The sequence below is a fragment of the Streptopelia decaocto genome (genome assembly GCF_964273445.1).
Source record: "Streptopelia decaocto genome assembly, chromosome: 6".
Lineage (NCBI taxonomy): Eukaryota > Metazoa > Chordata > Aves > Columbiformes > Columbidae > Streptopelia > Streptopelia decaocto.
The window spans coordinates 15,732,434-15,856,536 of NC_138660.1; the positions used below are offsets into that span (position 1 = coordinate 15,732,434).

At 40.1% G+C, this 124,103-nt stretch overlaps 3 protein-coding genes across 8 annotated transcripts in view; 1 reads left to right on the forward strand and 2 right to left on the reverse strand.

The window, feature by feature from the left end:
- The window catches only part of SLC9A9 (solute carrier family 9 member A9), a 192,144-nt gene extending 181,480 nt beyond the window's left edge, over positions 1-10,664 (forward strand). The window contains exons 15-16 of the mRNA XM_082057237.1: positions 8,493-8,598; positions 9,112-10,664. Of these exons, the coding sequence (XP_081913363.1) occupies positions 8,493-8,598; positions 9,112-9,342 (337 nt within the window). The 3' untranslated portion in view covers positions 9,343-10,664. The remainder of the gene's footprint in view (positions 1-8,492; positions 8,599-9,111) is intronic.
- Positions 10,665-59,635: 48,971 nt separating this feature from the next.
- CHST2 (carbohydrate sulfotransferase 2) lies at positions 59,636-62,740 on the reverse strand. The gene has a single exon (XM_082055588.1). It carries the CDS (start codon positions 62,589-62,591, stop codon positions 61,296-61,298), a length of 1,296 nt encoding a protein of 431 aa, XP_081911714.1. The 5' UTR covers positions 62,592-62,740; the 3' UTR covers positions 59,636-61,295.
- A 9,284-nt stretch (positions 62,741-72,024) lies between these two features.
- U2SURP (U2 snRNP associated SURP domain containing) lies at positions 72,025-120,334 on the reverse strand. 6 transcript variants are annotated; one of them, XM_082057232.1, is made up of 28 exons: positions 120,225-120,334; positions 112,838-112,885; positions 107,869-107,967; positions 106,684-106,798; positions 106,147-106,280; positions 104,965-105,006; positions 104,137-104,204; positions 102,499-102,593; positions 102,379-102,411; positions 102,186-102,268; positions 101,704-101,869; positions 100,398-100,609; positions 99,416-99,459; positions 96,040-96,144; positions 94,935-95,001; positions 94,683-94,846; positions 93,430-93,592; positions 92,850-92,929; positions 91,706-91,793; positions 90,246-90,368; positions 88,992-89,148; positions 88,564-88,659; positions 87,914-87,980; positions 86,757-86,919; positions 79,385-79,495; positions 76,845-76,963; positions 75,819-75,995; positions 72,025-74,614 (listed from the first exon to the last, which is right to left on the reverse strand). In XM_082057232.1, exons 1-28 carry the CDS (start codon positions 120,267-120,269, stop codon positions 74,476-74,478), a joined length of 3,003 nt encoding a protein of 1,000 aa, XP_081913358.1. In that variant the 5' UTR covers positions 120,270-120,334; the 3' UTR covers positions 72,025-74,475. The 6 variants fall into 6 exon arrangements, with proteins under 6 accessions (XP_081913358.1, XP_081913357.1, XP_081913360.1 ...); XM_082057231.1 differs by having other exon boundaries at positions 102,376-102,411; XM_082057234.1 differs by lacking the exon at positions 104,965-105,006.
- Positions 120,335-124,103: the final 3,769 nt, after the last annotated feature.

Below are 124,103 nucleotides of genomic sequence, written 5' to 3' on the forward strand. Positions count from 1 at the left end.
AAAACAACAAAAGTCACTTGTCACACCCCATCCACCCGTTGCCCCATGTCTCTCAAACTCTCTCCACCACAACACACTGTCTTCACCCAACATACTTTTCTCCAGCACTCACAGGAAAGCCTTTTGCACAAAGAGATACAGGAGTTTGGTTATCCTGCTCCAGACTCATGTGATGATATGGCAGTAAGATGAACTATCCCAACTGGAAATCTATTACTAGTTTTTTTTCCCTATTTCTGTTTTATTTTTGGTAAGCTTCTCTGCTGATCTAAAGATAGTTTTGATCTCTTTTACTATGTATCCTCTATACCGTTATTTTAATCTGCCACTATTCCCAAACACAATACCCTGGTTTATGCATTTAAAATCTTAAATTATAGTATTAGAATACCTCACATTTCTTTCATTCCTAGCAGTATAAAAACTGATATTATCTTTGTTCAGTTTTTTTTGTTTGTTTGTTGGTTGCTTTGGGGTTTTTTTGGCTGATATGTACCATAATTGATTATCCTCAATTGCTCTTTGCATACCTCTTAGGGAACACTATATCATAAGAGGTTTTTAACTGGTCTTTCTCCATTTTAAAATACCTATACAAAGCAAAGGTCTAGCTTGCCAGCAGGGTGCTTTCCTTGGATTGCAGCAGAACCTATTTCTGTGCAATATGTCTTCCCATCCTCAACACTAAGCCCTCCACTTCTTAATGTTCTTTCTTCACAAACATTCTAGAGACTTCCAACTTCACCCAGCTATCTAGCTGTGCATATAACACGGGTTACGCATTGGGAAAAGCTGCTGGAGAATCTGAAGTCAAACTTTGGACCAGTCTGCTCACAGGACTAGAGGCTCTCAGGGGATATATTACATTAAACAAGCTTTCTGTTAACAGGGCTTTACAAAGGCTCTCCTGCTCTCACCAGCTCAGCATAGAGAGATCTAAAAAATGGGATTTTTTTAAGTCACTCCCAGCACCTCTTACTCATCATCTAACTGGACAGAAGCACAACACATTACTGAGTAAAATACTCTTCCACAAAAGCGCTAAACCATGTCCTGATCTTGTCAGACAGGTTTTGAATCTACTTCCATCTCTGGAATGAGTATGGTTTCTCACACCTGTACAAATAAATAATATAATTTCAATAATACATGGCACATTATCCTGTTGCTGTCAGCTTTGCCATGGGCTTCACCCAGCACAGGTCACCTTGGTGCACTGGTTTCATGTTCTGTAGGGGATCCACACATCCCTGATCACAGTTTTGGCTGCACACTCATACTGCTGGGCTGAAATAGCTCTCTGGTCTGTCTTCACTGCTGCACCAACCAGTCCTCAAGAAACTTTAAGACTTCTCATTTTCTTTGGAGCTACTCTTCCCTACTGGCATACACCCATCTCCTAATTTACTCTTTATTCCACAGTCTCCTGATAGAGGAAGAGATATTATATTATTTTTATTAAAAATATACTATTTTTTCTTCTAAAAGATACAGTGAATTATAACTGTTGTGTCTGGTTTTGTTAGCATCTTTACAAACACAAACATCAGAATATGACATGTTGTTCCTCTAAGCCTTCCTCTGTGTTCATAGCTCATTCATCCTTCAACAAAATTGTGCAAGAAGTTCTTTACAGGATTTTCTCATAGGGGATCATATTTCCCTTTCGAGTTCTCACTTTATAACTGCGAGAGCATCCTCTGAATCTTGGCAATGCAGAAGCTGGAGATTTGTCAAAAAACAGTCTCCACAGATCTGTGAAGTATTTTAACAGTTATTGTGCAGCTGTATCTATGTAATGATGAAATATCTGATCTGACTTCCTGAGAAAAATGCCAAATAATTGTTTTCCTATTTGAGTACAGTTTTGGTGCACCGGCTTCAGCCCTCAACCCATGTCACCAGAGGGCCATAGCAAGAATATTAATCCAGCCTGTGCTTACAAAGTTCTAGCAGCCATTTTTTTTGCTTTGCTTTCACTATAATATTTTAGTTCAAGCAGAATGATGCCCATCTTGTTTGGGAAGTCTTGTTCACATCACTCCCTTGCTACCCACTCCTTCCACCACCATCCTGGTCCCCAGGTCTCCTAGCACAGAGGCACTACAACCATTCCTGTCCTCAGTATCTGTCTTCGTAGGTGCAAGTTAATTGTACCAAATATAATTGATTAGAGGTTTTGAGGCTTTTAAAAGCTTTCTAGTTTTTACTTTATTTGGATCAGACCTTTTCTCTCTTCCCCTATGATGCAACTGAAGTAATTCATTTGATCAAAAGCAATTTGTACTTCTACTTCACTGCATTTAATCTTTAAAGTTTACTCCCCCTGCAGCTCACAAATGATTAGATTTGTGGTGCCACTGGTGCTAGATTGACATTAGCAAGGTGTGTAACTGCTGCCAGTCCCCCTTCTTCACACATCTGTTTTCTGGAATACTTCTCAGACAGGCAGTGATGCCAAGGACATTCTCATGGAACATAACCTTTCACACAGAGCACCGAAATCCCTGCTAACTTGCTCACTCCTCCACATTCATTCCCTTTGCCAGTACCAGAGATGAAGCATGTCATACAATGAATGCATTTCATATGAAGAGCTTGGAAGTGATCTCATCAGAGGCAACTGGCATCAGAGGCTTTTTAAGGCCTTAAGGGTCTACACACAAGCGGGTCACACCAGTGTTTGTCCTTTCTAATGCAATCATTTCACTTACTCATGGCCAATGCTATCTCCAGTTTTGTAATCATGCTGAAGACATACCATATGCAGAAGTTCATTTTCTGCAGGAAAAGCAACTCTATTGCCAAGTCACAAGAATACCAGTTTTGCAATGTCCTGAAAAGTTTTCTATGCCTTCAAACATGTCAGAAAACCTTTTTGAATTTTATTGAGATGTAGTTTTTAGATTACTTCCATCGTCATTCAGGTTTTCACAAGCTTCATGGTTTTAAAATTTGTTTCTGCTGCTGACTTTGATGCATATTTATTACACAAAAGTTTATTATTTTTCTCTTTCTTTCTTCTAAATACATTTAGCATTGTATTTCCTAATTATGAAAATGGATGCCTTTCATAACCTGCTGGTTTCCTTGGTATGGATGATGCTAGTGTGTTTGGTTTCTTATATTTTTGCCTCAGGGGTTCAGTTTTCTTATGCCCTTATACGAGATTCATTTCACCAAACTTTAGATACTTAATTATTAGCCATCTAAGCCTAATCTAATTGTTCAGATTCTTATAGTCAATAGAGAGGAAGAAACTCATCCTAGTTTCAATTCATTCCAATTAACTCCAGCACCACAGGATGAGACTAACTGCCTTGGGATTTGGCCACTTCTCTTCATTGATGAAAGAGTAAAACTTGTAGATTACATTTCTTTCAGCTACCCTACTATAAGGTGAATGAAGATAGAAGAGATGAATCCTACCAGTGATGGCAACTTTGAACCACACACATTTCTCTGAAGAGTCACATGCATGTCAATGCTGATTTCACTAGTGCAGTCTTTTCACTGTGTGTAACTGACTCTTATCTCTGACAGTGCACTTTTTTTTAGCTGGTTGTATTTTGGTTGGGTTTTTTTGTTAGATGGAGGGTTGTTTCTTTATTATAAAGCTAATATCAGGGAGGTCTTTTCCTTCTTCTCCTCTTTTACTGCCTCACATAGTCTGCATCTTCCAAAGATTTTTCTAATGTTAATTTGTTTGACATTAGCGTCTATGCATATATTCTTTTTGAATGTGAGCGTTCTTCTATCCTTTCACATGCCCCTTCCATTTTCAAGAGTAGCCGCATTATCCGTGCATCAGTTATATAAGCAAGTTGCTATGTCTCAGATTTTTTCTTTGCACAGAGGTGTTATATTTGGGGTATAATAGGCTTCAAATAACTTAAGATGTCTCAATTTTCCTTCCTGCTTCAGTGAACACAAACTAGAAGCTATAGTCTGCAAAAATCCCAGACGTCACACAGTTCATACTAGAGAACAAGCCACTTCTCAGTCTGCACCTACTTATATACAAAAAGACTTGACTAAGATCAATTCTATTAACTCCCTCCATTTTGCTCACATCTCTGCAATGCTTCCAGTTTCAAATTTGAAAGCAGTAAATTCTTAGCCATATTCTGCATAAAAGCCAGAGGTAGTTTCTTGGGCCTGACACTACATTTTGCTCTAGAATCTGAAAGAGACTTTTACTGTAACAATGCACTAGTGTGTCCCTCCCAAATCAGAACATTCTTAGAACATTTAGTTTTTATTACCACCAATTTTCATCCACTCTCCCTGCTCTCAGACATGAGAATGACAAAGACAGAGAACGAATCTTTAGAAAATAGAGACCTCATGATTTGACTTTGTATGATTCCATTTATTCTCAGTTGTTTAGTATTTTAAGTTAAAACACTAGCAGTGTGTTGTTTTGTTTTGTTGGGGGGGCAGCGGGGGAAAGATGAGTGTTTTGTTTGGTTTTTTTTTTTCTTTTTTAACCACTCCATTAAAAGATTTGAAAGTAACGAATAACTAGAGCAGCATTCACTAGTGACAACTAAGTGAAAATATATTTTACACCAGAGGTAGTGGATCCTTCTCAGCTTTCTCGCACTATGCAGATGAGATTGTCCTTACATGTTAAATCACTGTAGATCTCATGGTCTGTTCAGAAACAGACCTGTTATTCTAACAATTAGATCTAACATAAGCATGCCATGCACTTTTCAACTAGTCTGCACTGATAACTCCCTATCCTCTGAAGAAAATTCTGTCATACATAAGAAAACCTCATTCTCTCTTGCAAGAATCAGGAGGAGAAACCCCTCTGAAAAAAAACCTCTGCTTTGGGTGATTCTAATCTGTTGTGCATGTACTTAGGACCTGGAGATGTCTCTGTGCTTCACCAGCTCAGCCATGCACACACAAGCTATTGTATAAAGTAACCAAATAATCTCAGTCAGCTGTTAGCAGTAGCCAGCCACGTGCAGAACTTATTCAGATAATCAAAGTTTCATGGTTTGCCTGCTCCTACTCAAACACAATGGAAATGTTTGCTCTTCAGGCTATCACATAGCTAATAATTTTTTTAGGAAAAAAAAAAAAGAAAACACCACCCCTCTTCAACTTCAAGAGCTAAATTCTGAAGGTCTGTTGCTATTGCTATGCTCTACCCTGTGCACAGGCTGTGTTTGAGCTGCTCAGCCTCACCAGTCACAGCAAACAACCCGCCCGTGGTTCAGCTCTAGGCTGCCTTGTTCAGACGTTTGCCAGCTATCTTGTCTGCAGTGGCCTTGCCTTCGCTGCTTGTTGCTGGGCAGTACAGAAGACATCATATGAGTCAAACTCAGAAGAGACAGAAGCTGAACCAGGAAGGGTTAAACAGATTTAGACACTGAGTTTGGTGTCAGTGAGACAGGAAGGGAGAGTAGCTGTGCCTGCTGAGTGGTGAGGAGAGACTGGGACTGACTGGAAGAAAGGATGTTCCAACAGCAGTGAAGGGTCCCAGGGTAAACATTCCTGGGCTTGTGAATAGAAAATGGAAGCCTGGAGATGTAAGGAATTGATAGAAAAATTGGTATATGGATGTCAAATTAAGGCATGCTAATGTGCCAGCATTGTACATGGATTAAAATTCTATACATGTGCATATACAGGCATGCTGAATTCAGTTTCCCAGCTTAGATGTTACCACCTTTACAAAATTAATGTCCTTTAACACAGTATGCTGTATGGTGTAGAACCTGAGACATGCGGGTGGGCTGTTCTGCCCATGGAGGGCTAAAGTGCAAATCTAGAAGCAGACTTACTGATAAAATGTTTTCCTACTATCTTTTCCCTATTCCTGAATTAGGTAGGCATGAATTTGGTTTGGCAGTAATTTCTGAGTTATGTTAAGAGGTTTACACTTAGTTTCTTCCAATTTCTAAAGCAACCTTAGTGCAAAAAGTACCTTTTTTATTACACTATTTAAATTATTTTTCCCTGGGGATGCAACCAGAGCAGCTGGAGTGTGATAAGATTTCTTACCAGCCTTAAAATGCTGTAGACCCACATCTGATATACTTTTGAAATGCCAGCACTGCACATGGATCAGAATTGCTCTTTCATGCAGCACTGAACCATGTGATTATGTCTGTAATACTATAAAGCAACTGTGTCAGTAAAGAGGAAACATTTATGGCATAGGTTATTAAAACAATGAAAAGTAGGCCAGTGCAATTTCAGTTCCTTTAAGGTGCTGAATAACAACTAGTTAAAGAAAGAAGATATAAATAATTTATTACAGAATCAGAAACAACACAACAAGCATAAGAAAATTGTCTTCACTTTAAATTGTATCTCAAGAGGCTTCAAAGCAGAAACATTGCCAATGCACAACGAACACACTGGAGCAAATGTAATAGGAAGGGGACCTAGAGGACCTGTTGCAGCCCAAAGAGAAGCCATCACTCAAAAACAGTGTATGTACATAGCAGTACATACACTGCTATGTATGTTAAACACACCAGACACAAAAGTTGCATGACAAAAGCGGTAGTGGCAGCTTGTTTCAGCATGTATGTCCTATCCCTGATGTGCTGTGGGCTTCATGCAAGCATGGGAGGAAAACAGGAACCATTTTTCATGTGAGGTATAAAAGCTCAGAAATTATAAGGTTGCTTAGAAGTAAAGCCTAGCTCAGAGATCATCAGATTAGGGAGGAAATATAGAGTAATACTAGTCTTCAGTTACTTATTCTGAAAGAAAATAAAATAACAGAGCAGACAAAACTCAATTTAATCAAATGCAACTTCCATTACAAGCCTGTATTTTTCATGCTAGGTCTGACAGCTCAGTTCAAAACAATTCAAGTTGTTTGTACTAACAAAGCCAATATTACCAAAGACTAAAAACCTAGAGTTAGGCTCCTACTTCCATTTTTGGCCTTTTAATTAGATTTTCCTTAAGTGCTGAGAACAGAACAAATCTAATTGATGGCTTTCATACATTGCTTTTTAATAGGCAATAGCTCTTAACTGCTTGGTGCTTTAGAGGTTACACATAAGATCAGGAGAAGATGAGTAAAGGATTGTTTGGTGTTATTTGACTTCTACAGAAGCAAGTGGATTTAAGTTTTCCCTAAACAATTTGATCTCATGAGATTCCCACCTTGATCATGGTTCTGATAAGAATTTATATTAAAATCTTAAGATTTTTTGAAGTAGACTCAATTTTTCACACTAACTCAGTATATGACCATGGATGAAGAAATCACACAATCTTCAAACAGATGCAATTTAATTTTTAAAAAATATGAACACACATACAAACCCCAGATACTCTAGAACAACTTCCACAGCTGTAGTGTAGAGGACAGAGCAAGTTACACAGCCTTCCAGTCTGTAGCCATTAGGCTTAAGACCCACTGTTATTTACTCAGTATTTTTTACAATATTGCTGCAGAGCTCAAATCACTACTCAGTTTTACATTTGTTCATTTCTTTTTTTAGGGAGGCAGAGAGAAAGAGAGAGCACAAGCAAGGCAGCAATAGAAAGGAGCAGGGGGGAGAAAGAGGGATGACAATCAATAAATCAAGTTTTCCCTAGCAGTAAAAATAGCTGACAGACCTGCTTCCCAAAGAACACTGAAAATTACTTTGCAAGTAAAAGTAGCAGAGAAGTCAACTTGAGGGACTCACGGGAAAACTGTTATTGACAGATTTGAGGATGATATAATTGCTCAAGATGAATAGGTTTTTATCTCAATAAAGCACTTTTGGATGAAAAGACTGGAAAGACAGGTGCAAGACACCAGCACAAAACTTGTTCTTAACTTACATAATTTTATACAAAGGATCATTGACATATGAAGTATAAAACAAATGCATTGGATGCTGAAAATAAAGTGCACTCCCAGTGATAAAGAAACTTAATATTTGATGAAGTATATTTTGTCTGTTGAAGAAATGCACTGATTTCACAAAAAGCTGAGTACGTTTTTAAGCAAATGTTTACTACTGTTCTTACAGAAAGTAGGTGGTACAGTTGCATCTTAAATTGTTTCCTGTTAAAATTACATAAGAGATCACACAGCAAACTGTAGATGGGAGCAGTAAAGAGGATAATCTAGCTCACATTTCCTCTCTTCCAGCTCCTACTGCATTTATGTATCCCACAACACATCCCCTTCAGCCATTCTGGTACCCTGCAAGACATATTTGGGGCACCAAGTGTTTTGGAGTTTTATTGTTTGGTGGTGTTTGGGTTTGATGGGGGCAGGGGGAGGAATGAAGAGTTGGGTCTTAGTTTGAAGGGGGTTTTTTGCTACTGAAAAACATTAGACAAAACCGATGACAGGAGAATGTATGCAGCAACGGGTGCATAAAGAGATGGTATTTTTGATATTTCCATTCAGTTAGATGACTCCCTTATGCTTTACAATGAAATTTGTTTGTGTAATAAGGAAGCATGTTAGTATCAATAACTGTATGGGAAATATTCTTTAACAAACTTCACAGATACCTAAAACCTATCTTAACACATGCCGGTCCACCTCTCACAACAACATTACCTGAATGGTGCAATCCTGTTGCCAGGCTCTTGACCAGCCCCTCTGCATATGGCGTAAGTATCTATCTTGGTTAATTGTATTTAAGGTGTAATCCAAAACCTGACATACTCAATGAAACACTTTGGTAAAGTCGCTTTCCCAAAAATTATTACTTTTAAGGCTAAAAGTTATACAATTTATCCACAGTTGTGGAGAAAAGATCTTAGTTGCAGTGCTACATTTCCGAGAATGGCCACAAATACTGTGAGCTTCAAATGATGACATATGCTAAATAGTTCAGCCACATGCTGAAAGTATTGGCTACCTATCAGTGATACTTGAGCATTGAAATTATCTTAAAGATCTGAAGGGTAGGTTATGTTTCTCAACACTGCTCAAGAGCAGAATGTGGTAGGAAGCGATTTGCTTTAATCAACATCAAGATACTAAATTAAGACCTGAGAAAATAAATGAAGAATGAAATGAAAATGAAAGTGGAATTGCATCAGACTTGTTCCTCAAAGCTTTAATGAAAATTCTCCTTAAGATTCTTCCTCTCACTGAACTTTTTATTTGTTTGAATACAGGATAAACTGAAGGGTGATGACACAGATCATATCATAAATAACGATGAATTAACTGAAAACTATGACTTGTCTGCTCACATACCAGTGCCAGCGCCGGACAGAACAGGCTCCATCCAGGCTACAGGCAAGGAAGATATTCATGAAGGAGACCTGGGATTAGGAGGCTACAAACTCCAGCTTGAACAGCCTGCAGGTCAACCCCAGATGAATTCTTTGGCACGAACAGTGTAATGTTAATCACAAGAAATAAGATTAAAACAAAGAAATAAACTATACTAGTATGTGAACAAGAGACTAGAAAATATACTAAGCACAGAAATCAAAGAAAACTTAGATTTTACCAACTAAATGCCTGCATCCCCCATGAGAGAGCTTACCATCATCCATATACCTTCAACAATATGCAGGTTTTCCATTTTTAATAAAAAGGCATAGGGCACTGCCAGCCCACTGCAAGTCCCTGACAGTCATGTGTTGTCTCATGGCACTTGACTGCACTGTGCCCCCCACACAGACACAGGCCTTTGAATGTTGCTTGTAGCCTTTAGTCAGCTGGAGTGGAGAGAAACAGCTCCTAACATAGTTGTGCTCACATGATGACAGCACTTTTTATACAGCTGGTCCTGAGCAGATCCACAGATATCTGCTACTCCAGTAGCAACTAGATTTATAAGGATGAAGCAGAAGACTTTGTCCAATCGGTGTGATCTAAAAATACTTAAAACATGCATTGCAGCACCTCAGCCTTGGCAGATCAGCCTCCTTCATGCTCTAAACGCATCTTATAACCTAGTCCGTATAGGGCTGCACCAGGCTGCCAAACTGGCCATAGATAGTAGGAGACTTTGAAGTTTATGAAATCAACAACAGCTCCCATTATTGCTGCACTGAGTGGGCATGACCACTATTCACACAGCAGTTATTCCACAAGGCATTTGCCATCACAGCTTCGCAGCACACAGAGCTTACATGCCAGGGAAAATTTTGTTGTTTTACAAGATCATTCTAAATGTACACCTCGATTTAAGAAGTCAACTGTTTCATTTTTTATCATTCAAGGGAAGTGAGCTGTTTCTAAACAAATATTTCTGCAAAACAGCTATACCTTAAAACTGCTGCTCCAAGGAAAAGTTTGTTCATCACTATTTATGCTGGGCACTTAATATCATGCTAATTCTGAGGACAGTGGTGGTTAGATATTTAAAAAAAAAAAAAACACCACACACACACACACACAAACAAGAGAAGAGTAGTATCTATTGCATCTGCATAAATGTAGTAACTGGATAAACAACTGGTCAACCTATTTACAGCTCCCTGACATACTGTTATCAAGCTTTTGCATATATCAGCTAAGTAGCGCAAACAGAGGAATTTTGTTGTTAGGCTTTTTGTTGTTAACAGCACATGCCTTTTCTCATCACAGATGTTTAAACTAACTGCATAATAATGTTCCTACTAAGAAAGTTAAACCATAAGGAGTTTTTAAATAAGGTCATTCTTAATATACAAAGACAATAAGCAAGCAAGAAATATGAAATCTACAAGAAATTTTTTTAAAAAATAAATAAATAAATCAAGCCATCTCCATGAATAATCTAAAGCTGAATAGGTCTTGATTTCACTACAGATGGAAGCTGAAATACAAACTTAAATATAATCAAGTTTCAGTTATTCTTTTCCAGAATAATTGATTTCTGGTTAAATGTGACTCTAGAACAGATGTTACAAGCATAAAATTGAACACTGGAGTTCTATATACTGTTACAAATGATCAGAGGCTTAAACTAGCATTTTATTTTCCTCTAAATGCTAACCAAAGAACTTCAAGTGATCTTAATCTCCACATGGTTTAAAATAAACAATATTCAGATACAATAATTTCTGAGAAGAACTAATTAATTTCCAGCTCTCCACTTTGCCTTGTTTAGCTGCATGAGGTGGTTAAAGATGTGTGGCAGGTTGCAAGAAGGGATAGAGAATAGATGGGGTCAGGTTTTCTGGCTCAGTGCTGTGCACCCTACAGCACACAGTGGGAGGCAGCAGAGGCAGGATAGGAAGGTAGAGACACTGCAGTGAGGTGAATGTGGCACCACAGTGAGAAGGTTTTGTCATGGATGGGCACTAACACAGGCCTGATTGCAGTAGCCAGAGTTTTGATATCAGTCTTCAGAAGTATCGAGTGTATGTCACCAGGCTTCCAGATCCCAGTCCTTAGATTATAGTGCAAATCAATAAACTGCTGCAGTATTATGAAGATGCAAAGCTGTTTTTCACAACTGCTACATGAACTGGAAATGACAAGCTCTTCAACAGTTCTGCTCTTAGATTCTACTCTGAAATGCATCCCGCAGCATACTCTATGGGGTTTTTACTGATTTATTATGTCTATGTTCAACTTTCTCACGCTTGTACAATGTGATAAATGGAGAGCTCTAGGGTCTGAAATTCTGTTTATCAACAACAGTCTGCAGTCAATACTCTCCACACCATTCTGCCTGGATGCCTTAAAAGGACTACTTTGCTTAGCAAAAAAGTCATTCCTTGCAACAAGAGAGTACATCCCTCACAAATGAGATTTTTATGCTAAGACTATTAAGAGGCTGAATACAAGAGATCCCAGCAGGATGGGTATTTGTCCTCTGAGGCCACACTCAGCAACCAAATTATCACTGGCTTTCAGGAAAAATCAATAGTTTGAGTTGCAAGTTGCAATAAAAGTCTCTATTATCCATTACACTATTCAGCCTCGCCATTTTCTGATTTTTAAATATTCTTTTCGTGATATTCAGATGCAGAGTTAAAAACAACATTAGAACAGAAATATATTTGTATTCAAGGAGAAATTATCAGCAAATAGTAATTCTGCTCAACTGTTTAAACAGAGTAATGGATGTTGAGAGGCCTTTAATGTTAATTCACAGTTCACACACTGTAGATTTAAACTACTCAGTATCACACAGTGTTTGACCATGCAAGTCACTCTCATGATAAATGTGAAGCTACTCTTCCTGAGTTAATTTAATAAAACACTGCTTGGAAAATGAAATGTAAAATATATTGTCAGAACGTAGTGACTGCATAGTCTGTATGAAGGCCAAAATGTTAAGAAAGTTGGAAATCTGCAATATTGCTAAACCTTTCAGGTTTCAGAAGTAATAACTAAAATTTCATACTGAACTGCAAAGATCATTTGGCTGAGGTTGGAAGCAGCAGAATGAATCCTGACTATACAGCAGAGCCAGTCTAAAAAGACACTGTACTAAAAATATCAGATCACTATGATAACTTTCACAGAGAAGTGCAACTTTTGGTAACCTCACCAAAAGCAGGGGCATTGGAAGCAAACACTCATGTTGCTGTGTTCAGAGCTCGAACTTTTCCATAGTAACAACATTAGCACTATCTTCAGCAAACTGATTAATCCTGTGCAGAACTTAAGCCACTAAACTAATTCATTGAAGCCATGAGAGCAGTTCACAATCTTTGCACCTGGCATCTTACCTGTGTGCCTTGCTGGGCTGAGGGCAGTCCGTACTTTCCTTTTGAAAGCTGGTCTGCATTGTGCTATCAGCAATCAAGTAGCCCTGTACATTTGGGTAGACCATAAATGCAGTAATATACGTAAGTGTATTTCAGATGCACATGAGCATTATACATATGCTTTCAAAATTCTGTTTTCACAGAGACTGAGAATTCTTGGAATACAAATATTATTTGTGGCCTTCAGATAACAAAGAAATTATCCTGAATACACACTTTAGACATTGGAAGCTACTACTTCTAAAGATGTTTTTCCCCTACTTCCTTCTATCGAAATGGAAAATAGCCTTTTTCAGCATCTTAAAGCAAACTAGTTCTGAGCATTTTAAATAACTTAACACAAGGAAGCTCATCTCTGGTAGTGTAATCCCAACAGACATGAGTTCTGCTCAGTGAACTGTAAAAGACTTGTCAACATTTCTATTTTATAAACAGTCTTTTAGAACTTGAAAATTTTCCAGTTGATCCAAATTTCCTAAGCAAATATTAGTTTAACCCACAACCTTTGTCCCAATACTAATTTTCAGATCATGAAATCCCTTCCCTCCTTTAGCTCAATTATTGTTTTTATGGTAGATATTACTGATCAAGAGAGTTAGACCAAACACCTGAACATGTTTTTCCTTGAAATTGTTTGTTTGTTGTTTTGGCTTTTTTTTTGTTTTGGGGTTTGGTGTGTTTTTTATTTTCTACGTGGGGGTTTTTTGTTTGTTTGCAGATTTTTTTTTTACATCATAATCACAAAATGAAGTTCAAGTTTCTAAAGAGTAGAAAATAAAGCCTTATCTGCCAATGCAGTACTTGTCTTTGTTTTTATTCATCCTTTCAAGTGGTTAAAGGAATAGGACACCCTAGTGCAAGGATGAGCATCAGCAAAGCTAAAATCCCCTTCAACCAGCCTGGTGGTGGAAGTCACACTTACCAATTTAAAAGAACCTATTGGACATCCTAGTGTGTGTTAAGCAGCAGAGACAAATGCTTCAAAAAGCAAAACTTAATGTCTGTCAGCTCCACGGTGCTAACCAATGGCCCAGGTTTGTCTTTCCCATATGAATCACGGAATGGTTGAGGTTCACCTAGAGCAGATTGCACAGGAATGTGTCCAGGAGGGAATAAAAAAAACCATACACAACACCCCAACACACCACAACACACACATGCCCCAAGGGGACTTCCATACAGTTAACCCAAGTTGCGTCAAATCTCAGTCTCCAACTTCAGCTCTGTTCCTAAGGGCCTTGTGGCACCATCAGCACAGGCCCACTACAGCTGCACTGCCGGGAAAACCACCAGCCAAGACTGTCTCATACTTCCATGGAATTTCACAGGAAAAACCCCACAGTCTTCACATTTCCAATTACACCCTTCCAGCTTTCCCACTACTACCAACCAAGCATGCTGGCCCACCCTGGCTCTGGGCAGCGTCCCCTCTGCACACCAGAGGAGACAGCAAGTGCTGTTCAAGCTCTGCTGCATGACATGGGTAACAGGAATGATTCTCCTCACAAACTTTTTTTTTTGTTACCAGTGTCAGAGCAGCGTCAACACTTTCCTGACCTAATTTAGTGTCACCCATCAACATTATTCCCCTACAAAAAAAAAAAAAATCAGATCTGCGGTATAGAACAAACAAACAAAGTTTCAGACCTCAGAGGATCCCAAATCTAACATCATCCTTCTAAGGGCCTGGTGGGGCTTAGAAATTCTGGTGCCAAAAACAGTAGAGAATACCCAGGAGTGTTTTCCAGCTACTGTTCTACATCATTTTTTACCATCTGTCTGCTTCTGGTATGCTACAGAAAAGGTGGATAGATGTAAAGAAAATACTGATACTTTATTCAGTAAGAATTTGTAACTAGAGAGAGCACTATACCTAGCAATCCAAACATTGACAGAAATAACCTTGTACTGTTATATTAGGCATTATGCAGGCCTAGGACAAGTTATATACAAGTGAGTTGAATTACGATAATATCCCGTAATCATAATGAGATTTCTTCTTCCAGTGGTACAGTACCTTCTAAATATAACCCAGTACTTTGGAACACATGCCTGACTAGAAGTTAAAATATAATAGACAAAAGAAAATTAATAAATGAATGATGAAAGAAGAATAGGGGGACCAAAGGGGGAAAGAATCAGTGCCAAAGATGATATTCAAATTGAAAGAGATCAGAAAGATATTCATAGCAACTGCAGACTAAAACCCAAATTAAGTATGCCAGTAGCATCAGAAACTAAGAATTAACTTGAAGTACACTCCTAAAAACTTTGCTAGAGCCATTATCCCTGACATTAGTAGCGTAAAACTTAAGCATTTCACAGGCCTAAAGGGAGCCACCACTGCCAGCTGAAGGTGAACCAGATTTAAAGAAAATGAAGAAAAAAGACCTATGGTGGAAGGCTAATCCTTCAACAGCACGGTTAGCAAAGCAATAAAAGCAATACAAGCCTGATATTTACAGAAATGTGGAAAAGCAACTGAAGATATAATTTCTTCAGCCTCTCATTTCATCTCTCCTTTTGCCAGCTAGTCAATTTTTTCACCAAGTTGTCTCTCTCACCTTCTCTGGTTTACCTTTAAGATGAAAACTTTACTCTCCCCACCGCTTGGGCAAACAGACTTTTATTAAACCCTTTTTTCCCCTTCACACAATATCCACACCCAACACAGTTTTAACATTTCTTCAAAAATAAACCAATATAATGAAAGCATGCATGAACTATATAACTTCTACCCTAAGTACAAATCGTGTCTGAAGACAGGTGGGTCTGACACATTGCAATAGCCTTGAGCCATTTCACTACAACTAATAAAGAGCAAGAGCTCTCATATTTTAACTACAGGAACCAACTGGAGCAAAGACCCTCATAAAAGGGTACAGAAACCATTCCCAGTGAGGCAGACATGACATAGTTTCAGAGCCAGTCAGCCACGTCATATGAGCAATCTTGTCCGCACATTCTTTTCTCATAGCAAGGAGGATGTAGCCCATCCTTCAGCATCCCAGGCCCACCAGCTGACTGCCACTGCTGGAGGTGCCAGCACACCAACAGCAGCTGCAGAGCACCGATACACACCCTAAATCCAGTCCCTTTGTGCACACTCCTACAAGCTGAGGCAGCTCCTGGGGAGAAAGCTCCCTCACCCAGGGGAGAGCTCCCATTCATCTGCAATAAACCAAACAGAGGTTTGCAGCTGGTGGTGTTGTTCTCTTACCATTTTGTGGTTCAGGCACGTTTGCTTCCCAGTACTCTGAGAGCTCTGCTGCTGCTGTTGATTTGAGAAGTGACTGGAGCACCTCTTCTGATGGAAACTAATGTGAAGTGGGTGCTTGAAACAAGCACTCTAGTTTCTGCTGAATGAACCATCAGGTTTATTTAAAAAAAAGTAAAATAAAATAATAAAAATATCACTGTTCTGTTTAACTCTTGTTTACTGTAAGAATCTGTCCACAGACACTGAGACCCTGATATTTGCAGGCCTCAACACCAGTAACGGAGAATCTGCTATGAACCTTAGAAGTCCCCAAATTTGGCTCAGAACACACACCCCCACATACAAGCCCCCAACATGCCAGCATCTGGCAGGGTTTCACATTGACTTAGTTCATTGGAGAATGCAATGGTGTATCCCTAAACTGAAGTTTTAAAGCACTGGAAGAGAATTTCAGTATACAGGCAGGAACACTGATGCAAATTCCCTGACTCAGTGAAGTTCAAGTGCTCTGGAAGGGTAACTGTAAATCACCTTTGCCAACAATTAACTGTCACTTCAAAAAGCAACAACAAACCAACAACCACACACCACACATAAGGAACACTATTTGCATATGAGGCAGGTATTCCAGCTAAACTTCCCAAGTGACAACACTTATGGCCGTTTTACAGAAATACATACAATTATAAAGTAATTTGGAATACTCCTTTATGCTCATGCAGCATCCACAGTGAGCAAACAGTGACACACTTGGTGTGTACCATTAATATACAATTTGAATGCATTGGTATGAACAAAGTAACGACAACATATTCTTGAATTGGTTTTGTGTCCCACTGTAACCAGAAGTCTAAGGAAAACTGGTTTATCCCACAGACACGTAGCATAGTTTTCTCAAGTCTAAACTTAAGCTCCTAAAATTCATGAGCTCCTAATTAAATAATCTAATTTTCGGAAGTGAAGAATACCCAGCAGCTCACACTGAAATCTATTGCAGCCTCAAAGTCACACTGAAATTAGCCCACAGGAACCACCAAAACACTCACTGCTCCCAGCAGAGCTTGTAAGACAAAAGCGCAGCATAAAATCCACCTTACTCTGATCAGCACAATACGCTCCCTGCTCCAAGAATGAAATTGATTTCCATGGCAGCACAACTCCGCTATTGTGTAAGGAATAATTTGGAGACCTAAACAGTACTGACCTCCTTCAGGAGGATGTGTGTTTGGCAGGGTTTTTTTGTTTTGGTTTGGGATTTTGTTTATTTGGTTTGTTTTGTTTGTTTTAAGTTGAGGCTGCCAGGGAGGACTAGGCTAAGATGTGAGCAAGTGTGAGGAGTGATGACCTCATCTTTTGTTCAGTCTCTCAGCACTGCAGCCAAGGCAATGTGGACCAGTCTGCAGGACTCCTCAGGAGGGCCAGGATTCGTGTAAAAGCCCAGTGTGTGTTGCAGGTTGTTATTTTCTTGGCTGCTCCAGCATATGCCTTATGCACAACTTGGTCTCTTGTTCATAACAGCCTAAGATAATGGGGATTTTCTCAAACTTCCTGTACAGAAAGGTATCACTTCAGCAAGCAGCAGTGTACGGCTAGAGATGTGGTTGTTAGAGCTAAGCAATGCCTGAAGCTCTTGGATTCCTTGTGGTTTTAACATCCAGTATTTACTCGTGTTGATAGCCCTGGTTGGGATTCAGTTTATTTAGATGAAGCTTTCACCATCTGTTCCTCCAAATTCTGAAAATATGAAGAGAATATGCTCCACAAGCAGCTACAAACACAGATGAGCTCTGCAATTTATATTGGGATATACTGCATACAGGAAAAACAGTTTGTAAGATCTGTGAGGTTTCTCCTTCAGGCATAAATTGCGGATTGAAGCTCTAATGCTTTGATTTTAATTTTGCACCACAGTGAAACAATTCTCTGGTTTACATGTATTTTCTGTCATGCAGCTCTTCAGTATTAAATGGAGGCCCAAACTCTTTGAAAGTAAGAAGGCTTATAAGATTTTCTAATTAAAGATAAACCGGTTAAATTCACTAATGCATCACCTACCTTCAGTCTTTACAAAGAGGCTTTGTATTATCTAGAAATTAGTACGTCCAAATCATTAGCAAGTTAAGCTATAGCAACAATATAATTTAAACAGTTTCAAGCCATAACTGCATGAAGAAAATGCATTAATATCTATCTCCCTGAAAGCACAGTTCCCGGCCCTTATTCCTGACTTTTTGACCCACTTCCACCTACTTGACAAATCATGCCTCAACAAACTCAGCCCCAGTTTCCCAGACATAGATACCAGTTGCCTGTAACTGTGCCAAGGATAGATTAGACAGATGAGAGCACGCTCCTGGGAAGGCATCTCTGAGGGATGATCTGATCCACCAGCTCCCAAGGGTGCAGGAGCCTGCCCAGACCCTGCATGCACCAGCATGGACAATGGCCATCCCAGGCAGACAAGAAATGCACCTTTCCTGCTCTCCTCCTGCAGGGACTTGTATTCCCACACTTTCCAAGGTGAACTGGCTTGACAAGAAGCCACCACCACTAAAGACTGGAGAAACAAATCACTTATTGCCAGTGCCTGTCACACTGTTACGCTGATGCTTCCCTGCAGATGGCAAACTCCTGCACTGGCCTGCTCTCCTTCCTGGTGTCTTTAGAAGTGGCAGATCCACCCCAAAACCTTTGAAAAATACTGTACATGTGTGAAGGTCAGCAAACATCACCCCTCTGAAGGTAGCCATAAGCCCCGTTGCCCTCAGAATCAGTTGTGTCCTTTTTTTTCCCCCTCTATATATATAAAGTACTCTTTCTGTTTCAACAACGCAGACAACTGGCAAAGCCAGTGCAAGAGTTCACAGGACAAAGAGTCCTCTGGTCTGACATTCCTTGATGGTCCATTTTGTGCACCTAATTATTTCATTTCCCCTTGGACAGTCTTTACCTTTGCTGTTCCACAAACTGCAGAATTCAGAGCAACTCAGGTATAGTTAAATTACCTCTAACTGTTGCAGGGCACTTGCTGTAGAACTGATCAAAGATATTGCTCAGATGTTTTGCAATTAAAAGAACCACCTCTACATCAAAAATCAAACATGGCATAATACTGTGCTGACTTCACTAAAATCCCATGGAACAGAAGCCAATCATCTGGTTTTTTTTTTTTGTGTGTGTTGCATTTTTGTTTGGTTGGTTTGGCTTTGTTTGGTTTTTTTTGTTGTTGTTGTGGTTGGTTGAGGAGGGGGGTGTTTGGTTTTGTTGTTGTTTTGGTTTTTGTTAAAGTGTTGCACATTCATATCCTTACTACATTAAATATTAGTACATAGGGATATTATTTGACATTGTATACTATACCCAAATCCAAAAATAAACTTAAAAAGATGAAAGTTATGAGAAAACACTGGTTCAGGTCCTCATAAGAAATTTCAGATTTTTCAATTCTAGTTCAGAAGGGGAAAAAAATATTTCAGATACCAAGATTTTCTGTTAACTCCCCCCCACCCAGTGTTGGCCATCATAAAAGCACCAAAGTGTCTCCTTGAACCTTGGCTGACAGAGTCTTTCCAGGCTGCTTCCAGGCCCAGACCCAAGCCCTACAGCCAACAGTCCCACATGGGACACAGGCCACACACAGGGCATCCCAGATAAGGAAGGAGAAGTATCTCTGTGCTCCAGTGGCAACAGGGTAGTAAAAAATGTCATTTATCACATGAACTCCAGCACTCTCAAACAAGCCAACTTCCTCTCTTTGCTTTGCTGGCTCCCTGTCTGCTTCACCCAAATAAGCTCCATCCCACAACAATCATCTTTTTCCATGACAAGGCCTCAAAACCCCCAGAGGTTTAAATGGGAACATGACGACAAAGCCAGGAAACTCACACTAGTTAAAGGAAGGACACCAGTCTATTAATATGCTCATGGGAAAAAGCATCTGTTAAACTGGAGAAAAGCCTGAAATTAAGGTTACATTATAAGAAGAATTTATGAATACAAAAAAAAGATAAATTTCTTGCATTCATTATTCAGTTTGAATTAAATACCCAGCTGTACATAGCTGGCAGATTTCTGTTAAAGAAAATAAAATCATAAGTCATTCATATAAGCTGTCCATTTGGCAAACATTCATTTAATCCCTTTACAGAGAAAATGGAGACATTTCCAAGTATCACATCTTTTTCTGTCAAAAGGAAACCTATACAATAGGAATCATACACATTTTGGGGAACTTGGCAAGTTTTGTAGGTTTGCAAAGTTTGGGTTTTGGAGGTTTTTTTAGTTTGCTGGTTTGTTTAAGGAAGATCCAGGAAAAAAAAAATATATATATATATATAAAGTTTATACAGAAAAGAAATTTTGAAAAGACAAAATATATTGACCCTTTCTCCAGTAAAATCACTTCTGCTAGTATAAAACCTATAAAACCTAGACTTCTACATTAGAAAAAAAGCTTTAATTATCCTCAAAGTTTTTCCCTTGGAATTTTTGCAATTTGATAGCATGATTCCAAACTAAAAATTCAGTTTCAAACCAAACATTGGAATAATCACCTTTTTCCATAAAATCTGTTATTTTTCAGAGAAAGCTGAGAAGGTAGAAGCAACTGAGAAGCACCAATCTTCCATTTTTTTTTCTGCATATTATTTTCCATTTTAAATGATTTGGAGCAATTAGGAAGTTTTAGAACTTGAAATGGCATTCAGTTTCATGGAGGTCAGAGGAGCTGACACAGACATTTCTAACAGCCAGAGGAGAGGCGGCCCTGGCCACACCGGCTGCTGGAGGGGAAGGAGCAGCAGCACTTGCCGACCACAGCTCTGCCTGCCCAGCACGTGGGACACGCGGCCATCTGCCCCCAGCACCCAGGAAGCTGTCTCCCACACACCTCCCACCTCTGCACCCAGCATCATTGAGACCAATGTTGCTGGCAACATTCCCAATAGCCCTGTGACACGTAAGTTTTAATCATCCTGTTTTCTCAGATGCAAGCAAAGTGGGTATGGTTCCCTTAGGAGAAAGGAAGGTTATGGGGACCCAGTGTGGTCTTATTTTCAGATCTACTTGCTTAATCATCTGTGCATGAGTTGAACTGCAGGTTTATCATTATGCGTGAAAAACCTTAATCCTAACTGAGATGTTAGTCCCAACACATGGTGCTCTTGTGCTAAGGAAAGGGGCTTGCCACACACAGTGGCAATTGCCCTGTAAACAGTTCCCTTTTTGTGGGGCTCCTTTTCCCTGTCTTGCATCAGTGGCTTGAATTCAAATACCTAAAGTAGGTTTCACAGAAATGTGAAGACCTGAACAGAGCACATCTGTACAATGTAGCCAGCTTCTTTAATGCACTGCCAAGACTATTGGTTTTTCTGAGAGAAAAAAAAAAAAATCCTTCTGACTAGAAACCTGATTTGCCATATTTAAAAAAAAAAAAAAAAAGGAACCAGTTGGACTTCAGAAATTTAAAAACTCAGAAGGCAAATATCAAACAATTTTGCTGATCTTTGAACTCAAAGGAGATACCCTTACAAATATCCCACCTGCTTTTCACCTTAAAGCACCACCTCTCCCTCGGCATTTAGGAAGCAGACAAATAAACAGAACCTCCTTCTCACCATATTTAGGGAACATAGCTTAGAAAGTTTCAGGACAGGCAGCCCAGCCACATGCCACTCTGTGCACAGGTCTGGTGTCCTTGCCAATGCTGCCAAGCAACCCAGCTATAGGGAAAGTTGTACCTGCACTTAACTGAACCCTGTTGTGCTGTGGTACAGGAAGGCAAAGTTGAGGGATAGCCTTTGGAGTCATCTTTTCTGATGAACCAGAAGATGGACCCAAAGTCAGTACCCTAAGGAACAGGGGAACAAGGGACTCAAAGGCACTGTTTTTGTTACCCAGCTGAGAAGTGAGTAAAAGCATTTAAAGGAGAACATTTCTGAGAGAGGGTTTATTCACTGATGTTTTCTTGCCCACTGGACCATTATTACTGAGAAGATGTAGTTTAGTTTCCTGATCTCAGCAAGGTTGGACGGGGCAGAACGAGAAGCAGGTCACTAATGGTCTTAAATTGCCTCTTGAATGGGTTAATATCCAATGTTGAGGGGGTGTTTTGGGGGTTTTCTGTATCTTTTTGGTGTTTTGTTGTTGGTTTGGGGGTGGGGGAGAGGGCGGTTTGGTTATTCTGGGGTTTTTTGGTTGGTTAGTTGTTGGGGGGGTGGTTTTTTTGGTTGGTTGGTTTTTTATTCCCTCATATCTCTCACACACACACAAAAAAAAAAGGAAATTCACAAATTGAATTCATCTAGTCTTATTTCAACAACACAAACTCTGTTTGCTAGAAGCAATTTAAGCAAATGCACAACTGTTAGATAACTGACAGGTCCCATTTTCTCCAACAAAAACGTGTTGCTTTGCCCCTGTTGTATGACAAACTGCAGACGGGGTGGCGAGCCTGTGTTCAGACAGAGCAGCATTATGGTGGGTTTACATTAGGACTAGCAGAGAGCTGAGACTGAACACTGCAAATAAAAGCTGACCCATCTGGTGGGAGCAGATTGCATCAGGGGCTGGTTCTTACTCCTCTCGCAAAAACCCTGCACACAGTAGTACAGTCACACTTCGGACAGAACAGGCTGGGCACTACCAGTCCTGGGAGGGGCCAGGTCCTACCCCATGAATGAAGACCTCAATAGCCTCTATGCAGGTTTGAAAAGGTTGGAAGTCACAGCTCAAGTTTCCCATTGCAACTCTGGTTTTGACTATTTCCCTCCTCTCTGTAGCCTTGTTTCTGCCACAAGGCAATGCACCTAATCACCAGTCTGAGACTCCAAATCTCCTTTAGGTACTTCAACTTTCTAGTGCCAACCGGGAATATACTAACACTAAAAATCAAAATAAATTCTTTCCCAACTAATTAATAGCTTTTCAGGCCGTTTGTTAAGCCTGAAGCCATAGATGCCTGCATACACTGCATAGCTCGGAAAGCACTGCATTGTTCAAGCTGGGGAGAACCATGATGACCCCAAGGTTCTGCCATGCATGCCAGCACTGAGCACAAGGCACATGAAGAAAATGACAACCTCTGTCTCACTGAACATGCAGGTCTCAGACCTTCATGGCATCACCAGCTACATCATCCCAGCCACTGCCAGGAGAAGCAGTGGCTACACAGCTCAGTGTTTCAGCTTTGCCACTTGTAAAGGAAACAGTTGCTGGCACGTCCTGCCTCTTCCTCAGAATGTGACAATGGCACATAGGCTTCATTGAAAGACAGTGTTTCAAAGCCTCATTTTTTCTTCCCTTAATTTCAATCCGTTGCTCACAGCACGTTGCTCATCATTATGAAAATGAAGCCTCTCTCTTCTTGCTATTTACAACCTTCAGAAACCTGAAGACTTTAATGCTCCCACAGAAAACTAGTTTGTTTTTTTTCTGCTTTTTTAAATGGCCTGAGTCAAGTTCACTTAAACTGGGAAGAGACTGGAGCATAAACCAAAGAATGCCTCTCTCTTTAAATTTTCACTTTTAAAGGTGCAAGTAAGCAAAGAAGTAATACTTTCAGCCCTTACACAGTCACAGACTTGAATAACACAATGGACATAGATCTCACTCAGAACAACCTACATTCTTGTTGCTGAAGAAGCTGACCCTCTGCATGAATACATTTCTTAGATACTTTTTTTCAGGAAGAGGGACAGGCATCTTTTCTGTCACAAGTAACCAAGAACTCATGATTATTGCTGACAGTGTTTCCTGGCCTCATGGTGCTACAGGATTGAGTCAGGGAGAACAGTGCCACTTACTGAATCGACAGGATTGCTTCACACAATCATTTTGTGGAAGGTTGCTTGTCTGGGAAGTCTAGTACTGCTTTGCTTTAGCCGTTGCCAAAGAACCCAGAGATGAAGCACTACAAAATGTAAACAAAACTGGGAATAGCATTACCATATGAGCTTTCCACCATCATTCAAACTGCTTCCCTTTCCTGCCCCAGCAAAGAGATGCACATAACCTGACTGAACATTTTCATTCGTTCAGCCAGGCTGCTGACCATTTCCAATGCCCCAAAAGGGCTCATTATTTCCTCTCATGACTACTCCCATAGGTAGGTAGGCTACCATCTATCTCTCTCATCACTGCCTTCCCCTTTCACAAGAAGAAACATCCCTCCCTGTGGCACCATGGGGAACATAGAGCCCTTTGCACTGTCCACAGTTCCTGCTTGGCAAAAAGGGCCAGGGCTTTAACTGCTCTGAATATCGCCTCCTGAGACCCACTATATTGTCAATTCACTTCACCAACCTCAATAACATCCCCTTTGTGAAGGTCTGAAAGACAAATCCATCCTTGGTATAACACTACTGCCCTCAGTGGAGTTGTAGCAAAGTTGAAATTGGACCAAACTCTTCGCTTTGATTTGCTTTAAAAGCTGGTTTGCCCATGTGTATAATTATTAGAAGCAGACTCCTCTCTCAATATGAAGCCACTTCTCTGTACCTACTATTTCATCTTAACGCAGCCATCTGAGTTAGACGTGCCTATGCGAAGCAGATCAATAGAATGTCTCCTGCCCCTGCCAGTATTAATTCGACATCATACACATCTTTTTGCCACTTGCCTTTTAGTGTTTTTTGTGTAGGAGGTAAGGGGGTTGGCAAGTATTTTCATTAGTTCGGTGTCTTTGTTTATGACAGGTGGAAAGCCTGCCAACAACACGCCAAATGCTCTCAAATTAAAGTCAGTTCAGTGGCTGTGATTAGATGAATTGTGACTGATTTCTAAACCCTTCACTTCTCAGCCATAAATCCCTCTTGCTCCCCAATCACCTGAAGTAATGACTAATGCTAGGTTCCCCTAGTTACACAGGAAAAGGGAAAGGTGCTTGGGGATTAGACAAGAAAGTCTGCTGCCTCCAGCTTATTTTCAGGCTTTCATCAACATCAAAAAATTAAATGTGATGAGAGAAGCCATATTAACTATATTGCTCCTCTCCTTTCATCCCTTGCTGTGTAAGTGCTGTACACAGCTTATTTTCCTTTCAGTTGATATTAACTGCCATTTCCCAACATGTTCTTCTCCATTCATTTCCTGATTCATTTGTCATTATCATTCACACATGCAGACTTCCACTGCAAAAGCCAGTCACTTCTCTCTTTCACTATAACCATGCCAGCATATCTGTGGATTTTAACTCCTGATTTACATCAGCAAAAGATAACCAAAATACTTCATCCTGTCCAGTGCTGGGCATCCCCAGCTCTCACTGAGGCATGAAAGTGAATAGCCCTCAGACACAGATTCCCATTAGTGATACAATTAGGAAGGCATGACAAGAAACAGATTAAACCTTCCCCACATCTTGAACAATTAACAATAAATATGAAGCAATATTTCTATTGACCATGGGTTACTGCAAGACTAATAAGCTTGTCTTTTCTCATAAATAAGAAGCCCAGTTCCCTTATGAACTGAAGAAATAATCATGCATCTTCATTTTTTACTGGCTGTAGGGGAATTGCCACCTCCTCCTCCCACGTTTCCTCTGAAAATGGCTCCATGGCACAGGTAGCCTTCATTATACACAATTACATTTCTGAATCTAGGCAGCTTTAGAGAGCAAAGCTACAAAAATTAAGAAACTTCTCACAGAAGTTGCACAACACACGTTTTATAGCACAATTTTCTCAGGGAATTCCCATTCCTATCATCCACCTGTTTCACTACAAGCACCTACAGAGGTAGAGCAATTGCAATCTTTCAGCAAGCCAGGGATAACAGTAAATGGTTCGCCTGTGAAATATGTCAACAGTTCTCAGCCTCAGCCAGAGGAATCCTCAGAAACTAAGAGCTCATTAAGCACAGGATATAATTAACTCTTTGCACACTCTAAATAGTGTTTATTAACAGAAAATATCCTCCAAGAAACAGCAAGGAGTAATGCCTTATCTAGTGAGGTTGCACAGAGATGTTTGGGCTACTGCTTGCAGAGAGCCTTAAATACCTGAGTATCAGTAATCACAGAAGGCTTCAGTAGATTTCTATTTTCATTATGAAAATAAGTTTAAAGACACCCCAGTACTTACAGTGTTTCCTTAAAGTAAAATGATCTTAAACACTAGACTGCAGTGGTTGCATTGTCTTTTAACAGCTGCTATATGACAGATTATTTTAATGACAAACTCCTCCTCAAAGAAAAATAAATCTCTGCAGTCTATATCTTATTCTTGTTCCTAGTACCGAAAATAGTGTTTCCTATAGGAATCTTTAACCAGTATGATATATTCTGGACAATAACCACCATAAACACCGGCTAATATGCATCACAAAGTATTTCATCCTAGAGAGCACTATCACTCTGGAAACCAAGGCACAAACAGCAGCAGTTTTTCAGTGTGCCTGCCATATACAAAGCAGCTGCTACTCAGTTGCTTGGGCACACAGTCTGGGTTGGAGTTGGGCCATTTTCTCCCCCAACTCTCAGCAGTGTGTGAAGGGCAGCATTTTGAGGTGGGAGGACAGCATCCCTGTGAGCACACCCCACTTGCCAGCCACAGTTGCTAGGGAACTTCATCGTGGCAAAAGTGTCAGAGCTGTTGTCACAGGGCTGCTGCTACTGCGCTTCCAACCTAAAAGCCAAGCCACTGCCCATATTGCGTGAAAATCCCCACTAGCTTTGACATCCTTCAAATCACATCAGGACCTCTCTGTCCCCCATGGAGAAGGAGCTGCTGCATTGAGGCAGATTATATCTACTGCAAATTAGTATCTAACATCACGATAGTGCATCCTTGCATATGAGAGCACTGCATTGTTTGTTGGGTGCTGGCTTGTGGTGTGGTTTTAAAACAGAAAATTAAATGTATGTTTTCAGATGACAGCCAGATCACACTGTTTTACAACTTTAAAAACATGTCATGTTACACAAGAGCCTTATAAAGGATTAAAAATAACTAAGAATAAATAATAACCATGTCCTGCACCCTAAATGCTATATTACATCTTTAATTAAAAGCATGCAACACAGATTTGCTGCTGTCTTAGTGAATGGGGGAGGGTGTGGATAACCACAGAATCCCTTTCTGCCTTCGGCACCTGCTGAAGAAAGAACTATTTGATCCAGCTGAGCCTCTGATCAAGTAGAAATTTGTAGATTGACAATCTGGTTATTAATTTTCCCTGCAAATGCGGCAGGTAATCATTCAAGGGAGGAAGGGCAAGGGGATGTAGTAAAACAAACACTGCAACCATTCTACTTCCTCACCCATGGCTTACATGCCTTTAACTGCAAATTGTACCAAATGCTGAATCAATTGTTCTATGACCTTGAACTAAGTGAAAGGGCAAAACAAGAATCTCTAAAAATGATAAAGGTAAGCTATCACAGCTTGTGAAAATAGTAATCAATAAACCACTTCCCATTTAACAACCCTCCTTCGAAACAGACTGGTATTGAATGCACTCTGCCCAAACTATTCATTTGGAGATAAACCACCACACAACAAAAACCAACCACAACAACGTTCGGGCCAGCTATACACATGCAGAACACTGAATAATCCTTTTGTGATTCTAAATCACAAAATTAACAGTACACACCTTACCTAGCCACAGAAGCTATAGACTAAGAAGTTATAAACCCCCCTGTTCTCACAGTAAGAACATCAGAATCCATTCTATGTCCCTTTCTCATAAGTATCTCAAGTCTTAATTTTAAGCTCTATCTGCACTGAAAGGTCAGGAAAGACACTATTCTCAGTTCTGCCAGATATTGGGAAATCTGTTCCCACTATTTTCTGTCTATGACTAAGAACTACTCTGCAAGCTTAATTTATTTGATTCTTGCCATTTCACAGTTATTCTTCACTTCCCACCTATATCCTTTTTAAGCCATAACATATTGCTGGGGCTCTTATGAACAGCTTCCCTACAACATTACATACACTTAAATTATAGATTCATTAGTTTTAAAGTGGTCTGGGCTCTTCTGCTGTTTACAACACTTTGTATAACAAGACTCAGACCTTGACTGAGGTCTCTGGTCCTTCCCACATGCAAAAAACTGGTGCACACACATCCAACATTACAGTGAAGAGTGTTAGTGTCCCTTTTTACAAAGCAGAAGAACTTATGACACTGAGGAATATAGTTATTTTTTCAATAGTTGTCAGGGACATTGTAGTTGAAGCAGCTCCCACAAATTTACTTTTTGGTCACAAGACACTTCCAGCCTCTAAATCTCTTTTGCCCGCTATGCTACAATATTCCAATTCCTCCCCTTTCACTTCGGAGTACATCACATGGGACACCATCAGCCTTCCTGCTTTCATTTTCATGTTTTTTTCCTTGTGGATGTATTTACCATTAGACACCTCTAGAGAGCCCTATGACAAACTCAAGTGCAGCATTATTCTGCTGCATGGTCCCCACAGAGCAGCCTATTCAACCTGATGCCCACCCAGTTTCTCCCTCCAAGTACACAGTGCCTTCTCTCAGGTGGACGTGCAATGCTGCCAGAGTCCTGCCCTCCCCACAGGGTCTCCGATCAAGCCTGGGAACCTCTTTCCAGGCTGCCCCATTTTCGCTTCCTTACTTGATGACCTCCAGCTGCCTCAGTGCTTCAGGCAGGTCTCTCATGGTACCTCCACTACTGCAGTATTGTGTGCTGAAGTTGTTCAGCCAGGCTGTTTTATGCATCACCTCAGGATTTCCAAAATAACATTTTCTGATACAGCTGTAGCCTTGGCCTTCTGCATCACTGAGTCCCAATGCTTTGCTCCTCCTTACCAAGCAGCTGCTATTCCCTGTGGAGCCCTGGCAAGCTGCTTTCCTTAGACAGACCATCAACTCCCCTGCTGCCCTGGGTAAGTGCCTCTCATCATCAGGAATGGGAAGCAGGACTTAACTCCCAACCAGTTTCCCTCAGTTGCTGGTTTCCTGGAGCAAACAGCAGCGGTTTGTGCTCCCTGGGTGCTGGCCAGCTAGGCAAAAAGCCCAAAAAAGAGACAAGCAGAGCAGCACAAATTATTCCCTGTCTAGTTCATCATCCCAATTTTAATTCAGTATTCTGTTGATTATTCAGAATATTAAACTCGTGTCCCACTTCTCTGTGGTCAAGGTAAACTTACATTTGTGAGGGCGGGTCATTTCTTTGGGAATAAGCCTAGCCAGGAGTGCCAGGCTACTTGCACTCCCGCTCTAATTTGTTGACATGCATGTATATACTTGGAGAAGATCAGAGCTGGCAATAGCAATTTGCAGCTTGTAACTCAGATGCAGAACTGCTCTGAATAACAGCTCTGTTTCACAGCATCAGTCAGACTGTTCCTCCAGCTCTGTTGCTTCCAAATATTACATGCAGCTCCAAGAAACCCTCCAGACCTAATCCACAAGGTCTGCTTCTGTCCAAGGCTCAAGGTTGCCTTGTTACTTGAAATAATAATTAATACATAAGTCTGCACACTGTCCACTCAAACCCTGGAGACATAGAGAGCATGATTTGGCTACTTGTCATATTAGAAGATTTGCTCTATGGGTTTTCAACAAAAGTGTAAATGGGGATTCTTGAAGAGGTTTAAATACTTAATTTTGACATTTTCAGATTAAGTTGGTCTCTTGAGAAACACCAAGATATTTTGGCTTTTGATTTCAAAATGAGTCTTCAATTTGTCTGAAGTTATATTTCTAAGAATCAGTTCCAGAGGAGGGGGGTGAGGGTGAAATAGTAATAATTAAAAAGTGTCTTGCTTCCTGTCAAAAAAAAAGAGGATCAGTTGCCAAAGTGTTAACTTTTTTCGCATTTTGTTGAAGAGTACATGCACAAAACTTGTTCAATCTGAGCAGTGGTGGTTTTGCCTTCCAATTTTTCAATTTGTTTTTTTATACCAAACTTCCAGGTTTTGAGCAGCCCTTTCCAGCATCAGTCTATAAACTACTCTGCTCTCTTTTAATCCTACAGACTCTTAATAGCTGTAGAACTACTAAGCAGGTAAATACGTTTTTGCAAAAGCTGAGCCCAAAACAGCAGTAGATTAAAACTCTCCAAGCTCAAATCATCTCAAATGTATGGATACATCTGAAAAAAAATGGATTTGTTGCTGGAACAGCTGGATGAAATCGCACAGAACAGCTTGGCAGGTTACACAACAGAAATCTCACCATTTTCTGTGAACAAGTATTACCTCCCCTATCCCTATCCCACGTGACCCTGTTTGGAAACGGTACAATTGTTCCTATATTTTCAAATGTATATAGCAGCCAATTGCATTTCTTCCTGATGAAGCCACTAGAACATTTAAAATGCACTTCGGTTCCCAAGAAAATATTATATATTTGAGTTTGGATGATGCCTCAGCAAACACAAAGGGATGCATACACATCTCCCGAGGAAAAAGCCTTACATCTACACAGCTGGATGCCTATGGCACATCATTTGTAACAGCCAACCATACTGCTCCTAGAGCTGCTTTTTGCACACATTACAGGGCTAGACATATAGGACTTCGTTTATTTTTTCTACTGCTTTGACAGCAGTCATTCTGAAGCAGAATCTAAGTTTAAAAGGCTGTTTTGCAAGTCAGCCTATTCAAAATCAGATCCAAGATCAACAGCGCAGGGTCCTTGAAGGCATATCTTTCCAGCTGACACACACACAAATACACCTCCTTTTCTCTGTCACTAATTAGAGTCATGTCAAACTTTAAGTCTGGCTCTGCAGTATACTCACAGAAACTTCAAAAGACAGGAAAAGGCACAAGATTTGCTCTGAACATCCAGCTAAATTACTATTTTCCCACCACCACAGTTGCTGGGAGTGTACATAGCAGGTCTTTTTTGTTACAGATAACCATATTGTTTATGGCAATCTGCATATTACTAATTTCACATACTTGAACACTTCATTGAAAATAAATAGAAATTGCAATTACACCCTCAAAGAGCTAAAGTAGGCCATAATAAAGAGAGCCTTTTTTTTTTTTTTTAAGGTCATGGACAGTTTGGGCACACACCATGATCTCAATTTTTTAATTGTTAACTGAGGTGAATCTAGTTGACCCAACATTAACCAATGTAAGAAACTCACATACTGTATTGGTATCACAGGACACAAAAAAGGACAGCTCACAGACAGCCTCCTCCACTCTTTTTGCAATGCATAAGTACACACTCATCTTCAAGATAATGCAAGTTGGTGCCAAAACTGTAAGACATCCTATTAAGCAGTTAGAAAATGTTATTGGTTTGAGACAAATAAGGCACAGCTCTTCCCTGGAAATCAGCTTACTGCTATTGAAAGACTTTGTGCAGTACATATGATGCTGCACAGTCTTTGTGTTCCTCTCTTTCAGGATGAGTAAACATATGCATATATAAGTTATATATACAGATTATCTGCAATACAGTCAAGAACTGTATCTGCAGTACATCAGAAAACATTCCAATTAGCTTTGAGTGAGACAGCTCTGTTATCCATAGCAGCAACACTGCAGATTCCTGGTACCCACTGCCTGCACAAGCCCATTCGGGATCCCACATGTGCTATCAGGAGCTCAGGCCATGTCCCCAAAGCTTGGCTGCTTTCTGAGGAGAGATTTCTCACAGCTGTCATCCCCAAGTCTTCACATGGACTAGTTCTACCTTGGACTGCAGTTAAGGTATACTTCTACCAGTCCCTTAAAGCTGCATCTGGGTTTTGCTCAGAGGAGCTGAACTCTGACCCTGGACATGTTGCCACAACTTCCCACAGCTGATCACTTGGACTGGAAGAACAGGAAACAGTTTAATAACTCTGCCTGAAAACTACTGGGAGACTTGTGTTCTTGTTCCTTACAAACATAGTCTTGCAAGATGATGTACATTTCTGTGAAACTGCTCAAAAACTTCCCACAAATGCCTATTAGTGATAAAGCTACTGAAGAACCTCACTTGAAGGCACAGTGCCTAACATGACCAGGTGTTCACTGAGGAGAAATTACTGAATATTATATATAATTGAAAGTAATGCTTAGAAATTAAAAAACAGATTAAGCAGGACAACTGATTTCTGTGTCTACCTATTTTTTCTTATATAACCTTATGCAATGTCTGTCTCTGTGTATTCTTCCACGAATCACATTTACTAGCACACAGGAGAATTAATATAAAGAACTATTGTAAGACAGTGATCCTCTTGAATAAAATGTAATAGGTGCAAAACAAATTATTTGCCGTATTTTGCAGGAGGGGGATCATCTGCAAGCTGGAAAAGATTTTTGGTGGATGCTCAGTCTGTTCATCAGATCATAATTAGAGGATCCTCCAACACTGCCGTACTGGCAGAGCCTGTGCAGAAGCCACACATGGTTTCTACCAGAAAGCCTAACTCCACAGAGCACTTCTGACCACAGATGACCCTGCTCCAGTTGTCCTAGGTCTGGCACCAGGGCTAAGGCTTCAAGTCTTTGATTGCTTAAACATGATCCTCAAAAAGTTTCAGCTCTTCAGAGCATGCACTAACTTACATTCAGCCTTCTCAAGTGTCACACAGCAAGCTTTACATGGAAAAAGTTATCATGATTTTTAAGAATGTAAATGCAATTTACACCTTGTGTAGTTCATTAGAAGCTGTCCCTTGTGTCAATATTAGTTTCTATCAGTGATAGAAGCGTCACATTCTCAGTAACTCTCAGAGTTCCTCTTAATTTCATTATTATTTCAGCCTCCTAACTCTTTCTGATAATCCACAAACATATTCAGCTAAAGTTTGATCCTATCAAAATCAAACTTGAAACAGCCAAGCACATTTTGACACTGCCTTTCGGCTGTACTGAAGACAGATTTATTTGCAAAAGCAAACTAAAAACTGCTTTCAGGGAAATATTTTCTAGAGTAGCTGCATCATCACCTTTTGTTGTGTTCAAACAAACAGCTATTTCAGTAAAATTTAGTTTCATAAGAGTCTTACAAAAACCTCCACTCAGTAAATCACACAAAATTGAAATGGTAGTCAAGTTAATAGAAGTTTTGCATTCATGGAAAGAAGAGGATCATGCAAGTGATAAACTTAACTACACTGAAAACTAGACAGTAACACAAGCCTTGTCCATCAACCCATTAATTAAAAATATTAGACATTACAAACAGGAACAAAACTCTTATTGCTCATACAAGTTCCATTTCACACCATTTGATGAGGTCTCCTACAGGTTGCAGAATTATTTCCTCTATTTAAGCAAGCACCATATTTCACAAGCAATCAAATCCCAGATATACAAGAACTCTGATAGGCAAGGAACAATTACGAGAAGTTGTACAGCAAATGAAAGTCTTTCCACCCGCTTTTACTGCTATACCCATTTCACCACCATCAGTAATTAACACCATGAGCTGAAATTTTTTAAAAAGGAAACAAACATGACTTATCTCACTTATGCTGACAGAAACCAAGAACCACCTTACTGGCATGAGATGGTAGCCAGATTCCCCATGAATAAAAGGACGCAGTTTACAACAGAACACAATGTCCAGCGATGAAAAACAGCATCTAGAAAATCAGAAATTAGGGAAGACCATATCTTCAGGTGATTTCAAGACAGCCTTGGTTTGTGTTAGAATTATTTTAATATCACTGAATACAAAATTGTCCCCAGAAGATGAAAGGGCTTTGTTCAGGGCAGCATTAATGCATGCTGGCTGTCTTGCTTCAAGGAAAGAATAAACCTATATAGTTTAATACATTATTATATTGCCTGCTTCAATTCTTTTCACAGCATACGTCTGGTTTTATGTTGTTCAGCCTTGCTGTTGTTTCCCCCTTCATCACTTTCTACTCCTTGGTGTATAATTGTTTCCCCTAGACTATGTTGTAAATTAGATTTTTAGTTGAGCCATTCTTAGCTATAAAACAGAATGAATCTTGTTTTGTACAAGCACAAATAATTTGTGTTTTACCATCTTCAGAAGAGACAACCCAAAGGAGACCACTGCAGCACTCAACGCTTTTCTCAGAGCTCATCTAAAGGACTCAGGCTCAGCTCCATGAAAGAACTAGCAAGGGTGCCTGGGTGTGGGTGGAAAAGAGGAAAGCAAAGATGAGGAAGTTTAGATAACAAACTAACACAGGGCGGATGTGACAGAGCATGGTTTTGTGAACCACTGATTTTATAGTGGAGTTACAATAAGTATATCCAATTTTGACAGAACACAGTAAAGATTGGGGGGAGGGGATGGTGCGGAAAGTAAGTTCTGAGAAACAGAAGCAGTCAGATAAATATCTTTTCTCCACACACAAATAAGCCCAAGAGAAGCTCCAGAAAGAGAGTCCATTCCTCCTGCTGCATCTTTACTATAAGAAAAGCATTTTTTGTGGTCTTGCTCTTCTTATACTGACAAGAATTGTCTGTTAGAAGAGCAAATAATTATTTAGAGGAGAGGAAAAGTAAAGGACTTCCTCCTCTGTTATGCATTACTAATTAGCTCCAAGTTGGGGGGTAGGGTTTAGCATAGATGATTGTCAATGCAAAAAGCATTCTGACAAAATATTCATTGAGGCAAGCTGTGCAAATGACTGCTGCCAGCCTGGAAACAACGGCTCCATTGTTCTGCAGAGTGAATTGATTTGGGAACAATCTCAGAGGGTCCAGCAAAGAATACAAGGTAATGTTTTTGCAAATTCAGCTCACTTTATATGGTTCAAGAGCACGTTCTCTTTTCAGGAAAGGATGTTGAGCTGCACTCAGAGCCCAGGCTCAGTTATTGTAAGCAATAACTGTTTTGCCAACTTACTGTATGCCAATTTTAATGTAACTACCTAATTCAATGAGATAAAGCAAAGAAACATGCTCTTCATCCTGTTTAAAAAGACTTGAAGAATGGAAGTGAGAAAGGAACATGTGATGCTTGGTTGTGGCATTGAGTACTTAGGAACACCTTGTAGAAGCTTTTTTCCTCTTCCCCTTTCCCCCGCAGCCCGTTAATCCCAGTGCTTCTTACAGTGGTCATGAGGCCAGGTTGTCTTTGAGGCAAAGACTCTCCATAGCATTGCAGGGAGGTAGGACTGACACAGATACTGCACCGAGGCATAAAACCAAGAGCCTATTAGCAAGATGAAAGGAAAGGAATGTCAGTTTTCTTCCTGCATTGCATTCTCATTCCCATGGTTGACTGGTATGAATGACAAAATGGTGTTAATGGTGCCCACGTGGTCTGCAATGAAAGACATCGAAGACTTTCAATAGTCTGGGGAATATTTCACATTCACATTCTTTGTTCTAACAAACATGGAAGAAGTGTCTTTTTGTATCATACAGTATTTGTGCAACTCATGTGTTTTAAACCCCAGTTGGCAGGAAAAGCCCCCATTATTTTAATTGCCTCCCATCAGTAATTCTTTGACATAGTAAATCACACTGTCCTTATCTGAACATCTTCATTCCACTGAAAGGGAACACTGTAGACTTATGATGTCAAAATAATATATTAGACGTAAAAATTATCCAGAATAATGCAAGTTCATCTCTTCAACCCAGCAGGATAATATCTGCTTTCATGCAGGACCTTAAGTGATCCAGAATGAGCCACAAAGCAAAGAATTAAACCTGAACAGGGCCACAAGCTGTGTGAAAATAAAAGAGAAGAGAGAATATCAGTGCACTGCAAACTACAACAGTGTGTGTGGAATGAAGGTCTGTTATTCACAATACTTGATAGTCCATCAGCAATTCCCCTTCCATTAACACTGCAACCCTCAGCCTCCCTGCTTCATTGATGCTGCTTCCACAGTTTCATTCCCCTTACCCATCTCCTCTCCACCTGTCCTTCTAGGCTGCCTTCCTCTTGTTTTATGTATTTCCACAGAGTAAAATGCACAACAGAAGTTCAAATTTAGAAATTCCCCTGTGACATTTCACGCTGGGTGAATAACTTCTTGCTTACAACTTCATGTTTTTAAGTGACTGGGTCTGAATTCCAGAGCTAAAATGTACTGGATGTCATGCTTGTGTTCCCAAGAGGCTGCAGACACAGTGCTGCTGGAACAGGCAATGCTGCACGGGGTCTGATCCAGCTCCCAACAGCAATGGTCTCACACAGCTCTATAGGGGCTGTATCAGCCTCCTCAAGTTCCTCAGGGGGACTTTGCTGTGATTCCTTAGGAGCACAGAATAGTCTGCAGTCAGCTGAGCACTAACAATTTTCATGATGTACAATAGGGCAGAAAAAAATACATGAGGACATAGTTTGAATCAGTTACATACACAGAACTATAGATAGGGTTAGGTTCAGACTGGAGAAAATTCCATTTAAATGTGTCATATCTACTTCATCTAATCATTACTGATTGTTTGCATTAATAATCATCACTAACACTGGTGTCAAGCTACTGTGTTTTGTTGGGTTTTGCAGTATGTTTTTATTTTGTAATCTGGGAACAGTATTTTGAAGTTTGCAATTTATTTTTAGCTGACATTGGTTAAATACTTAAGTATATTTTTCTCATGCTTTTAAATGAACTCACACAGGAAACATAACCAGGTACTGTTCTGACCTCAATATTTGTCTAGCATAAATCAAAACACAATGCCTTTTTTTTAAACTTATTTCTCACTCTGGTGTTATCAGCCCTCATGTTAGACCACATGTACTTACAAGAAAGTTTTCGCTTGAGAGGTAGGGAACTAACTACAAAGGCAGAAGCCCCTGATAATGAGCAGGCCCTCCAGGCACATGCTGAAACAAGTGACTTGCCTCCAAATTCTTTTCTTGTGAGTGGGATTAACAGATCAGACCCCAAGCCTTATACCCACCATACATCCTATTTTACAACTAAATGCTTCTCCCTTTGGAACCAGCCCCATGTTCCAACAACTCCACAGCTTAATTCATCATAAGAAAAAAAAAAAAAACACACACACACAACACACACACACATTGACTATGACTGACAATTTAATGTGGGATTATACCTTGCACTGCTTATCCTGCTGTTACCCACAGGCTCAGATTTGGCTGCAAAGCAATTTTTCCATAAGGTACAAAATGCAGAGGTCTCTCCAAGAGCCCTCTGAGCCATGGCAAATTAAACATGGACTATTTCACAGTGAATCCCAGTTTTGCCCAACAAATTATTTTTGTTGAACTAGCCTGAAGTAGTCTTATCCTCAAAGCAGCCTATGGTCCTAAAAAAACAAGCTGAAAATCCATTTACATGAAGGTCTTTTCCAGCAATTATACCTGCCTCCAAATTACATTCAAAAACAGTCACATGAATAGTTTTACAGAAGACAACACTTTCACATACCTACAATTACCTGTACATTTCTCTGAAATGATTCAGCTGATTAATACAGGGAGGTTACATCAAGTGCCATAGCTCTTCAGCTAATGTCCTTAGCTTGAAGTTTGCACTAATTTTGTCAAGCCTAATGTAAGGACCTTGTGCCCAAAAGCTTTTGAATTTTTTCCAACTTCATCAGCCATTCCAATAGAATACATAATTTCAACCTATAAATTTTGTATCTTACACCTGAATGACTGCAAGATGCCAAGCCTACCAGTACTGCTATAAGTATGACCCAATCTATACTTCAAAATATGAAAATCAGCCTACTAAGGATGCCAGATCTTCGAGTACGAAGCATAATGATTTTTAAAAGTAACTGAACAAAAAAAAATAATTTCTAAGACTGTATTACCACCTTTCTTTTGACAGACTTCTAGTAAAACAACAACTCTAAAAATACTTGTCCTTAACAAAGCATGAGGTAAGTTTTGTTTAAAACCCGTGTTCCTGCTTAAAGGATGTCAACAGAAATATATTGTCATCATGTTAAATAATCATTTCAAAGCAAGAGGAGCTGGCCATATTTCAGGTATTAAATGCATTTTTCCACCCTCAATCCCCTCCTTCACTGTTCCCAAAAATCTCTCACTCTGACAGCAGAGATGTTAATAGATGCAACATATAGCAGGTACACTGTTCCAAGACAGTCAGAAGGAAGCTTTGGTGTGAATAATGTTGAGGGCACCTAGGTTTAACATACCATTTGGTAACATGAACTAAAGACAAGGGAAAACTAATAGCTGAAAAACTCAAAATAGATCCAAATGGCCTGCAGTACAAGAAAGCACAATCCTTGCAATCAGCTTGTCAGCATAGCTCCCATTACACTTATCAGTAATTCACTAGTGCAGGGACCTTTAAGATAAAAATTCACCATTGAACAATATTAAACAGACTGCTTATTTTGTAGTGTCTGCAATGTCACAATACAAGTTGGTTATCCAGTTCCTGGGTGACCTAAGCCAGCAGCATTGCACATGGGTCACCAGTGTCCTGAAATTACTCCTCCAGCCTTCTGTACTGCAATCTGTCCTCTGCTAGATTAAAGAGGACTAAACTTTCACCTGAGACCACACTTATTTTAAAACACATCTCAAGATATAAGGCAACATGCATCTGCTGTGAGGTTATTACACTCTATGCTGTACTAACAAACTAAACACCTTCCTGCATCTCCATTGCCAAGAGGCCTCCTGGTACTGAGGTAAGAAGGTTCAGTCAAGTGAACCAATGCTGATGAAGCAAGCTGGCAGCATAGAAAAACTGCTTAGTTCTTTACATTTAATAGTAATTTCTCAAAAGCACTTTCCAGGTTTTGAGGTGAGAGTGGAAAAAGGAAGAGAGAACAAACTAATGAAAAGCATTTCTTTTTCATGATTAGACAGAAGTCATTAGAACTTGAGACACTGAACAGGAGGAAAACTGCTGGTTTGCAGGTTAGGCACTTCCACGCTGGGTCGACTGGCCAAATGAAGCATAAGGAATCCTGCATCACTGACAGGGAGATTGTGCTGCACGCTGGAACCCACCAGCTCCAGAAACAGCCCCTTTTGTGGGTCTCCAGCAAGCTACCAGCACAATCTTTAGTGTGACAGCCTGCTGGACAAACTCACACAAATTTTTTGCTTTTACATCCTCACTGCATATTTTGCTTTCCCAGCAGCTTTCCATTTCACAAGAGCTCATGGACTTCTCAGCCTTGGGCAGAGGGTGTGAACTCCAGTACATATTGTGAAGTATCGCTATTGTGAAAAACTGCTAACCTTTGAAGAGAAGCAGCAGGCAAAGCTGTTAAAATACATGCTTAATTCACAGCAATGATTGCACTCCAACACCACAAACAAAAGCAAGCCAGCAGGAGAGGAAACCCATACACCTAGACACTTCCAGAAATGTTTTGAAAAATTTCTTTTTGCATGTTGCCTTGGACAACACAGAGATACTCAATTTTAATTACCACCAGGGTGCCGAGAGCACAGATGGATGCCTGCTAATTGAAGCTACTACCGTTTCATGTAAATTGAAAGAATAAATCAAATAAATAAATATCAGCTTCCCAGGAACCTTAAAAGCAAAAAAAAAAAAAAAAAAAAGGTAATGAGATTTGGAAGCAAAGAAGGAAATTGTTGTCAGTGAAAAACAACCAGCAAAGATAACAGACCTCTGCCAGCAGATGACCATCAGTAACAACTTTGTCTCATCAGGAAGCAACTTGACAGCCAAGTCTGTCGATTAGAGGGACAGCCATAAGCCAGGCAGATACACTGTGGGGACAGACCAATTCAGGCAGGTGTTGTCTTAAATCCAGTGGAAACAAGCAGTAATGCAAGTTACAGCTCCTGAGGGAGGCATGGGGCAAAAAATAATCTAGTCAACATGCATGAAACCAAAGTAAGCAACTAAAGACCACTGAGAAAGATCATTGCCACGTCTTCAATAAGAAGTCATGAAGTGGGAAAGCAAGACAATGAAGCATGGACAGGTAGATAAGTCTCCATTAACAATAGTCTCTGCTATATGCAGAGATATTCAACTGAGATATTAAAATCCTTTCATAGTTAATTTAGAACTCCAGAGGAGTGACAGGTTCACAGCCCTGAATACTTAAGTGTTTCAGGAATATGAAATAGTGACTATAAAAGTGAGAAAATTTTTGTAGACACTGTTACATGATTTCTCTTTGACATTGAAAACAAGGAAATCAGCTGTGAGAGTGGATTCTTGCTAGAGCCAGTATCATACTTGGAAAAGGCCAGTGAATAGACTCAGCCTGTAGTTACCGTCAGTAAACACAAGCCTGAGATGAACTGAAATCACACAATATCACACCTCATACTTGGCAACAGACTCCAGAAGCCACTCCACTCATTGCTCTGGGATATACTGTGTCAGCAGAATCCCACACCAGCCCCTCAGTATTGTGCCTTCTGGATGGTTTCACAAGAAATGAGCAGTGTTGTGAACAACACTCCCCAAAGCAAAACTCTCCCCTCAAGGCTGTCTTATTCCCAGCACAGGTGTGACAACCGCAGCTGTGTTACAGGATCTGCATACAAAGAGAAATAAGCCAAAGATGACAAACTGAATATACAGAAAAGTATTCATGAATGAAACAAGCTTCCCTAAAAAGCAAATGGCAACAGACCTATCTAGACAGGGAGTATTAATCACTTAAAACACAGAACCTCGGTAAGCTGTGACAATTTATAGGAAAGATAACTGATTTTACAGGTCAATATTCCTAGCTACAGGCAGCATGAGAAGAAAAAGTGGAGTCACAGATAATATGGTTAAACATTGTACAAAATTAATCTACAGATTCGATCAAACCATTTCACCATAAGATGTCAGCCTGTTCATAAAATATTTGCATGATTTCCTTCCCTATAATATGGCATACAGGAGAGTTTTCAGACCAAAACTTTGTACAGGTAAGGCTCAAATCAACTATCGTAGGACTTAGATGAAATATCATGCCAGTGTTTTCAGAAGCATAAAATAGTTATTTTAATAGTATAGATACACTTGAGCTATAAAAACAAGGCTGAATAATCACATTGACAAAGCACCCTTAAAAAAAAAAAAAGAAAGAAAAATCAGCATCAGTAAATAAAGCATTAATTTACTCCAATATCTTAAACAGTCTAGAGAGACTTTCAAGACCAGCATCCTTCCTACTGACTTTATCAAACATCCTCTCCAGCTTGTATTAAAATTTGTCAACTGGAGAAAGTGAGGAAGTTATCAGTAACAGAAAGTATGAGACACTGCAGATGAGAAAATTAATTTTAAAGAGAGACTCAAGGAAAGGATGTCTAGGTTTACACTAGAAAAATTCAGTCAGTCCTCTCAATCCTAGAACATTATAAACACATCATTGCAGCCTTCTATTTAGACTAATTAGCTCTGCTGAGAAGGAAGGTATGTTTGCAGAGGCAGAGCACAGTGTTAATGCAGTTATGCTGTTTCTGGGACCTACCTCATTAAGCACTGCACTGTGCAGACACATGCTAAATGACTCTGGATAACAGCCATTATTCCTCTTACATGTGCCTCTGAACAGTGCTGAACTTTTGCATTTATTTGTAATACTGCATTTTTAAAACTGAACAAATAAAAGCAGCCAAATATAACCCATAAAAGGTCAAAACCCAGGAAGACAGAAAGCCCACTAATTTCTGCAGTATTAAAGGACTATTTAAGATATTTCCAAACACAGCATCTGTAGATTGGTTTCTCTCATTGGTTTTCAATAATGTACTTACTTGCCTTTACACAGTAAATAGATTGCCACCATACATTATTTGCCAGTCAAATATTAATTATTCCATATTCTAAATTCCAAATTCTAAATACAGGAATATTTTACAACTGTTTCACTTACGACACTCTGCTGAGCTGCATGTCATTAGTTTCAGCTGCATCTATATGTCCAGCTACATGATCTTGCCCACAAATCCCACAACTAAACACTCCAAATAAAAAATTGGTAACTTAATTGTTCTCAACTTTGGCTCCATCTGAAGCCTTATTCAGATGAGTTCAAAATTTGACCATTAACACAGAAAAACCTTTTATTAATTTATTAGCCTGCCTTGCCAGCCTCCCCATCATCCTTTAGCCACTTACAAGCTGCAGAGTGCCGGCAAACTCAGAGTAATGTTACAGGTACTTGGACAAGAACACCTTGAGTAAAAGTGATCTGGAAGATGCGGCTACTTCACTCCTGGGAGGATGATTACACTGTACTGAATGCCTAACACAGTCCTTGAAGCAGGAGCCAATAACCGCTTCAATCTCAATGCTTTAATTAGTGGGCTACAAAGCCAAGACCTTTCTTGCCCATCCTCCCCCGGTGTCACAGTTAATGCATTCTTTCCTGAGCCATGTCCCAGCTCTAAGAACTATACTTGAGAAACAGAAGGCCAGGACAGTGACCGTCCAAAGTCTATTTTAGACCAGTGGCTGGGAGAACTTACAACCAAGAAAGGAATCAACCTGTGTCTCCTTACCACCTCCGTGGGTGCTCCAGCAGCGTGGCTATCTCACCAAATACAAAGCGTAAATACTGCTCAAAATCCCTGGTAGGGAGGGGAAAAAAACAAACAAAAAAAAACCACACACACACAAAAAATTTCACATCTACTCAATGTGCACACCTAAGCTGTGTCCCACAACACACAGGGACATGAGGCACAGCTCAGCCTTACCATTCCCAGGGGGTAGTGGTGGCACCTCCCCACTCAGCCCTGTCTTGCACAGCCCTTCACACCTGCTGTGGAGTGGTTACATCCCTGCACAAATACCCTGGATGCTCCACAGCCCCATTTCAGGGCTGCCTGCCATCCTCATGTTAAGTGCCACACCCCCTACACTGCATGCCTGATGCAGGGAATCTGAACAGAGTCCTGTAGCAGCCCACAGCTGAACACACGCAGCACCTTAACTTCTTATTTTACAGTACAGGGTTTCAGCATCAAGCCTGCTTGACAGGTTGCCATCTCTGCCTCCCAGGCACTTGGTTCCTTCCTCCCTGTACCCACACCCCCAACATGCAGGTCCCTGTCTGCTGACCATGTGATTGATGCTCACAAGATTTGTGACATAATCTAGGTTAAAAGCAGATTATTTTTAACCCAGCTGCCCATTCACTGATCCAGTTCATAGCACAACATCACAACAGTCATACCACAGCTAGTGGAGCAGAGAGACACAGCCAGGCACAAGTAGGGAGGAAGAACAACAGCTGGAGCTGTGGAAAATGTAGGGTTACTGCAGAGGCCATGAACTGTGGCTTCAGAGGTGACCAAGTGCCATGTCACATAGTTCCTTCCCCAGTATGTTTCTGTACTCCCTAGGAAGCCACAATGACATGGGTGTAAAATACTGCACTACTTCAAAATTTTGTGATGAGACTACATGTCAATCAGGCTGCTGAAAGCCTCATGTCCTTGCAAAGTGTCCATATAGTCCATTTGTTTCCAAATGCAGCACTGCTGAGCTCATTGGAATAACACCACCCTGAACCAAGTGTTACACCAACCTCCCTTCAGCTTAACATCCCCGTTTTTCAGTGACAAAGAGGAGAGTTTCGCAGAGAAAGATCCTGACACCACTGCAGTCTTCCCTGCAGGATCCAGGTCCCTGCCTCCTGCCAAGGCAGGATTTCACACACATTTTCCTGCTACAGAGAGAAGTGCTGGAAGACAAAAACAACCGCATTTTAGGAAACGTGCAAGAAACTCTGCTGTGATACATTTAACCCAAACATCTCTGAATACATTAAACACTAGTGCCAGTCTCTGTGCCACAGTGCAATTTACCTGTTTCACCCTTTTTCTCACAACGACACGTGATGAGTTTCTCCTAATTAACTAGCAGTCAAATTAAAATTCATATTTCTGTATATTTCTACCAAGTTCTCTCGCAAGCCAGCAATTCTCCCAACATGAATTAATCAACTAATACCGAGAAATTAATCCCTTAATGTCCAGAAACTGCTTCCAAGGACTCCAACAGAATAAATTAAGACCCTGCATTTTAGACATAGTCAGTAGCACTAAATTTACTGATTAGAGGTCCATATCTCCAGTTAAAAATGTTTTGTGATCCACAGTGTTTAAAATTTGTTTAAAGTAAACAAATCAAAAGTCTGTGCTAGTGATAAGCTGGATTGCAGATTTACCTCAGCATCTGCTGACATCTCTACCTTGCTAATGTCAGCCTCTTTTCTGCTTAGATGTTCAAACAGAGGTTTCCTCTTTAACTGCCCACTCTACAACTTCATTTTCTTCATACAACTCTAGCCTAACTTTCTTGCTGATTCAATTCAGTGCTACAGAGAGCAGTGCCCAGGCAGCTCACAAACAGGATGGATATAAATACTGGGGATCATATCAGTGATCTTGGCATCACTTGTAATTCAGCCATTTGATACATGTGGCCAACCAAGCTAAAAGTAGTGATTCAGAGAATTTGAAATCCCACTGCACAACACCATCACAAAGGAGCAGTTTGGATTCTGGCCATTCACCCCTATAAATCAAGCAGGATACATGAACCTCCACGCTGGTTAGAAACATTAATCAGGTTACCCAACAGCTCCACACTTACAGCATCTTCCTGTGCTCCTCAAACACAGCAGCATCACACCAAGGAAGGCAGCAGCTTGATCTTCCTACTTGCCTTGGATACTAAATGAGCCACCACCAGAGGCTGATGCTAAATAGCTAATTTATTCATGTCCCAGCTTTAGTGTCCTCCACACTTGCAGACCAGCTTCACAGCTACATCAATCACTTGTCCATATGAACACATTTTCAGAATTAAAAGAAACCTAAAACCACTGCATAGGGTTAGAACAGTGTTTGGTATTACATTAAGGTGATGTCAGGTTCAGAATAACTCCTTAAACAGATCACTTCTAACCTATGAGGCAACCCCTCAGACAGCACATGGGCCAGGAGCACAGGGTACATTGCTGCTCTGTGGCTCTTGGGCAGCCCCTCGCCAGGAAGGGACCCAGAAGGCAGCACAACTGCAGAGCTTTCCCAGGGAAAGAACAGCTGCTGCAGGGCAGCAAAGACTCCACATCAGTAGAAGAAAACTGGCCAGAGAAGGGATAGTATCCAACACTACCGTGGACCAACTGAAATCAGGTATTGTAACCTAGTACTCAGTACTCAAAATTTCAGTCAAAATTACTAATCTACCGCTAATGATCTGAAAAAACACAGATGTCCGTTGTTGTGTACCAGCCTGCAGACACTGTTCACACAAGCAAAAGTTTAATCTCAAAAAAATAAATATGGGCAAAGGGAAATATTCCTGCTTAGCAATTAAAAGATAATTTGTATAACTACCATCTGGAATTAAAGTACTTTTTTCCACCCCCCCTCAATTAAAATGTATGAAGATACTCCCTCTGTGCATGGTGCCTATGCCTTCAATGGCTGTTGTCTTTATCTTGTTTTGAGTCAGACACTGAACGATCTTTACTTACTGCTCTAAATCAGCTCTGAATGTACCCCTTTATAGGGCTCTTCTTTCCCAACTGCTTTCATTTCTGTTACACATCTGCTTCTGGCACTTACTCTGGATCTTGTCTTTTGCTCTTAAATATAAATGGAGTTTGGCCATTGACTTCAGTAAGAAAGTGGGAAACGTGATTTAGTCACAACACAACATCACCTGACAGCACCAAGTCATAAGGGCTAACACAAATGCTCTTTGTATCCAATTTATTTCTTATTACAGTGATGGAACCCCAAATTCAAGCCCTTCCTCTACCCAAGTAGCTCTGTGCAATGAGAAACTGAACTCTGTATAAGGTCCATCACAAAAGGACTGAAGAAATATTCCAGGGAATATTGCAGATGAGTTATTTGCTGTAGGAAAGCGGTGAGCACCTGTCCAGAGCTTCCATGTCAGGCACTGTGAAAGCTTTCTGCTTTAGCTCCACTCTAACACACAATTGCATTTCCCTCCTAAAAACTAAATTCTAACATTTAGACTTTCAAATAACTAAAATTAGAAAGCTCATGTTCGCTGGCTTAGGAAGTCTTTTTTGGAATTACAGACAAAAGACTTAAACCTGGCCAGGTAGGTGTAGATTAAGCAGTATTTAATAAGCTACTGTTATATAGTTCATACATTTCACACTACTTTTGTGGGAAGGGCATTTTTCAAAAGTCATTACTCAACAGCTTTAAAAGCAGAATTCAATAGTACAAGTCTTATTTGAACACTTAGGTATATAGTGTTCTTTTCCAATAAAAGTGTAAATGACTAGATTATTTCAATAACTAAGAATACTTGGGCCTTCTAGAGACATGAGTTCAACCCAGCAATTCTTTTTCTCCTCTGGGTTTAACAGAGTATTTCAGCAAAAAACACGTAATGCAACACCTACTGTGAACAAATATTAAGCATCTCATGGTCCTATTACAAAGAAGTCAGGTTGTGACAGTAGTTGACAGAATACCTAGTCCACTGCAAGTCAAATATCAGTGAAACCTTTGCCTGAAGATGAATTTTCATATTTTGTACATCAGCAGATATTTATCCAGGTGTTGTTCAAAACAATATTTCTAATTAAGGAAATTATTGACAACTACTTAAACTCTCAAAAAGATGGGTGTTTCCCACTGAGAAACCTTGATAGTTTCAGATACTCTTGGAATGATAAGTATTATTTAAATGATAACTATTCACATTGTTTTTCAGCCACAAATATAGCATGAGTAAGAGTGACTATATTAGCAAAACACGTACAGGCTTTTATTCAAGAACCCCAAGAGTGTATAAATAAGTCTTATGTCATTTGATTTTATAAATGAAGAAAAAATTACCAAGGTTCAGGTGACATTGGTCCAAAAATCTTGTGGTACAAAAAGCAGCAGAATCAAGTCTCAAAGCAGATAACTAGGATAAAGATTAAATCTAGGGACAGAAATAAAAACTGGATCGCCTGAAATACTGCTCTCCTTACAACCAGATTTAGAAAACTAAAACATATAAAATTTAAAGTTATATATTTAACTTTAAATTAGCATGGCTTTTCATGGTTTTCAGTATGCAAAGAATTGTGATGTTCATGTTTCATGAACCATTCTAAATAGTGTATTCTGATTTGATCTGTAGCCCAATTCTGAAACACATGTTAGATTTGATTTAGCTTACATTGACTAGATTACTGACATGGTTTAATTCATGTTATTTACAATTGGGACATCTTGACAACAAGTAGAAAACAAATTATACAAGTTTATTACACCCTCCCTCTCACTTACACCAATGAGTGATTATAATGAGTTATAATCATGGAAGATTTAAAGAGATGGACAGACAACTGTGTTGCTGGTTCAGCATCTAGAAACACACGATATGCCCCACATACTAATGAGGGCACATTATACATAGACACAGTTCTCTCAAAGCATTGGCATAACACTGCACTGGGCTTCCCTCTCTTGAAGCTGATCTACATATTTGACTGAGCAACTCGTCTACTCTCCCACAAACTGCTTTTGGTGGGGGCGGTGTGTCACGCTAACAAAGGGCATGAACAGAGCAGATGGTTGCCAATTCTTAGAAGACAACATGTGTTCCTGTAGCTGGCACTCAAAATGCATTAAGTATCATTTGATTTAACAGAAATTTGGTCTTGCGTTGTTCATTAGGCTGCCATAGATGTTTAGTACCTCACACTTGGCCAGAAACAGCCTTATCCCACATTTGTGTTCCATAATCTCACTCTCCCTTTCCCTTATTCTCTTCCAAAACAATCCAAATAACTGTAGCCATCTATAACACTGGACCAGAGGGGTGTAGAGCTATTGTATGGCTACTTTGAACTCTGCAAATTCAAATCCATTTGGAAGAAGTACCACTCTTTTTGCAAAGTGTTCCTGCTATAAAGCTCTAAGCCACAGAATCCATTAGCCAGTGCTTCTCTAAGAAGGGAAATGATTATGCAACATTTGAACTTCGTTATCCACAGGAAAACTCTTGATTTAAAGATTTGCACATGACTAGATCCAAGTCATATGATTTTAAAAGGAGGAAAAAAAACCCCACACATTAATATAACCTATTAATAAGTATCTATCCTCTTAAGCATTCACTTCAAGAATCTTCCGTTAAAGAGCTACCTTTGAGACAGTATCTGTGGGGAAAAGAAAAAAAGTGATCCCAGAAAGCAGAGCTTTTCCTGAGGAAATCCGCTAACCCTAAAAGCTTTTTAGTTTATTTATTTTTTAAATGCAATCCACTAACACATTTGGTCATCACCTTTGTACTAAAACATGATAGCACATCTGAGATTCAGAGCCAGCATGTTGGATTTTTCTAGAAAATTCTATAATGCTTTTCAGAGAAAAATTCACAGCTAGCTAGCCTTGGATTTGGTATGGTTATGAATCTGAAGAGATTCATTCAAAAATATTCACCCTTCACTGAACTAAGAAGGCCATTCATTTCTCAGCCCCATCAAGTAACCAGCTGATTTTGTTATATTACATATGGAACATTTCTGCTTCCCATCAGAAGAACTAAACTTGCCATTGAAATATACGCACTCAGTAAAAATCAGATGCATTGTCTAATGAGTCAGTTCATGGCCCATTACAGCTAATGCTCTGCCTACCATTTCACACACTGAAATGCAAGGCATTTTGTGCTGAATATATTTAAGAATATAATACACAATCAAATCTGAATCCTGATTCATGGCAATAATGGAAGTATCCTTTTTAGTCATTTCACTCAATCTGCATTTTAAAGGCTTTCCTCTAGTCTTTAACAGTGAAAAAAAAAAAAAACCAGGGTGAATAGAGACAGCCCCTCAGGGTAAGACTTCAGTAAGCATATTCTGATACCAAAAACCAAGCCCACCCACATATCGGGGATATGAACAGTCAAAGGGGTGCAGAGGGAACAAGGACTGAGCTGCATATCCTTTGTCCAAAGCTCAACTTTCTGGCTTTCCTTCAGGGACTCCAGCATGAGTATTTTCTCTGCTGTCTGAAGATATTTTTCTAGCACAAACTACCAGAGCCAGCCTGAGCTATCACTGAGGTGACTGCCAAGGCCATCATTAACTGGATCACAGACTGCAATCCATTACTGAAACAAATATTGCAAGTGAACTTGATAGATCAACTGTTTAACTTGATGAATCCACTTCCCACACAGTTGTAGCTCTTCCTAAATTCACTGCATTGACTTTCTGGCAACAGATGTCACTACAGTAAAATCATGATGAAGCAGCAGATAAGAAAGAGTGCTGGATCGGCAGCACACCTTAGAAATAAGAGGAATGTTCAGGAAGCTAACTGCTTTTATAAAGAAAAAACTAATTAAAATATTGCTGGAAACACAGAGCAAACTCTCCTTACTTTCATGTAAAGCCAGCCCAGTTTCAGTCTGTGAGATCATATTAAATTCCTACTAGGACCAGAAGTGTTCCTCTGGCTCCAAAAGCTCCATTACAGGGAAATTTGTGAACACTACCCTTAATGCATGGGCATGTATTGCTGTAAAACTCTACATGAGAGGCTGTAAAACAATTGTCCACCACAGGTGTTGCCAAGATGTGGCATAGTTCCAGACTGGTGCAAGTGCTGGCACACATACTGCTCTATACCAGGCTGCAGAGCGAAGCACACAACTCACCGGGGCATTGAGGGCGAGATGGAGTGCCAATGACTGAAGAAAGCCAAACCCAAGAAGCCAAGGCTAAATTACAATTCAAATCTATCTGAAAGCAATTATTAGGGATTTCAATTCTATTTTAGGGAGTGGGAAGATATACTTCAAAGACTGCTCAGCATAACAGAAGGGAAGAAGTGTTATTATACAATATGCTTCATTAAAACAAGAAGGGACATCTATACAAAACACGTGTGCACCTCTTCGCCTAGCCTCTTGTAAATCCAAACTCAGTCCTGCCCATACCTCAATTCCCAATCCTAGCCTTCAGAAGTTTCTTTTGATTCTTCTGCCTGATAAGCTCTTGCCATTACATACAGAAATGAAAGTGATCTTCACTTCCACTCCTCAAATACCATGTCTTCTGTGTGGCCTGCTCATGCACCACTTGTTCTCTAATGCCTTGCATCAGTATAGAAAACGCTTCCTCCCTTTCTAAATTAGCTTAAATACAGTTACTGGTTTTACTTATGGGAGAATTAAATGTCCATGAGTTAATACCATATTCTAATTTTAATGCAATAACATTTTTTACTATGCATAGATTTTAAATTAAGAGTATGTTAAACCAATGAGCAAAACTGCTCCCTGTGCCTCACCATTTCCTACTCCCACAGCCACTGAACAATCTCTTGTACCACAGCACCCGCCCCTGTATGTGTTTATCACATAGGCCAGGCCTGGATGGTTGAAATGGAAATACACACACACTTAGCAACATTGTTGCACCATTTTTAAAGACCGTCCAAAAATATGTTCTTAAGTGATTCACTGTATATTTAAGGCTCCTATCTCACAGCTATTGGCTCAAAACTCTTGGTTATTCTCAGGTCACTGTGACCCAAGTCAAGAGCTCTTGGACACAGGCCCCCTACCACACACAATGCCCTGTAGGCTGCTCTGGGTTCTTCCTGCCACCACCTGGGGTTGTCACACCCCCGCACAGGGTTGTCAAGGAGCAACATGACCTCTTCCATCCTCACCACAACCTCTCTCTACAGAGAAACCTCACACAGGTTAGGAAGAGATGTCACACACAAGCCCTGAGGTGCTTCTCCCAGGTCACACCACCACTAGAAGACTTAACAAGATTTTATGGCTAAGTACATGGTCAATGGAGGGAAGTATATCTGCATCAGTGATATATCTAGTGGCCTGAAAAAATAAAGTGTTCTTCACACCCATAAGGATGCCAGCGTGCTGCATTTTTGTCACTATTGCAGTCCAATAAATGCAAAAGATATATTGCTTTCACTGAAGTACCAAAGAGCTGAGTTAGAAATAGTAATAGCTTTGTATAATGAGTTATTTACTATTCATGGTAGAATAACCATATGTTAAACTAACTTTTTAGACAATAACATGGTCTATTCTGTCAGACTTGTTATCATCTCTTCACTGCCCCACTTGTTCATCGACTCCCAGAGCACCCAGCACAGCCTTGTACTGCAGGACGCTGGTGCACTCTCATAGCCAGCATGGGTACACGAAGCTCATTCACCATCTGGATTTCACGGGTTACCCCCCTCTTCCCTCCAAGGCCATCAGCATAACATGGAAGCAGAATGCCCAGGCACTAACAGCCTCCAAAGACAGCATTAGGGAGCCCTTTGCCCACCTCCAAGCCCTTTACAGATGAGTCAGAGAAGAAATCTTGATGCCTGAGAGCAGCATCTTGATTTGGCTTCAGTAACCTAATGCAGAACTGTTGGGAACACTTAAGGTAGTTGTCTTAATTATAGGACAGAAGTACTAACTACATAGTTGTGAGGGATTTTTTTTTTTTTAAACACAAGCCATTTTAAATGCATCATCTGCCTGTGCAGTTAACTCCTCTTTTTCTAAAATTATGTTTGGGAGTTTTTTTTTCCATTTCACCTTCCTACAGGGATAAATTCAGTAGCTATCCAAAAGGCTGTTACATATTGCCTGTACACTTAAGTCAAGAAAAGCCAAGGTTTACACATGAGAATAATTTATGCCTGATTTATTGTTTCAGCCAGAAGTTATAGATTATGGGGACATACATTCATGGCAGTCAGAGCAGTCAAAAGGGTGTCAGCTGTGAGCCCACACACATGCATTTTATCAGCACCTCCTATGTAGGGACTCATAAGAGAAAATGATGAGCCATTACTTAACACTGTACCAAGGTCTGAAGCCTACTGTGAGGAAGAAGTCCAACGATTTCTTGATATGATTTGAGGAATCTAAGTACAGTTTACAGGCTCTGCCACAGCAAAAGCCAGCAATTGTGAAGTTTTAAGCTTCAAAATAATTCTTCAGGTAGAAATGACAAGGACAAACAGTGGGTTACCACTCAGAGCAAAGCACCAAAATCATTCATTATGAAAGAACTAATTAAGCAACAGGGAGCCTGACCACCTACACGTTCTAAATGAGATAGAAGTGAGTAGACGAGAGCTCACCCCTGTGCAAGGGGGATGAGAGGTCAGGACAGGCATGGCCATTGCAGAGACACAAGGAAGGGAGGCATAGACACTTTCTGTAATCCATCTGTGACTCCAGGCATGGGTCAGGCCTGTCACTAGATACTTCAAAGGACTCCGGATTGAGCCCCAACGAGACTTAAAAAAGGCAAGTAAACACATGCAGATTTTTCTGTCAGTCAGTACATGTGTGTGTGAGGGACAATCAACTCAAAGCCTTTCCTTACCTGTAGGAGATTTACTTAAGCTGTTGCATGTCCTTGAAGAGGTGGACGGAAGCAGGAGTGCTCAGATGGGCAGAGCTCAGTAGCAGAGCATGCCCACAGTACCAGGCAGGACGCAGCGGTACCACGCACCCCATGGCACAGGCAGGACCCAAATATCCTCACAGCAGCAGAGCACATGCACAGCCTGAACCCCACACAAACAACACCATCCCACCATTTGGCTGCAGTGAACAGCCCACAGGCATCACTACTCCATAAGGGCCCCTCATAGGCTTCAAGCTGTTCCCCAAAACACACCTGGTGCTCTCCAACAGCAGCAACCACTGGGCTGCCAGACAGAGAGGTCACCCCCCACCCAGTGTCACCAGCAGCCTGAGCCAGCACCAACCAGCCACCCTGGACTCACAGGGGGCAAAGCCCTTCCCTACACATCTCACCACCACTTCAGAGCCCACTTGACTGAAGCATGGGGTTTGTACCATATGAGCTCATTTTTAACATTTCCTCAGAGGAGCTTTCTTCAAGATTCAGTCTCTCGAATTACCAGCCCAAAACAACATTTTCCTGTTGCCCCCAATACAAGCAGATCACTGGTGCTCATCACCTCAGCACAATTTAGCAAACAGTGCTCCCAAACACGCTTCACCTTCACCCACAAACCAAAGAAGTGTCCCAAAACTACAGCCACCCCCACTCTCCCCACCACAACAGCTCACCTTGCCAGTCCTGAGGTGCCTCACAAGCTGCTCCTCATCCCGCCATCTCTCCCACATGGTGCGCAGCCATCAGTGTCACTCTTGAGTCTCATTTCTTGCTTGGCTGCACTCAGAGGCATCCTTAGTCCTAACCAACACTGTCCAAGGCATTTTGCCAGCTCTTTATCCTGAAGCACACCTTCTACATAGTGCCTGAACATGGCAGCCTCACCACCTCCCTCTGTTAGCCAGGGCACAGCAAGGCCTCAGGACTGAAAAGTATTTTTCCTCAGTGCTCTTCATGCAGACTTGCAGAGACAACAACAAAGCAGCCGTAAGCACCTGGGGTCTACAGCAGTCCTTACCCCCAAAGGTACCTCAGGCAAACCCACACCACCCTACAGAACAAGTCTCCTCAAACCAAGCAGAGGAGCACTTGTCCTGCATTTATCCTCCTGCAGCCCACCCTCAGGAGAGCTCCTTCCCCCAGCCAGCTGCAGCCCCAGGCTGATTGCACATGGAACAACACGCACCTGCAGGCCAGCTGGGCCAGGAGGCATCTGCCCAGAAACAGCAAGGCACAGGTACAAACACAGACAGGAAAAAGAAGGAGGGGGACAGCTCAGCCCTGCCCAACCCAGGGAGAGCAGAGAAGACTTCTGCTTTTATCCCATCTTCCTGTGAAACTGTTACCTGTCTGGGAGACAAAAGGGTTTAGCAGCACATCCCCTCAACCACCTTCAGGTGTTTCTCTTCTACATCAGGTGTCAGCATTCCTAATTAGCACCTGCAACGCATGGCCTCCTAAAACTTGGTGGTTATGTCTCTGGTGTGGTATGAGATACATTTTCTATTTAAAACAAAATAAAATAGAGGGGGCTCATAAGTGCATGAGTTGTGCCCTCTGGTGAGGTCTCCTGGGTTCAAACAACACAGCAGGTGCCCTCTGGACTGTAGCCACAACATTACACTTTTATACTGTATATTTTTACCCTGTTCAGCATGAAAGAATGTGCAATTATGGACCAGATGTTAAACTCTTACAAAATCAAAGTGTTAGGGTCAGCACTGGCTGCTTCATGCTCTTTCCCACAGCAAAGAGGCACAAATAACTGTTTCCCACCACTTACTCCTTAAAATTGTACCAAAAACTCTTTGAACACACATCCTTTACCACTGCCAGCTCTGATTATTTGAGCTGGAGCTACAGTCAGTAAAGCAGGTGAAAAGCCCATAACCTCATGGAGGTCAGCATGCTTTAACCCTGAGTTCTGACCTGGCACTCAGACCTTTTTCACTACTTTATGGGTTGAAAGACCCCAGATGTCTCCAACCACCCCCATATGGCATTAGTGGGGTCTGATGTAGCCACCACATCATAAAATCAGAATCATAGAATCATGGAACCATTTAGGTTGGAAAAGACCTTTAAGATCATTGAGTCCAACCATAAACCTAACACTGCCAGGTCCCGCTAAACCATGTCCCCAAGCACCACATATACAAGTCTTTTAAATACCTCTAGGGATGGTGACTCAAATGCTTCCCTGGGCAGTCTGTTCCAATGCTTGATAAGCCTTCTGGTCATGAAATTTTTCCTAATATCCAATCTAAACCTCCCCTGGTGCAACTTGAGGCCATTTCCTCTTGTTCTACTGCTAGTCACTTGGAAGAAGAGAGGGCAAGCTGAAATATAGGTGCCCTGAAGAATGAAGCAGGTCACCACTTGACCAACTAAGTTAGTACACCTAAAAACACCTGCTCACTGATTGTGTGAGGTGTCTAATTTCAGTAAGTGGATCAATTAATGTGAGATGTGAAGGGTTGATCCCAGACCATTACAGCAAGCATCCATAGGAACCACCAGTGGCAAATAAGCAAATACTGAAAACTGACAGAAGTGATTCTGGAAGTTATATAAACACTAAATATGTCCCTTTTCCATTTTGTGTTTCCCATGATAAACTGTTATGAGACATGCACATGGCTTGAAACATAATTACTGATAATCCTGACTGGTGGGAGAAGGAACCATCTGGCAGATGGAAAATAAGAAGGTGCCAAGAATTCAGCAGACTAGGGGGCTTCTTGAGAATATATGCATAGAGGTCTGAAGAAAGGAATATTTAGACAAAAGGTCAGCTATGCTGTTGCCATCCATACCCAAAACAAATTGAAACACCAAAAGTATCCAAATAATCAGGAAAATTATTCATGTTTGAAATTCATCTTGAAATTATGAGTAAAACCAGTGAATCTAAAACTGTAAGTGTTAAAAGTGAGGAATTCTTTCTGCGTATCATTATTAATTGCAAATGGTCACAGGACACAGCACGAGCACATTTTATCTTATATCCTTCAGGGTTCTATCCTCTCTGCTTTTAACATGCAAATGCCTTTATTCATCTTCTCCTGACCTTACTGTGTGGTATCATTTGTTTCTTTCCATTTTCCTTAACAGTATTTCTCCCTTCATACAGCAGAGAAAGAGTAACTTCCAATAGACTCCACTTTGTATTCCTTTCATTTCTTCTAAGTGAATTTCTTCTCCCTCTGCTCTCCTCTTTATCACTCCTGGGTAAAACCAGGGACATTGCTGGATGTAGAATTCTAACTGTGAAACCACATTTTTCCACTGAGATCACCACTCGTTAACCATTTTGCTGCTGACCCTTCACAACAGCTGAGCTGCTGCCAACATCTACTGCAGTTAAGAGGAATTCAGGACATGACCCACATCAGCAGTCATAGGCAAAACACCGAATTAGGGAACAAGAAATTTATGTAGTTAGTGATTTGGGGCCAGTTTTGCTGAAGGACCATCCACAAGGACCATCAAGCACTGCAACAGGTTGCTCAGGGAGATTGTGCAGTCTCTGTCTTTGGAGGTTTCCAAGACCCACCAGGATAAAGCCTGGAGCAACCTGGTTTGATCTCCTAAGTTGCCCCTGCTTTGAGCAGGAGGTTGGACCAGAAACTTGCTGAGGCACCTTCCAATATGAATTTATGAGGCTGTGAATTTTGGAGGCGCCCTGAAATATAACTTCCACTGAATCCTGCATAATATTCCCATTCCAATGAAAATGACACGTGATGGTATTCTTCAAAATTCCACTTAAAGCTTACTAGCATCTTCAGAGTCCTTAAAATTGTAGCTGCAGGGCTCCTTCCAGTTAGAAACTTCACTGATGCAATTAGGGACAGGTTGCTCAGCAGCTCCTACTGGCCTTCCCTGCTCAGATCGCTTTATAATTTTTCATTTGGGGAGTTTCTGCAATCTAATTTTCATCTTGTTTTTCAGCAGGAAAGTCCTACTTTCATTCAAACCCCATCAGAATAATGCCATTATATCCAGACAAGAGTTTGTGGCACCTCGTTCTGAAAGACCCGCAGGCTGTCCTGGCTACTCACCAACTTCTCTGACAGGAACAAAGAGATGGTAACCTACTGCTTGACCTCAATTCCCTTCTCACCACTCTGTTTATGACAAGCATGTTCCTGTATCAGACATCGAAGTGGACACCAGGGATCTCACTCACACTAGTGGGTATAAATGTGTCCTTTACATATAGAATTTTCTTCTGTGAAGGAATCTGCCATATATTTTTACATGCATTTTACAGCTTCATGTTTCACTGCAAAAGCACATGATTCTTTAATCCTAGTTCTCCCATTTATACTGTGATTTGTTTCTTTTCATACCTTTCATGGTATTGATGTGTGTGAGGAGTGTTAGCTCTTCATGCATCAAGGGAAGGAAGACAGGACACCTTATGTTTCACACTGATTCTCATTGGATTTGCATTGATCCAAACACTAAACACTCAATAATGCAGGCCCATTCTTGTGATCCTTTAATGATCTCATGATGCAAGGAACCCCAAGCCCCAGAGAAAAATAAATACAAGGAAAATTTCTACCTTGCTAAATTAAAACAGTTTGTGTTGTATAGAATCTATGCATTTTCTTTGCAGAAATGGTAACTTACATGAATAATAACACGTCATGACAGCTAAGAGCTCTTATTTAAACACATTAACAGAACTCATTTGATATCAGTGAATCCAAATAAACCAAACTGTATTTTTTACTTTAGAAGTATGCAATATAATGAGTATTGCTGAAATGTTATTCCATGGTTTGGGGTTTTTTTATTTTTATTTTAGAACATGCACATTTTCATAAGATCTTGCTCCGGAGCTCTGATACAAAATGTAAACCGCATCCAGTGACTGCCAGGATAACTAGCAGAGAGCACTGGCCATCAAAGTCAGATACACCAATGGCAAGCAGTCTCACACTCCAAAGTAAATCTGCTTGCCTTATTCGTATGCATAATTCTAGCAGAGTAATATTTATCCTGGTAGAATACCCTTAATTGAAATGTCACGAGAATAAGAGTATTTACGATGCATTTGATTAAGTAACCAAGCAGCATTTGCTCGACATTCAGCCTGTTCACGTTAAGCAGCCCCAGACAATTTGACACAATTGGCATTCGCCGCTCCAGGAAGACCCGTGCCTGCACTTCAAGGGGTGCACACAAGCAACACTGAAACACAGACCCTAAGACTGCCCCTTGTGCTGTGCAAAAGCTTGTGTTAAAACACCCTTCACTTTCACAGGCCATTAAAACACACTACAGCAATTAGAAATAAAGAATAACCCCACTCTTTTTCTCATGGTCTATGGGATGAAAAACACTTGTTTCAGAATTTGTTATAACCACCAGTATTTCATCTCTAGAGACCTGAGTTGAAATTGTAACTGAAAAATAAGGTTTGTGGTTTTAAATTAAGTCAGTTATTTTCCTCTTCCCAGTCAGGGCATGAAGCTTAACACCTGACAAATTACAAAGTGATCGGAAAGATGAAGAACTTCCTCTTTTTGTTAGAAAGACTGAAAGGTCCTTTGTGTAACCATTGTTTCATTATCAGCGTTCAGGTCAGCTGCAGCACCTTCCACACTTTTACACGTTGATTCAGTGGAGAACAGAGGATTTTCCTGTCTTCTCATGCGCAGGGTGATCACTACCATTTACAATACTTGTACAACTTTCTAGTTTTGTTCACAGCATAAAACAACACGTAGTTGCACACTGGCCTTTCTGTTCCATCAAAACGACAGGCGAAGCCTCCAAAGCAGTCTCCCTCCTGGTCCAGCACAACTTAGTGCACCCTGTATCTTGTGTATGCTATTGATTCTTCACTAATATAAGCATCTGCTTCAGCTGAAGAAGCACACTGCAATTATTAAATCAGACAAAAAGCAAACCTAGGCACTATTTTTAAGCATAAGAGTCAAGTATTATTTCAGTATTCTGACCTCAGCTAGATGCCCCTCCTCACAACAGGCAGACGTCTTTTGTAACCATGTTCATAATCTTCCTGATACCCTATTTTTCTCTATAATTTTCCACATGTAAAACTTTTTTTTTCAGCTATGTTTGGCTTTTTTAAATTCCCCTAATCCTCATTTCTGAATATTAAAAAGGACTAAAAGTGACCTCTTTTAACTGCCAGTTGTTCACATACTTATTTTTTTAATGGAGCAGCATTAAATATAGGGCTTAGCCCACCTGCATTTTACACAAGCAGAGTCCCATTCACTTCTGCTGAAGCTTTACCTGCAGTGCTTTATTTTCACAAAATGAGCTTTGGATTACTTCTTCTGTTCAGCAAAACATGCTCAGGTACAATTGTATGGTATGTTGGGTAATTCCTTACTGCAATGGTGGAGCTCAAATGAATGTAGGTGGAGCTCAAATGAATGACCAGATTCAGATGCTGTAACTCTACTGGCACATGGTTCATGTCAGCAAATTGAAGGAGATGCTTGCAATGCACCATTATTAAGAGAGAAGAGAGCGCTGTCTCAGAACAACAGGATGAGCGTTTTAATTAGAATCCAAAGGAGATTTTTGGAAGCTAAGTCAATCGAGTTCATCTATTTCACATTCCCAGAGGCAATTAATTCCTGTTCACTTTACTTGCCCAGAAAACTTTCCCAGAAGAGACCAAGGAATTCTGCGCACATTAATGACCATGCTTCACCCCCCGAAATCAAAATATCTTGTGCTCTAATATGCTGTCATGACAAAACCCCATTTAGAAACCACAGCAAAGTTTCATACTTAAGACAGCAGGAGCCGAAATCACGGCGCAGTGTCCCAGCCCGCAGGGGAAGCCGGGGCCGGGGTCACATCCCCGGGGAGCACACGGCTCTGCAGACGGTCCCGCTCACCCTGCGCACAGCCCAGCTGCAAACACCCTGCCAGCGGGACTGTGCGCTGGGCAGCAGGGGTGCGTGGTGCAGCAGCGGATGGATAAAAACCAAGCAACATGCTCTATACGCAGAACAGATACTCGAGCTCTGTCCCAGGACACACCAACTGAAAAAGAAAAAATCCCAAACCCAGATGTCCAAAATCCACTCAGCACCACACCAGAGTACATAGTGATAACATGAAACACCTCACTGCACAACACCGTAAGTACCAAATCAACTATCCCTCCCGTTTTTAGCATTGCCACCTGGAATTCGGGAATACATCCTAATACACCAGTTATAAGACCTCCCATTTATGTTATCTGTACTGATGGTGAAGAGGAACTGAGGGAATGGATGTGTGTAATGCAGTCATTCAGCAAGTGTACAGGCAACCTTATGCAATAATCTTTTAACTATTTTATTAAATGTGTTTCCTTTTCAGGGTAAGTTCAACATCTAATGCCAAAATTTCATCAAGAACTCAAATACCTTAGTAGCCAGTTATCACCTGTTCAACTTAAAGTACTAACACAAGAAACAGACGTACTACACACCACTGAAATTTTCACACATACGCACGCACACACTTATCAGCATCCTGTTTATATAAATTTATTTTCACAAATCAATTTCCTTTTTCCTCCTCCTCCTCTTCACATTTTCTGAAGGCACAACACCCAAATAGGCAATGTAAAATGTGCTTCCTGTAGAAAAGTCTCTAGTCTCCAAAGAGCACAGTTTGGCAAAAAAACTTTTGTTTAAAAACGGGAGTTCCAAAACGAGCCTTCAAACAGCATCAGAGAACACCACCAAGATTAAAAACCACTTGAGGTGTCTGCACTTCTCATTTGCAACACACCACTTAACCTTTAATAAACCTTGACTTTTTCAGGAAATTATAAAAGCAGAAGTAGTAAAAGCTCTTCTATTATTTTTTTTTTTTTAATCAAGTTTTAACGATGGGACAGAGTCTCTAAGCAAAGCTCCCAGAAAGAGCCAGACCACCATCTGGCTCCACTGCAGAGCAATGACAATTTACAAGAAACTAATATGTAACCAGCACTTTGAAATCAAATGCTAGGTTGACTCCGTAAAAGCTCCATTATAGCTATGAACACACAGCTGTACGTTTCCTCCCTCCTTGTACATAAATATACCCTCAGACACTTAGACAAAGAAAAATAAATCATTTTATGCATTTTTCTGTGCTTCCCTGTTATGCCTGTTACCAATCAACGTCAAGAAATATCTCACATATCTTATGCATTGTTAGCACTATAGAATATAGATAATATATATAATTTTATTTTTGTTTTCACACATGCTAATGTTTCCAGTAAGATAAAAGTCTTTTTAAATCCTGCACATCTTGTCACGCTGTAGATCCGCTTCTATTTGACAGTGACTCCTGGACATACATGTCAAGACAAAAATAAATACTGCTGTGATGGCAAACGTTTTAAAACTCTTAGGACACTAATACAGTGGCACTTGAAAGACGTTTTAAATACGACAAAAAAGACAATAGTTAAATAGAAACCTGCTTAAACATAGCCATAAAACCTGCACTGCATTTGTGAAATCTGTACTTGTTTCTGCGAGAGCAGCTCCTAATCTTCGAACACGTCAAATGTTGGACTCCAGCCCTCCACTCATACCCCTATAAAAGTCCACATTGCTATTTTAAGCAAGCATCCCCTCCAGCTGTATATAAGCAACATTGTAATTCCCAAACAACTGAGGTAATTATAAAAATGAATATCATTTATTGTTTGGTTGAGTTGTTTTTACTATCATGTCTGAACACTTGCTTTCATACAAAAGTCTGATTTTCAGCATTATGCTTTGCAAGGGCATCCCCTCTGCATCAAGGGAGATAAAGATGTGTTAGAAATTGTGCAAGAGTTTTTGTTACCATCTTCGAACGCACAAGAACTCCACAAACAAGATTTTGGTACAGAACTACTGCCTGGCATTTTAGAGAAAGGGGAAGGGGCTTCACACATATTTTCAGTTCCACTTTATTTATTTATTTTTAAATCGCATCTAACCCAATGGAGGGGTGGGGAGTTGGGGAAGAAAGAAAAGAAAAAAATCATCACATTACGGTATGTTACCCTTCAGCAGTCTCTGGAGGAAATCAAAAACCAGGCAGCTTTTCCCGGCTCCCTCCCTCACTCAAGCCGGCCGAACGGCTCCTGTCCCCAGCGGGGCTCAGCTGCCCCCGAGGGCGGCTGGTGGGCACCCACTGCCCCGTCACAGCCGCGGCTTCCTGAGCAACGTTCGGCTGAGGTCCCTCACCTCTTCGGGGCTGTCGACCCTCTCGTAGCCCAGCAGGGCCATGGGCTGGTGGCAGTACTCTTCGACCTGCTTGATCTGCTGGTAGCTGAGCGCAGTCCGCCAGGCGCTCAGCGCCTGGGTGGCGTTCCTGGCCGACACCACGAAGGGCTTGGAGGAGTAACCGGGGCCACTGGTCATGTTGAGGGTGAACTTCTCCATCTCCGGGCTGACCGCCAGGTTGACGAAGCCATACACCTGCCGCAGGGTCTTGATGGGCTCAACCACCAGGTCCTCGTAGCGCACAGCCATGTAGTTGCCCTGGAGCCAGTCAGGGGGGTGCAGAGCAGTCTGCAGGGTCTTGGCCATGCTGCTGCAGATGACCTCCATGGCACCCAGGGCATGGTAGTCCGAGCCACCCCCCCCCTCCTTCTTTGCACCCAGCTTGTGGCCAGCATCAAGGAAGGGCATGCGGTGGATGCGGGGGTCCCGGCTCCTCACCACCTGCAGGCTCTCCCGGATGAGGCCGTGCCGGGACTTGATGCGGGAACTGGCGACGGCGCGGGGGTCCCGCACCAGGTGGATGACTTTGAGGTCCAGGGTCGGGTCCTGCATGAGCGGGGCGAGGACAGCCAGGTCAAAGACGCGGACGCCCTTGATGACCAGCGTGCGATACTTGTGGCATTCCTCCTGGAAGCGGCTGAGGCGCTGCGGGGGACACTTCTTGCACACCCGGTCGTCCACCATGCCCACCACCTCCTTTCGGTAGGCCGGGCAGAGGGGCGAGGAGCAGATGACCTTGTTCGTGGCCGCCCCGAAGATGCCCAGCGTGGTGAGGTTCTTGCCGGCGCCCGCCGTGCTGTAGAGCTGGAAGACGGAGAGGTCGCAGCGGTACAGGGAGCTCAGCATGTCGCGGGCCGCCCCTTGCAGCGAGACGGCATCCCCGGGATACAGCTTCTGCCAGACGTGCCACACCGGCTCGTAGAGGAAGAAGACCTCGGGGTTCTGGTTGAAGAGCTCCCCGAAGAAGGACGACCCCGAGCGCCAGGTGGTGAAGACATAGACCAGCTGCCGCCGGGCGCCCGCCGGACCGCGGCTCCCGGCCGGAGGCGGCGGGGGCGGCGGCGGGGGGCGATGTTGGGGGGCGGCCGGGGGCTCTCCGCAGCGCCGCGGCTCCCGCCGCCACTTGTACTCCAGCAGGTTGAGGGCGGCGAGGAGCAGCAGGAGCGCGTAGCCCAGGCACAGCGCCAGCGCCTTCCGCCGACACACTTTCATGCTGGGCGGCGGCGGGGCCAACTGTTGCTTAGCGCCCCGGCGCCCGAGGGCCCGCGGCGGGCAGCAGGGCGCGCCACCCCCGGCGCCGTCTCCCGGCCGGCCCCCCGCGCCCGGCCCGCATGGCGCAGCCGCCGCGACGGCCCCGCCGCCCCCGCCCCGCCGCTGCCCTAGTTAGCAGCCGCGCGGCCAGCCGCGCTTCCTCCGCGCCGCCATCGCCGAGCGGCCGCGGGCGCCGCCGCAGCCCAGCTCACAGCGGCCGCCGGGGCGAGGCGGCGCCGCGCTCCGCTCCGCCCCGCACCGCCGCCGCGGGGGCGGGAGCAAGGGGCGGCGGGCGGGAAGGGCGGGCAGGGCGCTGCGCCGAGCCGCCAGCGCGCATGGCGCCCCCGCGCCGCAGCGGGGACAGCCCCGGCCACCGCCGCCACCGCCGCCGCGCAGGGTCCCGCCGCGGAGGTGCGGCCCGAAATGGCGGCGCCCCGCCCCGCGCTCTCCATTGGCGGCCGCCGCGGTCGCTGTCGCCGCCGTCCCGCGCCCGCCGCGGTGCCCGCCGAGCCCGCTGCGCCCCGCGGCGGCGGAGGGGCCGGAGCCCCGGGGCAGCCGCAGCCCCGCGCCGGCAGCGGCCTGCAGCGCTGCCCCCGCCTCGTCCCCTCCCGCCCGCGGGGAGAGCCTGGCCCGCCCGGTAACGGCCGGAGGTTACGGCACCCGGCCCGCCCGGGTCCGAAACGCCGGTGGGCGATGGGCGCTGTTCAAAGCTGCTCCCGTGTTGCGGTGGGTTTCCGTCAGCCCTGCCCCGGGTGCACAGCTTCGAGCAGTGAAGCTGCGCCGGTAAAAGGAAAAGAGTCAAAAAAAGAGGGGGAGGCAAAAAAAAAAAAAAAAAACACAACCCTAGAAGGTCTGGAACAGACAAGGTGCCCCTGGTATCGTTAACTTGGTACTTGGAGGAACTCGGATTTCTGAAGGGTCCTCTAAGAACGTCTCCAAAGCCATAAAAAAAACGAACTGGATCATCCTGGTACAGCTCAGACAGAAACGTACCTTCAGTTCTTAAGAGTATGTTTACAACCGCTACAAATAGCCGGCCCCTTTGCAATCCGGAGGTGCCTGTCAGCAAACCCCGAGCTGGCGCGGCCCGGGCGGTGCAGCGGTGTGTGCGGCGGGGCTGCCCCGCACCGCGCCTGCAGCCGGGGCCGCGGTTTGCGGGCAGCGAGCCCGAGCGGCCGGTAACTCAGCGCCAAGGTGAGTTTTCTGTTGCAGACAAGCGAGAAGATGGTCGACCCCATCCCCACGGCCACGGGTCATCCCCCCACGTCCCCAGCCCCGCGTTTGCTCGGTGAGAACCGAGCGCAGACGCTGCCACGGCCCCAGCCGCGCTCCCGACTCGGCAGCTGGCGGTGAACCCAGAGACTCCCTGCCACGGAGTGGTTATCACGTACTAGAAGGAGTTCATGACTTGTGTGGTTTATAGCCGCAGCGTTGCATGAAGTGTAGCGCAAGCAGCGGTGCAGCTCCAGGCAGCACCAGCGCTTTGAAGACACACATCCCCAGAGCGCACCCGGGCGCGGCCCGAGCTGAATGCGGAGGGACAGCACATTTGTGGAACGACCCCCGGGCTTTGGGCAATGCCCGGGGACTCCAATTTCCCCAGGGGAGACCAGAGCAGACGCAGGGGTGACCACGAGTTACAGAAGCATTTGATGACGACTTTCCCTTGCTTTCTTTAGCCAGCAGCTCTCACATCCTTGTAGCCTTTCTCATCATCTATAGGAGACACATATACAGCCCACCGCCTATAGGGCAGGTGATAGATTTGAGCTATACCTGGCTCAGACACAGTCCCATCTCTCCACGATGGATGACATTGACAAAAGGTTTTGAAGGAACATTTATTTTCTGAATGCACAGATCTGACACTATAGCAACACACTTTTACACTCATACAGTAGGCAAAACACAAATTCATTTGGTGTTTGCCTTACCTGGTGGAAGAGCTGAATGTGTAAACAATATTTATTTCCCTTATCAAAAGGATTTCTGTACTCCTAGATTTTCTACACAGATGGTAAGAGCCAAGTTGCCTGTATGGAAAAGCTTGTGAGACCCTTCCAGCCCCGAAGTGAAGAGTGACATCCATAGGAGGAGGGCTCCACTCTTCCCCACTTGCCTCTCCGAGCCACGAAGCTTTGCAGGGCTGAGGGGAGCGGGGGTGACCCCCGGTTTGAGAAACCGCTGCCCCCCCAGCTGCTGTCCTGCAGGAGGTGCAGCCAAACCACAGGAACAAGGCACGTGACTCGTTTCACAAGCTGCCCACAGTATTCAAATGTTACTGTGACTTTTCATATAGAAGTAACTTATTTAGTGATTGTTTTACACTTCTGCTACTAACATTTGAGAAAAATCTATATTTCATTAAACAATGAGGGGGAAAGGGAAGCTGTTTTTTACCTACACTGCTCCAGAAGAAGCATTTAAAGTCATATTCTGCAAAAATAATGTGTATCTAGTGGGCAAAATACATTCAAAGTTTAAACTTGATGAGCATAAAACAATTGAGGTGTAACTTTTGAAACATAGTATATAATAAAAGAGATATACATACATCTGAAGCACCTTGCAGCATGAAACTCTTGCAGTTATTTTATTCCTTAGTCCTAATCCTTGAGTTTTCATACACTGCTTGTATCGCTTTTATAAAAGCATGGATTAAATATTTATTTGGCTTCACATGCTCACTGAAAATGAAGTGACCTTCACCCAGCTAAAGCAGAAATGTTTGGTTTTGGAATGGTCTTTAATAGCATCAATTATGCTATATTAAATTATGAATAACAAGAACAGTACTGAGACACCACAGTTCATAAAACAGTATCCCCCACCAATATTGTACTGCAGCCCTAACGCAATAACGGACAGACTACAGGGAGCAAAACCAATTTATAGCAGTGAAAAATCATTAAAGTAGCATGAAGTTCGAATTAATCCCTTCTTTCCATTTCACTTGATTGAATACAGGTATGAAATTTTGTAAAACAAACAAACAAAACAACAACAACAAAACCTACAAAGCTATCTCCAGTTCTTACACAATTTAAAATTTAGCACGTTATATAAATAAATACAAGCAAACATGAACTGCAAGTATAACAGTTAAAGTGGCGAAACTAATCAGTAAACCCAAACGTTGAGAGCTGTGGTTGGATTCTGCACCTTCCCTGCTGTTCCGCAGCAGTTACGTGTCTCTGAATCAGAGAGTTTGAGCACTGGCAGTAACCCAGCCGTTAATACACTGCTCCGCCTCTACCTAGGAAAACATGGGTCCGAGCAGATCTTTAATTCAACCTACACACTGCAAAATGGCATCTTATTTTTCAAAACTGGAGTTGCATATGTATTTATTCTGTGCAGGTGGACTCAAGCACCCATGCAGAACCCGACTGAAACCAGTCAGGTTCAGTGCAGCTGCAATATTCGCTCCTCTCGGAACAAGTTTCAGACCTGGTAGTCAACTTATCACTTTAAGCAACTCAATATCAATTAATTTTTAATAAGTTTATACGGAAAAGATTTATGCAGACAACTTTCAACCCACACCAAGTTTTGTTTTTTTTTGTTTTGATTTGGTTTTTGTTTGTTTTAATCATCTACACAGCTGATGGAAAGTATTACAAAGACAGACAGTAAAACACCAGATCACTGGCTCTGCAGATCTGTTGAAGCTGAGACACACTGTTTCGGGCCATTGTCATTGTATACAAAGAACTCTCCTTAAAGGGATTCTGAATTTTACATTTTCTTCTGCAGACCAGGATTTAAAGTATTTGCTGATCTTCTAGAATAGGAGCTGCTGGGTGTCAGCTCTGTGGTACAGTGTGCTGTGTGTACGACCACAGCAATGGCCTCCAACAGTAATTTTAACTCTAAAAAGTAGCTGAAAAGTTCATACACACTCCCCAAGTTTAAAAGATCTGTAAAAACGTACAGAGATTGTACCAATGAATCAATCATCTATTGCCAAGTGCCAACAAAAGTCATCATCAGGCAGCTGGCATTTCAGAACTTCTCTTGCTTTTTACAATGAAGTAAGAAAAATATATATGTAGCCTATCATATACGTAGTCTATCATAGATTAAAAAAAAAAAAAATAATAAAATAATGTGATGGGGCAGGGTTTTGTAACAATATGTCCAGGGGACAAGATCCTCACCAAGGACTCTGATAACTTACTCCACTTGCAGAACTACTTCCATGATTTTTTTTAAGCCTGAGGGCAGCTGTAAAAACTACCATGAATAGAGCCCCAGGTCAGTGAAATACTTCAGTACTGGCTCATGGGCTTAAATACAACTGTAGCCAATTGAAAACTGAATTAAAATCAGCACCATAGTGACAGAGTTGTTTTATACCTGTTGCAATAATTTCTAAGGTGAAGCGTTCCGCTCAGCCTCTCGAAGCCTGTGCAGAGCGCGGGCAGGAGGGATGTCAGCAGGCGGCCCAGGCCCTGCAGGGTCTTACCGTCTTGGCTGTGTGCAAAACCAAAAGAATAAAAGCTTAAGTGGTAAGAGCCACACTTAAGTGTGTGAAAGAGGAACATTCCGCAGCTGTACAGATACGGCCCTTCACAATTTTTTTCAGATACTTCAGCGTATATTTTCCACCCTCTATTTTACTTCACGCCAGTCTAATTTAGGCTTGTCAGTTTCAGTGTACTAGACCACTTATGTCAAACAACAAAACTTTCCTCAATAAGTAAAATTCAACCTTAAAAAATAAAGTTAAAATCTCCTCAACATTTATTTATAGGCAAGCTTCAATTTTTAAACATTACATCTTGTTTGCTTTGATAGAGCAGAAAATAATGCATCTTTTCCTGTATGGGCTGTTGCACACTGCAACCCAGTCACCCCTCAGATATAAATACTGTGGCTGCATCTACCCCAAACTCTGCAGCAAGCAATGTGTAATATAAGGAGTAAGCAACTGTGATTAGAATTCCCCAATTTCAACTATGAGGAAAAAACTCATTGTATGCATTTAAAGCTTAAATATTAAATGTTACAGTTTAGTATTTTATATTTATTATATCTATATATTAATTATATATGATTTTTACATGTAATATTTCAGAATATTTAGAAAACCCAAATCCTGACTAGTTGAATGATTTCTTCCCATCCCAAAGTGACACCACCCCAGCCAGAACTCTCCAAGATTTTCCACCCTCGCATCCCTTCGTTTTAAGTGATGGGGCAAAAGATTTGATCGATCCTTACTGGAGCACTTCCTGACTTGATTTTTTATGCTTTAAGACTTGCCTTTCTCACGTTCACAAGGACGGACTGGGCACAAAATTAAGAAACTCTTCCTGAAGTCCAACATCAGCAAGACCACAAATTATATTTGGATGAAAGATGAAGGGGTTTGCTGTTACATACACCTAACGTGTGATAAGTTCTGGGAGTTGATTAAAAACTCCTGTATCTAGCCTAATCTATGCAGGGTAAATATAGATCCTGAATTCCTCAAACACTCTTCAAAAGCTATATTCTTAAAACTAAAGCACAAGTTATAGATTGCAAAATGTGAATAAAATCTGTATAAAATTGAGTAGCTGTCCAAACCTGGAGATGTATGAATTTGTTTACAACAGTTATTTTGGTATCACCACTAGAGATGGGTGAGAAAAACCTGAACGGTAGCATTTAGAATTGCATATTTCTATTTTGCACCCTTCCTTTTCATACTGTGCATAACTCTTAACAGCGTATTCAAAGTCTCACACAGTAGTGGCAGCTGATTTCCCTCAGAACACACTACTTTCCAATAATGCTCAAGTCTTCAACAGCCATTCCGTTAAGCAAGAGGTGCAGCAATCTGCCTTCTAAAGCACCTGTTTCCTCTTGGATGTTCCTTCTGAGCTGTGCATGCAGAACCGGTGCTGCAGAAGCAGCTGGCACGGACCGAAATTAAACCAGCTTGTCTTAAACAGAAATAAATAGCAAAGCAGAGAACATATCTGTAGAAAGCTGTTCCCCCACTCCCCATTACTCCTTCACATTCACCTCCAGGTGCACAAATGACATTTTCAAAAAGTTAATTTCAATAAATATTTATAAATTCCTGTTTGTGCAGCTGAAGGAATTCCAGAACTTTATGAATGTCCTGAGGACACTGCAGCATAGTTAAGTCTCTGTGTGACTTTTATTAAAATTAGAAATCTTTTCTCAACTGTTGTGTAACTGTTTTATGTCCTAAAGGAAATTAAGAGATTCTGCTTCTATAACCATGTCCCTTAACACAATGGGCGATGTCCTGTTTCATGTCAAGAGCTTCCAAAACCCCTGGCAGGTCACATGGAAGAGCCACACACATCAGCGTATCTCTGAACCCCCTACAACCAACAGCACAAACCAGAGTTAGTTCATGTCTTAGTACCCTATTTTTTGTTCAAGAGAGGATTTTACAGGCAACTATGCAGCGAGCAGCCCATGTCTTGTTAATGAGGTTGTGGGCAGCGCAGAGGTCACTGTTGACAGGAGAACAGCAGCAGCAATTATAGTTGGACACCACAGGCAGGATGGGCATCCACCAGCAGCAGAGCCGGCGAGGCCAGGGACCTGCTCTGAGCATAACACACACGAACAGCGCTCCTTTCCAGTTTAAAAATAAAACCATTTCTGGATATCGGCAAACGGACAGTTTGATTGTCACCATGCCATTCGGAAAATTTTCTGCATAAAATACAAAACCAAAAGCAAGTAAGACAAAAAAGTTAATGTGAAACTCCCATTTCCTCTTTAAATAACGGCAAACAGAAAACTTTCCAGCTTATGACAGATTTACACAGTAAAACATCCCTGCACAAGATGAGACTTGAGAAATGACAAATGGAACAGGCTTACCCATAAAAACTGACTGCCCTGACAGAAGCAGGTAGAGGAAAAGACAGTACGCAATTGCTTAAGACTTCTGCATCCTTTATGTGAACAATTCACACAGACAAAATTAAATTAGTGTTTTAGTTACGATTCTTAAGGGTGGTTTACAAAGTGAGGAGGAGCAGCTACAGCAGCAGCATGGAAACAGTGGTATATTGAAAGTCTTGAAGTAGCTCATGCAGCAATGAGAACAGAAATTTTCAAGCACTATGAGCTGTTTTAATAAATGTTTATGAACTCAACAGCCTTATTCAGAAGTCAACTCTGAGACAATTTTCAGGGATTGATTGCTAATATCAGGTTTGTAATTTGATAAATCTCATTTTGAACTGTTCATTTTTAAAAGAACAGTAAAACTCTGATCTAGATTATTCCACTGCTGCTGTCTTCAGCTGTAGAGTTCACCCCTCTTATTGGACCCTAACCGCCCCAAAATCTAGATTCTTCAGCAAATAAAATGCACAGAAAGTAGACCAATCTTTATGAAAAAGGCAGCAATTCAAATATCCTGTAAAACTCCATTGACCATAACGCAGCCAAACGTATGCATCCTCATGTAAGTACCCAGAGCAGATCCACAGTAGCTGAGAAATGTCTCACCCCAAGGTCCTCAAGTGACCATGTAAAGTAGAGCAAGCCAGCAATCTAAAACTAGATACAAAGTTCAGACCTTAATCCTTCTGCAGAAACACAACACTTCCAATCTTTATTTATTAAAAATATTAATCCCACCACTGTAAATATGTGTGGCGGAAAACCCCACAAGCAGGCTGCCTAAAGTGATCAAAGATGCTCAGAACAGATTTCTCCAATCTTGCTTCTCTCATAACAAGATTCTAGTTTTTAAGTTAATGTTACATGAACTCCCTCAGGATACCTCCCTCTTCCAGGCACATCTCAGAGACAGCACTATTTTCATTTCAACGTGCCAAGAACATGCCTCAAACATTGGTTGATCCCCAAGAACCCCCAAAGATAAAACTGGATTTCCCATTTAAGTGCTCTGTAACTTAGATGGCTCAGGCAGTACTCAGGCCTGATTGCAGGTCTGATACAATTTTTACACAGTTTCAGCTACAAAATCTGCCTCAGAAATTCATAAAATGAAACCAATACAAGTTTGAAAGCTATCCCAATGCTGGGGATAATAGTAAGTAATTGAAAAAGCATAGGAGCAGTTTTATATCCAGAAAAACACAAAGAATACAGTAATCCAGCAACTTCAAAGGGTTCACATGTGCTTAGGTAGAGCTGCTGTCTTAGTACAGAATGTGATTTGTAAATGCAGAAAGCAGGGGTACATTCAGGGTCACTGGGACAGCTGAAGTCATGTTAGCAATAGTTACAATTCTAAATATATGCTTTGGAAAACATAATTTGTTACCCTTGTTCATCAGTGGCTTATTCTTACACTTCAAAACAACCAAGGGGGAGGCAGGGGGAGAACACATGTACCCTGCTAAGTGCCCAAATAATAACCTGACATTGACTTTCAGAAACCAACTCTTCCTCAAATAGTATTACACCAAACATATGCAGCTGGTGTGCAGAGAAGTCAAAGGAGGTCAGAAAGTTTAAAAAAGGCAGTTCAATTATAAACACTTCTCTAACACTGTTAAGGAAAGATTTTAACTCCAAGCGACCACGTAGCTTTTCTCCACTGACCCAGGGCCTGGGTGCTCAGAGCAGAGTCTGATTCTTACAGACACCCACAGATGTCAGGACTGGTTCAGAAAAAATCAGAGACGAACTCACAACTCTGTACCTACAAGGCCTTCACATAAACATCTGGACATCCTACAGAGCGCTGGGGAGGCTTCACCAAAACATACCGGCACAGCAGCCTCTGGTACCTACCTGGAAATGTACCACACAAGTTCCATCCCCTGGGATCCCACGCCAAGATGGGCCCCACCAGCTGTGGATTCAGGCTGCAGGGGTCACTCAGCAGCTCCAGGGCTTGGCTGTAGCAGCCTACACTCCAGTTTCTCTGCTTTGGATACACCAAACACTGAAGCATGACTATCCACTGCTGGTACCATCCGTAACACAGAACAGGAGAGGACAGAGCAGCCCCTGACCCACTTGTGCCTCCTCCTGCTCCCACAGCAGAGGGCCGGGCACTCCCTGGCTGGGGGCGAATGGATTCTCCTCCTGCACAATGCAAAACCCATTTGGAAACACTGGACCCCACCTCCACAGGCTGGAGCTCCACAGGGAGTCACCTCAATGCTTCTTTCTGGACCCCAGGATCAATATTTACATCACCCCTATCCTATACCAACTAGATGATTTTTCACCATTTCACCCCCAAAAGCTGCAGAAAGCCAAGTCACACAGCAATGACACACTGCCACTACAGCTTGTCACTGCAATATGACCTAAGGAAAAATAAATTTCATAGACAGTCTAATTTTCAGTCTTCAATGTGAATTTGCATCTTTTACAAAAGATTTGTTACCAGATGCTGTCTCACCCACCCTTTGCAGAAAAGCCAAGATAGAAACAAAACTATTTATTAAAGAAGGGAAGAAAATTAAGAGATAAGTAGGATCAAAGATGTTCTTTTCAACAGGAGAAAAAAACAGGCATCCGGTTAAGTACACAGATTCTTAATTGCTCTTAAAAGACTACTAGGCACAAAACAGCTTACAAGAGGTATGAGAATGGCATTTAGAGAATAAAGATACTGAAAAGGGTATTGCATAATAAAGCTGTTACAAAATAAAATCTAATGGATGTGCTCCTTTAGCTCTCTAGCTACTTGGCTTGAGCCTTTTATAATCACCAATAAGAATTTTATAAAAGCTAAAATCAAAATTAATTATTGAAAAGTATGGCTAACCCACAATGCTAAGTGATTTTTTACCTTGAGGATTTTTATCTATTACATGAAATACACAATGGATTCTGCAGATAGTTTGCCACAGGAATATTCTCTCTTTAGTCTCACTTCACCCAGAACGCTGCTGTTTTTCACTCCTCCATTTATAAACAGCTACAAGATAAAAGTAATAGTTTCAGAGAAGTTAATACGAGCTGAAGTGATCTTCTTCCTATTGTAAAATTAGGATTCTCCCAGTCCCCAACTGATTTTAGTACCTACTTTGTGCTCCTCAAAACCTTATACAGTCTGTGCCAGGTGTGAATACACAGCATTTGAGAAAAGAACAACTTACTTTCTAATAGCAAAGCTAACAAAATCTGTTTATCTGAAAACACCTTATGTTACAGGGAGAAAGAAAAATATAAAAAATAAACTCTGCAGGTTTCTAAAACAGATTCTTCATAATATAAACAGACATCCTTAATGCATCTACTCCATACTAAGGAAGTCTTTACAGTACACATGCATTCTCCATATTCCAGATCATCATTCAGTTCTCATTAGCAAACAGAATCCTCCATTAATTCTCACATTTGCAACAATTTATATAATCTCATAACCAAGTTTCCCATCAAGAAAAACATGGAAAAAATAGGTATATATTTTTTAAGCTAAATATGTACTTTTTCAATAGACATTTTAGATCCTGCTTCTGAAAGCATTGCCTCTTAGGCTATATGAATATATCACATAAGTTTTTGCCCAGCATATTTACAAAATTCTAACGTAAAACCTGTAGCTAACGCAAGTACAACAGCAGGCCATCACCCAGCACACTCTGCCTGCAGTTAAGTACAGCTTTTGCTTTTAGAAACAGTTCACAGGAGGCCAGATCCCATTTAATTTTATGTTTTTATTACAATCTGCCCACACCTCCAAGTATAAACACTGTATCCTCCCCATTTCTCAGCCCTCCCCCCTCCCACCCACAGAAAGTTTGCATGATAAGAGACCAAGGTGCAGCGATTTAAAGCTACATCAATGCCTAACACAGAGAACAGGTCTGGAGAAGGGAATGCCTAACATGAACAAAAAGTTCAACAGCCTCTTGGTTCAAAAATAGCAATAAATAAAGTAAGTCATAAAAAAAAAAAAAATCCCCATTTTTAAGAATTTCCACAACAGAGAAATAAATTCAGCAAAGTAATGTAAAAGGTGTCTTTTTGAAGTAAAACCAGTTTTAGTGAACTGTAGGTTGCAATTAGTGCACCTGCACTTATGGAAGATGTCACAGAGCGTCAGGCTTGCTGCTCTTTTATTGTTCCTCATGCATGCCATGAATATGGCTTGTTATTGATACATCACATATATATCTTATACATACACATGATGCATCTCTGCAGAGGCCTTTTTAAAAAACAAAACCATCACTCTGGTGTCACAAATATTCCCTGCAATTAAAATGGAGAAATATGAAGCAAAGATTTCATTGTAAAGCTTATCATGGTAGGTACCAGACTGTCCAACTGTTTTTACAGTAAAATAACACGGTAGGAAAGAAAACCCATCCACTGGATTCCAAAGGTGCTTTTATCTTGATAGTCAAACTAGTGAAAACTGGCACAGAGCTACCACTGTGCTGAAAGCTCCAAGCACCATAGTATGTCTGAAATACACAGTACTTCCAACTAAACTATCAATTCCTCCAGAGATCTGGATCACCAGTGGGGCAAGAAAACAACACCTTCATTTTCTGTTCAGATTTTATTTGAAATCTAATTCAAATTGTCAAAGCTACAAAAAGGGGGAACATTTGAGTTATTTCTGCTATGTCACAACATTCTAAAACAAAATATCACTACTGCCAGCAGATCAGTTACACACATTTCTGATGAAACTTCTAAACACAAAAATGTTTCATTTGGGAAATAGTCACGATGAAGATATTTTGTACAATATAAAACAATGACAGGTCTACAGATGCCAATACTCGTGAGTAAACACGTGCATTCACAAAAAAAAAATAAATCAGGAATGCTTTTTTGTTTTTTTTTAACAGACTGTTCAGGCACAAAAACAAAACCGCATTTCCAGTAAGTGACAGCATCATAAAAAATATTAACATTGTCAGTGTTTGCTTTTCTTTGACTTCTTGTGAGATCTGTGAGGAGAACGTGACTGAGACCTGGATTTTTTCCCTGACTTTTTAGGAGATCTGGATCGTGATCTCCTCGATCTTTTGGGTGTCCTGGAGCCAGATGGCGACCTGCCAAAGAAGAAAAAAATAAAAGTCAAATACTAACTGATAATACCAACTTTTTCTATTTGGCTATTTTCTATTTCACTAGTTGAGCTAAACAAGGTAGAAAATACTTTTTCTCTACTAAGTGGAAGAACGGTATCGTGCTTTTGACAAAAAGACAATTTTTGCCTTATAAGGTTTTTAATATATTTTGGGCTTAACTTCAGTGCTTAGAATCCAGAAGAAAAATAACACTAGGTCATATCTTTCTTAAACCAACATAAGGAATTCACAGCCTTCCACATATGCCCCAACCACCTTGGCTCTTGTATTAAAAGCAGCCTATATCTATACAGAAGAGAACAGAAATGAAAAATGACACTGAATTGTGTTATGCTGAAATACTTCTGATTCTCATTAAGCATGTTCAGCTTGTGATGCAACCCCACAGAAAAAGAATGGAAGCCGAATAAAATTACTGCCAGCTAACCCACACCTAATACATTAATCTGATATAATCTAAATCGAATGACCATCATATTAACTTTAAAAGAATCTCAAATACTTTTCTACTTCTATTTGAATTCCTAACTTATAGCACAAGAATCCCATTACTATAAATATGTACTATGATCTTCTCAACAGCAAAGAATTTTTCTCAGCATGTCTGAGGAATCTTATATCAATAAGATACTCTACACCTCTAAAGAAGTGGAAGCTGAACTTCTGAGTTCTGAGCTACAAAAGCATCAATACAATAATAAAATCTCACCCTGAGTTTAGCATTAACTAGAGACAAATATTTGTGTCAGTCTAGAGAATAGGCAATATCTACTTTGGAAATGAAAAACCATAAGCAGTACCTAATCTAGATTTCTTTTCATTAAAAAAACAAACCATAGGACAGGAGCTTAATGTAAGCAAATTACCATTGAAAGACTGCACGCTCACTATAATTCTAGAAGTTCTATGGGCTACAGAAGATTTGCCCTTAGAAAATAAAAAGCTAACAGAGAAGCAAGGTACTTTGGTTAAAGCACTGTTTCTCAAAATTATCAGCAAACAGGTAAACGAGAACACAGAAGTGAACAGCCTTGTTAACAGCAGGCAAGGAGGAGGCTTTGCCTATCAAATATGCTCTGCTAAAAACCAAACAAAAAAACCAACCAAATCCACACCTATGTACTTAACTTTCCTACAACCTGACATAGCGAAGATACCAGCTTACCTTTTGCCTTTTTTACTGACATCTCTGGGAGAATCTTTATGTGACGATCGAGAACGTGAACTCTCTTTGTGGGACCGCTCAGAGCGCTCTGAGCGTTCTGATTTTGGTGATGGAGATTTTGCTCGTCTGCTGCCGCTGCTGCGGGACGGGCTGGGTGAAGCGCTGTGTCGTCTTTTCCTTTGTAAAGAAAGAAAATGCAGTTATGTACGTATACGTGCTTAGAAGTAAAACTGTATATTAAGAAAACTGATTCCTTTCCGCAGATGTTTTCTTTTGCCAACATAACGTTAGATCATTTTAAGTAATTAAAAAGTAGTAGGCTTTTTATGACTTTAAAAAAAATAAATCAAGTTCAGCATGTGCACCAGACTTTCTCTGGTTGAAAAAAATTAAGGCCAGTGACTCATTTTTGTCTACTGCACTGTAAAAACATTGTCCTAAGTTCCTGAAAAGCAAAGTATTTTACCATACCTACACTTAATGCCATGGAAGGGTTGGGCTATACAAGTATTAGAAGACCAGAGTGTACAATCAACTATCCTAAAACTAGCTGTTTTGAAGAATTTTCACTATGAGATGAATAACATTTAGGTCACTGCAAATTTCTGGTGTGATCTCAGCATAGTTTTCTGATTAATATTCTACAGTCAACTTACTGCTAAAGAGAGCTAAATAACCTGTTTTCAACTGGTCAATATATATGGCTTAAATGAGTCAAAAGGGAATTCCATTCAAAAAGGCACACCACTTGGGGCAGGATAAAATCAACAATGCCTTTAAAATTTTGAAACATGTTTTAATATCCAAAGCATGGGGTTTTGTGGTTTGGTTTGTTGTGTGGGTGTTGTTGTTGTTGGTTGGTTGTTTGTTTTTGTTGGGTGGGACTGTTTTGGTTTGGGTGGGTTTGTGTTTTTCTTTCAAAACCAGATGTGTAATACAATGTCATTTCAAGGCTGCCAAGGTAATACAAAGATAGTAACTGTGAGGTTTTTCCTCACATCCACTTTACTCCCAGGGAAGCCATACCTCTCTTTCCTTGTTGGTGTACATTCCTCCTTCTCCTTCTTATCTTTGGACCTGGATTCAGATTTATCTTTGTCCTTTTTGTCTCTGTCCCGTTCTCTTTCCAACTCTTTTTCTTTTTCCTAAATTATTAGAAGCATTCATGATTTCAGATGAGCTTGACTAATTATTAAGTAAAGACAAGCGAATCACAAACAGCATAAAAGCACTGAGCAGTGAAGGTACAAATGGTCATGCCATACCCACTCTCCAAATTGTTACTACTGCTTTGTAAACAGCAGAAACATTTATTTTAACACAAACACTGACAACAACATCAAAGATGTCACTTTATGTGAGAAAGTCTGAGTATCTAATTGGATACGAACAGTCTTCAATTTTACAAATGTTTAGGGAAACATTACAGCTGTATCAGATTTTCTAAACTAAATTAAACATGAAAGAATACCAGGAACCTTTCTAGTTACAACATATGCATTCATCTTCATTAATCCAGATTGAAAATTCAGGTAATTTCATAACTACAAGACATTTAAAGACAAAACAAAAATATAAGATTCTGCAATAACATCTACTCTGTCCAAACCCCCCACAAGTATGGTCCATTTCCACATAACAGCAGGACCATTCTGAAAGAAAATATATACCCCGTGCACACCTCATTTGTCTGTCAAATAGTTAGAAAACTAATTATGCAGAAATAAACCTAAACCATCAGCAAGTCTGTGTACAGAGATGAGGAAATGTGCTTCCTTAAGTACTGGCATAAATTCCTTCCATGGCAAAAAATAAACGATTCCCTGCATATGCCATGAAGACAAAGAGGGGTGATTCAGCTAAATGAAAGAAAGAGGGGAAAAAGAAAAGGACGGAGGGAGATAATAACACAAGTGCAGGAAATACCAGGACAGCTGCACTAATCTAGTCTCACATTTTATTTACATGTAAGACTCAGCAATTAAATTTTAAAGTGTCCCTTATTGTTACACCTACCATTGCAAACTATTGTTAGATTCCACTAAAATCAATGGGCTCTTCAGATGTGCCTAGCTTATTTCATTGCATAACTAATTATTTCATCCTGATAAACAAGAATAAACAGTATTTTAAGTAGCTATGAGTTCCAACTCTCTTAACAATATACAACACTAACAGGAAATTTACTCTTGGAAGGCTTATTCTATAGTCAATTAGAAAAAAAAACAATGACCAATCACCAAGTCTGTGAGAAATGCAATCAGAACTAGTATTACATTATACAAACCAAAATTATTATGGCATTAAAGCAAAATATAAAGCTATTCCCCTAACAATGGGGTTACTATTGTTTTAAAGATCTGTTAAGATTACACTGAAATTTTTCTTAACTAAATATTATGTTCATTAGTGAAAAATGAAAACAGAAAAGAATTAAAAATCTTAAAATATTGCAATCTAGTTGAACTAATCCAACACGTGGCATCTAACAAAGTATCAGGATTATGATTTCTGTTCTTTCAAGCTACTGTCTCACTAAACATTCCGTGCTTACTGCACAAATCAATTCTTTTTCCAACTACAGAAAACACTGGGTAAGTGGAAAGATTTAGGATACAATTACAGTTAAAAGTTACTTATAAAAGTTACTTGTAAAAATTGAAGTCTTAACTGTTAACATCAACCTCCAATCGGTGAAGGATCTGCTTTCTTAATTCTTCCAAGTCTCTCTCTTCAAGGTACCGTGCAAAATTACTTTAGTGAATTAGTCAGATATTGAGCACCCAATAACGCAAACAACAAATGACAGAAAAACACCTGGTGAAAACTGCCTATCTGTTTTTAGCTTCCAAGAACCTACATGGGTATCTCACTTCATCATTCATCTGCCAGGCCATGAAACCAGATTAGAGAAGAAATTGCCACTTAATCTGTCTCACTAAATGTGTTGTCCAAACAGGTTACATGTTCTTTTTTATGTTTCAAAGATTCAAGATCACATGACATCGTTTATATGATGATAACTTTTAAAGCTGCTCTGACTTCATAGTCCAGAGAGGACTACTGAAAACGGCAATGAAATGGTACAGAATTATTCACTTTTGGGTGACAGTGCGAGCTGGAATTATCCAGGAAATCTTAAGACACTGGAGAATCAGGAGCACATATGCTGCTTAATACTATTTTTTTCTCTTTCTTTGGAAGCCTTTAGCACAACGGATCAATTGCTAAAAGCAAAATGAAAAGTCTGATGAACATCTTCAATTGACAGCTCTCCCTTTCCCACACCTAACAGGTTGGTTTATGTAGTAGATCCAGAAGTGACCTATTCAAGGTTTCAATACATTCTAATGATATCCATCTGCACAGTGTGAAATACATTATTTTGACTAAAAAGAGAGATTACATCTACCCTGCAGAAAGCATTTGGATTTAGACATGCACTTTGACATTGCAGTAGAATTTTAACGAGAAGCATGTGTTGTTACGCTTAATGCCACCTTACATTTGATAAACTCAACAGAAGCCTATCACAGAATCAGAGCCAAACAAAGAACATTTCTTACCCTCTGGAGCAGCTTGTCTCTATAGTGTTCAACCTGTTCCTGAAAACTCTGGCCTGGTTTCTTGGGTCTTTTCCCAGACTCTAACTCATCCTGAAACTTCATCACCTTAAGCTGTGAAAATAATACTGACCATTAGGTTATTTGGCTTATGATTATCCAGTTAGGCAGGTGGCTGAAAATGAAATTTCCATGATTTATAGTCTGTTTTTCATTCTTTCGATACAAATTTGTGCACAAAAAGACACTAACTTTATTTAAACTGGATCAAAGCAACAAAACCACAGACTTGTCTCCAGGCACCTGCAGTTGTTTACAGACATGTTAAGAAATAAAAATAAAGGGATTTTTGTCTGTTATTTTACTAAATTTTGTTTCCATCATTAGAACATCGAACCCTTCTATTTCTCAGACCATTACCCATTTTTTTCTTTTAAAATGAGACCATTTGCTGCAGGTGTCTTAATACATCGTTTCAACTTCTCTTGCCTACTCCAAGTTTTACTTCAGAAACTGACTTTTTTCCATTCAACCCCAAATATTAAAATCAAATTACTGAAATAATTACTACATAAAACAAATGCATCTCCTCTTCAGGGCTGTTTGCACAGAGAGAATGATTTGAAGTAATTTGTTTTTACTACCATAATACTCTTTCATGTACTGTCAAGCTTAGCAACAAAATTCAGCTCGCTAGTGCTGCTAAATGTAACACTAAATCTACTACAATAATATCCTTAACTGAGTCACATAGTTAAGCAAATATCAGAATTTTTGCACATGGTTATTTTTTCTGCCTAGACAAAGTAAAACCTTTCTCCAAGTTGATTCTCATTAGAAAATTTCACTCACATCTCTTAACACTTGTCAATTTTTTATCCTTACTGCCACAGCCTTTTACAAACAACCCTTCAATTTTTTTGTATGAGGAGGTGTCTCTTTTTCAGGGTGGTGTGGAGGAGCTTGGTAATAAGTCACATTGTATTTGTCAGTCCTCTTCCAAATGCTTATGCCCTGATCTCTCTTTATTTCCTGGTTTAATCATTTCCTACGCAGTCGTATATACAAGTATATTTCTCCAGTGCTTGAGGTTTCATTTTTAGCAAACACACAAAACATTTTTCTCTTTAGAAATATTTAACTGTTTCACACTGAAAACACACAGAGGAAAAGACTTTGCAGCTGTGTTCATTTTGATTATCTGAAAGGATTCCTATTCTCCAGGTCCTCAATTCCCTAATTATGAAGTAGGCACAAAATCAAACCCTAAAGTTTTTTCTTCCTTCTCAAAAGTAGGAAGCTGGGCTGCATATGAAGATATCATATACTGTAATCAGCCCTTACAATTACTGACTGAGCATTTTGCTCACAAAAACAAACTAATCACAAGAACCAATATGTTAAGAAATAGAAAACCCAGGCAGGGATAAGCACTACTCTGAACAGGATCCACTTCCCCTTCATTTACAGAGCTTATGCCAACAACATATTTTTCATTTTATTCTCAAACACAGAACACAGTGGAATAACTCTGCTATCTTGTACCACGGTAAATTTCTGACTAATGTTCTGCTTACCTCCCCCATTTACAGAGTATGTTCTATCTGTGCTTCAGCATTTTTCATTTTTGCTTATAATTCAGCCAACTAAATAGCAGCCAACGAAAAACTGACATCAACTGTTCACATACCACTCCAGTTTCTATAAAGGCATTTTTTAAATGCCCCCACCCCCCTTCAAATGCAGAAGTTTCAAAAGCAGGAATACCTCTTGGAACCATATATTAAGTGTCTCCCTGCACCGCCTGTTCTGGTAAGAAATCAAGATTGCATTCTCTACCATCATGTAAACTCCAAGGCCACTAGCTGCTTGCATAGCTCATTTTGAACAGAGCAAGTAAAGAGGAGGCTGAACTGATCTAGAAGGTATGAACACGCCCATGACGCTCACAAAACTTCGACTTCATTTTCTCAATTAAATCAACCAGACAATTTAAAAAGCAAACAAACGACCACCAGAAAAAAAAAAAAAAAAAGGAAAAAACCCCACCACACCCCCACAAGATTTCATTTTCATTTCTTGACATTTTTAGCCAACAAAGCTGTGACACTATCTCTGTTTAATCATATTTTGAAAGCAAGGATCCACAAGTCTATAGCCCAAAGAAATTAAGGAAAACTAGGAATCCGATCAACAGGCTTTACTTGACTTAATAAACTAATCTGGATGCAAAGAAAAGCTGAACTTCTAGCAGCCTGTTCCATGCATGTCACACAACCCACCGCTGGCATGAAACGTAAAATGCCGAGAGAAACTCTTTGCATGTCACCTTTCCAATACCTGTGGGCAGAGGTGGGGGAAAGGTGGTCATAAGCACATGCCTAGAGAGGACCATAGGAAAGCCTGTACACTAACCATTGCCTCAACACCTCCCCAGGCTCCAACTACGTTGTCACCATATGATCTCCTGAGACAGCTGTGGTCTTTTACACGCCAATTCTCAGTGGATCTCTCTTCTGCATACTCCTGTGTCACCCTTCAAACCCACGAAAACTGGCTGATTTTAGAAAGATGCTGTGGGTAGAGGAAATCGGCTTTAGTACATTCCCTGGAAAAGGAGATTAAGTGTTACAGAACGCCAAAATGGTATCAATAGCTCACTACAGAAAGATCACTTTCTTCCACCTTCCTTCCCCACTCCTGCAGTCCAAACAAGGGGTTCCCCTTCATCTGCCCTTTCAGCAGCTGCTGTGGTTGGCTGAGCCTTCCACAAGCCAGATCAATGCACTAATCCAGCAGAATCATACTCCTTGCCTTCAATATTTCTTCCCTGCATTTGTGAGATGTATTGGCTCAGGGGAAGAAAGAGCAGGTGCCAGAGCTCACAAGCAGGATCAGGATGTTCCCTTTCAGCAGAGGTGAGCAGTTAGATCCACTCATCCTATGCCACCACATATAACAGCTTTTGCTACATGCTCCAAAACATCACCACTGTAACTATGTTTTAAAAGAAAAGGAATTACTTAGGTCCCAAAGTCCAGGAAAGAATTCTCTAAAGAATTCTACTGCTCAGAATTACTATATAAACTTACATGTTTGGCTATCTCCCTTCACCACATTACCATTCATAGCATATTTGCCATAGTGAACACTCTATTGATCTCTTCCTGTAGAATATATGATGTTTATACCCCTATCATGCAGTTCCAGATACACCCTCAGGAGAAAGAGATCCTTAAAACTTAGGCTTAAATCTGCTTAAGCATCTAGGGATTAATGTTCTAAGCATTTCACTTCATAAACTTTCCTTTAGAAAGAACTAATATATTCTCATTAAATTGGTTATTCTTTAATTATTCCTGTCCAACAGACAAGATTATTAAACCTGTTCATCCTTAGGAGTGGATACATTGTATCTAGGCTACCTCGGAGTCATTAATACACTTGGTAATATAGAAGGGGAAAATTTTTCAAAACCCTGTGCCAAAACTTTGCAATACTGAATTCTTAAGACACAGCAGCCTCCCAGGCTAGAGAGAGTTCAGAGGTTTTCAGAGACTGCAATGCAGAACTGTCCAATACCACTGGAGTTCCTGTGAACAACCTCTACTAAACACTCCAATGCATGGACCATATTTTTCACTAACCATGAGGAGGTATCTCTCATAAGTTCAAGATAAACAGCTCTACAACATGCCTATTGTCTATTGGTTCTCAACTTGAAATTTGTCCCTCTCATTGAGAGCTTAAAAGATTCAGCCATTCCTAGAAGCTGAGGTCTTGATTACAGACTAACCAGTAAGCAGCAAGCTACAGACAAGAGTAAAATCTTGCTATGATGATTCATAGGAACCAAAGACTGATGTAAACTAAAGCCCTGCCCATAGCTTTTTGCATTTTGACACAAGCAGGTGTTGCTGTGAGCAGCCTCCCTTGCCCACAATGAATCTATTTTCAAAACCTGTTCTTGGTTTTCTAAACTTCTGCTGATACTGTCTGAGTCCACACACAGTGGTCTTCAGGGGAAATTAAAAAAAAAAAAAAAAAAAAAAAAGGTTATTCCACATGTGCACAGGTCAGAACGTAAGCAGCCAGGTTCAAACACGACTTATTTGAGGTAAATTAGCTGCATGCTACATACTAGGATTAACTAGGAAGGTATCACCAGATGCTTGATGAAACATAGCAATTTGTGTTTTGTATGTAATTGCACTCAAATCTAGACTGATTACAGACAGGAGAGACATCCTAGCAAACCAAAGTGTTTTGGTTTTCCTTAAAGCAGCCTCACTGCAACAAGTCCTAGATTTTGCCAAAAGCAAAGTATTTATTTGAAAGCCTGAGTATTCCAGTGAGTCTATGAGCAGTGGAATTTCTGCACCTACGGTGTTATCAACAACAGATGACAGAGACACTGGTGTACACACGTGAAATACCTCTTCAACGGTAACAGACATCTGGCATGCTCCGCCACACTCGCAGGATGCCATGTGTCTTGGAGCTAAGAGATTCCTCGCTTTTTTCTTTGTGTAAAACAAAAGTACATTCAAAAATAGACCAGAAACTGCTGAATTAAGATAGTTATTATCTTCTAATGAACAACTACTATAAACAACAAAACTATTCGCCAAGCAAGAGCAAATTTGTCTCATCTGCTATCATTAAGCCACAATGAGTACGATATTTAGACATCTTGTTATAATTTTGCAGTGGCCACAAATGAGCAAGGTACAGAAACCTCCACAGACTACAAAGACCGAAGGGTTATATTCTTTTAGTGATGGTTACAAGCCTCAGATATCTCCTATGACTTGATGAACAAATATGTAACAGGGAGTATTCTGCATACTAAGCACCACAATCTGAGAAGGAAAGAATGGAAACTGTATGGAATTTCAATTTCTTGACAAAGGTATACAGGGCCTTGAAATCCAGAACACACAGAGGACAATGCTGCTTCATTTTGTCTATGAGTTTTTGTACACTTTGAGGACAAACGCTTAATGAATAATTTAGGCAACATAAAATTCCCATTTTTCTAACACTTCATGGCACTGAGGTCTCTTTACAAAGAGGTACACACGTTTCTTTTATACGTCCCTGGGGCAGGGAAAGAGAAGATACACATGCACAGTACTGGTAAAGACCATTCTGAGATTTGAGTTATAATGAAAAGCAAAGCGCTAATCTTTCCATATTTAAAAAAGAACAATAAAGAAATCACTGTTCTTTGGTGTTAAAAAAGCTCTGCTCTTGCCAAGTTCCAGAAAGAATTCATACTTCAGCAAGGTTAGCAGGGGTCTGGGGGCAGGCGAACAAAGCATTAACAACCTCCTTCCGGTCACATGGCTGTAGTCAAAGCTTGTTTCTTACCGCACTTTCCTCTCCCAGCTGACTGCTCAGTGTGCCAAGAAAAAGAGTTGCTGTTTGCATGCATGGATTTCCAAAAAATGCATTAAAAAAATGTGTTTCAGCTTCCCTGGTAGTCACTGTGTAAACTGACAATCAGACTTTGCAGGTTTTTTTGCCAAAGATTTTACAGGACATTTTTAACAGTGGCATAATTGTTAAAGCTGGTAACTGTTGGGCTTTTTTGCTGTGTTTTTTTTTCTGTTTGTTTGTTTTTCCTCAGTTCCTCCCCTCAAATTTAATAATGGATGTGTTCCTTGGCAGGCGCTGGTTACATACTAAGAAGAACCTTTGAGCATGAATGCTTTAAAGTAGTACAGGGAGTACTTTCCTGTTGATGACAGACTTTAGGAGAAATTTTACATTTTAAGTACTTCTACATAGTGTCTGAAATACTCTGAAAATGAAAAAAAATTACAATCCTTTTCTGGTGATTCTAAAAGTCTGAAACTCAGATGGTAATTTAGTTACCACAAGGAATAAAGATGGCAACATGCACTTGAAAACCTGAAATATTTACCACCTAAAACAGTTACAGATGGGATACATTTAGGAAACAAATTACAACACTTGTGCAGTGTAAAATTGACAATGGTTCAAGTAAATCACTTCCTAATCTGCCTCCATGACTGCCAGGATCAAATCTACAAAACAAATACTCAATCTGAAAGGAGCCCTTTCCATAACTGCTACAATCATTATCACAGAAAGATGAAAACTAGTTTCGCTTCCGTTAGTCTAACATCAAATATATGCTACAGAACTACTGCCATCGTGAGTCAAGTCAGACATAAATCACACTTAGCTCTTCTCAAATTCAGAATTTACTCGCTTCAAATGGGTATGAATCGTGAACTCTCAAACTGCTACATAAAGCAAGAGGTTTCTAACTGCTTAGTTACAGTCCATTAATTTTAACAATCTGAATTATTAAACAGAAACATATTTGGGAGAAACAACAGTTGTGACATTTTAAGATGTATAAGCAATAATATTTTAAAATAATATTATGGGCCTTTGCTATGTCTGATTTTAGCTAACCAGCACATTATAGCATAAATAGGTAGGCAGCCACAATTCCACCTTCAAAATATTACCTGAATTATAATGTCACTTGGAGATGCTACAACTGCAACAAGTAGTTTAGCATTTCTTAATATCATTTTAATGCAATGAATAGAACATAGAAGAATTTCAGTATTCAATGTATCATGAGTTTCAATAATGAACACAAGCTGGAAAGTTGCATGCAATTTTAAATTTTTGCATGGCACTGTGTGACAAAAAGGCTTTGCTGCCAGCTCATGCTAAACTCAAGTTACAGTTACCATCTCAGTCAACCACAAGCTCAGAAGCCAGCATGAAGACATCAGAATCTGCGCTCATCAGCCCTAACACACCTATGCTTGGAAAAAGGATTAAAGAACAAGTGAGCCCTATACATTGCACGTACATCTCCAATTAAAATGCCTGATTTCCAGGACTACTCAGTTTTGTTGCATCTACTTCATTTGATGGCTGACACAGTGAAAGGAGCAACTTTTAAATGCAATAAAATACAGACACTTCGAGGCAAGAGACAGAGAGAACAAGAAAGGCATAGGACTACGGCCACATCCAAAAGTGACTCCTGCTTGCCCAGAGGAGGGAAGTGTAGAGGAGCCCAAGAAATCTAAGGCTACCAGTGGTACTGAAAAAGGACTCTGAAAGAGAAGAATAATCCTCACCATGTAACGTCCCCCAACTCAATTTTTCATTTCTTCCTGCATTATTTTGAAAGCCAAAACAAGGCAAAGCAAGGCTGTAAACAAACAAACCTCTATAAAAATACACCGGACTGAAAAACACACTATATAACAGGACTATAATTATTTCAGTAAAAATAACTCCCTATTATATGTAGAGAACTCAGGGGTGGGAGGATTGGAAAGATACTGAAGGGTGGCACAGAACACCACATACTGACCTCTATCTCTCGGAGTTTGGCACGCTTTTCTTCACTCATTTCTGAATATTTGACTGATGACTTAGATTCAGGCATTTCTTCTTTAATGGGATTGGAATACATGTGTTGCTCTTCTGACTTAGAACTCTGGGTGTCTTCCTCATCTTCACTTTCTTCTTCTTGACTTTACAGAAAACATGAAGAATTAACCAATATATATATAAAAGACAATTATCTGTTACAAAATTTGCTACCTCTCCAACTTAGTTTCTATGATTTGAAATCTATTAAGATGTTATGTAAAAGCCTGAAACTACAAAACAGTCTCCATCTGTGAAACAGATAGCTTCGTAATTTCGTTAACTTAAATCATTAGGTTTTCTTACTCAGATGATATATATATACTTTTCATATACACAGCATGCAGAAGAATTCTTTAAACTTACAGTCACCCAATCCATATCTAGATCTGCTACAAAACAAGTGCCCTACCTCATCAAAATCTCTTTAGGAGCCGTAGCTGAGCTTTTCAGATACAGTAAGTTTTATAAAAGAATAAAATTTACTGCATTTTTGGATTTTGGAGACAAACCTGAGACATGGCAGATATTCAAAACTATATTCCCAGACTGGCCACTAGAGTGCTGCCGTACTACATATGATGTGGTAAGATATTTACAGCATTACTAACAGACGCTCTCAATCGCCTAAAGAACAAAGTTAAAGACTGCCCAAAATCAACAGATGGTGTGGAGCTTATGAGCCTCCAAGGAAACATCTACATGAGAAAAGTAACCATGGTGTTTGTCTCAAAAGCAAAAGGCAGAGATTTAGATACATTCATACATATCTGACATCAAGATTTCTAAACCGTAAGATACCACCTGAGCTCTTACTATTTGACATTAAGTTATCAAATCAGCATCAATTTAAAGATTATGGTTAACAACTCTACCAAAAGGTGCATGCAATTCATCATGTTAGAAAATATCTACGAGGGCTGAAAGCACGCTGTACTAAAAACCCAATTTTTCTCCATTTTCTTACTTTCTTACTCTCAAAATTTCATTTTTGTTCTGCTCTTATAAAAAGATATCTCTTTTACAGGGAGCTTCACAGACACTGAACCTTAGAGGCAGAAAATGTATATGTTTTCATCAGAATGAAAAAGTATTTACTTTTGAATTTCTTCCTCCTCAGATTCTTCATGTTGGTCAAAAAGCTCCCACTTAGAAGTAGTAACAGCTAGAAGAGACGATAAGATAATTGTAAGAACAGAAAAAACTGTCGCTTAACCTGAAAAGTAGTACTTGTAGATATAAAGATTACAATGTGATAATATTTAGCAACATCTAGAACTTAATAAAGACTTTCTATTTCATAGGAGTACTCAACAGTGCACATTATCCAAATATTTACTATATACAGAGCTATTAACCTACACTGCATTTCATGTTTCACTAAATCCTTCAAAAGCAGCCAAATATTTGTCAGTTTGTAAAATCTTACCCTGCAAACAAACATTGAGAAAGACTGCCAACTGCACACCCAGATTTTTTTTTCAATATTTATTCTTAATGAACTGGAAATTGTTTTTAAAGGTTGGTAGGTTATTGACGTAAAATAACAAAACCAGAATACATTCGTTCCTTCACTGAAGTTACAGCCAAAAAAAGAAGTTACAACTTAAAATCCTACTGTATTACTACAGAAATCATATTAACACTCTTAAACAAATCAATTTAATATAATCACGAAACAGATGACTTCAAGCTTTTGGGTTACTTTAGGGAAGTGTTTTATTTTAATATATACTTTGAAAACTAACCCTGAGCTTCCAGTTCAGATTCATCCACTGCTTCCCACTTTGAAGGGGCAACCTTAAATATCGGCTCATTCTTTTTTGGGTCTTCAGCCGTATCCACTGTTATCGAAAGAGAGACAGAGAAATCATTTCCAAAGCTCTTCAAAAGCTCAAATGAAAAAATCATAATACACAAACCTGATTTAAATACTGAAGCACATCATACCATTTCATTATTTGCAAAGAAAATAAATTGGGATTTGGAACCTGATGTGCAAAACACCAGAAGACACCTACTGTGTCCCTGAAGCACTAACAATTTAAAAGCAGTTTTTAAACTAGCTCTTCTGAGGACAAATTGAAATGAATCAATTCAACATTTTGCAAAGCTACATGCTGCATCATCAAAAATTAAAGATTCAAACTGAAAGTAAAGTTGAAACGTTTCGTACAAGGAACTCCATCAAGATCGTCATCCAGCGATTTAATTGGGACTCCATCCAGATCATCAATAGGAGCAGCATCAATCGGAATTCCATCCACATCTTCTAGCGGAGCACCATCAAGCTCTTCCTCAATGGGAGCACCATCGAGATCATCTGGTACTTCCTGAAAGCAAATAATAGTTATTTCAATAACAAATCTACATTGCTTTTCTTTACTTCTCCAATTATTAATTTAGTCATTTTTAAAATTACCATTTTAAAATTTTTAAAATTATCATTTTAGTTTTAAAAATACCTACAATCCAAAAAACTCAACTTTACCAATTTTTGCTATCTAGTACAATTGCTTATTGCAGAGGAAAAATATGACAATATCCTCCTACAAAAAGTTATAAGCAAGAATTTGGAATTGTCCACAATGTGCTGGAAGCGTTGCAATAACTATATTCAAAAAAAGAGAACTTATCCTAAACATACATCGGTTTATTAGTGTTCACTGTCTCAATTCTCTTAAACAATATTTATACCTAACTGTAAACAGATCAGTACACGTTCACTCAGTGCTAATGGCATTTTAGAAATTTTAAGCATTGAGCTTCAAAATACTGAATAATAATTTATACATGTCACTATGCAATAACTAAAACTCACTACATACCCCGCTTAAAATAACCTCTATCAAAAAACAAAAGAACAAAACAAAACAAACTAAGATAAATGCTGTAGCACAACTAGAAAGTTTGCAACTTACTGCTCTAATACAACACGGCCAAGGTCCAAGTAGAATATCACCAGTGTAAATGACCTGTCACAACCTTCCTCTCGAAGCAAGCTCAGATGGCTCTACTGCATCCAAGCGTGACACACACAAAAAGAACTGGATGATTCAGATAGCCAGATCTCAAGCTATCTAGGAATTAAAACTAATGCCTGAAATTCTAACTCAAAACTCACAGACACATACTACAGTCTTTCCAATACAAAGGAAATACCTATTATTCTGCACTACTCCTTGCTCTGAAATGGTTTCACAATTTAACTCCATCACAGCACCTGATTTACAAGCAATAAATGCACAAGCAGATTAAACAGTATTTGCATCTGAAAATATCTGTTACACCTGTATTTAAGAGCAATGATTCAGAGGAAAAAAAGGTTTATTCACCCTAACAGAGCTATCAAAATTATGCTTGCCAGCCCTATTTTGTATTTACACATATGTCCTCACCATCTGATGCCACCACTGCCATGGTCACTCACCTCTGTTTCTTTATCTTCCATGATATTTACAAGCCCCAAGAAAATATTCTGTAGTTTGATGAGAAATGGTTCTGGATAGATGGCCCAGTCCTCCCACGCTCGGAAGCACGTCATTACCCGTTGCTAGAAGCAATAGGACAAAAAATGCTAAAAACTTTGTACTAAGAAACTTTAAGTGATCCGAAATACACCACAGAGAACTACTACTGTAGACAGCTACTCCTAAGTAGTTCCATAGTAGAGCATATTACAATGATACCATACTGGGCAAGGCTAGTAAATTTACAAAACTATGTCTATAGGAAGTACTTTTAAAAAAAAAAATAAAAAATCATACTTTGGTTCCATTTTCCCTTTAAATTCCTGTTACATTATCAATTTCAGCTGTAAACAATTCCTATCCCAATGGTAAATTTTATTTTGCCCACACGTTCAAAGCAGGTGTCTCTACTAAATGTAACAGAAAATATCTTTACTTTTCTAAAACAGAGTAACTAAAATTAACATGGGCTTACTCATATTATTCAGGTGAAATTATCTTCCTGCTCTCACTTTTTGGTAGAAGTATATTTGAAATGATAAGCCTTCAACTCAAGCTTGACACATTAAATGTAGCTGGAGAAGTAGCTATAAAAATAATCTACTGCCTGTCTTTACCATATAATGGAATAAACAGTTTTAAAATAGCAGAAAACTACAAATGACTCTCAGTCTAGAGCTACTGGGAGCAGAGAAGGTAGGACAGCCAGGATAAAGACCTTAATACAAAGGTTACAGTATAGTTAGTTTTTCTGTATTTGAAGATTCTGCTTTAAAACAAAAGAAGAAAAGAAATGTAGAGACATCTTTTGAACTACTCCTACATTCGTATAGTCCTAAAATTACATTCGGCCCTTTGACAGCAACCAAGAGGCTGATGTGGCCACCAGCAAAAATGAGTTTGACACCCTTGTTTTAAACAGAAGAAAGAAAAGCCAGGCTGAGCAAGAGAATGCTGAGAAGCCCAGCCCTTGATCTCAAAAATCGCTCTCAACTACCCACGGTCAGGCAGCTTATTAGACCTCAAAAAATGAAGCCTAACTATCACAAAAATATTTAAAAGTAACTTTATGCTGTTATGTTCAGCAGTTTCTTTTCAAATTTAGTTTTGACACTGAAACAGAGGTGGCCCAAAAATAATCCAAAAGCTTGAAGGCCTTTTTTGCAATTCAAGTACTTGATAAATAACGTCTCAACTCTGCAGGGGTACATCTACCAGCACACCTCAGCTGCTGGATGCTCATTTTCTTCCTTAATTTCAAGGCTATCTTTGCAAGACAGAAAAACTTAAGTTTGTTTTTAAAAAAAGGCTTAATTAGGACGCTTGAGGTTTAAACCACCTATCATAGTATGCAATCTCTTGTGCAGGAACATCTATTTATTCGACTTCTATGTCATGTAAATAACAATGAAATACATACCTTGAAATTTTCAGACTGTAAATGGCCTTGTATTGTACGGTAAGTAGCATTGAGATCAGAGAATATCTGACATAATTTTGTTTCAAAACTAGAATTAAACATATACATTTCTTTAGTTAAACTTTGCAACGTATGCTTTCTGGACATACATAATTCATTAAAATACCTGGGACACAGGACTCAAAAGCACAAGGTTCTGATCCCTATAGTAGCCATGAACTGAACTATAAAGCAAATAAGATGACTACATGTTAAATCACCTTGGACAACAACAGAACTGTGAAGGGAGATCTTCACATCTGCTGCCGTCTCTTTATACAGCCTGGAAAGATTGGAGGAGGATAAAAGGAGTTTTACAACCTTACATACAACGGAATAATTGTCTCAAAATTCAACTTGTATTTTTAAAAAATCCTGAGTTACATTTCCCTTCTAATTTACTCAATGAGGCCCTCCATGAAAGCACAGTAACAGCTGCCCAGCTTCTCTTGAGCTTCTATCAATGTGCAAAAAATAAACTGTCACAGCAAAGACACACTGCAATGAGAAACATGTGCAATCGCGCGAGTTTTGTAACATGCTGAATATTCCCCATCATGCCACCCTAACTTTAGAGAGACTCCGGAACACAGACACAATCACCTAAGTAGGACAAAGACACTCTCCCTTGGACATTTTTCCTAAATTCTGCTCAACACCCTAGAAACAAAGTACATAATCTCCTTATGAATTCTCTTAACTTGATGGAGAACTATAAAAACATATTTTAACTAAAAAAAAAAAAAAAAAAAAAAAAAAAAAATCAAAAAATTGACAACTTCACATGGATTATTATCTATACTGTAGCTTGAATATTATTTACAGAGTCTTTTTCTGTAAAGAGGCTCATGAATTATTCTCACCTCTCTGAGGTTCCATGTAAAGTGGTCCCTCGCATAGGGCATTACAAAGTAATTCATCCTATGCACTAACATGCTACATCTTATACATTTTCATGAAAAGAGACATAAATATCAGTGTTGTAACAGTATCCTCACAGAAAACTGTGAATTTCTCTACAACCACATGCATGCAGAGACGTACAAAACTGAATATAAGGATATTCTTTTTTTTAATCATCAATAACCTAAAATATTACACTTACAATTTTCTATAGTAGGAAGCGTTGGCAACTTTGGCTGAAGAGTTGTATAACACATCCGACACTAGATATAATCGTGCAATCTGCAATAGAGAATGTTTAAATTAAGCTAACTCTAAATTATCCTTAAACTATATGCATTTTTCCAGAAAGAATATAAGACAAACTACCTAAAAGTACCAGAATAGAACAAAGCGTAACACAACCGCCATATTGTTAATAAACATGCTACAAGGCAATTAGCCTACTGTTATGCTACAGTGTAACAGCCACTGTAACATGATATTACACAGTATTACAAAGGACAGATCAGGGCACTTCCATTTTTATTTCCTTATTTGAACAGACTATCCTGCTGTTTTCAGCTTCACAGTAAGGCAGAACATTTTCAAAAGCAGGTTCAGAATGAATAAAAATATATAACAAAATCCCACAGGAAAAATGCATCCTTAAATTCAAGCCCACATTTTCATACAAAACCTGAATGCTATCTGAAACTTGTGAAATAATGCTTGAAACTATATGCACAGGCTGCTAAGTGAGCTCTTCCCTCCAAATACAAGACCATAGAAAATCTCCACACCTTCTTAGGTAGAGGGGTCTTCAGAATGGACAACGATTCTGTAATGCAGTCCACAATTTCTTCAGCAGCTTCCGCGTTATTTAGACAGAAAACCATTGCGTCACCAATATCATTCTTCCGGGGTGTTAATCCACGCAGAATTTCCTCTAACTTGTCCCTCTGTCTGAAATGTCAGGAATTGTAATACTTGCAATATAAAATTAAGAATACTTTGGGGAATTTCCCTTTAAAGATGTTTCTGATTTTTCCACCTTAAGGACAAAAGCAATTTTAAATATTTTTACATTATGCTGCCAGAGTTTTTTCAGTGACTCATGGACATATGCATCCACGTTATATAAATAAACAAAGTGCAAAAAATTCCCACTCAGTCTTGACTACATACTGACATCAATGAAAAATAACAGAATTACTTAATGAAGCAGATCAATACCTCCTTCTAGATTTAGTTTAAGCCTAAATCAAAATGGATAAATCTAAAGCATGCAACTAATTTCTGCTGTGGAATAAGAAACATTAGATTAAGAAAGCTAATATGAAGCAATTATTTCATGTTTTCCCTGACCTCCATACATAGAGAACACTCTCAAAAGAGCAACTTTTTGAGCCTTTCAAAAAGATATAAGAAATAAATTATGTATTTAAAATCTCCAGAACCATGACTGGTATCATAACTACGATGAAAAGAATAAAACAAGAAAAAAATCCCCATGCTAAGCACACAGTTGAAACAATAACAGCAAAATTAAGAAAATAATTTATGTATTCCCACTGCTATAGCCATCCCTACCACACCTGGAATTCACAGCAAAGAACACTCATGATCTGTCTCTTCCTGCTTATTAACTGCCCCCAATTTTAATTTCTGATGAACAGCATCAGTAAGTTTGAAATTGTAATAACTGTTTAGATATTATGAGATGTCAACCATGTTGAGAAAGGTGCTACCAGCAGACAGGAACATATATAGCAAAAAACTCTCATCTTCCCAATCCCCTTCAGCTAAATGGTTAATAACAACTGGAATGAAAAGACTTGTTATTCAATGATGACAAATTAACCAAATCCCCAACATATTTAGCAGCAAGTATCATCAAAAAAAGACCAACTAAAAGGTGCTAAGTTTCTAAGTAATATTATGACAAGCATGATAACACTTTAGGGATGACATATTATAACTACAAAAACGCAAAAGGAGAAGAACAAGCATATTATCAGTTAAAACAGGACTATAAAGTGATGGGAGTTCATACTCTTCCTTAAGTGCACCCTTCTTGTTCGGTTCCTCCACAAATGCTTCTGTTTCTTGCTCTTCTGACATCCCATGCAAGTACGGATTCAGTGGTGGTGGCCTCCAGAACGATCCATTTTTGAACATACGGAAATCTTCTGTCCTCCACTTGGTTGGAGCATCTCCCTACAAAGAAACAAAAGTATTTTTATGTTGGTGTTCTTTTTCTTTCATTATGCTTCAAGTTACGAATTGTCACTAAAATTCTACTTGCCTGAAGAATTGAATAAAGCTTCCATCTATAATACACATGGGCTGGAGTCTGGTTTTCAAATAAAAACCTAAACCAAAGAGCAAAGAAGAGGCACAAAGCATATTACACATTATTTAAATGAAGTCACCAAAAAATATCAGAAAACCCTGTTCAGAATCCCACATCAGCTACCGAGTGAACTCGGTGAACAGCTAAAATCATGTACACGTCCAGCATCACTGTGCAGAACAAGCAACTGCTCCATGCACATACACATCCAATCCGCAAAGCGGAGAGCAGAGTGGCACAAGGCGCCGCATCTCTCACAAGTTATAAGCAGAAAAAGAACAACTGTGCAGCCCCACCATAAAGCAGAAGAATCATCAGTGCAAAGAATCACTATGGGAGCAACTGCAACCTCTGCATAAGTGGTGCAGGAACTCACAGGTACACACCTGGGTTGCTCAGATCTAAATGACTCCAAGTTTTCCACCAATAAATTGTCAGTCAGAGCTCTAACAAGATGGGAGGGGGCAGAGGGACCAGCAGCCCATTTTTAATGGGCAGGATATTTTCGCCTGCATATTTTCTCAATTTGGACATAGAAAACAAAATTAAGCACTTAACCTTACTGCAAGCGATACATTTTTAAAAGTTCATTGAGTGTTTCCCTGGTTCCTTTTTTATTCCATTAATGGCAATAGTTAGACATTCTGACAACTCCACTGTGTCAGCTGAAGTCTAATCCTTATTCCTATTGTTCCTATTGACATCAAAGAAAAATTACTGCCAGCTCTTGTTGAAGGTAAGAAATTAGGCTCCAGGAAGACTGGACCTTATATTCTTTTTTTTATTCTATTGCTTCCACTGATGACTTTCAATCCCTCAGAAAGTAGATATTAAATGTTACTTGATTTATCTGTTATATAGTCTTATATATGTACAAATGTATTTTATAGTGGGTATAGAGTATTTTTTTAACATGCACACACACACTAGTAACAACTGGAATAAAAGTGCAGTCCTCATAAAAAGATAGCATAAGTATTTGTACAGTTGTAAAATGCAAAATATTAGCAGCAGTGCATATTAGCACTATTTCAAATTGAAGCAAAGTAATAAGCACCTGAACATTGGATTGTTGATTTCTCGGTTCATGATCATGGCTTCAAACATAGGCCCTTCCCGTACCACAAACTCTATCATTCGATGTATCAAAGCGAGCAAATTCCTACAACAACAACACAGTTAAAGAAAAATTGATTCAGACCTAACACTATATAAAACTACACTCCACCTAAGACACTACAACTGTGCAGAAGATTATTTTGCTGCCTTGTTAAGAAAACAGTATAAAAGATAAGGTAACATGGAACATATTATAGCCTTGCACCATAGACACGGGCATTCTAAAATAACGACATGCCTAGGAGTGGTGGAGTAAGAATTTAAGAGGAGACCTCATTCCTGAATTTCCACGGCTTAGCCTACAACCATCTCTTGCTTAGCAGAAGCTTAATAGTCTTTATGCTTAAAAATGGGCAACAGAACACCAAAGTACAACTAACTATCAAAAACTAAGCCCTCATCTAAATTGTCTAGAACTAAGACCAAAGTGTTAGCTGAAGTTCTACAGACAAGGAAGTGGCTGAATATTACGCTCAAAATTAAACACACATATTTTGAATATTCAACAGAAACTGCATTCATCTTTCAAACTATTCAAGTATGAAAGGAAAAGCAAATAGCCTTCTGGATGCCAAAACAGGCAACAGTTTTATTAATTTAGATAACCTCTTTTTAGTCAAGACTCAACGACAGGCATAGAACAAAATTGTCCATCATTTTGTGTCATACCATCCAATGTTTCCTCCTTCATACACTCAGATGAACCAAATCACAATTTAAAAAAAAATTAAAAATCTGTATTCGTTTCATTCAGCACTACATCCTGAGACAGGCAAGAAGCAGATGTGAAGTGCATGTTTTCCAAGCCAAATCTGAAAATGCAAAGCTTGCTAACAGGAGACAGTCATCTAAGCTTATGAAAAATAGTGATCTTCAGTTTCCAATCTCTTGGAGTTCTTTTGGAAACGGGATCCTGAATTTTCAAATATAAATTACCTACATATATCAAAAGCTTCACAGCCCGGGTCCTTTGAATGTGATGCAAACAAAAATACAGATTTTTACATTTTAAAACTTATTTTCTTAGATCTAACAAATGGATCTTGGTTCTTTACATGTATCTCATTAGATTTCCTTTTAGCAATTTTGTAATGATTTAACTTCAAAAACTGTTACACTGAAAAGCTGCAGAATTTTCTATTACTTCTTAGTAATGAGGTGATAATTTTCTACCATGACTATTCAATGATCTGCCACAGATATAATGCAGACAAAAAAAATTCAACTTAAAAACAGTAATAAAAACCTGCCCCTGCCATTTGCAAACTTAGAAAATGTTCTCTTTTATACCAGCTAGCATTAAATCTACATTTGCCTCAAATATTACACAAAAAACCCCACAACTACCTACAGCTCAGTTTTCCTGTTTGCTTTTTATAATCCCAGAAACATTGTAAAGAAGACATAGTCACAATAATACTGTAGCCATTTTATTTAAAGTAGTGTTCTGAAAGTCTAAATAGCAAGATTGTTCTTATATGAACTGTATTTGTAAACATCAGTATGAAAACAATTTGCAATTAGCTTTCAAGCCTCTGAGTTGTTACACCTCCCATTTATTTTAAGGCAAGTTCAATGTGATCATTTCTGGCTTCCTGCAGAACCATGCCATTGGTTTTCATCAAATTTTTCTTTCATCAAGTACAATTTAGTTGCCTAAGAGCAGCTTATGCTTTAACATGAACATCTGCTTTGGAAAGACCTCAGATGTAGGAAAAAAAGATTCAGTACATTCTCTATGTGAAAGAGGGTGTTACATGCATTTCAGTATATAAGACATGACTACTTGAAAATGAATTTCTCAGAAAAAACTTGTGTATATACAAGGTCTTCTGTTTAGTAAATGCTAAGAAGCAAGAGATGTTAAAAACTGGTATTGAAAATTTTCCAGCAAAGGAGAATTAAATGTATTATCCCACTGAAATCAAGTGAATTTTTTGCACAATGTGATGCACTGAATAATATCCTTAGCAGCTGTCATTAGCATCTTTGGAAGTCACCAGGAAAGAAAAATTAAAAGTATTTTCAAATACAGTTCAATTAACATGAGCTTTTCTTATCCTACAAGCTTTCAAAATGCTACAGTAAATAAAATGGAAACACATTTCTCTCTGAAAGTTAATTGCTCTGTATGCACTGTACAGTTTTACAAGTACTTGTTCTACTACTCCATGTTTCTCAAATCAAGATTCCTCCTGGTCACCCTAATTATTAATGTCTCTACCAAACAAAAATTGTACTGTCCTAAAATTCCATCAAAAATACTAGTGCACTTGAGTATCTACTGACAAATTTATCTACTACAACTAGTTTCACTATGACTTCCCCCCCACACACAAAAAAAAAGGAAAAAGGGACTTTGTGACAATTAAAAGTGTAGTAAAAAAGATTATTTTAAAATGCCATTTAGCTTAAGTTGGCCAACAAAAAAAGTTTTTCAGTTATAATAAAACCACATTTATTGGAGCCGATCGTACCAATGTCTGGTCAAAAACTGTATACTTTCCCAATCCATCCCATGATGTTTTCCTGGTCCCCCGCTGCCGCAGACAGTTCAGCTGGTGTTGCTCACCAAGGCCAATGTCAAAGAGAATTTGGTAGTCTTTTGTGCTTATTTACTTTTAAAACAGTGTTGTGTTCCTATGTTTGGGAAAAGGTTTTAGCTTAACTGAGCAAGAGTGTACTCAGACTAGTGTGAAGGGAAGAGCACTGATTGGGACCAGAATGTAAAAAAATACCCTTGTAATAGAGAACTACCTTTTTCAGCAACCAAAATAATTAACTGTTCCACATTAAAAAAAAAAAAAACAAAACAAACAAAAAAAAACACACACAAAAAAACAACCCCACACACAAAAAAATCAAAACCAGTTTTTAACTGAATTGGTTACAAATTGTACAAATAAGAATAATAAGAATAATTAAAAAAAAAAAAACCACAAGCAACCCCACAGCGCTACACTAGGGACAGCTGCATCCCAGCTGTGACGTACTCGGAGGCTTCCATCAGGACTTACACAGTGTCTAAGCTGAGCAACTTCACCCTGGCATTCACCAGGTGACTTCATTACACTGAAACTAGCGCTCAAGTTCAATGCAAAAGATAATTACTTAAACCTACCCTCAGTAAAGAGAGTTATTAAGATAAGAAAGGATAAGAAGACTGTAAAACACACACATTTCTCCCAAGCGTCATGAAAGAACCATTGCTCAGTCAAGCCATTACCTTTTCCTCAACATCACCATTTTTCTTTAAAATTCCGAAGTGGAAATTTTCTATATTTAGATCAGTAATAATAAAGAAAAACATGTACCTTTCTGTTGGGATAACCACTTTGACTATGGCTTGCGACAGAGTCTGTATATGAAGTCACATCAGATAATAAACATAGAATATGTGAGTATTGTTAACAAGTAACAAGCAAAAATATACATATGCAATGAAAATACTACACATCTATCACAAGTTTTGCAGGCAATCACTGCTGTGAAGTTACAACTAAGCAATTACACAAAATGCAAATGGCTGGTCAGTGAACCATAAAGGTTCACTAATTGCAAAGTATCAGAACATTCCTGTCAGAATGTACATTGATGCACTGAATAGGTACTACACTGAATATAATTAAGAAAGAGCTTCTTAAATTTATGAAAAGATTGTAAACTATTTGACTTGGATCAAGTTGGTATTACTTTATTCCCAAGTCTTACAAAAATAGCCCTAATATTTAAGTGTTATTCAAAGAATCAACAAATTCTTACAAATGTAAATCAAGTTGGTTTGTGATTACAAGATACTTACCCTTTTAAACAGCTAATATTGCAGAAAAAAAGTTTGAAAACTGACTCCATAAGTAGCATAAAATACTTACTCAATGTCCAGATTAATTAGCTTCTACACAAAATATATCAACTCCCCTAGTGTAAAAAAATGCTACCCAAATTAAAATGTAGTATTTTCTCTAAAGTAAACAATTTAGATACTGCAATATGGCAGCCAACAAAAGGGGGGACGTAGGAGAAAAAAATCCAGGGAGCCTGGAGGGGGAAAATGATAGCCAGATTGAAAGCAGCACTAAAATAAATTAAGACCCGATATACTGTACCCTAACACAAACATGAAACAGAGCTTCAGGAATCAGGCAGGTTCCCTTGAGCTACAGCAGGGAGCCAGGGAGTTTGTACACTAAGGGCTGCCAAAGTCAGCCTGAGCAATGCAAATATATGGAGCCATTGAAATACTGTCACAGATGTAGCATTTAACAATGTGATATGGCCCAGGGTACTGTAAGTTACCTTCTCAAAATCTTCCTTGTTTTTTGGTGGCGGTAACATTGGAGCATTAGGATTCTTCAATCTCTCTCTAGGCTGGGCATTAAAAGGCAGTCCTGAAGGAGGAGGCGGGAGGGTGTGCTCCATCATAGAAGGTGGAATGTATATTGGATGTGGTGGTATAGGTACAGCTTTGCCCCAGCCTAGCTTCATTTCAAACGACATAATCATCTTGCCTGAAAAAGTGACACAAAAAAAAAAACAAAACCACCATTCTGTTATAAATTGGTTCTGCACCACGCAACATTTCTCCATGCAAGCACAGCATTTAGGTTTGCCTGCCACCATTTACTTTTTGCTTACATTGTTGATTAGTGTATCACATCTATCAGACTACATGATGTGCAAATTAAAGCCTATTACAAGAAATACTTTATTAATCTTCCCCAAAGTACATTTTCAGAAGACCACAACTACTTGAATTGCTGGTGGGAAAAAAATATAAAACTTTTGATATACAGCACGTCAAAATTAACAGAGTAATTTTTAAATGACATTATTTCTGCACTTCAATTCTTCAAAATGTTTTGTTCATAATAACGGATTTCAAATTATGCTATACAAACAGAATGTAATAACCAATTAGACTTCTACATGTTGTAAGCCTACTTAATAACAGTGCTTAGTAAAGGACCATTTTGAGTAACCTTTCATTTTCTATTATTTTTGTCAAGGATGCTGATTTTTGATTTTCAGGCTCTTCCTGAACTTTAAAGACATAGTTTTCTTCTTCATGTAAGATTTTTTCTTTTTTTTTTTTCAAATTAAAGACAGACAAGATAACCCACATGCAAAACTACATGTCTGGTGTAGTACAGTTACCTCTTCAGTATTAGGAATTTAGCCACCATTGAAAATAATATATTTATAACCAACTACTGATTATATACTGTGCACTAGTTAAAATTTACCCACAAAAAATGTTGCTGGTAAACTACCGCAAGTAATAGTTTCCTTCTTAAAATAGTCTGTTTAAAGAAAAGATATTATCAAACATTACCTCTTGCTCACATTTTCAGAACAGTCAGAAATTTCACATCTTTACCCACAGCAAAAGCCAGCACTGCTCCCAGCCCTGGTGTAGCTGTAGTTTGATGACATTCAGCTGCCAGTAAAACAGTGCAAACCAAAATCACTGCCAGCGTGGTGTCTGCTGGAGTTACAGCACATCTACCACTAGCCTGATAAAACAACTTGAAGATATGCTTACAATCATTCCTCAATATTCCTACAAAGATAATTACAATTCCAAACGGAGAAACCTGTTTACCATTTAAATTCTTTAATGCTCTTTCAGCATCTCTTCTGTTCATAAAGGCAACAAAGCCACAATTTCTTTCTCTTGCTCTTTCTTCATCCGTTCTTGGCCACATAATTTTAACACTTGCTAATGGTCCAAAGCGTCCAAATTCTTGACATAACATCTCTTCATTCATCTACACAAAAAAGGGTAAAATTAACATCTTGCTACTGTATTTCTAAGATACTGATTCATATTGTTGTCCAAATGTCGAGATTTTAATTTTTTTACTTTCTTGAAAAACAACACTTTGCTGATACCTTAATTTTTGCAGCATCATACAGAGCATTTATTCAAATGAACACAGTCACCAGATGTACCTAGTATATATGTTTAAACGTGTGTATGGTTTAAAATAAAAAGGGGGGGTGGAGGGGAATTGCCACTGAAAAACAATTCAGCTGGACTCAAACACACCAACACTGCACTTTACTCCTTGGCTCCAAACTTACTTGAGGATTGATGTTTCCAAGATACAAATTTGTTGTGCTTGGATCTCCAACATCATGTGACCCTGGGGCATAATCATCCAGAACTACAAAGATGGAGGAAGAAAAAAAGCAACAAGAGAAAAGAAGTCATAATACTTGCTACACATTTAAGTGACAATATTATATTGCATGAGAAAAGAATTTATATTACCACCAGATGATCTGTTTCTTCTTGAAGGTGCATCCACTGAATAAATAGAAAAATACATAGATATATAGTTTAGTCTGCAAATTTTGTAACCCAAACAAACATTAAAAAAAAGCATCTACTCACTTGAACGACGCTGGCCATCTGAATCTGACTGGGGTGGTTCAAAACGACTCAATCTACCTTTTGTTTTATGTCTTTCATCACGTTCCTCTTGTATCCTGTAAAACAAGTTTAACGTAAGTAACAACTTAACACTATTTTGAGGTTTTTATTCTAAAATTTTCAATTGACATTAGAAATATGAGAATTTTAATATTAAACAATCGACTTGTTAAAACTTTCAAATTGCCAGTATGTTCAAATTTCTGTTTAATCGACTGGAATATAGCTCCCACCATTACTCTAGCTGCATGCGTCCTCATTCATACTGTCAGGGTGTTTGAATCTCAAACAGAATTGACTTAGTTTGAGACGCAGTTCACAAGACCAGAAATAAGAACTCTGCTCTGAAAAAGTGACCCGAATTCCACATCCAACTGGCAGAGACCCACTGACCGTTCAGATGACTCTTCAAGACGCACACAGCTCCTTAGTGTCTATTTCTCCTCCTACCTTTTCTAAGCCTTATTCACGTGGGTTGTCACCTTGTAAGGTGACACACACCCCCATATGACCATTTCCAGAACATATAGGACCTCACCTTGGTTTGTACCACTAAGGATAGTACTCATACAAGTAATTATGTGGTTCTTTGTAGTTTGGCCTTAAATCCCAGTACAAATATATCATGTGCCAAGAATTGACGGCTGTCAATTCAATACATCTACATCAACACCAAACACCTGAACATCCTCATCCACTACAGTATCTACTTGTCTTGCTGTATCTTCACTAACTTTAACAATGTGTGAGACCACCTTAACATGTATTCTCATTTACAGCCTCACACTTTCTAATTTATAACAGAATCGCATCCCAAGTTCCACTTTTAAGTAACATACTGACAGCAGCTGTCAGAGAAACAAACCTAGGTTTCCATTTTTTCTCCTGGTAGATTGCTGGTAGATTCAATCATCAAAGCTTCTAGTCACACCAAAGTGATCATAGCTTAGGTAGCTTTGGAAACATCGCCAGCCATCCACTTACTGGGATCTCTCAAATACTTGAGGCATTTATATGCAGTTTTTTGGCTAATTGCTCTGGATATTCTTCTGCTTAGGAATGCAGTACTGAACCTCTTCAGAGGTCACAATCAAATATCTCTGACATGCAAAAAAATCCAATCATTTCAAGTGACAAAGATTTAAGCGAGCATACTGGTCTTTTCTGGTTTGTTTTTTAATAATTTTATAGACTCTGGTTGGTGGTACATTTCAAAACAGAAGCTCTTTCCAGCAATAGTGGTAAACACGTTCTATCATCAATCAGCATAAGAAAGGGCAGAACTATCAGGAAACACCAGAGAAATCATTATTATAGATGGCAACTGATTATCCAGACAAATCACACATACCTGTAATGAGCATCTACCAGCATGGGTTCATACTATGTTTAATTATCATTGTTACTGTTAATTAAACCATACCACTCCACAAACATTTGGGGAGAAAAAAAGAGGGGAAAAAAAAAACCAAAAGACACACACACACAGAAAACAAACTACCACACTACTTTGGAAAACAGCTTAGCAACAATGTCCTAATTATTGTCTGCAAATACAAGTTTAAAACCTTGCATCTTCTTTATTTATAGTAAACTTACTGCTTTAATTCTTCTTTAAAAAGTTCCAAATTGCTCTTTTTCTTTTCCTTCTCTCCTTTCTTCAAAGGCTAAAATTAAAGATATATCAGGCAATATTTCAGTAGATAAAATGAAACAAAAATAAAAATTATACATATATCACAAAATTGTAGATAATTTCCATGCATATTTTACCCACAGCTTTCAAACCAATGAACTACAGGAGAAAAAAAAAATTTAAAAAAACAGACTTGAAAACATTAAGACTGAGTGCTATCAAACACAAAGCTAGAAAATATAAAATTAACGATAGCTTAAACTTAATTTTGTTACTTCTCATTACAATGCATGTGTGATCAAACACTCTCCACAACACACAAACTTAAAATATCTGTGATGTATTTTCGCAGTTGGTTCCACTTAGAAGCTGACTACACCCCTAGCAAACCCCCATGCTCTAATTAAACTGATATATGTGTGTACATATATATGTAATGTACTTTACATATATATATTGAATAGTTTTATCCACAGACAAACATTCTATGTGAAAAGAATTTCCTTCTCTTGCTTCCTTCAGGATACAAATACAGGCCTGAAGAAACAGTTACTCTAAATAGTTCAAGGTCCTCAGAAAAAAAACTCTTGAATGACAAAAATATGGATAATGTACTACTACTTTTTTTTTGTTACTGTAATATATGCACCTTAACTAACTCATGTGAACTCTTAAGTTCAACACATTGCTTTTATATAATCAAATTTAAATGAAAACGTTTCCAATAGGCAGACATACAAAATATTTGTGTTACACACTACAGCTTTGGAAAAACTGGACTTCCTACTCACCCCAGGCAAAGTTGTTTGTTTGTTTTTGTTTTTGGGGATGGTCTGCCAAATAAATAAAATCATTTTTACCTCATTATCTTCAATCACCATTGGACAGGGCAAGTGAGTAAACTGATTGCATTACTTGATAAGTATTTCTGACAAATTTGAAAAGCAGTAATATTCTTACAGTACAAATACTTGCACATGACAGAACAGAGCTCAGCATAACAAAAAACGCTACAATTCACTTCTGTAACTGTAGAGCTTTACATACAATGAAAATGAAAACTGCCATCCAGTAATACCCCACTAGTCTAAATAAGAGTTTTGTTTAAAGCTGGAGGGAGGCTAGCATGGGATTACCCACAATTACCACATCATATCTTGTTTCCCACCCTAACAGGCAGTATCACATGTTTCACTTAAGCTTAAAAACTGTAGTAAGCTCTATTAAAAGGTTTTTTAAAGACAACCAAGACACTAATTACTCATTACATATTTCTAGTAGTAACAGTAATCATACGTAACTATCACTTGACTTGAAGACTAAGGTTGTTCATAATATTGCCATCACTTTTTATGATGAAATCTCAGTTTAAGAACAACAAAAAATTATTAAACAATGCAGAAGTTCAAATAAATTAAATAAAAACAAGGTATTCAGCTTCAAAAATGTGCAAGTCCTGCAACTCATTTAGTATAACTCAAAGAGCTAAATAAAGGACTTCGCAAACATCACCACAAAAGAAAAAATTAAAAAATTAAAAGCACAAGTAAAACTTGGTTCAATGCAAAGGTCAATTTTTTTAAAAAAAGTTATAAAAACGTAAAAACAGAGGGCAGCAAGAAGAATTGCTTCTAAAACTTCACATATTCTCAGGATTAGAGATACTGTTACTTTGCAACAGTCACTAAATCTGCATCCATGAGAAGCCTGTCTCAATTAGCAGGAACACAGTAAAATCGTAGAAGAGCCAGATCCAAGTGCAGTACATGATGCTCTGGTATCCCATGGTGGATACAGGGCTACTGAACGTCTGCATTTCACCATCTTGTTATTTGCTAGGGGATTAAGCAAATCAAAATTTCCACCTTCTTTTACTATGTGATAAATGCAGATAAAACTACTCTGCAAGATCACACAGACCTTTTTCTAAGCACTTCCTAAGTATGGGGTTAATATTCAAGCAAGAAACTTACAGGCTTTTTGGTTTCTATCATTAAGAGGGATGGAGGCTTCTCATTAGATGGCTGGCTTGGTTGATTTTTTTGATCTGAAAATCGTGATGAAGGCTTATAGATTTTACCCCGTTTTTCATCTGTTTCATGTTCCTCTGAAATTAAAGGCAAATTAAAAAACAAATTATTTTAACTAATGCCACACAATACTGTTCATTAGAAAGAATGCTTCTGTTCTTTAGTCTTGTTCATTCAACTCAATATGTTATTTCATTTTTTAAAAGTGACAATACAAATGTTTCATAATTTAACATCTTTGAACATGAAGAAAAATTTAAAATATTAGGTATTTTCAAACAAAGCATTTTTCCTCTGAAATTTAAAAGACAAATCATGCCACTAAGTACTAAGTCAAATCATAAAAGTAGATTTTAGCATCAAGTCTCTTCTGCTGCTTCTAATGCAACATATTAATTTTAAAATGTAATTCAAAGCCAATCCTAATCTTTACTCAAAGCCAAATGACCCACCGCCACCCCAAAAAAAGGTTAGCTATACCTTTAGATGCATTAACGATTCCTCCTCTTACAAATGTTTTCACTTTATTACCATCACCTCCTTCAAAGGCAGCAAGGAATTCTTCATAAATTTCTGCAGCAGCCTTCTCATCCTCCTACATAGCAAATGTTAATCTATTTACTATCATTACAGAAGAACCTTCACTAGACAGCTATTCTTAAATTGGCTATGTGACATTCCTTTTCTAGAGTTCATGCTACAAACTGCATCAAATAAGTTTCAGCTTTAGACAGAAGAATTCAGATTTCTGAGAAATGTGGGAAGAACGCAGCTTGTAATATGTAAAACAAACAAGGCCTGTATGCTCAAATATGACTGTTCATTCACATTCAAAAAATGTCTAATAGGAAAGATAATGTGAAAGACCAGTACTGTGAGACTGGAGCTTTGTTGACCTAAGCATCAAAGAACAGCACGTACGACATCTTACCTGTTACAATCAACCCACGTGACTGAAGGGGATTAACAACAGGATCACCTTCATGCATCTCTCAGAGAATAAAGTTAATTCAATGAGGGACTGAGGCACTAAATTTACCACTACCATGTTTCTTTGGGCTAGTATTTCTTCCCAACAACTTAGCAAGAGATATCCCACTGAAACAGAGTTGTGTGTGTTAAGTTCAAAGGCCAAAATCTTCAAACTTCTACCTATCAACTATAAGCTACATATTTCCTAAAATTAGGATGCTCCTGAGTATCCTAAAATTCAATATCAATTTTAATGTTGCTATTAATTCCAAGAGAAGCTATTAAACAAAAATATGTTTTACAGAATAACAAGGATGCATATGGAAAGAATTTCAGAGATAATAGATACTTTAATTATTGAAATCCAGTGATATAAAGCAAACAACAGAAAATAACATAAGGTGATGGTTGTCTTTATTTTGAGCAATACAACAACCAACGGACTGCCATAATTCAGTATTTCTGGATGCCCAAGAACTTGATTTCTCGCACAGAAGAGAGAAAGAAGCAATCCGCTCTCTTAATGCCATGGGTGCCAAGAACAAATTAAACATGTAAAATACAACTCACTTTCATTCTTAGACAGTTACAATTATCGAAATAATGCAATTTCGTGATAAAGCGCATTGTAATCTAAAAGCAAACTTATTTCAGTTCTGCATACAAAATAGAATTTTCATTATATACCATTACCTTCTTTTTTAATTCTTCTTGTTCCTTTTTGCTCAGAGTCCGTTTGGCAGCACTCATTTTGCCAATACTGAATGCTTTAAGCTTGCTTTCCATTAGAGGCTGCAAAAGGTGTAAGAAAACAAACATTAGACTTCTTACAAAACAACTAAAATATTGTTACTCTTTACCTTGGTCTAGACCAGAAACTGTCTGCCTCAAGTGACTTAACCTGAACAAAACAAAGAAAAGGCTTCCTGTAAGCCAGGGGGCCTGCATGAATGAACAAGGAGCTCCTGGACAAATTCAAACACAACAAGGAAGCCGGCAGAGGGTGGGAGCAAGGACAGGTCACCTGGGAGGAATACAGAGAAATTGTCCAAGCAGTCAGGGATCAGGTTAGGAAAGCTAAAGCTCTGATAAAATTAAATGTGGCCACGAACACCGAGGGCAACAAGAAAAGCTTCTAGAGGTATGGTGGTGATAAAAGGAAAACTAGGGAAACAGTTGGCCCCCTCCAGAAAGAAACAGGAGACAGGGTTACCCAGGATATGGAAAAGGCTGAGGTACTCAATGACTTCTGTGCCTCAGCCTTCACTGGCAAGTGCTCTACCCACACCACCCAAGTTGCAGAAGGCAAAAGCAGGGACTGAGAAAATGAAGAACCACCCACTGTAGAAGATCAGGTTTGAGACCACCCAAGGAACATGAAGGTGCACAAGTCTAGGGGACCTGATGAAATGCATCCACAGGTCCTGAGAGACCTGGCAGATGAAGTTGCTAAGCTGCTATCCATCATATTTGAGAAGCAATGGCAGTCCGGTGAAGTTTCTGCTGATGGGAAAAGGGGAAACACAACCCCCAGTTTTGAAAAGCAAAATAAAGAAGCCCCGGGGAACGACAGGTCAGTCAGTCTCATCCCTGTACCCAGCAGGATCATGGAGCAGATCCTCCTGGAAACTACACTAAGGCACGTTGAAAATAAGGAGGTGGCTAGTGACAGCCAACATGGCTTCATTAAGGGCAAATCGCGCCTGACAAATTTGGGGGCATTCTACAATGGGCTTACAGCATTGGTGCATAAGGCAAGAGCAGTTAATGTCATCTACCCGGACTTTTGCAAAACATTTAACACTGTCCCATAAAACATTTTTGTCTCTAAACTGGACCACTCAGTGGATAAGGAACTGGCTGGATGGTCCCAGTCAATGAGTTGTGGTCAACAGCTCAATGTCCAAACGGAGACCAGTGATGAGTGCTGTTCCTCAGGGGTCAGTAATGGAACTACTGTTGTTTTACATCTTTGTTGGACAGTCGGATTGAGCTCACCCTCAGCAAGTTTGCTGACAACACCAAGCTGTGTGGTATGGTCAACACAATGGAGGGAAGGGGGATGCCATCCAGAGGAACACTGACAGCCTTGGAGAGGTGGGCCTGGGCAAACCTCATGAAGTTCAACAAGGCCAAGTGCAAGGTCCTGCACCTGGGCTGGGGCAATCTCAAGTACAAATACAGGCTGGGTAGAGAATGCATGAAGAGCAGCCCTGAGGAGAAGGACTTGGTTGGAAAGAAGCTCAACATGACCCAGCAATATGCGCTTGCAGCCCAGAAAGCCAACAATATCCCAGGTTGCATAAAAAGAAGCATGGCCAAGGGAGGTGATTCTGCCCCTCTGCTCTGGTGAAACCCCACCTGGAGTGGTGCATTCAGCTCTGGGGCCCCCAACATAAGAGGGACGTGGACCTGCTGGAATGAGTCCAAAGGAGGCCACAAACATGATCTGGAGCACCTCTCCTCTGAAGACAGGCTGAGAGAGTTGAGGTTGTTCAGCCTGGAGAAGAGAAGGTTCCAGGTTCCAGGGAGACCTTACAGCAGCCTACTGTACCTACAGGGGACCTACATGAAAGCTGGGAGCAGGAAGCGGGGGAGGGGCATGTAGTGATAGGACGAGTGGTAATGGCTGTAAACTGAAAGAGGGGAAATTTAGATTAGATACCGGGAATAAATCCTTCATGCTGAGGGTGGTGAGGCACTGGAACAGGTTGCCCAGAGAAGTTGTGGGTGCCCCATCCCCGGAAGTGTCCAAGGTCAGGTTGGATGGGGCTTTGAGCAACCTGGTCTAGTGGAAGATGTCCCTGCCTGTGGCAGGGGAGTTGGAACTAGATGATCTTTAAGGTCCCTTCCAACCAAACAATTCTGTGATTCTACTTCTCTCTGAACTTACCATTATCTAACAGAACCAAAAAAATTAAATCCATGTTTTTTTTAAAAACAAATCATCCTTGGTTTAATAAGAAAGCTTTTAATAAATTATTCAAACACATCTGAAGGGTACTTGTTTTAAGAGCCTGGAGATCTTACTGCTACACAACACACACTTTCTAAACCTTTGGAAATACATGCTTTGCACTACAGTTCCTTTTTGATCACTGCAGTTTCCAGAAGAAAAACCAAAATGTTCTATAAGCTCTTTTGACTATTTTGGCCAGAAGAATGTTTGTGCACAGTTGAACAGGTGTAACTGAAGAACAAAATGGATGCTAAATTTCAATTGTGCTTCAAGGTTAAATGCAGTATTTTTCCCTGAGGAAGAAAATGTGTTCTTGAGGTATAAATAAAACAAAAGATCTCACATTTAGCTCCTAGATTCTTTCTATTTTAGGTAACCTAACCTTCATTCCTCCCTTCTTCAAACCCTGATGAAGGAAGGACTCCACATAACAGTCATTTCTTGAGAATATGGAATTGAAATTCTTAAAATTCTATTTAGGTAGTTAACAGACAGTAAAACACAGAGAAGACAGCAGGATGAAGACCACATTCTGAAGACACGAGCAACGGTAAGGAAAGGAAAGCAAAGACAAGAAACTTATCTGGGAACTCCTAGCTTAACACAGTAATTCATAAAGAATCAGACCATGAAAATAAAGCCCCCAAAGACCAAAACATAAGCTATTAGCCTTTATCTTCAAAATATTTTGGATGCTCTTACACAGGGCACAGTGGTGTTTAAAACTATCACTTTTGCAATGACAGTTCTTAAAAAAAATAAAAATCAGCTCAATTTAGCAAAACATCAAGACAAATAAGGTGAACAACTTAACTGCCCTATTATTAAAAAAATTCAGATGCCAACTGCAAAAAGAGTTTCCTCTAGCAGTAATTTTCTTTGTAAAGCGTTTTATTTCTAGTATCAGCTTCATATTCAAAATTTTTTACATACAAAAAAGCACTGTGAAAAACAACTGTTTGAAATACCGTCAGTTTATAATCCTTGTTTAGTATCACAAATAACCTCTTACATCTGTGCCATGCATATGACCAAAACAGCTCGTATTTCTTTGAAAAATGTTCCCTACTTCATCATAAAAAGGAAAACTATCAGTTACAAATGAATACAGCATTGTCTGTGGAGTTATCTGTTTTATGGCACTATGTTTGTCAGCATCAGCTGCTGTGACAGGCTTATCAGGAGCTTTTCATGCATATGTGTGTTTTTACAGTTAATAAAATCCAGTTTTTCCTGTTGTCTGAAAGACAATTTATATTTCAGCATGACAAACAATATACAATCTTAGCAAAATGTGGGCATATTGCTATGGCACAGCAATGCAGACAAAACAAATACCACACTCCTACCCAAGGCTTATCATGTCATCAGGAAATAATATCTCACAGTAGCGTTACAGGATACCTGCAGATCAGCCACATGAATATATGTATTCTAGTGACACAAGGGAAGCAGCTGTAAGATAACAAGACTTCTGGCACTAAGTTCTCCTCAGTTTAGAAAGGGTCTCAGGAAAAACAAACAAACAAACACACACACACACACACATTTGAAGTGGCTGGAGCAATATAAAGTTAATAGAATTGAACTAATTTATGCCTGTCAGTTACATTCCAGTAGGCAATTATAACATTATTATTAACTACATGTAGCTTCACAGAACTCCTAGCAACAGAGCTATACAAAACTTGAAGGCCTTCCTCCTTCAAAAGATGGAAAAGAATACACTGAAAAGGACAAGGGACAAGAGTAAAGCAAATGACAGAAGCAAAGAGAGAACATTTAGCTGAGTAATGAAATGACTGTATGAAAGCAAACTCCTATTAAACATAATGCCGTATTGACTATAAGAAGGCACAAAGTACTGAAGTCCCAGTTCCATGAACAACACAAAATATTCAAAAGAAATTTAAGAGTAATTTTTCCAAATTGTAGCAAGTAAAGTAAATCAATAAAAGGACCTACTTATTTATTAAAAGCTTCTGCTATCATAACTTGAATAATGTTATCTTACAAGCAATTTAACAGCTGCTAATGGACTTCTTCATATACAAAAATCAAATTGAAATCTTGAAGAAAATCCAAACCACAGAATGAATTGTCTGGTATTAACACTATTTGGCTCTTGCTGCCTGTTTTCATTTTAGCTCAGAATACGTGGGCCGTCAAGCAACGTACCAACCACATGACCACGCAAAGGTCTCCTCAGTGGGAGGTAAAAAAAAAACAACTAAGTAATTATTTTACTTCTTGCTTTAAGTATATTCTATTAGAAACAAATACAAAGGATGAAATTAGGGCCGCACTATCTCATTTTTGAGAAGCCAACTGCAGACAAAAAGACACTTTAATATCCAGTGACTCTTGTGATTAATCACCTTGTATTTTCAACTATTTCTTAGCCTAAGAGACAAACATATACAGAGTCCTTACAGCTTCTTGCTGTTCCAGTATCTATTATGAATGCAATATCATGCAGTTGAGCTTCCTACAGTTGTGGTGGTTTGAAAGATTCAAGGAAAATTTTTAAACATGAAAATCAATGGTTCATTTACAAACACCTACAGATTAGATACTCAACGCATCAGTCTGCCTGCAGCAAGTAGTTTTCTTTAGAGAACAAGCGTATTTTGAGTTTGTGGGTTTGGCTGGATTTTTTTGCTTGGGTTTTTCTTTTGTTGTTTTTAAATATTTTGGACTTACATGTGCATCAGCAGATCCAGTGGTGTGTACTGCATCTGATGCTCTGACCTGAAGAGCGAATGAAGAGGAGGTAAGGCACAGAAAAAAGAAACAGCCAAATAACCTCTGTTTTTTTAATTCAGTTCTTCAAATGTGATTTTTATTTCAACTTCAACATCCAAATACACAAGAACAAGGATACATGTAAAGTATTTTAATGATATATCTGAACAGGGTCACAGCATGAACAATGTCAAAATAAGGCAAACAAGGGATTAAGGATAGACTGCTCTTGCCACCACTAAAAACATCTGAATTTCCACAGCTGGATTTTATAAATATGCCACTAACACCACTGCAAGCAAAAAATATTAAGTTTGTCACACTGTATCTGCAGGAATTGTCATCAAAACCTGTTAAGGATCACATAAAGTGCTTGATTATATTTGCCTTACTATAAATTCATTTCCAAAACTGCTCTTAGTATGTTTTGCATAGATGGAAGCTGGCCACCACAAGAACACTAATTGAAGTCCAACTTGTATGTACTAACTAACCTTATTACTTTAAACTGTAACTGAACTTTAACACATAAACCAATATATATAAAAATTTGCACAGGCTTTAAAAAAACAAACAAACAAAAACCAGGACTGAACACATTTTTAAATTATGTAATGCCCAAATTCCGGAAATCCTCACTGACATAACAGCTACTATTAAAGATACAACTAGATGATGCACAATTCATATCTAAATTGAAATTCCATTCAAAATAAAACATTAGCATTAGCTGAAATCTGTCCATTAGTTACAGAACATTAGCATTTCTCCTTATTACTATTTCTGGTGGAGCCTATAAATTCCTGTAATATAAGGTGCTCATCTTCAGTCTTCCAAAACAGACAAGCACCAAATGCTACTCTACAAGATAATTTACTAGACCTTGTTTTCATTTCACATAATAGTTTTTCATCAACTAAGATAGCAACGTTTATCTTTGGACAAGTATATTCCTATGTTTTGCAGTCAAATCAATTTGGAAAAAATGGTAGACAGCACTTCAAGAACCAGAACTAAGTCCACAAAGGCAAAGAGACACAAAGATACAACCCTTAAAAGGGACAAGCAAAAGACTCCTAAGAATATATGCTCGGGGTTTTCTTAAGAATGAGAAAGAGGGGAAAAAACAAACAGGGAAAAAAAAAATATGCCTTACTTTCAAAGACATCCCAAATCCACTTACCTGCAACACTACACAGCATTCACGAGGCACATCTTTGCACAGAAGTTAAAAGAAAGTTCAGTTCACGTGTACCAATAGCAATTCATTAAAATACACATGGAAGCAAATATCACAAGCATCTTTTACTAATACCGCTTCCTGCAAATTTGTCCTCTGTATCTGGTGTTGGATTTTTTGTGATTCACAACTGCCTATGGCACTCAAATCTGTCACTCACAGCTTTACATGCTGCAAAAATGTAGCCTAAGGAAACCTGCCCTCCCCCACAGAATTTATGGATGTACAGCACACCACCACACAGATAAAAGAAAGATACTGTGCAAAAGCATTTCAGAGTTCAAAAACTACATTCTTCCTGCTGCCAGGTGCCACCCTGTGGCAATCAACGTATCAGCTACAATTCTACCCTTAAAAAAAAAAAAAAAAAAAAAGAAAAAGCTGCCACGAAACAGAACTGCGGTTAAGAAGAAAAATCAAAAATCTCAAAGGTGGACTGATATAACACCATCTGCCTTATCATACCGACAGAGTCAAGACCAGCACTGCCTGGGGGAAGGAGGCTGTTTGGCAACAGCAGAATGAAATTATTAATTCTCAGTTCTTCATATCTTTTTAATTTACAGGGATGGGTGCTGAAGCTGCTTACAGGGAAGACAACAAACAAGGCATCACACAGCGTAACAAACTGAACCAACGCTCAGTACAATGACACTTAAGACACAATATCCTGAGGAAGAACATAAAAAAGTAACAGACATTAAATCCGTTTCTCCAGCAACAGAGCAGATGATACTGCCTGGAAAGGCTTTCAAGGCATGGCAGCATGCAAGAGATTGTGCTGACTAAAAGCGGGAAAGCAGCCAGTGATCAAACATGTCTGCAAGTCCCTGAGCTCCCCAACCCACGTTGCTGAGACCACAGCACTGTGGAGCAACCCATCCTGAGCTTTAGCCAATCAACAGAATTTCTGCTAAGGTACACTCTGAAAACTTCTATGAGCAGTTTTACCTTTCAGACCGACTTTATCGCACAGCAATGAGCAGCTTTGCAGAGCCACGTCATTACCCTTTTTAAACAGCCCTTACTTTTAAGGTCTTTTCATCTATAAATTTAGTTCATACCTTTGACACTGCTTCTGACCATCCAAGAAACTGCACCATGAAGCACAACATTAAATGATTCTTGACAAAATTACGCATCACTATCTACCAGTTTCTAAATAGGAATTATTAAAAAAACTAATGCTCAAAGTACTGCACTTAACATCAATCTGCACTGCCTCAGCAAAAGGGGCAATCCTGTTACGATTCTGATTCCTTAATACCAGCCAAGCTGGCTCAGCAGAATCACAGTGTCTTTCTAACATTCACAAAGAGGAGCACTTCGGAGGAGCTCACCTGTGTTGAAACCTGGAACGTGATTATTTTCTCCTCATCACATTAAGCGGCTCAACTGAACTAACTTTTGAAAGAAACATCTGCAAAGCTCTGTCCTGTGCCTGATGATGTCTTAAGACATAAGGATAGCTCATTCATGCTCAAAACACTGACAGAAAAAATGCAATGGATCCATCTTTCAGTGATCATCAGCATAAACAATCTACAAATGTCCTCTTGTTCATAATTCACTGCCTCTACCACTCTGCACAAAACCTATTTTTTTTTTCTAAACCAGATTATTTTCCAGCTGGATCACTTTCCCAATCTCTTTCACCTCAGAGGTCCCTCAAAGAATTGTGCCAGCACAACTGAAGTAGCAATGCAGGCTGTGGAAATGGCATTCCAGTAAAATATAGCCCTGTCAAACCACAGTCTTGGAAGTCAGGTCGCTCAAAGCTCCATTATTGAGTCTAGCCAAGTTTACTCAGTCTTTGAGAGGAAAGGGAAAAAAAAAAAAAAAAAAATCATCACCAAAGGACTATACAAATGAATGAGATTTATGACAAATTCCTATCAGAAAGCCAAGGCAGAGAGCACATTCTGATGTTTGTATTTTCTTTTAGCTTCATGGCAGCTTCCAAAGAAAACACAGAAGAGATGACTGCTCTCCCAGATCTTCCTTCCTGTCAGCAGTGCAAGTGCCCACAAATTCAGCTCTTCATAGTTTCTCCAAATTTAACAATCTCGGGGTAAAACTGACACAATGCTATTATTTCATAAGTATTTAAAATGTGCTGTATGACATAATCAAGTATCTTTGTTGTTTTACTAAACAGCATCATTTTTGTTTTTTAAAAAAGAGCAACAAAAGCTGCCAATAAAATCCAGGAGATAATCCATGGCCTTCCAAATACTGAATGTTATTTTTACAACTGTAATGGCTACAACTTAAACATAAATAAAAGCCCTTCCTTTGCAAAAAGCAATAGCTTCAGGGTAAAGTTTACAAGAAACTCTGGTGTAAGACACTCTTGCCCTGTCTCAACACCTTCCATTGATTCTGCCCCCATAGTGGGCAGCTGCTCACACTGAACTCGATCACTTTTCCCCAATCTAACTGGTCACCCAGGAAAGACAGCAATGGGGAGGTTCAGCCAAACCAGTTCCCAATTCATAGCAGGCTCCCCCCACCCCAAATCATGCCAAATCAACTAAGGAGCAAAATGTTTGGGAGGAAAAAGTAGGTAAGGCTGGGACTGGTTTGTGCCAGCACTGATAACAAGGAAAAGCAAATGGAATCATAGCTTTAATTAAGATGCTAAAATGCAGCAAAAGCAGGGAGGTTTCCAGCCTAACTTGTCCTTTTTATTCTTCCATTCCCTATCAGACTCTCCAGAAAAGAAATGCTTGCAACACCTCCAGATTATTCTACAGATAATCTACCTACTCTTTAAATTCACTGGAATAACGCATCATAATATTATTCACTATTTAAATAGACATCTTTGAAGGCAAAGTAAATGCAAACTTTTTTTTTTTTTTTCAAAATACTTGCAAGGAATGCTATTCCATTATATCCTTAAACTCAGATGAACAGGAGCTGCCAACATTTCACTTTGTACTGCTAGAGAGGAAACAAGGAAGACATCTTCTATGTTTCAACAGACAGAGGAACATGCTTCAGCCTCTCCTCCTGGTCAGCAGCTGAACAACAATACAAGGAAAGCTAAAGATCACGAATTTCACGATCCTGCAGAATGCTACCTCTAACTGGAGTTCACAACATGTAGAGATTTTACATTGCTGCTCTTCATACACTTTAACTTACCAAGGAAAGCTGCCCATTCATAAGCAAGTAATCACTGTTCTTCAATATTTAATTAATACATAACTTACTCAAAACTCTGAGAAATGCATGTAAGATTAAGAAATGTTTTAGAATGAAAAATGGGAAAGCTACAGCTTGGTCACAGTGGAAAATATCTTCTGCCACATTGTACCAAATTTCTACAGTATAATATGTAAGAACAGTGGACATGCAATATAATCACTATTCTCAGAAGCTAAAATAAGAAAATGTCAGAGTCATTGAGCAACTAATATTTCATTACATCAGGATAATAACTGAATATCGTCAGTATCTGCCATTTTAGAATCATACCCTACACTGACCCCCAGTGCAGTCTTGAAGCAATCTCCACTTTCTCTTCCTCAATTTTGCCCTTCTTTCCTATTTAGATTTCTGGAAATCTCAACCATGTATCTCGCTATCCTAATCCTAATGTCAAAGTGACAAAGGAACAGATGATGCTTTTGCAACACATTTCACATCGGAGACTCTCAATCATTCAGAAGCTGCCAGTATCATTAAAAGCAGCTACCATCACAGTGACACAGGCAATGGGTGCTCCTGGACCAGGGCCTGGATCACCTCCAACAAGTTTTCAAATAGTGAATCAGATTCTTCCCAGGAAGAAGGCTAGAAGCCAGGAAAGGAGCATCTTGGAACTGCCACTGAAACATAACCTATGGAGCCTACAAGACATATTTGTTTTGCAAGTACAATTATTCTTACAACTTGCAAATACAATGCACCAAAACAAATTGAGCCTAAAACTTCCATTTTGATAAGTAAATGAATTTTAAATGATTTAAAAAAATCAAAATTTTTTATATTTAACCTTAAAAATTGAGCAAAATGGTTATTTGCTTAGATTATTAAACCATAAACATTTTCATAAAGGCTCAACTAAAAATACACATTTTTATCCTGGCATTAATAAACTCATTACAAAAAATATGAATATTACTTATTTCAGTGCTGCTATGCTATATTTTTCAGATGTGTGCAGAAAGATGTATCTGTATGGATATACATTTAATAAACATTCATAAAATGGCAAAAAAAAGACACCACATACACCTTGCCCCATTCGAGAATGTTGATGTTGAAGGAAATAAATTCCAAGAGCCAGGCATGTCTTATTTTATTTCACTTTCCAGAAAAAACATTCTAATGGATCCAGGTATGTAATATCACTATTTTCTTTGGTACATAAAATAACATTGACAATACGAAACAAGAAGATCTAGAATGTAAATCAAGGGAAAAAGACTACTGGAAACACAGCATATACAGCCAGAGTAATGGGAACTGGAGCGGTGCGGGGGAACTGCACAAAGATGGCAAAACACAGAACCTCCTCACCAGGCCTCAACAGACTCTGGTAGTCCCACTGACTTCAGTGGGACGGATGACTTAGTGTGAAGAATTAAGTGTCTGCACATACCTCTGCGGAACTGAGAACTAGGACAGAAAACAATTATTATAAACTAATTATTATTGCATATTTAAAAAGTAATGTCATCAGTACAGAAACAGTAAGTGACCAAAAAAAAAGTCTATGATGTAACTGTGAAAAGAAAGAGACCACATCTGGGTTGATTTTGTGTACCATGTTATCGGCTGCAGTAATCGATAATTAAATTATTATCTTATGTCTAATTATTCTTGAAATCCCAAAATGTCTTATTCCCTGGAAACCATTCTCCATAAAGTAAGACCTACTTTACTACTAAAGTATTCTGTCCAGCTCTTATTTGCAGCTCCAAGCCAAAGGCAAGATGCAAAAAAAACCCCAAAGTTTCCTGGCAGTACTTATAATAGACCATAAAATGGAAACAAAAATAAAACTCTCCTACTCTAATAACACCAACTGGGCAAACATGCAAAGGCTCTTGGTAACTACATTTCAGTTAGTTTCCTAGCAGAAAAAAAAAAAAAAAAAAAAAAAAAAAAACACAAAACCAAACTGTTTTAGCTGAATACAAAAATACAAAAACGAGTTAAGATCATTAATCTATATAGCACTGGAAATTCCTGAGCCAAAACGTGGCTTCTCCCTTGACTGACTTACACACTCACACACAAAATCAAATTTAAAAAGTTGGAAGATTTACTTCTGGCCTAGCACCTGCAACAAGGCTGAGTGAAAGCGAGTGCCATTTATGCTAATCCTCAATCGTCAGCTGCCGGTGTGTCCCCCAGACCACGTCTCACCTGCTCCGGGCGGGAGGTCTCTGAGCGGGGCAGCCCCGCGCTGCTCCCCCCGCAGCCACCGGCCCCCGCGCGGCCCTGAGAACTTCGCCCAACTCCCACCCCAGCAGAGCTGGTACAGTGAAACGAGCGGAGAACACCACGACAGATTTTGTGAAATTGGTAATTTCATCGCAAATCAAAAGAAGTGACTCGGCCTCAAATTATCGTTTTCACACTCGCAGGTTGGAAAGGAACCCCACGCGGGCTCCAGCCCACGGAGCGATCAGGGCTCCCAGCACAAGAGAAATGAAACGCGCACGGGTAACACCTGGCCGTTAGCGAACCGTACCCACCCGACTCCGGTGATGTACCGGTTGGAACAGGCCGGACCGCGCTGCGTATCCAGCGCGCTCTGCCGGGACTCCGCTCCTCGCCCCCGCCGGGCCACGGGCACGCCAGGAAGCCGCTGCCGCCAGCCCGGGACAGAGACGTGTCCAGGGCGGGCCCGGGGAGCGGGAATACCCCGGGAGAGGCCCGATCCCCCAGGGCCTTCCCCTTCCCGCCTCCCCACCCCCTCCCGGGGCCCGCAGTCACCCCGAGCAGAGACCAGGGACGGAGCAGGCCGCACCGCCCGCGCCTCGCCGCCCCGCCACTCCCAAGCCCCGCCGCCGCGCCGGCGGGCAGCAACCACGTCCCCCGGCGGCGGAGCGGCGGGCCCCGGACCGCCCCGCGGAACGGCCTCACCTTCCCACTGGCTTTCTGCGACCCGCTGGGCGCCTTGTCCGCCATCTTGCCTCTCCCCTCGCTCAGCCCTAGCGGCGAGGAAGCGAGCGCCGATCCCACCGAGCCCGCGAGCGGAGGACGGAAAGCCGATGGCCGAGGCACCGATGGGGCGGCCTCCGCCGGGGCGGGGCGTGTGCCCGTGCTCGTGCCCTCTCCTCAGCGGAGCGGCGCGGGCAGCCCCGGCGACATCGGCTGCGCGATCCCCCGCTTCGGCCGGGGCCTGCGTCCCTCCTGGGCCTCCTGCTCGCACATTAGCAGAAGAAAACCCAAATGAAGTCGCTAGGCGACCCAAATCTGCCTGGCAACCAGCTGCGCTGAGGCAGCCAGCGGCGGGAACCCGCGCCCGCCCGACACCCGCGCTCCCGGCCCGGGCCGTGAGGAGGCACCGCCGTCCGTGTGAGGGCCAGGCGGCCCCGCGAGAGAAACCCCGACGCCAGGGGCCGGTGTTCGGCCGCAGTGCCTGTTTTCCTACAAGACGCTAGCAGGGGACAGCTCAGGCTGACCACCAGTTAACCAGTTACAAGCTCTTCGCTGTCGGCAGAGGCGTGTGGCACTGGGAAGGCTGCGGGGTGGGTGTCCTGTGTGTGCTCGCCATGGGCCCAGAGCGTGTTCCAGGCGGGAAAGTCTCAGCTGGGATGGGGCTGGGCAGGACAGACAGTGCTGTGCAGCTGCAGGGTCCTGCGCCTCGGCCGTTCTGCACAGCTCTGTCCATTTCCACGGGCACCGAGCAGTGCATGGTCATGCAGTTTGGAGGCTTGCACCTAAACCTAGCAAAGTGAAATGGAAAGAACATTGTCTTAAACAACATCAAAATGTTCCGTCAGGGAGAGAAACCCCAGGAATAAATAATGAAAAGGGCAGCACAGAGAATTCTCTGGTACTGGGTTTGGTAGCATACCACCACAGCCACTTTCTTTATTGACGTTATAACCAGAGGTCACATTACATTTATCACGGGTCTTGCATTCCTGCGCTTTTATGGATTTTCATCATAACATGGAAGATGCTGGGGTTGAGGTAATACTTGCGGTAAAGACAGCAGAAAAGGATGAAAGCTTAAATCCACCAACTCCTGACACGTCCTGCCCTGTGAGCGACAGGAGGGAGCGGGGCCTATGCCAACAGCCACATTTTTAAGTGGAGGAGGAAGTGGGAGCTTCCAGAAGGGGCAAAAAGGAGGCAAAAAGGGAGTGAGAACGGCAGGGGCAAATGCAGAGGGCTGGGAGCTCAGAGAGGAGGGCAAAACCCTCAGGAAACCTGCACTCAGCTCTGCCGGGAGATGTGCTGACAGAGCGTGTGGCTCTGCCTGCAGCTGTCCTTAGGGGGACAGTTTAGCTGTGAGTGTTCACGGCCACTGTCACCGTGCGGCTCCTGACCCTGGCTGTCACGTAGATCACGACAGGGCGGAGCAGGTTGGTCAGCGGAAGCAACGCCACAGCCGTGTGAAAACGAGCAGCCCGTCGGGAGCCGGAGCGACGGAGAAACGTCTCCCTCAAAGCCAGAAAAAGGGGATGAATCCGTGCGCGCAGCAGCGCGGACACGGATACAAGCCCTTGCGAGCACTTCCCGTTCCCGCGGCGCGGAGCGGCCCCCCCGGCGGGGCGGGGCGGGGCGGGGCGGGGCGGGAACGGCGCCGTGCGCGCGGGCTCCAGCAGGGGGCGGGCGCGCCCTAGCCGCGCGGGGTCACGTTCGTGGCGGGATTTGTATGTCACACAAAAAAGAGCAAATTAATAATACTCATTCTCCAAACTGCTTTACGCCGCAGTCAAATAAGTGGCTGGCCAGACAATGCGGCTGCAATATAGAAAAAGGTGAGGTAGGCGAGGACAGGTAATGTGGCGGAAATGTGCATTTCTCCCTAGTTTTCAAGCCTCCTTCCACCATTTGCAAAATAACGATGAAAAAATTTTCTGGTAATGGATTGGCAGCTAAGGATCAAGAGATATTAGATATTTATTGAGCTCCCTTCAGCAATAAGCAATGACAACAATAAGCGTTTTCTATACTTACAGCTGATGCCATGATTTACCATCTAGGATCTCACCTTGCACTCTGGAGAACAGCTCTCCATTTCTGCAACCACCTGCACAGCTTTCTGTGGGCACCTCAAGGCTTTGCACAGATATGAAGTGGGGTCACTGCTGGCTTGGAGGGAAGGAGGAAGAAATAAAGCCCACCGCTTGATTTGGGGACAATTCCATCAATCTTTTTAGGAATTTTAGAGCTCCAAACTTGCCCACAGAAGAGCCCTTCCCCAGGAAGGAATTATGTTGGCCAAGGAGCTTTAGAGATGGATTAGGCAGGATCTTATTGTTTCAGAATTCAAGTCAGGCCCCCCTTTCCCCCATCCTTCTCACTGTTTTCTTGAGAAGCACTTCACCATCTTACAGAAGCACAGGATTAGTGTCATCTGTGACCTGCTTTCGGATTTTTTTTTTACATGGTAGCGGAACAGGTGCAGCAATGAGTTGGAAGTAAACCAGCTGGGGAAGTTGTACTGGATAGAAGGGGCATTTAGGGCCATGCGAGGAGACAGTAGATGCTGGTCAGTCCTCCTGGGACTGCGTTAATAAAGCTGGTACAAAAGAAAGACTGATGCTTCTGGATAAAAAGCAAACATCTAGCTGGAAAGAGGAACATACCCTTGGATGCTAGAGTTTTGTTTAGAAAATTTGTGCTCCATTTGACCTCAATCCTTTTATTTAATCCACCTCATTAATCCTTTTTAATTATCCACTTCATTGTTTAAATCCTCTGCTTACTGCTCAGCCTCTATACTCTTTTGTAATTAATAAACTGCACCAAATTAACTGCACCATGATCCAGAGCATGCTGTGAAAAACAGGAAAGATATAGTTGGAGTTTCAAAGGTCATCTTTAAAGATAATTTTTCAGAATGAACTGTATCCCTGCATCTGTGCTATTTATAACACATTGCAATAGCGCAGTAGCACACATGCACAATTAGTGAGTGACAACACGTCTGTGTCTTGGGCTTAATGGGAGAGGAAAGGGAGGGAGGAGAGAGAAAAAGAAAGGACAAAGCAAGATGCAGAAATCTATGGAGAATTAATGCTGGGAAGTGTAGGCTAATCATAATATTAAAAAGGAAATATTAGACATTTTTCATTATAATGCAGTAGGTCTGGTTGCATGCAGACCTGGGAGTTGTTTATTAACTTTTGTTACAATGACAGATATCATTAGGCAATATACTAGGGAAAATAATGAATTATCATAAATAATTAACACTAAGCTACATTAAGTAAACCACATGCTGTGGTGAACTACCCGTGTCTTTCTGGCTGTTTTTTCCCCACTTTCAGAGATCTCTCCCTTGATCTCACCCAGGCCAGAGCACAGCTGAACTTTTGCAAAGGTGGATATGAGGGAAGGGGAGAGGAAGGATTTAACATGCTGTGGAAGTTCTCTATCCTGCAGCAAAGGAAGCACATTTGAAGGCATGACACAGGTAGATCGGGAGTAGGACAGAAGCATAGCTGCTGGGTGTACAAGTTTGTAACTCTCTGAGTAATTTCATGCTCTCAATAGCTGCTCACGGATCCCTAAAGCCACAGGCTGCGTGTGCTGTTTCCCCATTGCTTAGGCAGCAATCTTCCAGCTTCTTTTCCCTTATTGCACCCTCCATCTCCTCCCACCCCTGAGAGTGAAAACCTCTAGGCAAGGATTCTCAAAATAGGTAGATGCAAACTCCCCAGCGTGCTCGCGTGTTGCTAGGAAGCTGCGTGTGTGCAGCATGGTCAGTGGCAGGCAGCAACACACAGCTGGAGCACAGGTAGCCTGGGCTGCTATGAGCCACTGAGCTGAAGTGAGATGCTT

Excerpts from the sequence above, each read along its gene's own strand:
- U2SURP (XM_082057231.1), bottom strand. The coding sequence starts at position 120,269 with ATGGCGGACAAGGCGCCCAGCGGGTCGCAGAAAGCCAGTGGGAAG. Across the intron at positions 100,610-101,703 it reads AGCATTAAAGAATTTAAATG|GCAAGATGATTATGTCGTTT; the intron begins GTAAACAGGTTT and ends TCACTTTTTCAG. Across the intron at positions 76,964-79,384 it reads GAGACAAGCTGCTCCAGAGG|GAAAAAGAAAAAGAGTTGGA; the intron begins GTAAGAAATGTT and ends CTAATAATTTAG.
- CHST2 (XM_082055588.1), bottom strand. The coding sequence starts at position 62,591 with ATGAAAGTGTGTCGGCGGAAGGCGCTGGCGCTGTGCCTGGGCTACGCG.